The sequence below is a fragment of the Eptesicus fuscus genome, chromosome 9, assembly GCF_027574615.1.
Source record: "Eptesicus fuscus isolate TK198812 chromosome 9, DD_ASM_mEF_20220401, whole genome shotgun sequence".
In the NCBI taxonomy this organism is placed as follows: Eukaryota; Metazoa; Chordata; class Mammalia; order Chiroptera; family Vespertilionidae; genus Eptesicus; species Eptesicus fuscus.
Genome location: NC_072481.1, coordinates 29,189,886 through 29,321,851, shown reverse-complemented (window position 1 = coordinate 29,321,851; position 131,966 = coordinate 29,189,886). Strand labels below are relative to the sequence as shown.

The window sequence follows — 131,966 nt, the reverse complement described above, 5'->3', positions numbered from 1 at the left end:
GGGGGCCCATTTTCCAGCGGCTAGTGGCATCTGTAGTCATTGGCATCATTGCTTGGAACTGAGCCCTGTCTGGAAGCAGAGAAAGCTGGGCCACAGCTGGATCATAGCCCCCCTCCAGGGTTTCCCACACTGGCTGTGCACTCAGCCTCAGTCAGGTGGCTTGGCTGGACCACACTTGTCACAGCTGCCCACCGGCCTGCTGGAAGGAACATGGGGCACAGAGCCAGATCCTGGTTCTGGCTCTCCCCTTAAACAGCTGATGGAACTTGTACAATCAGGTGGTCTCTGTGCCTCCATTTTTCCATTCTTCAAGTAGGGAGGATGCCTGTTCTGTTTAGCTCTTGGGGGTGCTTTGAGGTGGAAGTGAGTTCATTAATGAGTATGCATTATGTGGGAGGTGGTAGAAGAACATCTACCACATCTGGTTTTATAACAGTTTCTCCTCACCCCTCCTCTGAGGGAGTTAAGAAAGAAAGAGACCATGAAGTCTGGGCATTAGCACACTAAACGGTGGTAGAGGCCCTAAAAAAGGAGGCAGCTTCTCAGAGGCTTTCCAACCTGAAAGGAGTAAGGCTTGCAGTGTATTCAAGTAACCTTCTGGGTGTATTGTGTATAACCTGAAACTCTTGACTCGTGTATATCAACTAACAGTCTTCCTTATGTAACATAAATTGCAGTGTCTGTATTTGGTCTTCCAATTATCTAATAGCATCTTCAAACTGGTCAAAACTTGAATGCCAATAACTCAGTCACTCAGAATATATATGATTCTGCACTTGGGAAAAACGTCTATGCTATCTGTCTGATTGCTGATGGGTGAGGGGTTGCCAGGGTGCAAAAGAAGTGGATGACAAGCTACTGGCCAGGCTCACTGCTCCCAGCTAAGAGGGCATTCCATGGCAGTGGGCGTGGGGTGAGGAGGGACGGGAAGGGGAAAGGTCTGAGATAGTTGTGTGACATTTTTGTGAGAGAAATAAGAAATTGGGGTCATTTGGAATTCTAGTGGGAAGGAGGAAGAAATGGCTCTTCTGTTTTCATAAAAGAATTATGAATACGTATGAGAAGAGGTAGGGGTCCATTGAAATTATTCTGTAAAAAGATAATAGGATGAATGGGTTCCCATCCTCCTCTAATGAAATGGGAGACACATGCCTCATCCCTTCTTTAAGTCCTGATAAATGCTGGTGTCTTGAGAACACTGAATGTAAATCAGGGGAGACTGGAGCAGCTAACTGGAGCTTCGAAGATCAAGTGATAGCTGACCCTCCCGGAAGTGAATGCACCAGCATAACCTGTGTGGAGAAGCCCTGAGCCACAGCTCTCTGCGGTGGGTGTAAGGAGACACTGCAGAGAAGGAAGCCAAAGAGAGTGAAACAGGGCACTTCAGCTTAACACTTCCTTTTGCATTTGGAGGTGAGCCCTCTGTTTCTGTCAATCTGTGCAGATGTTTTGGGAAGAGCCCTGACAACAGCCATCTTGGTCACTGTCCTTGAAGTTCGTGTCCTTAGACCTGCTGCTGCAGCCTCACAGCAAACCTGGTGCTGGGTTCGACTGCCTCTGAGACTCAAGACAAGATCATGGCTTTCCACAGTTTTTACCTGGAAGAGCATCCATCTCAGGAATGTATTGTTTTAACCCTTTCTTAAAACTATATCATACTTCCATTCCAGGTCTCTGGCTGAACCCTGCAGCGCTCCCTTCTAGAGCTCACACCACAGAGTACGAAAACGTCCCTTCAAGCCTCTCCGTTTCCTTCTCCAGTGAGGTTCCCGTGCTGACCTGAGGCACTCTCCTGGGCCTGGTGCTGCCGTCCCAACCCTGTTTGGTAGTTTCTCTGCCATCTCCTGTTCACTGAGGCGACACTAAGAAAGTCACCCCGTGAGCCAGATTTGAGGCCACAGGAATGATTGCATTTTGGAGACCAGTGCCGTCCCCATTTTAGAGAGGGGATCTGAACCCCAGAAGCCAAGGTCACTTAGCCAGTCAGCAGTGAGGCTGGGTCCCAGGCAGGTGGACTCCTCATCCAGTTTGCATACTTCCAGAGGTGGCTCTGTTCTTCCAAGGCGTCTAGCACTTGCTGCCATCCTGGCCCCACCCTCTGCCCATTCCCCTCCTGCTGAGCCTCTGCTCTGGATCAAAATGGTGTGGGTGTGCCAGCTGTGAAGGACTCTGCACTGGGATGACGTTCAGGTGAGAGCCCAAGAGGCATATATGAGATTTCCCTGGTGCAAGCTGGCTCATAGCCTGCGCCTTCCTTAGACCAGCCAAGTCCATGTAGCCCCACCTCACACCATCAGTGATGGGCTGTGACCGAGAAGGCCCCTGCACAGCCACCGAAGGCTTCCTTGGCACCAGTTTGGCTCTCGGTCCCTCACTGTGAAATGTTTGGAGTTTGTGGAGACCTCTGTGGGCCTCTGCAGAAGCCAAGGGCTTAAAGGTTCCAAACGTCTCCCATCAGGCACATGTGAGGGGGAATCCTGACCGATACACATTTTCTAGTTGCAATCAGCCACGAAGTTAAAGGCTTCCTCCCCCTTGCTGCCAGCCACTAGGTGCAGAGTCCTCCCTGTGGTAGCCCATATGTCATCTGGGGAACTCCTGCTCCACCCTCCAACCCCCCAAGATCCAGACAAGTCTGATGACTGGGCCTCTGGATCTCTGTGATTTCTAAGGGACTTGTATTTTGGCAGTCACTGCTGACCCCAGACTCTGCTACCTCATACTAAGCAACAGTGGTATCTCATTCCTGTGCTGCATCAGCTGAGACATGAAGCTCAGTTCCCTCCCCTGATTCCACACACACCAAAATGCAGATGAATTAGTGTGTGTGCATGCAAACGTGCCTGTGTGTCTCAGTGATGTGGGAGGAAATGGAAGATCTTACAGCAATGCAGACATGACACCCCATTCGTAAAATGCTCTTCTGACACACTACAGAGGAATCCACTCCCCTCCCACTCCATGTGCTACCTGTCTCCCTTGGGATAAACCAAATCCACTTATGTTCTCAGGTACCATAGTATAGGCATTCCTACCAACACTCGTACCTTTAAGATTTCACCTTCTACCGTGGGTGGCTTATTAAAGACATTTTCCTAAACAAAGATGGCTCCTTCCTCAAAGGGAACTTGAGTGCCATCTCTTCAGATGATACATTTTTCATTCCCATTTCACTAGTCAGTCATCACAACAACGATATTCACCACTAGTGGCCAGGGTCATCATGCTTTATGGAAAACAACGTGGACTCATGTAAATGGTGCTGATTTGAGCTAGACAACCCCAGTTCAAATCCTACTCTTTAACTTACCGCTTCCGTGACCTAGGGAAAGTCACTTAATCTTGCTAAACTTTTGTCTCCTCACCTGTAAGTGTGATAAACACAACTGTGAATGTGAACCACTTAACCACATGCCTGGCTTTCAGCAGCTTCCTTCCCTCTGGCTTTCTCCACTGTCAGCTATCAAACAGCTCCTGCCGGTGGATTGTGGCTCAGTGCCAAGGGATAAAAGCCGGCAGACAGCAGCTTTACAGCTGGAAAAGGAGATGCTGGGGAGGGTGGCGAGGGCTGGCGGCTGCTCAAGCGTGCTGTGGTTTAGGTTTATTGGTTGGAAGGTCCCACCCATCCTTAAGATTCTACGATGCTATAGTGTAAGATATAGGGGGTGTACTTGGCTTAGAAAAATCCCGGAGGAAGAGCTGCCTCTGACAACTGGGAGGCTGGAAAGCCGATGAGCAGCCTGACCTCGGGTGATTTAGCACCTGGTTTCTTTGGCTCTTCCCGTGTTAGGTTTGCTGGCTTTGCATCAAATGGAAGGAGGCCGTGCCAGGGATTTGAATTAAATCTGTCAGACAGAGGGTGAGGGGAGTGCAGAAGGCCGGCGGTCTGTGCAGGGAACCCTGATAGTCCAACAGCACCATCTGGATTTGGCAGGGATGACAGCCCTGATATCAGAAGGAACGAGCCAATAAAGCAGCTAAAATTCTGAGTGGGACTCCCAGAATCTTCTATTTAGAAGGAACTCTGATCTCCTATAAGGGGAGAGCTGGGCTCCCTCTGCAGAACGAATACAGGTCTTGGGGAAGGCAGGACTAGGCAGGTGGCTGGTTTGTTTGTTTGTTTAGTCCCCCCTGGAGGTCCCCAGAATTCCACTGGTGTGCCGGAGCCCGCTTGTACCAGCCTGAGGGAGCAGACGGTTAGATTTCCAGGAATCTTGTCAGCTGGTTAAACAGCCATCATTAAACACTAAATTATAAAACCTACAATTAAATATACTATATTAAAGACATAGGCTAATAAACACCCCAAATTCATCACTTTCTAATTATTTTAGTACATTTTGCTATCTGTGCACTTGAGGTTATTGACATCTAAGGTATTCCAATGGTGGAAATACTATGTACAATGGTGTGCCACGTGCATCTCTTCCCAACTGCATCGTTCAGTGACATCACGTTGGCAGCTTGAAACCAGCCATGGGGGGAGTATTTACCCCACAGAGATGGGCAAATACTGCATATCAAGTTTTCCCCCCTGGAGAGCTGGTTGTTAAACATTTACCAGCACACCACTGCCACTGGGTGCCGAGGAAGAAATGGATACATCTAAGCACTGAAACATCTCAGTTCTAGGCAGGCAGCATGTGGGATGTATTTCTCAGAAGCAAGTGTCCTGGTATCATGTGCAAAACTGACTAGAAGTAGAAGAAAAACACTGGGAAACACTCCCCCCGCCCCTGCCCCCCGCTTGTTTTGTCTTGTCTCTGTTTTTTCCTCGGGAAGAGCCCTGACAACAGCCATCTTGGACACTGTGCTTGAAGTTCGTGTCCTTAGACGAGAAATCTGTTTAGTTTGCTCCTCAACTTATGGACTGATCTGTGAGGGTCTGGCTCACCTGTGAGCTGTACCTCAACTCAGTTCTCTCCCTGAAAGTGAATTGGAGCTTCTCCTGCTTAACTGGCAAACTGAAAATGTGCTGTAAAAACATATCTTTACTGGGCATCAAAAGAACTCATTTCCAAGTGATTTGTAGAGCAACAACGTTAACTTCTGGAAAAGAGACGAAATCATTTATAAATGAGTGTTTTGCTGTTTTTGCTTTTTATTAAAATTATTATTGTGTAAGAATAAAAAGAAAAAATTATTACTGTGGAACAGAATGCTTTGTTTGCCTTTGTCTCCACAGCTCTGTGTCTTTGGGTTGTTCTTTTAAAGTAAGAATCACATGCTGAATCCACATTTTATTATATTCATATCATAAAGGAAAAGCTTCACAGAAACTTCATCCTATTCACTTGCTCACCAGCTGCCTTCTGAACAACCATAATTTTCCTTTCAATCGCAGAGTGCCATCTGAATTGTAATATTGCCAACTCTCGACTGTCAAGATGATGGAGGAAAATACTAATGCGGATGATATGAGCTTGTCATGAGCCTGCTCAGCACGCCTGCCTGGACTGACATGTGAATTAAGATTCAAATAGCAAGTGAGAGCTGAACACCATTAAAATGGCTGTGTGGTGGATAAGGGCCCCAGGGCACTGAGCGAATCTGTGTACCCCCCTGAGGAACTCTGACAGGCTGGACTGAGCTATGGGGACTTGTGTTTGCTTTACATTTCCAACGGTTTCCTGGGAGAAATAGCAATAAGATGTTTAGGAACTACCTGTGGTCAGTACAGGTCTGAGACCCTTGAACCATGGCTGTTCTTCAACTTGTGGGGGTCGGGAGCCCAACCTGCATTAAAGGAGTCACAGGGACAAGGTCTGTCGCAGCCCAGAATGATGTGGGGTCTGCTCCTATGTCCTACCATTCATACTGTCCTTCCACCCAAACACTGGGGGATGTGACCTATGTTCCTGTTTTGTTTTTTTATATGAAAACCTTCAAACTAGACAAAAGTGGAGAGAATAGTAAATTCCCCAGATTTTAAAATTATCAAAAGCTTCTATTTTAAAATCATGTATTACTTTTTCTTAAGCATTTTAAAGCCAATTCCACATGCAGTGTCTTTTCTCCCCTGCATACGTCAGCATGCATCTCTTTTTTGAAAGAGGATATTTCTTTTTTTTCCCCTCCAAATATATATTTTTATTGATTCAGAGAGGAAGAGGAAGGGACACAGAGAGAAGCATCAGTGATGAGAGAGAATCATTGATCAGCTGCCTCCTGCACGCCCCCAACTAGGGATGGAGCCTGCAACCCCGGGCATGTGCCACTGAGCCTTGCTGATCAGGGTCACCCCAATTTTTAAAAGTGTTATTTTAAAGCGAAGGCTGCAAAGGTACTGTTTGAGCACAGGTTGTGACTTAGTGGAGTTTTAGTTGGTTAGTGTCCTTTGTAGCCTTGTCAGGACGCAGCCTCTGGCGTGTTTTCATGTGTTGAGAGCATGCGTGTTTGTGTGTGATGAGCGCTGGAGTCGGGCCACGACGGTTCGTTTGCTCCCCTGCTGAGCTTCCTGTTGCCCGGGGTCTTCAGTACCGGCTTCTGGGTCTGTGCCGATGTCCTTGGTGGGCGATAAGGTCCAGTGTGACATGCTGCGGTGAAAGCCAGAGACCCCTCCAGGTCCTTCCAGTCCCGGGGAAGTGGGGGTGAATAAGAAGCAGGTGGGGTGCAGCCCTAGGAGCAGTGCAGTGTAAGGAGGTTCCCAGGGCTGAGGATGTGGCCCTGGAAGGTGAGGGAACGCCTGACCCCTCATACATTCATTTACCTACAGTCATGCCCCTGCTGGGGGCAAGAAAGGGCCGGGAACTCCTGTTCTTCTCAGGTCTGAGCTCCCCTGCATTCAAGCTGCTTAAAACCAAGGGAAGAAATTGGCCTTTTCTGAGTTTACCTTAAGTTTTTATCTTGTTTAGACCCTTTCAAGCAATTTAGATTTCCTGTCTCATTCTTTCTTCAATGCAATCATGAAATTGCAAAATGGACTCTCCACCGAAAGGACCTTTCCCGGGGATGGCAGTACTGGGCATGCCCCCAGAGCCTCTCCCACCCACAGACATACTGGTCAGTGATCATGCCTGCCACACCCCCAGCTGATCCCCCCACTCTGAGGGCTGGCACAGACCACACCATCACTTTGCCGACTCTGTGAGTCTGAAATCCTTGAATAGACAGGTTAGAATTAGTAAAAAGTGGTTCCACCATCTTGAAGTTTTGCATTGGCATCTCCACGGAAACCTGCTTTCTTAAGCTCTGGGTGGCTCCCCTAAGGGACCCAGTTGAGCCAGCAGGGGGGCCACAACGGCCTGAGGAACCCTCAGGTGCTGACAGCATCAGCACCCTGGGAAAAAGAGAGGGCACCCAGCTGCCCATCCCCGGCCCCTCAGACCTAGGGCTTGGGGGAATGGCCGTCTCGGGATGGGGGCAGAGAGGGGAAGCAGAGGCCCCGGATCCTGGGCTCTGACTCCACTTTGCTCTTTAGCCTCCAGCCTTATCCTGGTGTTGGAGGAAGAAAACCAGACCCTCCAGGGCACAGTCCGGGAGCTGCGGGGCGCCTCCCTGGCCCTCTAGGAGAGCAGCGTCAAATATAGGGAGCTGCAGGAGGAAAACCAGCAGCTCTGAAAGCAGGTAATGGTGGGTGGTGTTCAGAACACACAGGCAAGCCGGTGGCCAGGTGGCCCATGGAGTGAGTGACAGGTGTGGGGTTTGCTTTAAAGCCAAGTCCACTTTGTGACCTGACTGTGTGGGCTAGGTCATTGGCTCTGCAGGCAGAAGAGTTGGGGATCCGACTACAACAGGAAAAGGCTGGCAGCCAGCACTTGGAGACCCTCAATGAAGAGCTGGAGGGAGACCTCGAGCAGATGCTCAACATCATACACACCCTGAGGGCACACAGGGCCGCATAGGCAGCCCCTCCAGAGCACATGCCCCCCTGGCACCCTACCTGCCAGAGGGAGCATCCAGGGTCACAGTCGTGTCCTGGTCATTGATCAGTGATTCCTGGGTGACCAATTCCCTCACTCAGCTGCAGCTCAGACCAGCAGTTCTCAGCTGCTGCAGGGCCTCGGGGGCAGGTATTGCCTCCCAGGGACACTGGTCGCCTTGTTGTTGACAGGACTTGGGGGAGGGGAAGGGAGGTGCTGCAAGCTGTGCTGGGTGGATGCTTGTTCCAAAAGCTGGTAAAAATTACCAACAGAGGTCAGGCAGGTGCTAACTAGAAGAGCAGGGCCTCGTACCCAGGAGGATGATCTGATGATGGTTCCACATTAAACAGTGTCTGCAGGAGGCCAGGGAGTTGGCAAGCTTCCTGAGTCTGCTTCGAGTGGAGTCTTCTCCAGCACTGGGAAGGTTGCGGGGCCTGCTGTGCCTAGGGGTGGGGGATCGGTCAGAACCAGACAGGAAAGCACTGTAGCACAAGGCCAAGCAGCAGGGCTGTGGGAAGAGAACAACACAGACTAGAAGATCAGATGCCGAGCCAAGGGCTCTGGGAGCAGAGCAAGGTCAGTGGTCAGGGGCCCAGCGGTTTGTGAGCCATCACTGTTCATGGGCTGCTTACTTCATGGTGAGCTCTCAGAAAAGCCCTCGTATTAGGTGCGACCTCATCAGTCTCGGGGCTGAAGGGGCCTGAGAAGCTGCCTCAATCCAGCAGACACATTTTCAAGCAAGAAAACCAGGGTCTGACCTGTCAAGGCCCACGCATTTCTGAGCTGAGGTTCAGATGGCTCAAGGTTTGCTCTCCTGAGATGATGTACAGCCTGATCCTCGATGCTTTAGCAGGTCTTGTCGACATTTAGGGTTCCCAGACTTACGTTACATATTCCCAACTCCGTGATCATGACGGTCATGAGCACCGTGATGTCTGAGCCCCAGAAAAATGCCGGTCTTTCTCAGCCAGGTCCCAGCCTGGGCCGGTGAGTCAATTTACGTGTTTTATTTTAAAATCAAGACTGTATTTTTCTTTCGCCTCTGTTTATAGAGACAAGTTCAATGCCTTACATACAATAAAGGAAGAAGAGGAGTACACAATTATGGATCAACTAGAGGCCCGGTGCACAAAATTTGTGCACTGGGAGGGAGGGGTTCCTCAGCCTGGCCTGCACCCTCTCGCAGTCCGGGAGCCCTCAGTCGGACATCCCTAGCCCTGCTGCAGAGGTGGGAGAGGCTCCCACCACCGCTGCGCTCACCAGCTTCTGGCTGAGTGGCGCTCCCACAGGGGGAAGCACACTGACCACCAGGGGGCAGCTTTTGCATTGAGCATCTGCCCCCTGGTGGTCAGTGCACGTCATAGCGACCAGTCGTTCTGCTGTTTGATCAATTTGCATATTAGCCTTTTATTATATTGGATACAAGTCCCAGGAACCTATTCCCAAGGAGTGAGTTGATTCAAGCAGCAGTAACTTAAAACACGGAACAGGAAGCTTGCATTTTCACAAGTGGGGAAAGCTGTAGCCATCTAGAGCAGTGACAATTTGGTTGGGCCTGCATTCTACTCGATTGCAGGTCCCTCCCAGCACTGAAAGAATTGAGAGTTTCTTTCCATCCTGCCCTCAGTTATCCTGTGAGAGATCGTGAATGTCAGCTGGCCATGAGCCTGTTTAAGGGGACAGAGAGTCTGTGGTTTAGAGCCACTAAAGCAGGAGTATCAGATTTTGTCTCAAGGTTTCAGGACCTAGAAAGCCATGTATTTGTTTAGGAAGGAAGCTTGAGCCAGACACCTGGACCAGCACTCACAGTCTTCAATCACAGGGACCTTGGTCTTCCCTACATTCTTCTGGAGTCACTGGACCCCAGGGTGGTTCACAAACACATTCCCTTCTCCAGAGATCAGCAGCCGCCTCTGTCCTACAGGGCTTCCCCTAGGCTGGGGCCTGAGTCCCAGGTGCTGGGCCTTCACATTGTCCTGTCCCAGCCCAGCCTTGGGGTCAAATCACCACGAATCCTGCAAGGCCTCTCTGTTGAAATCACAGAACAACAGAATCTCCGACCCCCCACCTGTCCCTTCTGTTGACAGGGAAATTGAGGCATGGATGAGGAAAGGAAGCAAGTTGAGTAAGCACAGTGCTGCTCCGTGGCAGAGCCAGGATCAGAAGTCCTTCTGGTGACATTAGAATGCCTTGTCCTAATACTCCCAGAACTCCAACTGCATGCATTTTTTCACTTGTATTTGGAGAGCCCATCCCCTGTCTTACTACAAGGTAGTTGAAGGTCTTTTAGGAGTTTTTCCCTAATTTTTTTTCTTCAATTACCTTGGACAAGAGTATACGTTCATGGTAGAAAATTCAGAGATTGCAGAAAAGCACAAAATACAAGGTAAAACTGATTTTGCAGTCAAAATCACCATGCAGAGATGAGGATTTTCTCCCAGCTGCTCGGGGCTCACTCCCGTGAGCCATGGTTAGAGCAAGGGCCGGCCTCCCAGGGCCTCCAGCTCAGGTCTGCAGCCAGGGGCTCCCATTCAGACCCCAGCCCGTGAGGTATGCAGCCCGCTTTTTCCCCTGGGCTCCGTGTTCCCTGCTGCTTCTGCTTCTAGGCCTCGGTGTGATCGCCCCACCTTGGCATGGGATGTTGCAGCCCCATTTGTCACTGTCCTTCTCTGTCCCGGGCCCTGGGGACCTAATACCAAAGGTAGGGTCCCCCCGACAGAGGCAGCCTTGGCCGCACAGGTGCCTCCGCTGACCCAGCCACCAAGCCCTAGCCATCCTGACAAAGGGCGCTGTGTGTTGGGGTGATGCTAGGCTGTGAACAGGTCGAGTAGGAACGGACATTTTGGTCCTGGCCACGTGGCCTGCATGGGGACATGGGGGGGAGAGGGGGAGCAGGAAAAAGGAGGGCTCTCTGAGGACACTCCTGCCCTCACGCCTGCCTTTCAGTTCTTCCTTTCTTCTCTGTAGGACACTCCCCCAGTTGCCGGGATGACGTGCTAAGTGACCTCTTCAGAAAGACCATGGTCTCCCCATAATCAGAGGCCAGCCAGGCCTACCTGCCAGGAGAGAAGGGGCCAGGACGCCCCCCAGCTTTGTGCCCCCTCAGAATGACTGTCAGTACCTCTGAGGGGGAGCTGTCTGTAAAACTCGCGACTCCAGACACTGCCTGCACTTTGGGAAGCAATGGGTGTTGGGGATGCTCCAGGAGCTCATTGCTCAGGACTCTCCACGCGGCTCAGCACTGGCAGCCGCAGCGCGGTTGACAGGAAAGGGGGTGCATCAGCAGCGTCCATGCACTGGCCACAGATGCTACCGGTGCAAAAACTTCCCGCATCACATCACCGTACAGAAGTCTCTGAGCCTCATCAAGGATCCCCCACTTCTCCTGAGAGATGGCAATGGCCGCGTCCTCACAGTTCACACGTCTGTTCTGGACGCTGCGACCTGGGCTGCGGGACCTGAGCGGCCCCCACCGGGGAGGCTGGAGGATTCAATGGGGTGAGGCTGAGTGGAATTCTGTCAGCGCAGAGGCGTCTGGGAGGCACGGAGACCCCAGTCCCGGGTGTTGGGGCTCAACAAGCCTCAGACTCACCCTTCGCAGCGCGGACGCTGCCTCCCTCGCCTCCTCCCACTCGCGACCATCGCTCAACCTGCGCGCTGAGCCCAGCAGGTCCGTTAACGGAAGCCAAAAGGTCCGCCACGAGGAGGATCCCGGAAGTCCCCAGGAGGGTATTTCTTCAAGCCTTGACCACAGAGCGCACAATGAACAATGACGCCTGGATAGTATCTGATCGCCGTATTCTAACTCCCAGGTGCCTCACAAAGAGCTGCATGAGCTGCACTGTGGACCAGCGTGTGTGGAGGGGCGGGCGGTCCCCTGAAAGGGGTGGTGTTGCCTCCCCACCATCTTGGCTGTGGCTTTGGCAGAAGTCAGGCTGAAGGGACACCCGTGGGGCCATCCTTAGGCTGGCTGCAGACATCTTCCCGGCTTGCTGGATCTTAGAATTCCTTTCCCTCCAGGATAAGCCTATGAAACTTCCCCTTCTATTTTTCAGCATCCGGTGGTCTTCCTCTGGGAATTTCGAGGCTCCCGTGCTGCTGGCACGCCCCTGGCTGTCCCCTTGGCCCCCACTTCCCGGCCTTTCCTGCAGCTGTGCCTTTCACGGCAGGCTTCTCACCAGGATTGCCGTTCTTCTGTCACCGGGACTGGCCCGGACAGGTCTGAGGCCGGCCTGTCGTGTGTGGGTTCTTGACTTTGTGTGGGGAAGATTTCACAACACGAATTCAGGTGATTTTGAGAGCATGTTTATTAAAGCTGGGGACAGCAAAGCAAAGGAAGGGTGGAAGCAGCAACAGGCAAGGCTGCTTTGGCTCCCTAGAAACGTGCTAGGAAAGAAACGAGCAAAGGCAGGGCTGCCGTCCGCTCACTGGAACGTCACAAGAAACGGGGGCCTTGGAGACAGGATCAGGGGTAAACCCAGCACAAGCGGCTGCTGCCTGCTGCTCCCCTGGTGGCAAGTCTCATGGGGACCCTTAGAATTTAGGAGGAAGTAAAAAGTTCATGCCCAATAAGAAACATGGGCATGCTCTAGAGTGAACCCACACTGGTATCCTTTGATGGTATTATCTCCCTTCTGCGGGTGAGAATCTTAGGGGAAGATTTCAGCAGAATATTCATCAGCTTTCCAAATACATTCTGTGTGTGTGTGTGTGTGTGTGTGTGTGTGTGTGTGTGTGTGTGTGTGTGTTTTATTTGTTTGTTCACAGTATTACAGAAAAATGAATGTTTAGGGAATTTGGGATTATTCTTTGGTCTGCTTTACTGTTTTACTTTCATGTTGGGTCTGTCTGGCTTTAATGGGGGTTTAGTTATTTGTTCCCAACTTCATCCATCCTTGGGTTTGGCTGCCACAAACGGCATTCATTGAGTCTCTGTCCTCTATCTCTTGACCAGGGTGACTTAAGTTATGTATTCTCTGGTTAGGGAGGAGAGGTATAAACCATTTGCTCTTAAGTGTTCCTGGTTAGGGAAGATAAGGTCTTGGGATTCACAAGCTGGCCGTAAATTGTTCAAACTGTTTAACCTTGTTTAATTTTCTTGTCTCAGTTTCCCCATCCCACTGGCCTAGGAATTTTCCTAGCTTCTTACTATCCTGCCTCACTCCCACCAGCCTCGACCCAAGCTGGTGTAAAAAGCTGTGTACCCTCAGTGAGTCACAGCTTTTTAGATTTTACCAAAGGGCCTTGGCTTCTTCACTTATTAGAAAACTTTGGCTGAATTGCTCCTGACGTAAGTCAGAGAACACCCGAGTAGCAGCATGTTGTGTCGCATCCAAAGGCAGTCTTCTGACAAGAGAGACGTGGCAACTGAGTGCACTGCTCACTCAGGGATTTTCTTTTGCTATAAAGAACATTATTAAGACAATTGGTAAAATCTGGAAAAGGCCTGCATTTTATTGTCTGATAATATCATATCAATGTTAATTTCCTGACTTTGATGATTATATGTATGAGAACGTGTAAGAGGGTGTCCTTGTTTTTAGAAAATATATTTCAAATATTGAGGGATAAAGGAGCAAAGTGTTTGCAACTGACTTTCAAATGGTTCATATTAATGGGTATCCATAGAAAGAAAATGATAAAGCAAATGTAGTAAAATGTTAATATTTGGGGAATGAAGGTGAAAGGGATGTGGGAATTCTTTGTGTGAATAGTCTGAATAAATCTGAAATTATGTCAGCCTCCTCTGCTGGGTTCACCTCTTCTCCACTGATTGTTCAGTTTTGAGGCATTTCCTTAGGCTCTCTCCTGCCTAGAGGCGATCTTCTCCATTCTCATGGTACTAGTTACCATCTACATGATACTCTCAAATTACTCTTTCAAACGCAAGCTTCTTTTCTTAATGTCAGATTGCATGTCCAGTTGCCTACCTTTTCATCTCTTCTCAAATGTCTCATGAATATCTCAAACTCTCTGCACCCCAATCTGAATTCACATTTTTATATCTCTCCCACAAGCTCGCTCCCTTTCCATGGCCTCCTCACCTGAATGCACAATGCCAACTCAATGCTCAAGCCAGAAAAGAAAAAACTCCAGTAGTCATTTTTGCCTACTATTTTCCTCATCCCCCATATCCAATTCTGTTTCTTGTGGTGAAACTTGACTTTCAAACTATTAATGATCATTTTTTATTGAAAACCACTTTTTCTTTGCTCATTAACATGTCTGGAAGATCTACAATCCTTACAAAGGTTTGCAAGCAAGGGACAAATTTGTAATATGTCATCTTGGTTTTTATATTCTCATCTCAATAGTAAACCGGTTTATATGCTTTGAAAATCTGCATAGTTGCCCCTCTTTGGCTGAATTTCATCCAGAATCATAAAAGAAAAGAGATACTGTAGTTCCTAGCTTCCCCTTCGAAGTAGAGCTAAATGTTGAAGCACAGGTAAGTGATGATGCCTTGCTGATCAGGCATCCAACCAAAAGGAAATAGGTGTAGCTATGTTATTCTGAAACCAAAATTGACTCTAAAGTCAAAAGCATTACTAGAGATAAAAAGACACTCTTCATAATATGTAATATAAAGATTTAACTCTTTCTATTTAACTAGTGGCCCGGTACATGAAATTTGTGCACATTAAAAGGGAATTAATTAGAGGAAATATTTTAATATTGCCTATTTGCCCTTTCTCTATAATAGAAGTGTCAGAGGTGAAAGAAAATTAGTAAAATGTATATGAAAATCTTCCTCCTGTCAGAGTCTGGGGTGCACTACGGGACCCAGAGTCAAGTCCTTGCCCACTCACACATGCCTCAAAATCGTGTGAGACCCGGCCAGCCCCACCCCCATCAAGCCCCGCCGGGCGGGGGGCACACCCTGGCCCGGTGCCAGGTGGGGAGTGCAGCCTCAGGTTCCCTGAAGCACACCAGGTGGGGGGCGCAGCCTCAGGTCCCCCAGCGCATGCCAGGTGGGGGCGCAGCCTCAGGTCCCCCAATACACCCTTAGGTCCCCCGGCCTGGTGCCGGGGCTGGGGGTGCAGCCTGAGGTCCCCCATCAAGCCCCGCCAGGCTGAGGGCATGGCCTCAGGTCCCCAGTCAAGCCCCAGTGGGTGGGGGGCGCAACCTCAGGTCCCCCACTCCTGCTCAGCACCATGCAGTCTCAGGTCCCTGCTGATTGCTTGTTATGGGTACCCTGCCTCTGCTGTGGGCGCAGCCATCTTGTGTTACGGGAACCCTGACTCTGCTGTGGGCACAGCCATCTTGTGATGGTGTGAGGGTTAATTTGCATATTGCCTCTTTTTATTATATAGGATTAGTAAGATATAACATTTGGATGTGTACTTACTTAACAACAAAGCCTCAAAATATATAAAGTAAAAATTGACAGAACTAGAAATAGATATAGCCACAATCATATTGGAAGAATTTCATATGCCTCTCAGATTTAAACAAAAAGAATATGCAAGATTTGATAATATGAACAAGTTTGACCTAGTGGACATAAGTAGGACATGGTGCCCAATTACTCCATTCTTTTATAGCCTACACAGATCATTTACAAATATTGACCATATCCTCAGCCATAAAGCAAATCTCAACCAACTTCTAAAAGTCAAAATTTTACACAGCATATTTTATGACCTCAATAAAATTAAGCTAGAAATCAATAACAAAGAAGTCACCTTCATTTAAAATTAAAATCATACCTCTAAATGACTCATGAGTCCTAAAAATTAAGACATATTTAGAACAAAATGACAATTAAAATGCTTAAGTTTAAAATATGTGGGATCAACTAAAGTGGTATTTAGAGGAGAATTTATAACCTATATGCAAATTTTATAAAAGCAGGAAGACTGAAAATTACATTACTACAATATGACGAAGAGAAAAATCAGTCAATAGAAATAATACATTTAAATAATTTAATTTAAACAATAAGTATATGCATTACTCAATAGGGAAGGATTTATGAACAAGAATTCAGAGGTATAGAGAACAGAGAAGAGGTAATGGAGGAGGGGAAAAATAAAGGGCAATGAATATAGTAAAGGAGAGAACTAGAATTTGATGAGATGGACTTTAAAGGATCTTTTTAGAATAGGAAAGTTCTGATATTTTTTTTAAATTATGTGCTAAGAGTTGTTGATCCTCCTCCTTACCCTTCCCCACCCCTCAGCAAGTTTCACTAAACATCTATTTGAAAGAGCTAACTCATATTTGAGTTTAGTGGGTGAGAACCAAGAAGAAGGAGTTGTGTTCCTAAAGAGATGAAAAAAACAACCACAAGGTGAGCAGTGGAGAGTGAGGGTGCTATTGAAACTAAAGTGAGATATGGTGGAAGAGTCAGGCCCTGGGACTTCATAGGCATCTTGGAGAAGCATAAGAATGCCCAAAGTTGTGGAATGGGGTTCCCAGCAGATCTTACCTAGACCTGAAGGGGTAGGGTGGCCTATCTGGCCTTTATTGTTTTTTAAAATATATTTTTATTGATTTTAGAGAGGAAGGGAGAGGGAGAGAGAGATAGAAACATCCTATATAATACAAGGCTAATATGCAAATTGACCCTAACTGAGGAATGACCGGTTGCTATGACATGCGCTGACCACCAGGGGGCAGACGCTCAACGCAGGAGCTGCCCCTTTGTGGTCAGTGCGCTTCCACAGGGGGAGAACCGTTCAGCCAGAAGCCGGCTCCCCATGCGGGACATCCCCCGAGGGCTCCCGGGCTGCCAGAGGGATGTCTGACTGCCAGCTTAGGCCCAATCCCCCGGGGAGAGGGCCTAAACTGGCAGGTGGACATCCCCCAAGGGGTCTCAAACTGCGAGAGGGTGCAGGCTGGGCTAAGGGACCCCCCCAAGTGCACGATTTTTATGCACTGGGCCTCTAGTCTATATACACTGAGTGGCCAGATTATTATGATCTCTGAACGCATAATAATCTGGCCACTCGGTGTATATCCTATATCAGTGGTCGGCAAACGGTTTGCCGCTCTGTTGACTAATGAGTTTGCTGACCACTGTCATATTTTACCCTTTATCTCTTTGAACACAATATGCCACAATTGCCTAATCCTCACAGCTTCCAACTACACGGTAACATTTAGTGGTCAGCAAACTCATTAGTCAACAGAGTGGCAAACCGCTGTCCTATATAATAAAAGGCTAATATGCAAATTGTCCCCTCGACCAGGAGTTCGACCAGCAGGCAGGCCAGCCAACCACCCATGTCCCCTCCCCTGGCCAGGCTGGCTGGACCCCACCCATGCACGAATTCATGCACTGGGCCTTTAATACACACACACACACACACACACACACACACACACACACACACACACACTGAGTGGCCAGGATATTATGCATTCAGAGATCATAATAATCTGACCACTCAGTGTATATAAAAGCCCAGCGACTGAGTGGTGGCATGACCAGAACAACCTGTTGACCAGTCGCTATGACATGCACTGATCACCAGGGGGCAGACTCTCAATGCAGAATCTTCCCCCTGGCAATCAGTGCACTCCCACAGTGGGAGCAGCCACTCGGAGGGCGTCTCCACAGCCACTTGGCTGACTGGGATGAGCTGCGCTCCCACGGCAGGCTGATCCCCACAGGCCACAGCCCCCACCAGTGCATGAATGCTGTGCATCGAGCATCTAGTCAATGATGAAAGAGAATCTTTGATATGCTGCCTCCTGCACACCCCCTACTGGGGATTTAGTGTGCAACCCAGGCATGTGCCCTTGACTGGAATCAAACCCAGGACCCTTCAGTCAGCAGGCCAAAGCTCCATCCACTGAGCCAAACCTGCCAGGGCAATCTGGCCTATTTTTATTATGTATCTGAGTGAATTAATTTACAGTGAGGACCAAAAAACTCTCGGACAGGTCCTTGACTTGCATATCTTCTCGCTGGGTGCAAATCTACCTAGGAAGCTAAGCGTGCTAATGGACAGGCTATTTGACAAACCTGGAGCTAAAAGAAAGAAAAAGATATGCTGCCAGCAGGTGTGGCTCAGTGGTTGAGCATCGACCCATGAACCAAAAGGTCTCTGGTTTGATTCCTGGTCAGGGCACATGCCTGGTTACAGGCTCGATCCCCAGTAGGGGTGTGCAAGAGGTAACTGATCAATGTTTCTCTCTCATCAATACTTCTATCTCTCAATCACTCTCACTTCCTCTCTCCCTAGAATCACTAAAATATACATATATATTACCAAAAAAAAGATATGTTAAGTGATCACGGTCATCCAGGGAACAAGCTGATACTGCCATGGCCACATTTAGGCCAATTTACAACAATAATGAATAAGGTTATGGGGGAGATCAAGGTCACCAAGATAGTAAGTAAAAGAGCTGAGATTTTAACCTATGCACATCTGAGTCCAAGGCCTGCACTCTGTCTACATCCCTGGGGGCCTTTCAGAGGACTTCTCCCCCTAGACTGTATAAATGGCTCACTTCTGCTTACATCGCTGTCTAGGAAGACAAAGACTCCAACCTGGAATGGTATCTCAGCCAATCTGTGTAAGGGCTCCTGGCAAGGACCTGGGGCCTTCTCTGGCAAAGACCTATGATTTATGTTTGCATTTTGCTATTTGCTTTCTATATACCTCATGTCCTTTTTATTCCTCTCATTCTCCTTCACTGCCTTTTTTTGCATTAAGTGGATTTTTTCCTAGTATATTTTAATTCCTTTGTTGTTTTTATTTTTTTTTTAACAATCTTTATTTTTTTTTAAATATTTTATTGATTTTTTTACAGAGAGGAAGAGAGCGGGACAGAGAGTCAGAAACATCGATGAGAGAGAAACATCGATCAGCTGCCTCTTGCACACCCCCTACTAGGGATGTGCCCGCAACCAAGGTACAAGCCCTTGACCGGAATCGAACCTGGGACCTTTCAGTCCGCAGGCCGACGCTCTATCCACTGAGCCAAACCAATTTTGGCCCTTTGTTGTTTTTAAACTATTTTAAGAGTAATTTTCTTAGTGATTACTCTAGGAATTATAGTGGACATTTTAATCACAAACTACCTCAAATTAATGCTAACTTAATTCCAGTAGAATAAGGAAACTTTGCTCCAATATAGCTTATTTCCTCCCCCCACCCCCTTTTTTTTTCTGGCAGAGATCTATGGAACATGCATCACTTGGAGACTTCTGGGAAATATGAAAAACTGTTTGCAGTTTAATTACAAATACCATATTAGTGAGCTGAAGCACATTATTCAAAGTTGTACAAAGTCATGATAAACCAAGTGCAAAGGTCATGATAAACAAGTTTTACTGATTTCTACACCCAAAGCTCTATATTCCCTTACATATGCTGTGCAAGAAAGAATAAAAACACACTATATGTGAAGTCACAGGGCAAGAGGGTGGGAACTTCAGCAATTCATAGTACCTCAAAGCAGTTGTACAAGGCTGGAATATATTAGAGGCTCAGTAGTCACTTCAATAGGCCCTGACGTGGAACCCATGGGTCACTAAGGAATGGGATAAGTTTCTTCAGTTGAGATGATACTTAGTAATTGTTCAATGAGGTTTTGTTCATGGGCACCGAGCTGTTTTTCTTGAGCTATGTTGAAGGCTCTCATGGCATATTCTTGTGCCTGGAATAGAATTGCAGTGACGAAAGGAAGCTGTCACAGGGAAGCATTACATTGGGAAGCCCCATCTGTGCTCAATCCCAGAAACATGGGAAAGGATCCATCAGCTTCTCACACCAGCCACTGAGCTCTTGTTGGAAACTTGTGAACACCTACTGGGTCCTTAGAGCTAGCCACATGTGTGCTGGGTGGGGAAGGGGACACCAGAAAAAGTCACCTGGTTTGACAAACTAAGTACACTTTCATAGCAAAGTGAGATCTTTGTAGGATCTTAATTAGGCCCTTGAACCAACACTGGAGGCAGAGAGATGACAGGGCCATAGTAAACTGCCAACCTGGAGGAACTCACTGAGTATAGTTAAAGCTATTACCCCATCCCTGCAAGAACTCCCCAGAGGCCTCAGGCCTGCAGGCTTTCTAGTACTGCCCCTGCCTCAGTTTACCTATGCAACTCTGGGAAGGCCCCCTTGAGGAAAGAAGACAATTCAGTTTCCATTAGGCAGGCTGGACTCAACAAATAAAACCTGGCATGAGCCTCTGAACTTTTCTGGAGTAGGGACTTCCTCTTAGGGCAAACGCTAATGCAATTGGGCAGAACACAGCTGGATTCAACTAGACTAGAGGAATTTCTATCTCAATTTCAGACATGCTGACTTTCTAGGGAAACTTGCCTTTGAAGAATTCATCATCAGGTAGTAAAGCATGACCAGGATTCTCAGAACAAAGACAATTTTTTGGGGAGCTCTGCTAGATGTAGACTCTCGAATGTTTAAGATCGAAGTCAGGATCCGAATGGCTTCTGCTTCCTGGGCTTCATCTGCAGTGGAAAGGAGGGAAAGAAGAAACAGGTCCCGGAGGCAGCTGAGTCCACCCTCATTGGTAAGCACTGAGCTGTGTGGGCACCTGGCCTCCAGAAGCCTCCTCAGAGGGATGCTGGTGGAGGCAGTGCAAAGCACAGCAAGTTCTCCACCTGGAGGGCAGCCGCCACATACAGAGCAGTTCCAGGCAGCTCCCGGCCTTGCCTAGCATGTCATTATGAGAGAAACCTAAAAAAATGCTCAGTCCCAACGTTGCTAAGATTCCTCTCTTTCAGAGTCCTGAAGTGGATCTCTTAGGCTCCCAAACACAGGGGATTTGTCCCAGTGGCCCAACTCAGCTTCCACTCTCTAGCAAGAGAGGGGAGAGGGGCTTCTTGCAGGTGCAGCATCTTAATTCTCCTTCCCCAACTCCAAAGATGCTTAAGCAATAGCCTTTCTGCTCTCCCTGGGGAGGCTGTTTACAATTTCCCCCAGCAGTTTTTGGTTCTCCTCTAGTCATCATTTATTGACTTACTAGTGGCCCGGTGCACAGATTTGTGCACACTGAAAGGAAATTAATTACAAGAAATATTTTAATATTGCTATTTGCTCTTTCTCTATAATAAAGTGTCAGAGATTAAAGAAAATTAGTAAAATGTATACAAAAATAATATGTAAATTGATTAATAAACAATGACAACATGATATAACAACAAAGACATGATATAAAAACAACAAAAACATGATATAAACAACACTGATAAAAACAATGACTGATAAATTGATTAAACTTATTCTATTATCTCCCTGTATACCACATAAAGAGTAAAAACACTTTCAGAGTGCTTGACTAATTTCCCTTGTGATAAAGTATTTACAACTTTAACTTTAATGTCACACACTCTTTGAACTTGAGAGAAAGCAACATATAACTGACCATGCCCGAAAACGGGTTCAGGTAGGAATATTCCTACTCTGTCTAGAGTTTGTCCTTGTGATTTATTAATAGTCATTGCAAATGCTGGCATCACGGGAAATTGTCTTCGAATTAATTTAAATGGGAGGCCAGTGTCAGACAGGGACAAATCAATTCTTAGAATCAGAACAACCTCTCCTTCCCCAGATCCTGATAATACTTCAGCTTCGATTATGTTAGGTCACAATCTTCCTATCTAATAATAGACAAATATGCAAATTGACCATATCTCTGACACACCCACAAGCCACGCCCACAAGCCACGCCCACCATCCAATCAGAGCGAGTATGCAAATTAACCCAAACCAAGATGGCTACAGCCACAGAGAGCAAGGTTTCCTTGGTAACAGAGGAAGCCAAGCTTTCTGCCAGCCATTGCAGGCCTAAGCCTCCACTCAAGCTACAAAGTTTCAATTATAGAAGGTAAACAAATTCAAACAAATGGCGGCAGAATGGAGCTTGAGAGAGCAGGCCAGGGTTGCTGCTGGCAACAGGGGAAGCAAAGCTTTCCGCACACCCTGACCGAGCCCACCCGCTTAAGGCTACAAAGTTTCAATTATAACCCCAACACAAATGGCTGCGGGCCTCGGAGGGAGCCCCAGGCTTGGCTCTGCTCCAGGCTACAAAGTTTCAATTGTAGAAGGAAAATAAATTCCAGATACCAGGGCCTCCGCTTTCGTTGCCTGAGGGCGTGGCCCACCTGCAAACCACCACAGGCCCCTCGCTCAGGCCGCCCCATGCCCCAAGGGAACCCCACCCTGATCAGGGACACCCTTCAGGGCAAACCAGCTGGCCCCCACCCCTGTACCAGGCCTCTATCCTATCTAATAAAAGAGTACTATGCAGATTGATCATCACTGCAACACACAATATAGCTGCCCCCATGTGGTCAAAGATCCTGCCCCCATGTGGACACAAGATGGCCAGCAGGAGAGGGCAGTTGGGAGGCACCCGGCCTGCAAGGGAGGGCAGTTGAGAAGGACCAGGCCTGCAAGGGAGGGCAGTTGGAGGTGATGAACCCTGCAGGAGAGGGCAGTTAGGGGTAACCAGGCTGGCAGAGGAGGGAAGTTGGGGGCAAACAGGCTGGCAGCAGAGTGGTTAGTGGGTGATCAGGCTGGCAGGCAGAAGCGGTTAGGGGCAATCAGGAAGGCAGGCAGGCAAGCAGTTGGGAGCCAGCAGTCCTGGATTGTGAGAGGGATGTCCGACTGCCCGTTTAGGCCCGATCCCTTGAGGGGTCCCATATTGGAGAGGGTACAGGCTGGGCTGAGGGACAACCCCCTCCGTGCATGAATTTCGTGCACCGGGCCTCTAGTTTCATAATAAATCCAGTACCATTACAAAGACCTCATTTACTATTAAGATTTCTCAGTAGCATGATGATTGCACCTACTTTCAATTTTAATTTATGATATGGCTTCCTGAAGGAGTAATACTATTAAGAAATTTGATGGGGAAATTTTCCTTTTAGGCATTATCTGTTGAATCGATGGAATCATCACTCAAATAGGTGTGAAAATCTCCATTGAGTATATCCAAAATTTCTTCATTTAATTTATGAAAGTGCTCATTTTTAGGACAATCACATGTTTAGATATATTTATAATATTATCTACAGATATGCTATTTCCAAAGGTAGCTTCAATAATAGATCTGTTATAAATCATTTCACGGGGGATTTCAATAATATCCATTCTGAGAGCTTTATATGTATTGCACCTGCAAGAGTCAACATTTATTTTTAAATTGCCTGTGTGCGTCATATATACTGGCCGGTCAGTCAGTCACTTCGCCTTTTATATATACAGATTATGAGTTATTATGGGCCAGATACTTAAAAGCACTTTTTTAAGTATAGCAAGTCCCAAATAACACTGTTTTGTTAGACATCACTTCATTATAACATTGATGAGAGAGAAAAATTGATTCCTAGTCAGAGCCACTCTCTGTGTGGAGTTGGCATGCCCTCCCACTTCTATGTGGGTTTTCTCCTGGTCCTCAGTTTCTCTCCCACAGCCAAAAGATGTACCCATAGGTGACTGGTGTGCCTAAATTGTCCCAGTCTGAGTGAATGTAGGTGTGTGTGTGAGTACACCCTTTGAGGGAGTGGCAACCTGGCCAGGGTTGGCTCTGCCTTGTGCCCTGAATTGCCAGGATGGGCTCCAGTCACCTGCAACCTTGAACTGGAATAAGCAGGTTGGAAAAGAATTATCTTGCTAGTTTTTACTTAATATTTCTTAAATGTATGGATAGCTCACATTTATTTCAGAGTTTAATATCAGAAGTGTTTTGGGTCTTTATTTCGGAGTTTGATGATGTTTTCGTGACCAGAAATATGCCGAAGGAACCTAACTCTTATTTATATCAATTAGCCTATAGTCCATTTCCAAAAACCTATGAAAGACATTAAGTGAGGACATACTGTATTAAGCTTAGAGAAACAGACAGAAAGGATATATACCATAATATTAAGGTTGGCTATCTTTGGCTATCTATGATTTCCAAGTTTTCTGCTTTAACATAAACCACTTTTATCATAAGAGAAAGCTCAATAAAGCTACTAATTTTTTAATCCTTAACTCAAAACCTCTCCTGTAAGAAGTCTTCCCCCTTCAACACCATCCTCACCTCTTTGTTCTGGGGCTCGGCTTATAATACAATTTATACTCATAGAAATTTTATTTTGGTATTTCACATAGGCTCTGTCTCACCAACTACACTTTTTAGCACAAGCTAGATCCTCTGTCTCTTTATTATCTCAGAGGGTGATATTGTCCAGGGCTACTCAACACGCAGCCTTTTGCCGAGCCTGGGGATGGTGAGATGAATCAGACTCAGCACTGCCACTGTCCAGTAAAGCAAGAGGATAAGGCACCAGGACAATTGAGTAATGCCATTTCTGTGTTGAGCTTTGGCTTATGTTCCTTGGAGGGATAACACATAAGAAATGGATGCTCTGCAGAAATCACAGTGGGCTCTCCTCCAAGTGTGTGCCCTGAAAGGCTGTGTATGGTGCTAGAAATCTGAATTCTGATAAAATCCCTTTGCTCCCCTGTCTCAGTTTTCCCATAATCAATATGGGGGAGATGGCATGTGCTCCATGACAGGCACAGCAGCTCTCCCTATTTTCGGGACAAGGCCCATGATTGAGAGGAAGTCACTGCTCTGCTTCGTAGGGAGAACTGCCACTTACCCAAGCCAGTGTCAGTCTCAAATCGTTTGCCCAGTAAATCTATTTGTTGGACGCGAGCCTCTGAGAGAACTAGATAGTGATTGTTCAAATATTTATCCCAGATCTCACAGACCTGTTGGGAAAGAAGATACAATCAGACAAGCAGGCCAGGTCTTAAGTCATTGGACCAGCCAGCTGGGAGGGCAGCACCTCTAACCATCTGCAGACTCCCTCTCTCATTGTGCCTGGTTGCGGGGAGGAGGGGAAGAGGAGGCTTAGGAGCCAAACAGGCCTGGCCAAAGTGAGTGTGACAAGTGTTGGGCTCAAAGGGCACCTGGCTGATCTGGGGACAGCCCTGGTGGGCCTAATAACAATGACTACCATTTGTTGAACACATATAACTAAACCTTTACATCCTCACAACACCGCTGAGGTCATAGTCTTATTATTCCCATTTTACAGAGAAAGAAACAGGCTAAGAGATGTTAAGATTGTACTTGACTTTTGGTAAAAGCTGGTAAGTGGCACAGCCAAGAATTAAATTCAAGTCTGTCTGACTCTGAAGCTCATTTCTTTTCAGCTACACCACAGTGCCTCTTCCTCATAAGTGGGCCTAAAATATGAATAAATAGTCACAGCATGAGAGCCTATATCACACATAGAAATGGTTGCTTGCTAAGTGAGGTGTTACTCTGTGAACATAACTGACATTTTAAATACTAAAAGCAGTTTAAAATCTTTCACATGCAAAAATGGAAACTTCAAAGTGCACTCATATTTTTTGATCCCTTCATATGACTTTTTAGTCATAATTTTCCCTTTAAAATCTCATTTCTGCCCTAGCCAGTTCAGCTTAGTGGATGGAGTGTCTGCCTGCAGACTGAAGGGTCCTGGGTTTGATTACGGTCAAAGTTATATGCTGAGTTGTGGGCTCAGTCCCCAATAAGGGGTGTGCAGGAGGCAGCTGATCAATGATTCTCTCTCATCCTTGATGGTCTATCTCTCCTTCTCCCTTCCTCTCTGAAATCAGTAAAAATATATATTAAAATCTCATTTCCTTCTCTATCACAAACCTCAATATGCCCACATTACCTTGCTCCTGTGGGTATGCCAGAGTATATGGCAATCTATTTGGAGGGGTTTGGTTCTTATTGACCCATCACTTATTATTTGTTAATCGTCCTATGGATTCTAAGGACTATTTTGGTAGTGGAGAAATAAGAAGAAAAAATTGGAATCCTCTCTAATAAAAGGGCAATATGCAAATTAACCATCACTCCACTACACAAAACCACACACACCAGCCAATCAGGACGAGTATGCAAATTAACCCCAGGCAAGATGGCTACCATTGGGTTTCCCCAGCAACAGAAGAAGCCAAGCTTTCCACACACTCTGGCGGGCCCAGGCCTCCACTCAAGGATACAAACTTTCAATTATAGAAGGTAAACAAACCCAAGCGACAGCCTCCAATCCAGCAGGAGGCTTGGCTCCACTCCAGGCTACCAAGTTTCAATTGTAGAAGGTAAATAAATTCCAGATACCAGGGCCTCAGCTTGGGTCACCAGGGGTATGGCTGGCCTGAAAACCACCACAGGCCCCTCACCCAGGCTGCTCCATGCCCCAAAGGAACCCCACCCTGATCCAGGACACCCTTCAGGGCAAACCAGTTGGCCCCCACCCATGCACCAGGCCTCTATCCTCCTATCTAATAAAATGGTAATATGCAGATTGACCATCATCACTCCAACACACAATATGGCTGCCCCCATGTGGTCAAAGATCATGCCCCCATGTGGAAACAAGATGGCCACCACAAGATGGCCAGCAGGGGAAGGCATTTGGGAGGCACCAGGCCTGCAAGGGAGGGCAGTTGGAGGCAATCAACCCTGCAGGGGATGGCAGTTAGGGGTGACCAGGCTGGCAGAGGAGGGAAGTTGTGGGCAAACAGGCTGGCAGGGGAGCAGTTAGATATCAATCAGGCTGGCATTGGAGTGGCTAGGGGGTGATCAGGCTGGCAGGCAGAAGTGATTTAGGAGCAATCAGGAAGGCAGGCAGGCGAGCAGTTGGGAGCCAGCAGTCCTGGATTGTGAGAGGGATGTCCGACTGCCCGGTGGGATCGGGCCTAAACGGGCAGTCGGACATCCCTCCAGGTGTCCCAGATTGGAGAGGGTGCAGGCTGGGCTGAGGGACACCCCCCTCTGTGCACGAATTTTGTGCACCGGGCCTCTAGTATATCATATATCAGGCTATGTAAACTTGGGCAAATCCCTTTATTTCTGTGCTTCAAATTTCTCATGAATGATCTGACACCAGTTGTAAGGTACAAGGCCTAAGTGTCAAGGCTCAGCTCCCATATTCCCTAGCTCACCTTGGTGTACAGTGTGTCTGCCAGGTCCAACTTCATAAGGTCAAAGAAGATATTAGCCAGGTGAAAGTAGCCTCCTGAGGTCCTGATGTCCTCTGTTCCAAATGCACAACTGGCAAAATAAATCTATAGCAGAAGTAAGAAGGTGAGTGCTGTGTTCTCTTTGCAAATCATATATCTGATAAAAAAAAAAAGACTCATATCCAGAATATACAAAGAATGTTTACAACAGCCCAACTAAAAATGAGGACAAGCTGCCACTTCCCATTGACTAAAAATATTGAGCATCATTTTTAGTTAATAAGCCATAAGAAATGATGCTCAATATTTTTAGTCATTAAGAAAATGCAAAATAAAACCATGAGATACCACTTCTCACACCCTAGAATGGCTCTAATGAAAAAGGCAGAATACAACAAGTATTGTCAAGGATGTGGCGGAAATAAAGCCCTCAAACACTGCTGGTATGAATATGGAATGATGCAGCCTCTGTGGAAAACAGTTTGGCAGTTCTCAAAAAGTTAAACACGTAGTTACTACATGACCCAGCAATTCCATTCTTAGGTATATGCCCAAGAACATGAAAACATGTGTCCATACAAAGATTTGTATAAAAATATTCTTAGTGGAGAGAGAATGCTCTCCCTCCCAAGAGCACATCCACACCTCTCCCTTCCCTTTCCTCTTCTCCCACAGGCATGCTCTCAGGCAGCAGTCACCAACCTTTTGGACCTCACAAACCACCAGTGGTGCGCGGACCACCGTTGGCTGCCCTAAGGGACCCCATGAGGCTTGTAACCAGGGAGCAATGGGAAGTGGCAGCTTGTCCTGGGCTAACTCCCTCTCCTGTCCCCAAGGCAGCCTTTTCTCTGACTTCTTGGTGAGCCAAAGCAGCCCAGCCCAGGCTCATTTCCCCACCTAGTCCCTTTCCTGTTGCTTCTTCTATCCTGGGCCCTTCCTTGTTTCACTGTCCCCAGCTTTAATAAACATCCTCTAAAAATCACCTGGGCCCTAGCTGGTTTGGCTCAGTGGATAGAGCATCAGCCTACGGACTGAGGGGTCCTGGGTTCGATTCCAGCCAAGGGCACATGCCTGGGTTGTGGGCTCAATCTCCAGTAGGGGATGTGCAGGAGGCAGCTGGTCAATGATTCTCTCTCATCATTGATGTTTCTATCTCTCTCTCCCTCTCCCTTCCTCTCTGAAATCAATAAAGAAATATATATTTAAAAAAAAAATCACCTGGAAAAAAAATACATTCTTAGCAACATTATTCATAATAGCCAAAAGTGAGAACAATCCATATGTCCCTCAACCAAGGAATGGCTAAACAATCTATGGTATATTCAGATGATGGACTACTACTCAGCAATAAAAGGAATAAAGTATTTATACATACACCATGGATGGATCTCAAAATAATTATGCTAAGTGAAAGAAGTCAGATGCAAAAATACCACATATCATTCTGTTTATATCAAATATCCAGAAAAGGCAAACCTAGAGAAACAGAAAGTGGTTGCCTGGGGCAGGGGTGAGGTGGGATAGTAAGAAGCTAGGAAAATTCCTGGGCAAGTGGGATGGGATTAAACAAGAAAATTAAACAAGGCCAAACAATTTCAACAACTTAAGCCAGCTAGTGAATCCCAAGACCTACTATCTTCCCCAACCAAGGACATTTGAGAGCAAATGGTTTATACCTCTCTTCCCTAACCAGAGAATACATAGTTTAAATCACCCTGATCAGGAGACAGAGGACAGAGACCCAGTTAACGCCATTCATGCCAGCTAAAACCAAGGACAGGTGAAGTCAGGGGAACAGATAACAAAAACCCGATTAGAGGCAGACCAACCCAAGATAAAAGTCAAACAGTAAAGCAGACCAAAGAATAATCCCAAACTCCCCTATAACCTCATTTTGATACATCAGCATATTAAAAATGCATCTGGTGCCTGGCCAGTGTACTCAGTGGTTAGAGCATTGGGTGCACATTGAAGGGTCACAGGTTCGATTCCCGGTCAAGGGTACGAACCTGGGTGCAGATTTGATCCCTGGCTCCAGTCGGGGCGTGTGTGGGAGGCAACCAATTGATGTGTCTCTCTCACATCTCTCTCTCTTTCTCTCTCCCTCCTTTTCTCCCTTCCTGCCTCCCTCCCTCTCCCTCTCCCTTCCTTCCTCCCATTCACTCCCTCTAAAAATCAATGGAAAAAATATCCTCAGGAGAGGATTAACAACAACAACAAAATAAATCTGGAAAGCTGATGAATATTCTACTGAAATAGATTCTCACCCCGGAAGAAAGATGAAAACGCTCAAGACGAAGACCCAGTGTGTGCTCTCTCTGGAGCACACAGATGCCCCTTCTCAGGTATGAACTTTTTACTTTCCCCATAACTCTAAGGGTCCCCACCACACTTGCAACCAGGGAAGCAATGGGCAGCAGCAGCGCTTCCTGGGTTAACATCCTGAACCTGTCCCCAAGGCCCCCTTTTCTCTGACTCTCCAGGGAGCGGACAGCAGGCCCCCCCTTGACTAATTTCTTTCCCCTAACATTTCTAGAGAGCCAAAGCTACCCACCTAGGCTCTCGCCTGTTGCTTCTTCTATCCTAAGTCCTTCCTTTGTTTCACTGTCCCCAGCTTGAATAAATGTACTCTCAAAACCACCTGGAGTTGTGTTGTGAAATCTTTCCCACGCCAAATCAAGAACCCACACACTACAGGCTGGCCTGAGGCAGACCTGCTCCAGGTCAGTTCCCGTCCCATGACAGGGGTGGGAATGAGAAATGACTGAAAATGGATATTAGGGCTCTCTTTGGGATGATAAAAATGTTCTACAACTGGATTGTGCTAATGGCTGCACAACTCTGTAAGCTTACTAAAAATCATTTAATTATTCACTTAAAGTGGGTGAATTTTATATGTATCAATAAAACTTTTTTTTCTTTTTTTTTTTTAAGCAAGGCTGAGGACTCTGAGTTTGATCTCATTCTTAACAGTATGGCCCACCTCAAGGCAGAATGAACATCTGCTTAATTTGTCAGAGGGTGTAGATAGAGTCTATTTGTGCAGAGAAACACAGATGAAGAAGTGCATTAGTCAGGCTAATAGGTGGAAAGTTATGGCATCCTCAAAATATTTCCTGAAGACACTTTAATGAAAATAATCATTTACAGAGATGTGGAAAGTTTAAGGAACCAACAAGAACTAGGGAGGCACTGGGGATTATCAACAGCAAGAAATTATTACCATCCCGACTCCTGAAAAAGCAAGGGGAGAAAGCAGGGTTACGAGGGCCCAGTAAGAGCTAGAGCCATGGAAGAAGGCTACCTGACAGGAGTCAGAAGGAACAATGTTCCTGCCAGAACTGGGGTGGGGAAGAAAGGCAGCAGAGAAAGTGAATACCCCAACCTCTCTCTCCTCCCAACCTTCAATCACCCGCCATGTCTCTCACTCTCCAAACCAAAGCCAGAGCAATGGAGTCCAGGTTGTGTAGTCCATAGAGGTAAGCCTCCCAGGGCAGACTAGGGCAGCAAATGGATTTGGGGTGAGGGGATATGGAGACTAATTACCACAAGATGTTTCCATTGGCTCTATGGACATTGTGCAGTGGCTAGTGGCAGCTAACCAGAGGGAGGGTTGCCCAGTGGAGAGGCTGAAGAGAGAACCAACCTGCATGAAAACTGCAGTCTGACCCTAATCTCATCCAGAATTCAGACTCAGAAACTATTCTCTCTGGTAATATTGTCCAATACTGAAATCCTAATAGAAACCTCAGAAATGTTGGAAGAACTGCTCAATCATCACCCTTATTATCCTATTTAACATTTGAACAGTTTTATAGTTTATAAAGCACATTCACATACCACCAGCTCATTGAAATGTAATAACCATATCTGAAGTAGAGATATTGATGTTATTTATAAAAATAATAGCAAAACTGCTGCACATGCATTGTCCTATTATTTATCTCTGTAATGAGGTAGAGACCATTTCATGATTTCTCTCTTAAAGGTGATGAAAGAGGTTAAATAATTTGTCTAAGACTATGTGGCTGGTCAGCTTACAGAGCTGGGACTAGAAGTAAAACCCTTCTCTTAGTCAGTACTCTTGTCTGCCTCCCTTTATTATCCTCAGAGCAACTGAGGCTTAGGGAAATGATGTGATCTGGGCAAGACTACACAGACAGGAAGGCTTGAACTCGGGTTGTTAAAATTATGTTCTTGCTGGGCCGGAGTGGCTCAGTTGGTTGGAGCGTCGCACTGTGCATCTAAGGGTTACTAATTTGATTCCTGGTCAGGGCACATGCAGGGGTTGTGGGCTACATCCCCAGTAGTGGGCATATAGGAGGCAGCCAATGAATGTCTTATTCTCACATCAATGTTTCTCTTCCTTCCCCTTCCTCTCTCACTAAAAAGTCAATAATTTTTAAAAAATCTTTTAAAAATTGTGTTCTTGTTAATACCCCACCAGTCAGTTTTAGACAAAAAAGTTATAGAGAAATGCTCAGTTAAAAAAACACACACAAACTAAACAGGTGTTACAATTTAGATTGTTTACATCATTGGCCAGATGGTAACGGGCTTCATCGTAGTTTTCCTTAGCCATAAAGAGAAGTCCCAGGTTCCGATGCAGTAAAGAGTGCGTGGCATAAGAACAATCAGTTGATTTGAGGACTGTCCACTGGGCTTGGGATAGATATTCCTCAGCCTGGATGATCTGGTCTAGACCTGTCCAAAAGATTGAAAGAAGGTTATAATTCATATCCTGGCCAGAAAATACATGATGAAATATGTCATCATGCATTCACACATTTATTCATTAACTCAGACATTTATTGACATACAAATACTTATACACGAAAATTTACAGCAGCCTAATCATAATAGCCAAAAAAAATAGATACAATTTAAATGTCCAAGTGATGAGTAGATATGCAAAATGTGGTCTATCCGTATCCATGAATGGGATAGTATTCAGCCATGGAAAGAAATCAAGTACTGATATGCTATAACATGGATGACCCTGGGAAACATATGCTAAGTAAAAGAAGCCAGACATAAAAGGCCACATATTGTATGATTCCATTTATATGAAATGTCCAGAAAAGGCCAATCCATGGAGCCAGAAGGTAGATTAGTGGTGGCCAGGAAATGTGTGTACGGGAAAATGGGGTATGACTGCTAATATGGGTGTGGGGTTCCTTTTGGGTTAACTAAAATGTTTTGGAATTAAATGTAGTGATGGTTGCACAATCTTCTGAATAATTAAAACTGCTGAATTAACCTTAGCCGGTTTGGCTCAGTGGATAGAGCATCAGCCTGTGGACTGAAGGGTCCCGGGTTTGATTCCTGTCAAGGGCACATGCCGGGGTTGTGGGCTCGATCCCCAGTAGGGGGCTTGCAGAAAGCAGCCGATGAGTGATTCTCCCTCGTCATTGATGTTTCTATCTCTCTCTCCCTCTCCCTTCCTCTCGAAAATCAATAAAAATATATTTTAAGAAAAAACTGCTGAAGTATACTTTGAAAGAGTGAAGTAACTTAAATGATCATCATCAGTAATGGAATAAATTGAAAACATGTGCCAATTTATAGGATGGGATGAGAAGAACACAGCATCACTTCTATGATATTCCTGCCAAAGATACATCGTCTGCATTTAGTCAGGAGGAAACTTCAGAGAAACCCAAATTGAGGGACATCTTATAAAATAATTGGCTTTTAATATTTAAAAAATTAAAATTACAGGCATCAAGGAAAGATTGAGAAATTATTTCAAAATCATATACTGTAGATACTAAAAAATGTTAATTCCCCTCAAAAATGCTAATGCTCCTCTTGTTGTAACAACCACAAGGGATGTCTGCCAAGGGTATGCTCCCCACTCTCAAAACTCCCTCTCATCTATAGGAGCAGGTTCCTGTATTCCTGTTTGAACTACATGACCCTGACTCAAAGGTAGATAGATACCACCCTCAAGCTGAGTCAACACAATTCTCGCTTTAGGAATTTAAAATTTGAAATCAGATGCTAATTAGTTTCTATTACCCACCTTGAACCTGGAGGACATGTACATCCAGCTATACCTGACATTTTGGGCTGTCTCCTGCAGTAAGCATAAGGTAGAAAAATCTGGTCTGCAGATATGGAGAAGCAGAGGCAAGAGACAAGGCCCCAGAAATAGAAGCTGAGAGCACCAGCCTTACTTTATTACAACATTTTGATTCTAGTACCTCATGGTGCTTCAATTCCCTTAGGACACACCAGCGTCCTAATACATTTCCTCCTTTTGCTTAGGTCAGCTAGAGAGGATTTGTCAGTTATAGTCGAAAGTTCAAGACATCTCTTTCCCCATCTTGTGCCAAACTTTTCAGCAGCCCTGCTCTTGCACAAAAGATACCAAGGCTAGATTCTTTGGCTACTGATATGACCCAATATAGCACTTCGTAAGGACTCCAGCAGGTAAGTCATTTCCACTTACCAATGCTGGCCTCTGCCAACAGCAGGTAGGCAGGCACAAGCTCTACTGAACTCAGGCCGTACACATTCATGCGGAAGCGAAGAGAATGCAAAGCTGCTGGGACAGCATCTTCATACCTTCCTTCAAAGATATATTTCTGGGCTACAGTGTAGCAGAATTCAATCAAGTGCTTCTGTGGAAGAAAAAAGTAGTCAGTCTACAGGTAAAAGACAATCGAGGATATAGGTATACCTGGATATAAAGCCAATACCTAATGAGCTGGTTGAGGGCACATAGTAAGCCTGCCTGTATTAAGCTGGCCACAAGTCCTAGAATAAGTGACACAAAAAGACAAACTCTGCACTGTGAGTTCCTTAAGGTCCAGGAACAAGTGTATTTTCATCTTAGTTCCATACTTGGCATAAATGAGTGCTCAAGAGAAAATTATTAAATGAATATTATTCTTCTATTTATATTAAAATTTTAGTTTAACAAAACTATCATGCCTCAGGACTATCTGAAACTGTCTGCCTTTCTATTTGAATTAAGAGAATTTTCCTTCTGGAGTTATCCTGCTTAACTAATATCAGAAACAAGTTTACTCTAAGGCCATTGTTCTAAGGCCACTCTCAAAGTGTGACAACACTAAAATTGATGAATCTGGTGTTTTGATATTTATGACTTAAAAAGTGCTATTTTTTAAAGAAAAAAAATGAGATGCTATCAATGCCATAATAGTTTTCCTAATCTCTATTTATTTACTCCTTTATATATTCAAACATCATTGTTGACCTCCTACTACGTGCCTCGGCTCTTATCAGAATACTTGACATATATGGGTATTATGGCTGAATTTTGTTCCCCAGAATTCATATGTTGAAGCCCTAACCCCTAGTACCTCAGAATGTGACTGCACTTGGAGATAGGGCCTTTAAATAGGGGATTAAGTTAAGGTGAGGCCTTTAGGATGGCCCCTAATCCAATCTAATGGTGTCCTTATAAGAAGAAATTTGGACACAAGAAGAGATACCAAAGTTGTGTGTGCACAGAGGAAAGACCATGGGAGGACATGGCAAGGCAACCATCTGTAAACCAAAGAGAGAGGCCTCAGAAGAAACCAAACCTGCCAACACCTGTCATTGATCTTGGTCCTATCGCTTCCAGAACTGTGAGAGAATACATTTCTGTGGTTTAAGCCGCTCAATCTATGGTACTTTGTTATGGCGGCCCAAGGAGACCACAGCAGATACTCAGCAAGTATGTGGAGAACTGACTGAATGGCACTGATGACAGAAAAACACAAAACCAAGTCTCTGCCCTCACAAAGATTACAGGTTCGTGATCTCAACCCAGTGCGCCCTTTCTCCTGCGCAGTTTCGCTGCACCCACGAGTTAACCTGAACCTGTCCCGCAGGCCTACCTGTCTCTGCTGCAGCTGCTGGAGGCCATGCTGCCGCTCCTCCTCTGAATTGTAGAAGGGCATGGTGGTGCGCAGCGGAATCAGCAGCTGACAGATCTTCTCGTGGATGCTGTTCCAGTCCGTTTTCTGATGAACCACATCACTGACAATAAAAACATGGACTTCGTTGTATTTATTTTAGGGCTGACCTAAAATTCCATTGCTCCACTTCAGGCCTAGCCCTAGAAACTAGAAAAGCCAGCCCAACAGACCAGGCAGGGAGCTCAAGCCATTTTGAGACAAATCTCTTTTCTGTCATGTGATTATTTGATGGTGGAAAAACTATGTTGGGTTGGGGAAGGGTGGAGAAGGGTGGCCTCTCTGTAGGCACAGGGTCACGTTCAAAAGCCACGTGGTGCTGCTGTGGCTATTCTGTTTTCATGATTAATTAATAACAACAAAGACAGCTTTACTTCTGCATTATTTTAAGGTCATTTTCAAAATATCTGAACTTTGAAGCCGAGGGATGTGAGGGTCTTTTTCCTGGGGAAGAGAAAGGAATTTACATTTGGTGAGGTTCTAAGAGATGCTTTCCTATCATGGCGCCCTCATGTTGCAGGACTCTGGAGAGCACCCCCTGCATTGTCTTCTGTGCTCCTGGGAGTGCTTTCACTTAGAACACACTGAATGCCTCCCAAAGCCAGTGGTGCAGCAGGAGGTCTTGCACGTAACTAATTAACTTTTGAAAACAGAACAAAATCTGTTATTACTGTTTTAAAGGTAAAGAAGCATAGGTGTCAAGAGATTAAGTAGTTGCTCTAAGCCTGTACTCCAAAGCCAGCTGTTTCTTAACTCTCTAAGGGAAGCACTGTGACAGTTTGGTATACAGCTGTTCTGACTGTTTTACATACATATTTATTATTTTTAAACACTCGATTAGACAGCACAGATATAGGACATTTGCATCACTGCAGAAAAATTCTACAAGCATATCCACTCCCGCTCCTTAAATAATTGCTTCTATGAATGACTCCCAAATTTATTACCCAAATCTGACCCTTCCTCCAATCATGGTGTTTTGTTTTGTTTTTACATTTTTAAACAGATATACAATTCACATATCACAAAATTTACAATTTTAAAGTGTATAATTCGGTGTTGTTTTTTAAAAATATATAACCATCACCCTATCTAACTCCAGGACATTTTCATCACCCAGAAAAAAAACTCCATTCACTCTAACAGTAGCTCTCATCCTTCCTTCCACTCATGTAATGCCTAGAACCCTAATCTACTTTCTCTATGTATTTGTCTATTCTGGACATTGCATAAAAATGGGAACAGACAATATATAACCTTTTGTGTCTACCTTCTTTCATTTAGTATGCTTTCAAGATTCAGCCATGCTGTATCATGCATCAATGTTATTCCTTCTTATGACTGAATATTCCATTGTATAGATGTATCACTTTTTGTTTATACATTCATTAGTTGGTGAACATTTGGCTATTATGAATAATGCTTCTATGAACATTAGTGCTTAAGCTTTTGTCTGAATAAATATTTTCAGTTCTCTTGGGTATATAACTAAGAATGGAATTGCTGGATCATATGGTAACTATATGTTTAAATTTTTGAGAGCTGCCAAACTGTTTTCCACAGAAGCTGTACCATTTTATTTTGTTTTAATTTAATTTTTTTATTGATTTCAGAGAGAGGAAAAGAAAGGGAAAGAGAGGTAGTAACATCAGTGATGAAAGAGAATCATTGATCAGCCACCTCTTGCATGCCCCTGGCTGGGGATCGAGCCCACAACCCGGGCATGTGCCCTGATTGGGAATCCAACCGTGACCTCCTGGTTCATAGGTCAACGCTCAACCATTGAACCACGCTGGCCAAGCATGTACCATTTTATAATCCAACCAGCAATGTATGAGGGTTCTATTTTCTTTACTTCCTAACCAACACTTGTTATTTTCTGTGTTTTTTATTATAACCATCCTAGTGTGTGGTATCTCATTGTGGTTTTATATTGTAGTTCCCCAATGACTAATAATGTTGAGCATCTTTTCAGGTGCTTACTAACCATTTGTATATCTTCCTTGGAGAAATGTTTATTCAAATCCTTTGCCCACTTTTTAACAGGGTCTTTTGTCTTCTTATTGTTGAGTTTCAAGTGTTCTTTATGTATTGTGGATACTAGCTCCTTATCAGATTTGCAAATATTTTTTCTCATTCTGTAGGCTCTTTTCCCTTTTTTCTTAGTGTTTTCTGATGCATAAAAGTTTTTAATGTTGATAGTGTTCAACCTATCTTTCTTTGGTTTCTTGTGCTGTTCGTGTCATACCTGAGAACCATTGCCTAATCCAAGATCACACAGATTTACAAGATATATTTCCTTCTAAAAGTTTTATATTTTTAGCCCTTACATTTAGGTATTTCTTGTATGTGACGTAAGGTAGGGGTCCAAATTCTTCTTTTGCATATAGATACCCAGTTTTGCCAGCACCACACAGAGGAAACAATTCTTTTCCCAATTGAATGGTCTTGGTAACCTTTTTGAAAATCAATTAATCATAAATGTATGTGCTTATTTCCAGACTTTTAATTCTGTTCCACTGATCTGCATGTCTATCCTTATGCCAGTATCATACTTTCTTCATTATTATAGCTTTGTAGTAAATTTTGAAATTGAGAAGTGTGAGTCTTCCACTTGTTCTTTCTCAAGACTGTTTTGGCTATTCTGGGTCCTTGTGTTTTCATATGAATTTTAGGACTAGTATGTCCATTTTGGCAAAATGGCACTTGGAATTTTGATAAGAATTGCATTGAATCTGCAGATCAATTTGGGAAATGTTGCTATCTTAATATTAAGTCTTCCAATCTATGAATACCTTTCCATTTACTTAGGTCTTCTTTGATTTCTTCCAACAATATTTTCTTGTTTTCAGTGTATAAATCTTACACTATTTTGGTTAAATTCATCCCCCCCCCCTTTTTTTTTGATGCTCTTGTAAATTGAGTGGTTTTCTTATCTCACTTTCAGATTGTTCTTGGCTAGCATATAGAAATACAACTGATTTTTGCATAGCGATCCTGTAACCTTGTTGTTTTCATTTATTAACTCTAATAGGTGGGTGTGTTTTTTGTGTGGGTTCTTTAGGATTTTCACTATAAGATCGTGTCATCTGTTAATAGAGGTACTTTTACTCTTTTTCCAAGCTGGATGCCTTTTATTTCATTATATATATACTAGAGGCCCAGTGCACGAAAATTCATCGCTGGGGGGCGGGGAGGGTTGTCCTTCAGCCCAGCCTGTGCCCTCTTGCAGGCCGGGATCCCTCAGGGGATGTTTGACTGATGGCTTAGGCCCGCTTCTAGGGCCACATGGCTATGGAGGGAGCATGGGTGAGTGCAAGGAAGCAGGGTGAAGCAAGAGGAACAAGAGAAAGAATTCCTTTGTCTAGGGATTATGTATTCCCAAATTGTCACAGGCTTGCATTGGATCCACCCTCCTAGCCAATGATCTTTGGTCCCAGGTTAGACTGACAGACAAGCACCTTCCTTATGTCACCCTGACTTCACTGCACATGCAAGGATTTCTCCCTTTGTTGGACTCCTTCCCCAGTGATTTACAGGGAATGGACCAGTAGTTCCCTGGGGAGTGTAAAATTGCAGCTTCCTGGTGAAGCTGCCCAGACAACTGTGTTTATAATGTCTGGCCTCCCCTTTGCTCCTTTCCTATTATTAATATTAGCTAGCTAGATATGACTGTAACAGTTGAAGAATATACCTCGTATTATTTCAATCCTTATAAATTTAAGACTTGTTTTTATGCTGTAACATATGGCCTATCCTGGATAATGTTCTATATGTACTTGAGAAGAATGTGCATTCTGTTGTTGTTGGATGGTAGTCTATAGATGTCTGTTAGGTCTAGTTAGTTTATACCATTGTTCAAGTTTTATGTTTCTTTGCTGATCTTTGGTCTAGTTGTTCTATTCATTATTGAAAGTGGGATACTGAAGTGTCTAAGTATTATCACTGAATTGTTTATTTCTCCATTTAATTCTGACAGTTATTCCTTCATGTATTTTTTTCACATTTACCTTTTTAAGAAAAAAAGTGAATTACAGTTGACATATAACTGTTTCAGATATTTTAAGACTGTTATTAGGTGCATACAATGCATTTCTATTGCCTATGACACATTTTTACCTAAATAGGTAACTATTTTAGATTATTGTTACCTATTTGTATAAATGGAACCAAACAGTTAACATTCTCACATTTAGGGCAGGGATCAGCAAAGTTTTCTATAAAAGGCCAGAGAGTAAATACTCTAGGCTTTAAAAATTATATGGTCTCACCCCTATGTTCACAGCAGCACATTTTACAATAGCTAAGATTTGGAAACACCCTAAGTGCCCATCAGCAGGTGAGTGGATTAAAAAACTGTGGTACATCTACCCAATGAAATACTACGCTGCTGTAAAAAAGAAGAGACTCTTATCATTTGCAACAGCATGGATGGACCTGGAGAGCATTATGCTAAGTGAAATAAGCCAGTCAGAGAAAGATAAATACCACATGATCTCACTCATTTGTGGAATATAATGAACAACATAAACTGATGAACAGAAATAGATCCAGAGACAAGATCAACCAAAGGACTTGTATGCATGCATATACAAGTAAGCATAACTCATGGACACAGACAGTAGGAGGGTGAGGGCATGTGCTGGGGGGTGGGAACAGCCGGGGAGAGGTCAATGGGGGAAAAGGGAGACATATGTAATACTGTAAACAATAAAGAATTTTTTTTAAAAGTATATGGTCTCTGTGGCAACTACTCAACTTTGCTATTATAGCACAAAGGCAGTCACAGACAAAAATACATAGCACTCTCTCTTCTTCCTTCCTCCTGAGACAACAGAAATGCAATAAAGTAGTTTCTTTATAAACTGGGACTGTTATCCTCAAAATGACATAAAGCATTTTAAAGAGTTTTTTTGGTAGACAATTATTGTAAATAGATCAATAAAAGCACTTAACAGTCAGGATACAGAGTTGAGTTCACAGGGTATTTATTAAATAGGGGCTTGTTGAGTGATTGTGTGAACAATGAAAATATTAACTTACTTAGCTACCTGAACTTTTGTTCCACTGAGAGTATTTGATATATCTTGCCTTTCTAAATAAAGTGACCTTCATTTAAATATTTGTGAGCTCTCTCCTTATCTATCTATCTACCGCCTCCAATGCAGGGCCATGCATAAAAAAGGAATTGACTAAAAATATATATATTTTCACAGGGTTCACAGTCAAAGAGCTGGTGAGCTAGACAGGTTTTGTTTGGCCATTAACATGTTTTTAAACTGAATTTGAATGTCTTTAGGCAGAGCATTCATTCTCCAGTTAACCACAGATCCTATTGCTTCCTACTATTGAATATCACTGTTTGTTTTCTCTTCCTGGCCAATGAAGGCATTTGATTTTGTGCTCCATATGTTAAACAGAAGGAAAAATTATTGAAAATTACTCTTATCTCTACAATATAATTTGGTAATCTATAGTAGTGAAGCCTCTTTTACCTGTCCATAATGTTTCAGTGTATACTTTAATAAAATTGCCTTTTTGAAAAAGTGTTCTATTCCCTTGGAACAATATAGAAAGATATGCACAAGATTATACATAGTATATAAAATAAATGGATTTGCAGGAATATAAGAAAATTAACTAAAATATCAGGTTATTAATTTCTGGGTTGTAAGATTATAATTTGTTTTTCTTTATTTTCAAGTTTTCTGCAGTGAGCATGAATTACATTTATACTCAGGAAAAAAAACCCACAAACTTTCAAGCTGACTGTCCTTCCAGCTCTTATATTTGGGATGAAGAAAATAAATAAGTAAATATTGAGTGCCAACTTGGTCCCAGGCACAGTGCTAGATGCTTTACATTCAACCATGAAAACTCTGGCTTTACATTCAACCATGAAAACTCTGAAAGGAAGGAGGTAGTAAAGCCCCCATTTTTTGAGATATAGAACAATTACCTCAGTTTTATTTTATTTTTTAAAATATATTTTTATTGATTTCAGAGAGGAAAAGAGAAATAGAAACATCAATGATGAGAGAGAATCATTGATTGGCTGCCTCCTACACGGCCCCTACTGGGGATCGAGCCTACAACCCCGGCATGTGCACTTGACTGGAAGCGAACCCCGGTACCCTTCAGTCCGCAGGTCAACGCTCTATCCACTGAGCCAAACTGGCTAGGGCACCTCAGTTTTATTTTACAGAAAAAATTTAAAATCTCCAGGATACAATCATATAGAAATCTGGAGAAAAAAGGGGGAGGGGGAGAAAAGACTTTAAGGAGAATTACAACCAGTGAAAAAAGAGAAAGAAAATAATGGAGGATAAGGGCATAGGACATGATCATTTAGTCATTCATGCATTCATCAACTATTTAGTTTCAACTATTTCAAGGCACTTTGCTGAAGACTGTGGGGCATACACAAGATGGGCCTGAAACAGATCCAAAGGCAGCATACATATGACAGTCCTTCTATACATTCTACATAATATCCTGTATTGATGGAGCATAATAAAATTGAGACAATATGCTTGCCAACAAATAAAATGAAGGGAAAAGTTGTCTGTGAAGTGTCATACAGAGTAAGTTCAAAATGAGTTGAGAAGTAATTGCTTCTGGCTAGAGGGATGAAAGGGGGATGGGGAAGAGGTGGATGCTCATATTAGACTAAGGGGTGCCAGGCCTATACTTAAAATTGTTTCTTAGCCATCTCTTCCAGGTGGCCTGAAGGTCCCTCAAACTGTGTCCCAATCCAATCTGCCACCTACCACCTGCTCTGTGTTCTTTAACCCAGTTAACAGGTTTATTATTCATTCAGAAATTCATTTATTCAACAAATGATCACTGAGTGCCTGGTATGTGCAGGCCCTAGGTCTAGTAAAAGACATAGATATTAAATAAGCAAACAGAAAAAGAAAAGTACAGGTAAAGTGAAAAAAAAGTGAGAGAAGTGAGAGAGTATTTAGATTGGGGTTTCTGGAAAACCTCTCTGAAGAAATAAAATTTCTGAGAACTGAAGGAGGAAAGGGAACTAGAAAGATTCATGGATGAAGTGGAGGTTCCCAGCAGAGAGCAAAGTAACTGAGAAAGGAAAGGACTTGTCAAATTTGAACTGAAAGAAAGTCTCTGTAGCTGCAACAAGGAAAAGAGGAGGTGAGTGTGGTAGGAAATTAAGGGAGAGCGGTAACAGGACTTTGTAGTTTCTGTCATGAATTCTGAATTGTATTCTAAATGCAATAAAGTAACAGCGATGAAAAAACAAATGCCATCCTTGCCCTCCTGGGACACACAGCCTAGTGAGGAATATAAAGCAGTGAACAACTGATTTCAAATCGTATCATAAATGTTAAGATACGGGACATATTGAATGCTGTGAGAGCATGGAGGATGGACCCCTAATTCAGTCTGAGAGAGGTATGTTCACTCCATACTGGGACCACTGCAACAACTTCTCAATCAGCTATGCAGCCTCCAGTGTCTACCTTCCAAGCTATCTTCCACATTGCGACCTGTCATCTTAACACAAATGAGAGCATGCCAAAATCATCCATGACCTTCCAGAGGGTAAATTCCAAACTCTTTGAGGTCATGTCACTGTTTGACCCTAACCTTGATCTTCTCCGTTTAAACTCCTATCACAATGATCTTCAAACATTTGTTTTACTAAGCCCATAGCATGAAATACATTGTATCAGTACAAACACACGTATCCACATAAGAACACTAAAAGTTGCAAGAGATAGTTCAAGCAGGATCAATCTAATAATTTTTATTCTATTATTTTCTTAAAATGCTGGTTGGGACTTATTCATAATCGGCTAAAGGGTCATGGACTGCCATTTAAAAATCAGTGACTGCTCCCTCCACTACTACTTCCGTTACCCAGCTCTCAATAAACTCTGTTCTTTCACCCTTCACCCGGGCAGTCCTGGATGTCAGCGTCCTATGCTTCCGGCTTCCCTGTTCATTCACCTAGCAATTTCCTACTAAAATTTCAAGACTCAGCTCAAATGTTACTTCTTCAGAGAACCTTTCCAGATACTGCCCCAATCACTGCCTCCATCCTCAGAAGTCCCAGGGAAGAGCACATCTTGAGTGACAACACTTGTATCATAATGACTTTCTTTTTTAAACAGTCCGTCTGCTCTGACCTCGGTTTCTGGAAGTCAGCACCCTGGGTGTTCTATCTCAGGCCCAAATAGGGTCTACTCTAAAGCAAAGGTCAAAGGATGTTACACTGAATAACTGAAAACTGATCTCATCCAGTACTACCCACCCCAAACCTTTACCATGTTGGCTGTGCACCAAATAGCCTGCTTTCTTCCTTTCTTTTTCTTTTTAAAAATGTTTCTAATGATTTTAAAGAGGGAGAGAGAGAGAGAGAGAGAGAGAGACAGAGAGACAGAGACAGAGACATGGATGTGAGAGAAACATCCATGGGCTGCCTCCTGCACGCCCCCCACAGGATCGAGGCAGCCACTTGGGCATGTGTTCTGCCAGGGAATCGCATTGGTGACCTCTAGGTGCATGGGAGGACGCTCAACCAACAGAGCTTCCCCAGCTAGGGCCAAATAGCCTTCTTTCTATTCCTCAAACACAGCCAATTCTTTCCTCCCTCTGGGCCTTACTGTACCACTTTTCCCCCAGCCATTTCCATGGCAGGCTCCTCCTACTTCTCTTTCAGGTCAACAGTCTGCCCTCAGAGAGGCAATCTGCCCAACCTCCCATCGCATTTCCTTTGACTTGATGACATTTATCACTCTCCGAAACCATCTTGTCTTCTGTTTGTTTGCATATCGGTAGGTCGCCGTGAAAATGTTATTAGCCCTTTGAGGGGCAATGGTCTGCCGGGTTCCCTCAGGGACTTCAGCACGCAGAACAGTGCAGAGCGCACAGTAGGCGCGCAACCAAACATCTGCTGGTGAATGACTGAGTAGAAGAGGATGAAAACGAGGCACCAAGTCCTAGAGACCTGTCTGGAAACCGCCTCGCCCCCCCCCCCCCAAGCCAGAGGGGTGATGGGGAGAGGGGGAGTCGGTCGCCTAGGAGCCACATTTCAGGGCCTACCAGTAATAAGTGACCGTGCAGGCCGGGCACACCCGCTCGGCGGGCGCTTCGCACACTTCACAGCACATCCGGCGCCCCTTGGGCACCGCCAGTTGGTAGATCATGTTCATGTTGCAGCCAGCGGTGTCCGTGTCCGGGACCGTTGCCTGGCGATACTACGCTGGACGCCGGTGTCACGTGATCACCACGGGGCACCCTCGTTCCCAGCAGTTCAAGGACAAGGGGAGGGCGTGGCTTGTCTAACACCTGGAGCGTGTTTGAGGTTAAAAAAAAAAAAAAGCCAAAAAACAAAAGACAGCCGTCACTCCCACACACAAATCCCAACCCAGAAGTTAAATGGCCGCGCAATCTAGCTCCGGTGGAGTCCCAAGTGCAGAGAGGCTTGTACGGTGGCCGGTAAGGGGCAAACATGTCCAGTTCTTGACCCCGACTAGGTAATGGGGAAGGAGCCTCGCGTCTGCTCAGTGCCAGTTCCGCCGGGCCCGGGAGGCCGACCGGCACGCCTTTCCAGACGGGAAGAAATCCAGCGCGGGCACCTCCCCTCGGATTGCGGTTGCGCGTCAGCCAGGTCGGGCAGGGGGCCTGGCGCCGGCGGCCCGGAGCGTGCGCAGGCGCGGGGGAGCCCTGGGATTCATGGCGGAAGTGGACCTGGTCGCCGAGTTCCCCCAGCCCGCCGGTGCTGCGCGCTGGGCCGAGGTTATGGCTCGCTTCGCCGCCCGGCTAGGCGCGCAGGGAAGACGGGTGGTGCTGGTGACGTCCGGCGGCACCAAGGTCCCGCTGGAAGCTCGGGCAGTGCGCTTCCTGGACAACTTCAGCAGCGGGCGGCGCGGGGCCACCTCGGCCGAGCTCTTCCTGGCCGCGGGCTACGGGGTCCTGTTCCTACACCGCGCCCGCTCTGCCTTCCCCTTTGCCCACCGCTTCCCGCCCCAGACCTGGCTGTCAGCTCTGCGGCCCACCAGCCCAGCCACTTCGGGCTCACTGAGCCTGGAGGTCGAGGAGAAGGCACTCCCGGGCTTCGCTGCGGCTCTGAGGAGCTACCAGGAAGCTGCGGCTGCCGGCACCTTCCTGGCCATAGAGTTCACCACTTTGGCGGACTATTTGCATCTGCTGCAGGCTGCGGCCCAGGCGCTCAATCCGCTAGGTGCGTGCCTTGGGAATTCATCGGTTCCCGGGAGGCAGAGCCTTTCTCCCCAGACACCCCCTACATCCTCATAACCCACAGGTCTCACAGCAGGGGGACCTGAGGTGGAAAGGATCTGATCCTATACACCTTCCCGATTTATTACACCCTGTGCTTCTCTTTGCAGGCCCATCTGCGATGTTTTATCTTGCGGCAGCCGTGTCAGATTTCTATGTTCCTGTCTCTGAAATGCCTGAACACAAGATCCAGTCATCTGGGGGCCCTCTGCAGGTGATGGGCGCTTCTCTTCCAGAAACCTGATCCCCTGTAATCAATCCTGGCTTAACCTCCTGATCTGGAGGTGGCCTTTCTGCATTTCATATGAACTAGGCACTAGCGATACAGAAATGAGTAAGACACGGTTCTCCCTCAAGGACCTCACAATTTAGTGAGGGACCTGGACACAGACATAATGACAATACAGAGTGATAAATGTTCTGGTAGAGGTACATACAAAGTGAAGTCAAAGCATGCGGTGATTGAATCTTGGGAAGTCAAGGAAGGCTTTCTAGAGATAACTTGAACTGAGTTTTAAAAGATGAGCAGAGGGTATACCAGTCAAAGTGGGGAAGGTCATTCCAGATAGAGTACACAATCGGAGTTTGGAAATGGGCAGTGACTATGAACTGAAGTTGTTTGATAAGGCCAGAGAGCAGGGAGAGTGGTGGGAATGGAGAGCAGAAGAAACAGCTTAATTCATAGAAGACTTTCTCCTCCTTCTTAAGGAGCTAGGACTTTTTATCCTGTGGAGCCAAGGGAAGCATAAGTAGGAGAATGAGAGTGTTTTTGTTTGAGAATATTGTAGCATCAGTATGAAAGGTGAATTAGAGAGAGAGGCAAGGATTGATTAGATGGGGGTTATTGCTGGAGTTTAAGGAGGCGGTATAGGCAGTGTAGTAGGGTGATTGAGATATGAGATAATCTGGCTTCTTGTAACCTGAGGGAGTTCTTAGTCATTTACTGGATGATACAAATAGAATTTAAATAGGCGAAACTACCTGTGGGGCACTTACTTTGTAGGATAGTTCATTTGTTTGTTTCTTCAACAAATGTTTATTTGTTGAGTGCCAACTACATGCCAGGCACTGTTGTAGGACCTGGAGGTAAAACAGGGGAAAGAAATATACTGTGTCTTTGTGTTGCTTATACTCTGTAGAGGAGACAATACTGTTAGGTGATGATAAATGCTAAGAAAAAAAAAGTGGAGAACGGGTATATGATCCCTATCATACTTTCTAATTTTTTGAGGGGAAAACCTGATGATTTGTGATGTTACGTTATTTAAATTATGGGAGCTTTAGTTTATCTTTTATATTTTAGTTCTATCTTGGAAGTACACAAAACAACTCAACATTCTTTTTAGAAGGGATTGAGAATGGTATAGTAGACATTGTGATCAAATGAAAATAAAGAAAATCAGTTATAAGTGCTAAGATGTGTTACAAGTGACAATTTTTAAATGGAATAGACATTCTATCAGTGCAAGAAATATTTTAGGCTGAGGCTTAAAAACCCGACTTAATTTGAGCTTCTGCCAAAGTAACTTTTGCATGAGTAGATTATTTGCATTTGTTTACATGGGGGTTTGGCTTAAAAAATAAAGGGAGATGTTTGAGAAAGTGTAATGCTGTTCTGTGGGGTTCTATTAATGGCGAAGAGTAGGACTGATTCATTATATATGGTTTGTTCATAGAATATGTATGAAGCTTTGAAATTAGGCATCCTTATGAACCCTCCAGAGCCAAGGCTTTTAAGCTGAGCATTTCATATGCTTTGAAAAGTTTGACAATGAGAAATCCCACTTAAATTGACATAGTCAAAAATCTGAGCCCCCGCTTCCTTAGTTTCCCATGAGATTGACCTGGTAGGTAGTGACCTTTGTTTTCTTATTAAGCTTTTCTTTTTCCAACACAGATAACAATGAAGATGGTGCCAAAAATGCTTTCTCCTTTGGTTAAAGACTGGGCTCCCAAAGCATTTATAATTTCCTTTAAGTTGGAGACTAATCCCTCTATCATAATTGATCGTGCACGGAATGCTTTGGAAATTTATCGACATCAAGTGGTGGTGGCTAATATCCTTGAGTCACAACGATCCTTTGTGGTTATTATAACCAAAGACTCAGAAACTAAGTTATTGCTATCAGAGGAAGAAATAGAAAAAGGCATGGAAATAGAAGAGAAGATAGTGGATGATCTTCAGTCCCGACACACAGCTTTTATACAAGGCAAAAATTGAAGGATCAAAAACTATAGGATCAAAAATTGTTCGGTGGACCAGGGCTCTTACAGATGGTGAAAACTAGAATAAATCCTTTGCTTTCATAAAGACAGAGAAAATGAAGGGAAAAAGCAGTGAGTGATGTGCAGGCGAATATGGTTTGCTCTTTGTTTTTTAAAGGTCATTTCATACCCATTAAAAATGAAAACGAAAGCAGAGCAATTATGACTGACCCACCTGAACACATTCACCTGAATGTCATCTTGATTTTAAAATCAACATGAGCTGTTTCTCACCCTTAAAAAAAAAAAGAGCTTATTTGGAATTCTATTCCTTAAAATATACATGTGGGGCCTGAATATCAACCATCTTCATACTATAAAGTGAATTATGGTTTCATGAATGGCCATGCTTTGAAGATCAGTTGTTGATGCCTTCTATGTGGTTGGCCTTGATGATTATGAGGATTAAAAAGATGAATAAACATGTCTAGTTTGGGAAATGGATATATAAAAAATTAAGTGCAATAAAGTGTGTGCCCAAAAGTTGACATTGTGGAAAGGATGTTGTTCTTTGGGGATTTATCAAAGATGGGAATAGGAGAGAAGGACACCTCCCTGAAGGTAGATTGCCTGAGGAATAATGAGCTCCCTACTGCTTTACTTTTTGCTTTCTTGTACTAGAATTACTCCATGTTTGAGTTAACAATTTACCTTTCAAGTATTTTAGGACTGCTCTTCAGGGAGAGAACCTGGGCTTCCGCCTGGAACCAGGCAGGGGCCAATTGATCATCTCTACCCTTGGGGAAGCATTACAGTGTGGTAAAGTGTATGGGCTTTGGAGTCATCTTAGCCAGGTTTGACCTCTCCAAGCTACACTACCTGTTAGCTCAATAAATTCAGACACCTGACTTAATTTCAGTTTTCTTATCTATAAAATGGAGATAATCACTGCAAAACAATGCCATTTGTTGTGAGGATTAAGTAAAACAAGATAAATCACTTGCCTCATGCCTGGCACATAGTTCACACTCAATAAGTGGTTGCAATTGTTTTCTTCACTTACTAAGGCAGTATTGGGCTGGTGCCCTGCTGGATCCTTGAATCCTTGAGAAGTTTTCAAAGCCCTGGCTGTCCTGGCACAAGAAGTGTAGTCCAGAAAAATCCACTAAATGATTCGTACAATGGTCCAGAGTACAATTTGGAAAACTACCATTAACAGCTAGGTAGAGGCAGGTACTGTGCTTCACACAAATATTTGATTTAAAGTGTAATTCGTGATGTTTTATGGAGTGAGTTGGGAAGAGTAGCCCAATGTGACTGATAATAGAGGTACAATAAACTTCATTTGAAAAGATTTGAACGGAAGTGCCAACATGCACTGAAATAGTTCATTAATTAGGAAGTGTGACCTTGAACAGAGGAAAAATAACCAGTAATCAGGACTGTTCTGGAAGCAGCAGTCCCATTGAACAAAAATTTTTAATTAACTTTAGGTCCAGTGGGCAAAACCTTAAAAGCAATAGTTCTGTCAGCAATGGCTGCAGTATTGAAGTGATAGGAAGTAAAAGATTGATTTTCTTCCCTACATCTATAGCTTTATGCAGAGATGGCTGTCATCATCTTTGTATATACAATGAGGATAAATGGAATTAAAACTAGAAGTAATCTTAATGTTTTTATCTTAAATATTACTTCTCTTGGAAACCATTTCCTATCTTGTTTATGCTTGTAACAACCACCACTTCTCTCCATGGAATATTTAAAGTGTTTTGTAGAGAAACCAAGATGGCGGCATAGGTGAAACACCTAACCTGCAGCCGGGCACAACAATTTCAAAGGCACAACTAGAGGTCAGAACGGACATCGTCCAGAACCACAGGAGAGCTGGCGGACTGAAATGCCCACAGCTGGGGGGAAGGAGAAGGCCACGGGGACAATCGGGGGAGCCGTAAAAGCCTGAGGTATGGAGAAACTGGCGGAGACACGAGCACGCGCGCCTGCGGGGAGGATGGAGCCGGAGAGGAAGGGGCGGCTGACGGCCTGGCCGGCGTTCACTGGCAGGAAGGAGATAAAGGCTCCGGAGTGCGCTAAGCGCCGGCTCCGACTGCACTGAGCGCCAGTTCCGGGCGAAACCCTGGGAAGCCAGGCGCAGGCTGGGGGAATGAATCTGGGCTGTGGGGCGCAGGCACAGAGGAGCGGGGGAAGGCAGAGCTCCAGAGGCGCGCACGGGAAGGGGCGCAAAGGACGGACTGTTGCCTGCGCCACTGAACTGCCCTAGCGGGAAGGAGACATAAGCTCAGGACCGTGCTGAACCCCAGTTCCGACTGCACTGAACCCCAGTTCCGGGCGAAACCCTGGGAAGCCAGGCGCACGCTGGGGGAATGAATTTGGGCTGTGGTGGCGGAGGCACAGAGAAGCGGCGGCTCCAGACGCGCGCACTGGAAGGTGCGCAGAGGACGGACTTTTGCCTGCGCCACTGGGTGGCCCTGCTGGGAAGGAGACAGGGACGCCAGACTGCGCTGAGACCCAGTTCCAACTACACTGAAACCCAGTTCCAGGCGAGAATCTGGGAGTCCAGATTCATTAGGGGAGGGACTGGACTGTTTGGCAGTGGGCGAAACTCCAGGGCGCGTTTCTCTCAGAGGTGTTTGCAAGGAATACAGAGGGGCACAGACACAGGAGCCTCATAGGGCGGGGCTGACAGGAAGCCAAGGTTGTAGGCTCCACCCTGTAGCTCCGCCCCAGCCAAGCTGAGCAGAAGCTTTTTCCTGCTGAGTGCCTCAGGTAGTGGCTGACCCACACTACATTGGAGACCCAGAAACGAGGGCATCTAGTGGTTGGTGGGAGATGACACCAGATTTCAATCACCTGCATAAGGGAGGCATTCTAGAGGCAGACTCAGTGAGCGCCAAGGCATTGCTGCATCAAGACCCGGCCCACAAACATGTCTCCTGCACAGCAACTCTTCCTATATAGACAAAGAGGGTCCTCACGGCCAATTGGCCTGGAGGACAATTCCTCCCAGTGACACCAACAACAATCAAGACTTAACTGTACAAAGGAGGACCAAGATGGAGACATAGGGCGGCAGCCTGATCGTTGCCTACCACAACAATATTGAGACTACGACGGGAGAGCAGAGCAGACACCAGCCAGAAAGACCGGGGGGCTGGCTGAGCAGATGCTCTACAACTAGAATAAAAGAGAGGGGTACGCAGGATGATGCTGATGCCGGTGACCCAAAGTCCACACTTTAAGAACTATGGCTCAGGCGACACAATGGTGGCCTGGAACGTGCTCGGCGCAGTTCCCCCGGCGGTCTCCGGCTGAGGGGACGGCTCCACTCGCTGCCGAGCACGGACAGACGAGCCCCTGGGAGACATGGGGAGGGAGACTCCGTGCTTGCTGACCTCCGAGTCCTTCAAGAATCTCAATGCCCCGAAGTGGCCAGGTGCGCACGCTCAGCGACTGGCCACCGTTGCAGACCCAAGGGCCGACGCAGCGACACCAGACCAGCCCACCGCCGGGCACCGGGCACACCAGAGCCTTGCCGAGCCCGCCGCCCAACGAGTTCTGCGGCAGCCGCCCTGGAGCTCTGAGAAAATGACCGAAGGAATTGCTGAGAGGGAATTGACCAACAGGAATTGGGATCAAGAAGACGAAACCCCACTGAGACCCAAGTCCAGGCGAGCCTGCGAGCCTCTGGGCTCAGATGTGGTCACACGCCTCTGGGTCTAGGTGAGGCCTCACGCCCCTGGGTTTGGGTGAGGCCACGCGCCCCTGGGTCCAGGTGAAGCTGGATTCCGGGTTCGGGTGAGGCCATGTGCCCCTGGGTCCGGGCGAATCTGAACCCTGGGTCCGGGTGAGGCCGTGGGCCCCTGGATCCGGGTAAGGCTGGGTCCCGAGTACGGGTGAGGCCGTGAGCCCCTGGATCCGGGTGAGACCACGCGACCAGGGGTCTGAGAGAGGTAACGCGCCCCTGGGTCCGGGTGGCTTCGTGCACCTAGGTCCAGGTGAGGCCACGTGCCCCTGGGTCTGAGCGAGGCCACGCACCCCTAGGTCCGGGCGAGACCATGTGTCCCTGGATCCGGGTGGGGCCTCGTGCGCCTAGGCATGGGTGAGGTCACGTGCCCCGGGGTCTGAGAGGCCAAGTGTCCCGGGGTCCAGGTGAGACCATGTGTCCCTGGATCCGGGTGAGGCCTCGTGCACCTAGGCCCGGGTGAGCCCAAGTGGCCCTGGGTCTGGAAGAGGCCAAGCGTCCCTGGGTCCGGGTGAGACCATGTGTCCCTGGATCCGGGTGAGGCCTCGTGCACCTAGGCCCGGGTGAGCCCAAGTGGCCCTGGGTCTGGGAGAGGCCAAGCGTCCCTGGGTCCGGGTGAGACCATGTGTCCCTGGATCCGGGTGAGGCCTCGTGCACCTAGGCCCGGGTGAGCCCAAGTGGCCCTGGGTCTGGGAGAGGCCAAGCGTCCCTGGGTCCGGGTGAGACCATGTGTCCCTGGATCCGGGTGAGGCCTCGTGCACCTAGGCCCGGGTGAGCCCAAGTGGCCCTGGGTCTGGGAGAGGCCAAGCGTCCCTGGGTCCGGGTGAGACCATGTGTCCCTGGATCCGGGTGAGGCCTCGTGCACCTAGGCCCGGGTGAGCCCAAGTGGCCCTGGGTCTGGGAGAGGCCAAGCGTCCCTGGATCCGGGTGAGACCATGTGTCCCTGGATCCGGGTGAGGCCTCGTACACCTAGGCCCGGGTGAGCCCAAGTGGCCCTGGGTCTGGGAGAGGCCAAGCGTCCCTGGGTCCGGGTGAGACCATGTGTCCCTGGATCCGGGTGAGGCCTCGTGCACCTAGGCCCGGGTGAGCCCAAGTGGCCCTGGGTCTGGGAGAGGCCAAGCGTCCCTGGGTCCGGGTGAGACCATGTGTCCCTGGATCCGGGTGAGGCCTCGTGCACCTAGGCCCGGGTGAGCCCAAGTGGCCCTGGGTCTGGGAGAGGCCAAGCGTCCCTGGGTCCGGGTGAGACCATGTGTCCCTGGATCCGGGTGAGGCCTCGTGCACCTAGGCCCGGGTGAGGCCACGTGCCCCTGGGTCTGGGAGAGGCCAAGCGTCCCTGGGTCCGGGTGAGACCATGCGTCCCAGGATCCGGGTGAGGCCTCGTGCACCTAGGCCCGGGTGAGCCCAAGTGGCCCTGGGTCTGGGAGAGGCCAAGCGTCCCTGGATCCGGGTGAGACCATGTGTCCCTGGATCCGGGTGAGGCCTCGTGCACCTAGGCCCGGGTGAGCCCAAGTGGCCCTGGGTCTGGGAGAGGCCAAGCGTCCCTGGGTCCGGGTGAGACCATGTGTCCCTGGATCCGGGTGAGGCCTCGTGCACCTAGGCCCGGGTGAGCCCAAGTGGCCCTGGGTCTGGGAGAGGCCAAGCGTCCCTGGGTCCGGGTGAGACCATGTGTCCCTGGATCCGGGTGAGGCCTCGTGCACCTAGGCCCGGGTGAGCCCAAGTGGCCCTGGGTCTGGGAGAGGCCAAGCGTCCCTGGGTCCGGGTGAGACCATGTGTCCCTGGATCCGGGTGAGGCCTCGTGCACCTAGGCCCGGGTGAGCCCAAGTGGCCCTGGGTCTGGGAGAGGCCAAGCGTCCCTGGATCCGGGTGAGACCATGTGTCCCTGGATCCGGGTGAGGCCTCGTGCACCTAGGCCCGGGTGAGCCCAAGTGGCCCTGGGTCTGGGAGAGGCCAAGCGTCCCTGGGTCCGGGTGAGACCATGTGTCCCTGGATCCGGGTGAGGCCTCGTGCACCTAGGCCCGGGTGAGCCCAAGTGGCCCTGGGTCTGGGAGAGGCCAAGCGTCCCTGGGTCCGGGTGAGACCATGTGTCCCTGGATCCGGGTGAGGCCTCGTGCACCTAGGCCCGGGTGAGCCCAAGTGGCCCTGGGTCTGGGAGAGGCCAAGCGTCCCTGGATCCGGGTGAGACCATGTGTCCCTGGATCCGGGTGAGGCCTCGTGCACCTAGGCCCGGGTGAGCCCAAGTGGCCCTGGGTCTGGGAGAGGCCAAGCGTCCCTGGGTCCGGGTGAGACCATGTGTCCCTGGATCCGGGTGAGGCCTCGTGCACCTAGGCCCGGGTGAGCCCAAGTGGCCCTGGGTCTGGGAGAGGCCAAGCGTCCCTCGGTCCGGGTGAGACCATGTGTCCCTGGATCCGGGTGAGGCCTCGTGCACCTAGGCCCGGGTGAGCCCAAGTGGCCCTGGGTCTGGGAGAGGCCAAGCGTCCCTGGGTCCGGGTGAGACCATGTGTCCCTGGATCCGGGTGAGGCCTCGTGCACCTAGGCCCGGGTGAGCCCAAGTGGCCCTGGGTCTGGGAGAGGCCAAGCGTCCCTGGGTCCGGGTGAGAACATGTGTCCCTGGATCTGGGTGAGGCCTCGTGCACCTAGGCCAGGGTGAGCCCAAGTGGCCCTGGGTCTGGGAGAGGCCAAGCGTCCCTGGGTCCGGGTGCGACCATGTGTCCCTGGATCCGGATGAGGCCTCGTGCACCTAGGCCCGGGTGAGCCCAAGTGGCCCTGGGTCTGGGAGAGGCCAAGCGTCCCTGGGTACGGGTGAAGCCAGATTCTGGGTCCGGGGGAGGCCGTGCGCCCCTGGATCCATCCGGGTAGGCTGGGTCCCAGGCCCGGGTGAGACCACGCGCCCCTTGGGTATGGGTGAGGCCACGTGCCCCTTAGTCCGGGTGACGCCGTGCCCCTGGGTTCGGCCGAGACCAAACCAGAGGGAGTCGGACCTCCATTACCACCATTTGTCCACCATCCAGAGCTGAGGGGTCAGTGCTGACATGTACACATAAGGAACTACTGGACATTGAAATTGGGTCTCAAAAGAACTGTTGGTCCAGGGGGAAGCTCGCTACAGATTGATTCATTTGCCTGTCAGCATAACTATTATTGCTCGTCTCACATTCAGTTCTTATTAGTATATATCTAGTGACATATGATCTCGCTCATCTAGGGGAAATGATGAACAACATAGACTGAGGAACAAGAACAGAACCAGAAGCAAGGAGGCATCGATCGGACTATCGGGCCTCAGAGGGAGGATAGGGGAGGGTAGGGGGAGGGTGGGGGGGAGGGGGAGAGTTCAACCAAAGGACCTGTATGCATGCATATAAGCCTATCCAATGGTTAAGTTCAACAGGGGATTGGGGCATGCGTGGGGAGAGGGGTGGGATGGGAATGGGGGGATGAGGACAAATATGTGACACCTTAATCAATAAAGAAATTAAAAAAAAATAAAAAAATAAAAAAAAAATAAAAAAATAAAAAAAAAATAAATGAAAAGACAGTAGTAGACAGAGAGATAAGGTAAGCTGGGATAGAATAAAGACTCGAATATCTAAAAAAAAAAAAAAAAAAAAAAAAAAAAAAAGAAAACAGACTGACAGCTGTCCGAGGGGAGCAAAAGGTGAAAATCTCCACCTCACAGACACATTCAACAGTATGGAAAGGGGGTGAGGGGAAGTAGCAGTGGATAAAAGGAGGATAAATGATGACGGAAGGAAACTTGATTTTGTGGTGAACACACAATACAATATACAGATGATGTATTATACAATTGTACACCTGAAATGTATAAAATTTCATTAACCAATGTCACCCCAATAAATGTAATGAAATAAATAAATAAATAAATAAATAAATAAATAAAAGTAAAAAAAAAAAAAAAAAAAAAAAAAAAAAAAATAAAGTGTTTTGTAATTCTGTTTAGTTTCCATTCCAAACACTTAAACAGTACTTACACATGTTAAAATTCTAAAAGTTTGGGGGGGAAAATACCAATAGCAAATGGAAGTGAGCAAAGAAAGAAATAATGAAAAGGAACATGATTTCTCAATGAGCAAATGAGAAAGAATGTGATCTAGACTGCAAAACCAAGGAATGCTTCCTTGAGGAAGTGACACTTGAACTGGTATAGAATGTAAGTGGGCTTGAGGTGATGGTGGTGAGCATTTTAGGTGAGAGGAAAGAACTTGTAAGGGCTCTGGTGCCAGAGGTAGAGGTTGAAGCAGTTCTAGAAAGTAAGGGATAAAATCCACCCTGATCATGCCTATAGAACCGGCAGAGCTTTGGAAAGGATCCTATGGGAAACTAGAATAAGATTAAAAAATGTAAGTACGTGTTTGGGATACTAGAAAAGCCCTGTAAACATGAGTAAAATCGAGCCTTAACTAACTGGAATCTTACAATAAAAGCATTTAAATGAAGATGATATAAATTGAGCTTGTGTTAAATTTTATGTCATCTAGAAATTTTTATTTTGCATTACATAGGTGGAGGAATGGGTTACCTAAACCGAGTTTCAGTGCTTAGGATTTTTTTTGTGTGTCTTCATTTTGACAATAATAAGTCGGCTCCAAAATGTGATTTGTTTTAGGTGCCTCCGGTAGTTAGTTACAGATCTAGGCCTAAAATTCATGACTCCTGACGTAGCACCCTCTCCCTTTTAAGAATGAAGTTACAAGATATGTACACATATAATACCTTAATAAAAAAAAAGAATGAAGTTACTTCTAGAAAAATAAACCCAAGGTAATTATGCCGGGGCTCTAGATAAGGCCTGGCGAGAAGCTGTGTGAGAACTATCAATGCCTGGGGACAAAAAGTTGGGAACGCGCACCGTGACGTTACCATGGTTACTACACAGCCTAAGCTGAGAGCCACACCACCGATCCTGTCAGAAAAGTCCCGCCCCACGACCTAAAGGCCAATGGCGTGCACCGTCACGCTGGTCTCCGCAGGAAGAACAGCCCCTGAGCCAATGGAGCGCGTCGTTCCTATCGTTCCCGCCGGAAGAACGCCTTGGCGTCTCTGAGGCTGGCGCGGTTGCTATGACGCCCGGGACTCTGTAGGCACCTGCCCCTCGTTGCGGAGCGTCTGTGGAGCGAAGCGACCCGGGACCCTCCACGCGCGCTCAGAAGACAGCTTCCGGCCTGCTTTCTGAGGTCCCCGCCGCAGCCCCGAGGAGGGAAGCACCTGTTCTCCGCTCTGTTTCACCATGCCAGGTCTTTCCCGCCTCTCTCCCCAGTATGGCTCCAAGCCACGGGAGGAAAGCCGCTCCCTGGCTCGGCCTTTCTAGCCACGGGCGTGAGTGATTCTGTCTTAGGATTCTTAAGTCTCTGGGACCCAAAAGCCACAGGCACTTAGAGTTAGGGTGCCGCTCTTACTTAGAGAGGCCGTAGAACACCCGCAGTTAGGTAGGCGTTCCATTTCTCCCTTTTCAGGCAAAGATTCTGAAGCTCGCGGCCATTTATTCACCAAGTCCACCGAGCCACGGCTTTCCCGGGTTGTGAACAAAGAACTGCCGTTTTCTACGTTGTTGCCCTGGGTTCGCCGCGCAGAACCTTAATTCCCGTGGGAGCTCTGGAGGCCTTCTGCATCCTCAACATCAGACGTCATCAAGTCAGTTAACCTTCTGCCTTTCAAGCTACAATCTCATCCACTTCTCTCACCACCCTGAGCGCCAGTTTTCTCATCCTGCTCCCTCCATGGCCATTTTCACCCTTTCTTGTCCACGCTGCACCTTACTGAGCGTCCGTTCATCTCCACCACCTCTGTCACCTACAGACCCTCTCCTGTTTGTCTGCTAGTACTTTGGGTAGCTAAACATTTCACGTTCTCCAGCCCAGGAATCATTTGGAGTATTTTCTCTGTTTCACTATGGAAAGCTTCTTGTCTTGGGTAAATTAGAGACTAGAAGCGCACATTGGTAAATACAGATAGTAATTACCACAAGCCTAGTGTGTTTTGAAAATGGAGAGGGAAAAATCAAAATGCAGTTTGGGGTCCATCTCAGACTTATATAAAGAAAGATTGTTCCTTGTTTAAGTGAATGCTTCATTAGGCATATCTTTTAATGATGTATTCATGCATGTGACAAGATCATTCAGAATGATCGTGTAACAGGATTCCAACTTTAAGCCATTTGAACCCAACACGTTGATATGATAGAATTTTTGGAAAGAAGATGCTTGAAACAGTTCTTATGGCTCCTCCTCATGTCAGTTTCTTGATCAGAAAACATTCTTTGTGATGTGAGCCAAGAAACAAAAGCAATGAGGTGGAATGATTGAAAATAAATATTTTTGGCAAGAGGCAGCCTTAATAATCCTGAAAAGACTGAAACAGAAGGCCTTAAAAATAGAATAAGATTCATTTATATCCAATGCATTTGTATTTTACCTTGGAAAACTTTGTCTTAAAGTATGTGTTCCTCACTGAGTCTTACCACTTCTTTGGCATTCAGATTAAAATGTAAACCTATTTTGAAGATATGTAAAGTGTACATTTTTAACAGGTATTTTGGGGCTAGAATGGTTTGGTTATTTTTATTTCTCAGGCCGATTACAGCAGTTATTTGTGATATCTCATGCTTGATGCCAGGTCAGGTTTCCAAATACTGACAGAAATTCAGCTTTCTCTTCAATAATAGATTGGAAAAGAAAAACAAGTTCTGTAGCCTCTTCATTTTTTTTTTTTTTTGCACTAAATGAGAACTGAATAAATTCTAACTCTTGAAAAAAAAGGGCTGTTAGATACAGTATTATAAGGAGCTTTCCTTTCCCCATCCAATATATATATGCTGAACAAATATCATTATGGCCATGTAAACATAATTAAAAATTTTTTTCTCTCACCCTAGTACAGTAGTTCCAAACCTGTAGGGCAGTTTTGCCTCCCAGGAGACATTTGGTAACATAAAGAGACATTTTTGTTGTCACAACTGGAGGTAATCTGGCACCTAGTTGGTAGAGGACAGGGATGCTGCTGCACACCCGCACAATAAAGAATTAGCCAGCACAAGGTGTGAGTAGTGCCACGGCTGAGAAACCCTGTCCTAACATGTCAACAGTTCATATTTTGTTATGTCAGCCCTTGTTCATGCATGTACATTTTTACATAGTTACTAGTATAGTGTGCATTATGCCTTAATTTTTCGCTTAATTTTATATTTTAAGCATTTAAACATTGATACATTGTTTTTTACTTTAAAAATTATTTTTCTCATTTATTTGAGAATTGAAAAGGAAAAGACTGTGTATTATATATAGTCTTTAAGATGTCTATACGTTTAAAACGATATTTGTGTAGAAGAAAGAAAGAAGGGTTAGGATGAATAACCTGACTGGATATGTCCGTTTTTTTGTGGCCATGCTAATTACCTTGTTCTCTGTGTCACTCAAAGACCAAAGCTCATCCTTTGCTCAAAGCCAAGGGATGTGTTGTAGTATGAGGTATGGTCCTGGCTCCTGGAGGGCACCTGCTATAGGAGAAATAAGAACAAGTAGAAACGACTCTTCACCCATTCTCCTTGCGCTCTTCTCACTTAAAATTCTGTCTCCGTTTGCTTTGACAGGTTTACCACCTCATTCTTTACATCTAGAAGTTTCTGAATGCCCCCAAACACTACAGGATGTGCTTCTTTTCAAGGAGTGGACTTTTAAGATACTTAATGAGCACTTATTCAGTATCTACTTTGTAGAGAATAGTATATTTGCATACTTTGTTACGTGGGCAATTTTAGACACAGTTTAAATGTCAGAGCATTTATAATTCAAAGACTGGATTTGTATTACCTCAAGATCTGATTTTTTAGGGTTTTCAATTTACTCAACCATTGAGTCTCAATAAGTCCACTGGACAAAATATTAGTTCTGAGGTGTCATAGCAGAACAGTCAAAGGGGTGCAAATATTCAAAGTCATGGAAATGTAAGCAGCATGATGGGGATCCGTAAGTATACTGCATGAGGAGCTAATGTCAGCTGTGGCAGAAGGTAAGACTGGAGAGACAGGCAGGAGTCAGATTGTGAAGAATCTCTGGTGCCAAGTTGAGGGGTTTGAACTCTTCCTGAAAGCAAAGGGAACATTAAGCAGCAAGTGACTTGCATTCAGGAAGATCAGTCTGAGAGCTCTGTGGAATACAGGTTGGATGGGAGCCAGCCTGGCAACAGGGAAATCAGTTAAGGTTACTATTACACTAAACTGGGCAAATAGTGAGGAGAGCTTAAATTAAGACAGCAATTGTAGACGTGGAGAGGATGAATTAGAAGATGATAAAAAGAGATTAAATCTACAAATTCAGGGACTGGTTGTACATGAGAGTGATATAAATAAATAAGCATGAGGGACCAAGAATGTCTGGCTTTGGAAACCATGCTGATGGTGGTTTTATTAACTATGGAAAACAGAAGTAGGAACAGGTGTAAGAGAAAGAAGGGATTATTCAAACTGAGTTGTTCTCTAGACAATGGATATGCATTGGTCTTAAATAGTTGACTAATTTTATATTGCTTTCCTAGTCTGCATTCTCCTTCTGAAACTTGTACCTCTCCACGAATCCTTGCTTTATGGCAAGGATTTATACTACTACTTCCAACCCATTCCAGCCACAACTGACTGAGGATTACACAGCTAACTTCAGAGAGGGGGCCACAAATTCATTGGGTGAGCAACTAATAATTTTCTCTTTTTCATAAATTTGAACTAAGAGAAAAAGAATGGAAATGACAATCTGAAAAGTCGCATAGATTTAGGATCTGAATGGCTGTTTTCATTGTTGCAGAGGAGCAAGCAGAGAAAATCCAGCCTTACAGAGAAGCAATTTAATAAGGCTGATTCACAGAAAGACCCAGAGATGAAGGACCTCATAGGTCAAGAGAGACTAGCAATGGCTGTCCAGTTCCAATGCAGCCATGTTTAATTTGCAGGATGTGCCCTTGTATCTCATTCTTTTGGTAGTTGGGATTGGTTAGCTGTGAGGGACAGAAATATCAAAAATAATAATGACTTTTAAAAGGTAGAAATTTATTTCTCACATAAAAGTCAAGAAGAGAGCAGTCCAGAACTGATAGGACAGCATCTTGGAATAGTTCAAGATTCAGATTTCTTCTCTCATGATAATGTTTCATCCAGGGCATGTGGCTTCCCCTCATGGTATCCAAGGTGGCTGCTCAAGCTTCAGGTATCTTGTCTGCATTCCAGCCAGTAGAAAGGAGGAAGGAGTGAGAAAGAGGGTATCCTGTTCCTTTAAGGACACTTCTAGAGGTGTCACACAACTGTATTTACATCTCATTGGTCAGAACTTAGTTATAAGGCTGTATCTAACAGGCAGGCAGCTGTGTGATTGGACAAAAAATGATATGTCTTTGTAGAAAAGGGGATGAATAAATATTGAATGAAAGCTGGCAGTCTCTGCCACATGCACTTGTATTTGTTCTAACTTCAATGTGTTTCTGTTTCTTGCCACTTTTTTGAGATACATCTGGAGCTCAGCAGAGATGGATTATGTAATCCTCCTAACAGGCCAATGACTTAGTTATTACTATTACTAGAGGCCCAGTGTGCAAAATCGCACAAGACCCAGATCCTCCACGCTGGCGGGACCCCAGACCTGCCTTGTGCAAGTAGCTCGCCTCTGCGAGCCCCACCTCGCCACGCGAGCCACGAGCCTTGCCCTGCCTCCACGAGCAGCTCACGGGCCAGCGGGGAGGGACCGAGAGGTGCTCCATGCACCTCCTGGTGACCGGTTGTTACGGCATTACGGCCACTGGCCTTTTATAATATAGATATCAATTTTTTTAGGGAAATAAAAATGTAAAAAAAATAGATTACTTGTATAAGTCACACAGCTAGAAAGTGGTAGAGCTAGGGTTTGAACCAAGGTATGTCAGATTTCCATGCCCAAGCTATTGATCATGATAGGAGATCAGAGAGCCATAGGCAGGGATTTTAGAAATGGCCACATTTGAAGGGTCTATGGGAGAAGAGGGGCCCAGGAAGAACACAGACAAAGCCTAGAGAGATAAGAGTAAAAACAAGAGAAAGTGACATCACAGAACAGGGAAAGGAATTACTTTCAAGACAGGAGTGAACAGATATTGTAGAGAGATCATATATAAAAAGAACAGAAACATGTCCAGTTAGATCTGGCATTTTGAGTCATTGTTGACCGATTTTGAGTACAGTAGTAAGAGCAGATGCCAAAATGCAGTGATTTGATGAGTGGAGGAAATTAGAAAGGACAATAGCTTGAGGGGAATGTGTTGGGGTCAAAGGAGGATTATTTTTGCATCTTTATTTTTGAATCAGAGACATCTTGAGCTAATGGCAAGACAGTAGAAAGGGAGATAATGAGCATAAAGAAAAAAGACTCCCTTGAAACAACATGGGGTGGGCTCTAGAACACAGGTAAAGTGATGACCTTCGGTCAGGAGGATGGAAAACTCTTCCACTGGAAAAGGGAAAGAGGGTAGCGTCTAAAGATGAAGGTTATGTTGGTGATAGAGGAAGAAGCTGACAGTTTATGGTGACCTGAGTTTTACTAGTGCTGTGGGAGATGAGGTCATCTGTCGAAAGACTGGAGAGATGAAAGTTCTGGATAGTTGCGAAGTAAAATGGTAGCAGAAGCTGGTAAAAAAAATACATAGAATGACCCATGCAAGCAGAGAAGCTTGACTCAGGCTGCAGACCATGAATTTGGAGTGGCTCCAGTCTGCATGTTTGTTTGTTTTTCTACTAGCACTCAGCAAACTAAAATAGGTAAAGAATACTAGTCAAATGGTTGAATTTTTCCAGGGTTGGGATTTTTAAGGAAGATGGGATAAGGAGCAAGATAATTGGAGTCATTGGTGAGAGATTGATTGAAATGATCAACAGTTTGAGGGGGAAAACCAGAGAGTATCTGGTAGTTTGAGAGAATATGGTCCAGGAACTAGAGGCCTCCCAGGAATTGTAGATTAATTATAGATACATAGAGTTGCCACTTCACATCCAATAATGTGGTGACTATGTATATTTTTTTATGGCAGTTCCTCAAAAGGTTAAACATAGAATTATATATCCAGCAGTTCTGCATATCTATTCTTAGGTATCTATCCAAAATAATTGAAAGCAGGGACTTGAACAGGTACTTGTACACCAGTGTTCATAGTAGTATTATGCACAATAGTCGAAAGGTAGAAATAACGCAAATATCTATCAACAGATGAATGGATAAACAAAATATATACAATGAAGTATTAATCAGCCTTAAAAAGGAAGGGAATCCTGATAGATGCTATAAAATGGATAAATCTTAAAGAAATTTTGCTAAGTGAAATAAGCAAGAAACAAAAGAACAAATGTATGACTCTACCTATATGGGGTACCTAGATTAGGTTATTTGTATCAGTAGACTAGAGGTTACCAGGGGCTGGGGGAAGAGAGAAATGGGGACCTTTTGTTTAATGGGTACAGAATAAATGTCTGGGATAATAAAGAAGTTTGGAAAATGGATAGCGGCAGTGGTTTTATAACATTGTGAATGTACCTAATGCCATTGAATTGTACACTTAAGAATGTTAACTTATGTGGTCCTAGTAACACAAATACCACTTCATCAATCAGCAGATATTTAACTTTTACACCACCAATTAGTGCAAGCTATCATGTAGCATGACCACTTTCAACTTAAAAAAAAATTAAAGACAATATAGTTGGCAGGCTTAGAGTAAGAAGTTTAAGAAGAGCGCAGAATGTCTTAGACGTCAACAAAAATGATAAGACATATTATGTGAGCAAAATGATTCATTGATAGTCTAGAATTAGTGGGCTCTGTAGCTTCCAGAGGAGTCCTTTTATTTCTGAATATTCACTAGAGGGGCCCTGACTGGTGTGGCTCCGTTAGTTAAAGCGTCATCCCATGCACCATAGGGTCACTGGTTTGATTCCCAGTCAGGGCACATACCTAGGTTGCGGGTTTGATCCCAGGACAGGATTGATGTTTCTCACATCAGTGTTTTCTCTCTCACACCCTCTCGCTTCTTCTCTCTCTAGAATCAGTGAAAAACATATCTTCAGGTGAAGATGTTTAAAAAAAAATTCACTACAGGGAACAAAGGTTTCTTTGGTATTTGTAACATTGCAAAGGATCTTTGGGAGATTTTCAGATTATTAAATTGCAAACTTCAGAACTGAGCAGACAGAAAAGCTTGTATTTTTAAAGATACTATCATACATTTGCATTATATATGTCATATCATTTATTATTTTCGAAGATATGCAGCTGTTGAAAGCTTTGATTTTTTTGTGTGTTAGCTATTTCATGTAAGTGCACATAACTGGGTAACATAACAATTAATAGGAAAACATCTTTGTAGAGAGTCTAAACACTTTAGCAGAATACATTTCAGTTATTTTAGTAGGGCAAAAGTGTGTTTACAGTTGTGAGTACGTGAAACAGTTTATTCTTGTATTACTTATTAGTTATTGTATTATTTATTATTATTAACCTACTTTACCCACCCCAGAAATCTGTATATATCAGATTTCTTGCATGCTCAGTTCCATGTAGTGTGTGTATGTGTGTGTGCATACACATATGCCTCTTACTTCTATCAAGGGAAAAGTTCAATTAGACATACTTCATCATCTTGAGAGAGAAAGAATTGAACCTCATGCTACTACAGGAGAACTACTCTATTTTATCTAGTTCCTATTCCAGCACAGTGAAGACATGCTGAGGACTACTTCCAGAAATCTAGAAGAACTTTCAGTGAGAAACATGGAAAAAATGAAACAAGTAAGAGCTAATAACATAAAAAATTTTAAATACCTATGTTTTTTTCATTGTCCATTAAATTAACACATTAAAAAACAATTGAAGCCGAAACCGGTTTGGCTCAGTGGATAGAGCGTCGGCCTGCGGACTGAAAGGTCCCAGGTTCGATTCCGGTCAAGGGCATGTACCTCATTTGCGGGCACATTCCCGGTAGGGGGTGTGCAGGAGGCAGCTGGTCGATGTTTCTCTATCATCGATGTTTCTAGCTCTCTATCCCTCTCCCTTCCTCTCTGTAAAAAATCAATAAAATATATTTTAAAAAAATTGAATATCACTGTATAGTTTGCAAAGCACTCACCTATACATTTTTAAATGAAATATATCAACAATCCTGATTGATTTCCAGTAGAGGACATGTACAGGATGTTGCCCAGAGATGACTGGTTGACTCTCCAAATAGGCCTGCTCGTGGTGGTTTTCATTATCTTGGTAAATTCTTCCTTGTCTCAATAACTGACCCTCTAGCTGACTCTCTTGCTTGTTGGCTTAGAAACCTAAGTGGATCTGCTTCTCAAAGGTACTCTTGTATTAACTAAACTCACAGGGAAGTGTTCAGAAAAATAGAAACCAGCTTTTTACAATAAAAAGTACAATTGCCAGAGGAACCAGTCACATATGTCCTAAGGCCTGATGGATTCACTCCCTACAAACACACTAATAGGATAGGGAGGCAAATTTTAATCATGTTTACTTGATGAACAAATGGTTCTAAGATTTTATAATACCAGCTAAGATAGTCATATTTACACAACAGGGCTATCTATACCTGCCCTTATTTCTAGACCTGTTATATCCTAGGACCAGGTTATCTAGCCCTTAGATGAGTCAATAATAATATGTTTTGACTCTCTCTCTCTTTTTTTTTTTTTAAATATATTTTATTGATTTTTTACAGAGAGGAAGGGAGAGGGATAGAAAGCTAGAAACATTGATGAGAGAGAAACATATATCAGCTGCCTCCTGCACACCCCCTACTGGGGATGTGCCCGCAACCAAGGTACATGCCCTTGACCGGAATCGAACCTGGGACCTTTCAGTCTGCAGGCCGACACTCTATCCACTGAGCCAAACCGGTTTTGGCATGTTTTGACTCTCTTATCACTATTCGATGTTTCCTGATCAACCTACTTTTTTTTTTTTTAATATATTTTTATTGGTTTCAGAGAGGAAGGGAGAGGGAATGAGAAATAGAAACATCAATGATGAGAGAGAATCGGCTGCCTCCTGCACACCCCCTTTTGGGCATATGCCGTTGACCGGAATGGAACCTAGGATCCTTCAATCTTCAGGCCAACGCTCTATCCACTGAGCCAAACCAGCTAAGGCTGATCAACCTACTTTCTGACATATCTTTCTTTAAATGAGTTAATTCTCTCAGGTTGCTCGGGAATCATCACTCTGTTGTGTCTCCACATCTCGGTTCTGATAGGAAACTTGATTTTTAAATTTAACTCTTAAAGGGCAATGTGATTTCCATAAAGAGGAATGCAGCTCCTTCAGAACAAAAGCAGTAGAGCATATTAGACCAGGAACTTCAACATGAGGCAGACGGGTGAAAATTTGCCTTTACCACTGTCTCGATGTGTAACCCTGGGCAAGTAACTGACATCTTTGAGTCTGAAAAATGATAATAGTTTGTTCAAAGGGATTTGTGAGGTTTACCCAAGGGAATGTGAATAAACCTTTCACACACTGACTTGTCACCTAACAAGTATTTCATAAATTGTAGCTATTATTATTATGAAATAGGCTGTTACTCTTACTGCCATTTTAAAGAGGAAGAAACTTACCAGGAAGTTCTAAAGCAAGATTGCAATCCTGTTTTCCTTCTATGCTGTTCAGCTTTTTATTCATATTCTGAAGAGTTGTTCGATAGGCTTCAAAACAATTGAGCAAAATGCAATTCCGTTATTTTGGTAGTCTACTTCTAAGCATTTTGGCCCCGTCTCTGATTCTGGCCCACCTGAGCGTGCAGCCTCGCTAGCTCTTCCCCTTGTTCCTTAGCGTCTCTCAGCCTGCTTTATAGTTCCATAGGACTGTGGTAAAAATTAAGTACAGGGTGGGGTAAAAGTAGGTTTACAGTTGTTCATATGAAAAATAATACAATCAGTAATAATAATACAAGAATAAACTCTGTGTTTCCCATACTCAGAACTGTAAACCTCCTTTGCCCTGTATTTGATGTCCTTAACACATTAGTGCCTGGAGCACATAGTTAGCTCTCAATCTGTTATTATTAGCCATATAAAGTACCTTTTGTGAAGCTGCCATATTAACCAGAAACTGTTTTTAAATAATACCCAACAATGTATTTTAATAGAATCTCCTATTAACATTTCAGGCATCTTAATCAATTTTAGTATAGGAGTGTATACATATTTATGTAGATTTTCACTGCATGGTATCATGACCATGTTTCCTAAACCATAGATAAGATTTGATTTGAAACCTTATATATTAATGGGGAAAATATTAGAGACAGTGACTGTCTCATAAAATTTGTGATTATGTGTCATCATATCTATGGGAAATGGTGTCTGATAACCCACATTTAAGGCTGAGTTTTCTGTTTATTTCTCAGATGGCAGCCTGACCAGTATTGCTCAGTGGTTAGATTGTCACCCTGTGCACAAAAGGGTCATGAGTTTGATTCCTGGTCAAAGGCAGGTACCTGGGTTGCAGGTTCTATCCCCAGCCCCAGTTGGGGCATGTGCAAGAGGCAACCAATCAATGTGTCTCTCACATCAATGTTTCCCCCTTTCTCTCTTTCTCCCCGTCCCTTCCACTCTCTCTAAAAATCAATGGAAAAAATATCCTCAGGTAAGGATTAACAACAATATATGTATTTCTCAGATTGTACACACAATAGTATGGTGATCTCTTAATGGCTCTTTCACTTAATAGACTTTTAATATGAGTTAAAATATGAACCATGGACTAAGAGTAAGAAAGTGTATTATTTTCTTTTTAGCTGGGAAATGATGCAAGCTATGTCTGTAACTTACCAGAGGAAAGAGAAGCATTTTCTCATGGTTATGAAAAGGAAAACAAACATCTTATACATGAGTTTAAAGAACTCCAATGCAAACAAGGTAATTTCTCTTTTTGTAAAAATGTAATTTTAATTCTAAAAATTAATGTGACATTAGATAATTTGGGAAATGTATAAAAGTAGGAGGAAGGGGGAATATATGTTGTCCACATTCCAAAAGTACTTGTAATGTTTTAGATGTATTTTCTGCCTGCCTTTTTAAAATATGTATTCTGAAATATTCTAAAATGTGTGTGATAGAGTGCAGAATGGTTATTTGCTTCAACGTCTATTATGGTACTTACCACACTGTGTGATAATTACCTGTGTCAGCTCCTCTGGGGCAGAGATTATGTCCTAGTCTTAGTGGTTTCTGTGTTCCCTACAGTACCTGCCTTATAAAGTAGCTAGCATATTAAGGACTCAGAAAATATTTAGTATAAGTACTTTAAAGCTATCAGGGAAAATACAGATAGAACCACGTATATTATTATTCTACTTTGTTTAGCTCCACAAATTAATACCATTGTATGTGGTCAATGATTATATTTACCACACATTTCTTATTTTCTTTGTTCAGCATTTTTCCTTGCATCTCAGATATTCCATTTGGGATCATTTTCCTTTTTTCCTCGTTAGAATTTCCTTTTATGAAGTTGATGGACAAGTTTTTCCTTTATTGTGAAGCGCAAGTGCAGGGAAGGTTGAGTTAATCATAGGACATATTTCCACACTCTTTTTTTTGTTTGTTTGTTTTTCCTTTTTTGTTATCCATTGGATATATTGAGTTTTCTCCTGCTAGTTTAAAAGTTTGCATTCTATTTGTTCATATAGTGGTTGCATTTTAAGAGTTTTCTTTTATTTCCTCCAACATCATCATCATCATCATCATCATCATCATCATCATCATCATTATTTTGACTGTTTACAACACAGGCTTTATTTAGTGGCCAGAAAATGGAGAAGTGGGAGTTTAAACTTCCAAATCTACTTCTCCCCTTCCAGCATTTGTAGTTACTCTCAGCAGGAGGGTTGTTCAGGGCTCACTGCACAAAACAGAAAATACTGTATGTCCTACTCCCAGCATAAATTAGCTCATGAAGGATTGCTAAATATGGGAATGATATTATTGTAATGTGGAGGTTTACATACAATTTTCTCCAGCATGTTAGTGATTTGGGCTACCAGCAACCATTGAGGTTTGTACCTAAATTCCATTCATCCCACATTCTTCTGGGCTCAGTTTGGCCACGTGTTTGCCTTGGAAGTGCTCATTGCAAAGATATCCCTAATCTTTGTGCATTCTGACTTTGTTTCCATAACTCTGCAGACTCAAATCCTCCTTTAGCTCACCTTTACAGCAGGCTTGATTTAAAAATATATATATTTTATTGATTTTTTTTTTTTTTTCACAGAGAGGAAGGGAAAGGGATAGAGAGTTAGAAACATCGATGAGAGAGAAACATCAATCAGCCGCTTCCTGCACACCTCCTACTGGGGATGTGCCTGCAACCAAGGCACATGCCCTTGACCGGAATCGAACCTGAGACCTTTCAGGCCACAGGCCGACGCTCTATCCACTGAGCCAAACCAGTTAGGGCGAGGCTTAATTTTTAAAACAAAACAAAACACGAAGTTTCATATTTACTATAGTATTCCTTTATTTTTTAGGAATTTGACATATCTCTTTATATGTACCAGTATAATTATTAGGATTGTTAATGTCTTTCATAGCACTCCAGTTACACAATGACAAAGGTTGTAAGTGGTCTATAGAATCTGTTTTTTCAATAAGCTCTATTATTTTTAGTGAGCAATTTTGTAAAATACAAGTTGTTTTTCTTTTTAGGAACACCTGTGTCAGGCACATCAGAAATGCTTATATAATTAAAGGATTATCTTTTGAAGGTAGAGATAACATGATTTGATAATGGATTTAATGTTGGGTAGGAGATAAGCAAAGAAGTCACTGTTGACCCAAAGTTTTAGGATTGAGCAGTAGAGTTCTTAACTGTTCAGATGGGGGACAGTATAGAACGCCCAAGTTGGGGGAGACAGTAACGAGTTTGCTTTTGGTCATATAGATTTTGAGGTCTATATTAAACATCCAAGTGAAAGTGTCAAGTAGGCAATTATGTATGTACTAGAGGCCCAGTGCATGAATTCCTGCACGGGTGAGGTCCCTTGGCCTGGCCGGTGATCAGGGCTGATCGGGGCCAATTGGAGCCGGCCAGCTGGGAAGGTTGGCTGTAGGAGTGCACTGACCACCAGGGGGCAGCTCCTGCTTTGAGCGTCTGCCCCTTGGTGGTCAGTGCGCATCATAACAACCGGTCATTCGGTCGACCAGTCGTAATGGTCACTTAGGCTTTTATATATATAGATTTGCAATGTAGTTCAATCAAGATGTAAATTTGGGAGTCATCAGCATATAGCTAATACTTAAAGCCTTGAGACTATAGGAGATAACCTAGGGCAAGCATGTCAAACTCAAAGGCTAACATGGGCCAAATAAACAAGGTTTAAATTTAGGTGGGCTGCAAAAAAAAACAAAAGCTTCAATTTTCATAAAAATATAGGTTTATTTAGATAGAGACATACTGAGTACAAAGGGCTAAAATAAATGAGTAATCATTAACATAAAATAATAGAATATTTTAATAAAAATTAATATTTTTTCTTGAACATTAACTTACCAGGCACTGAATAACTGCACAAATTAATAAGCGTAATGCAAATAAACCTAATTTTCTTATTCTCCTTAAGTGAAATATTTCCTGTTGTGCACACAAAGAAGTCAGCACAAGACTAATGGTGTGGCAATTGGCTGCTAAAATATTCGCTGCTAGTATTAGTGGAGAGAAATGGTGCGCCTGCGTGTAAGGCACGTAAGGGAAATGAATGCAACATGATTATAGTAATCAGTCATTAGCATTAACCTCTAGTTAATAACTAGTCATTAGCCTCTAGTTAATAACTAGAGGCCCGGTGCACGAAAATCCGTGCACTTGGAGGGGTCCCTCAGCCCGGCCTGCACCCTCTTGCAATCCGGGACCCCTTGAGTAGGGTCCCTAGGCCTGGCCTGAGATCAGGGCCTGTCAGGGCTTTGCTTCCCCTGGCTGCTGGCAGCTGGCCCCACCCCCGCCGCTGCCACTGCTTGCCATCTGTGCAGCACTGCCCCCCTTCTTCCCTGCCACCAGTCGCCTCCCTCTGCAGGCGACAGGCATGGGGTGCAATTGCTTGGCTGGCCTGGGCCTCTCTCTGCTGGTGGGCCTGGCCAGTGTGGCTCAATGGTTGAATATCAACCTATAAATCAGGAGATCACAGTTCGATTCTAGATCAGGGCACATGACCGGGTTGTGGGCTCGATCCCCAGTGTGGGGCATGCAGGAGGCAGCCGATCAATGATTCTTTCTCATCAGTGATGTTTCTATCTCCCTCTCCCTCTCCTTTCCACTCTGAAATATATATATTTTATTTTATTTATTTTTTAAGAAGTTAGCTGGTGAAAGGACTGAGAAGGTAGGACACTAGAATGATAATTTACCTGAATATTGAAGTTACCAAGGATTTTGGCATGATTTGTTGAGTCACCTTGGAAAAGTTATTTAGTTTCTTGGTGCCTGAGTTCTCCTCTCATAAAACAATAATCATGGTTCCTACATCATTGGGTTGTAGTAAGTATTAAATGAGATAAATTTATCTCAGACATTAGTATAACACCTGTCACATCATAAGCACTCAATAAACAAATTTTAAAGTTACTCAAGAACAAATTTTAAACTTATGCAAATAGTAAGAATATCTACTGCTTTTGAGAACTTTTCCCACTACTTTTTTGTTATAATTTTGAAAGTTTGCAAACACCCCGGAGAGATGGAGAGAAGCATAATAGTATCAGTATTGCTTACTTTTTAAATTAATGTGTTATCTAATTAAGAACTCATTTAGCATCTTATAGTTATTTACCTGAATTTCTTTTAACAGTTTGTTTCTGTTGTTTCTTTCTAATAGAAGCACAAATAAAAGAGGTTGGAGAAATGTTGTCTCAAGAAGACTCTGAAATAGCTCTGAGCAGCCCCAGTGAACAGATTGCATACTTACTGGTGGACAGAAGTAAACTCTTGAGAAAACTGGAACATGGGGACTCAAAGCCAGAGTCACAAAGATGTATGAGCAGTAACCTACTGAAAGAATTTGCCCAGGTATTCTAAAATTAGCTAGATAACTGAATAAGGGGCATTACTTAATAGTACTACCTAATTGCAAGTTAACTCTACCTTGGAAGTATTTTGTTTGAATATATTTAAATGTGTGTAATGATTCTGCAAAAATGATCAGATTGTACATAAAAGTATCTTAAACGTATCACAAAAATTTGGGAAGAAGAAAAATCAATTACCCATTTAACACATAGCTGATTTGTTTTGAATGTATCAAAATTTAATCAATGTGTATTATATCCTTTGAAAAATCACATTAGAGACAGTGCATACTAGTACTTCTTTCCAAATATGTATGGAGCTCCCCTTTTGAGAAGTCTTTTAAAATGGACAGCACATCATTTTAAATATAATAAGTTCTCATGGAATTAAATTTTTTGATCTAGTAAATGTTATTAAAAGCTAAATCGGCGTGGCTCAGTGGTTGAGCATTGACCTATCAACCAGGAGGTCAGGGTTCGATTTCTGATCAGGGCACATGCTCAGGTTGTGGCTCAATCCCAAGTTGGGGCATGCAGGAGGCAGCCAATCAATGATTCTCTCTCATCATTGATGTTTCTATTTCTCTCTTCTCCCTTCCTCTCTGAAATTAATTTAAAAAGCTAAATCCAGTGAATAAAGTATATACTGGGAATTTAACCCAAGATAAAGAAATATATATATGGATAAAAGTGTATATCATAGTATTATTTTCAATAGCAAAAATTGGAAACTACCAAAATGTTTCAGTGATGAATTATGTTATGCCCACTCTGGGACATTATACAGGCTTTTAAAATTATCATTACAAAATCTGTTCAACAATGTGGAAAATGTTTCTCATAATGTTAATGAAAAAGTCACACCCTAGCCAGTTTGGCTCAAAGGATAGAGCGTCAGCCCATGGACTGAAGGGTCCTGGGTTTGATTCTGGTCAAAGGGCATTTATCTGGGTTTCAGTCTCAAGGAGACATCTGTAATACTCTCAAAAATAAATATATTTTTTTTAATGAATGTGAAGATAAAACACTGCAATGAAACATACCAATATGTTAAAAGTGGTTTTGTTATGTAGATGATTTATTTCTTATCTTTTAGAAAAATTCATATGGTGATTATATTTATTTTAAATTAATGTATATCTTGGGGATTAAAAGCAAAATATAATTGAGATTGAATTTCTTCCTTAGCTTTTATAATGCTTTGAAAATAATTGCAGAAAATGAGCTGTAAACATGATATGAGCTTTGTTCAGTGTGTTCATACCTTGAAATTCAGTGAAATGCTTCATGTGAAAACATTTTACAAACTGTATTTAATGTTCCATATAAGTGAGAAGAACAGTTTCTTTCTTGCCAGATGATACTCATTTTAATGATTAAATATCAAGCGTGTATGTATTAATCCTCACCCAAGGACATGTTTTCGTTGATTTTAGAGAGAGAGGAAGGGGGAAAGAGACATCAGTTGGAGAGAGAAACATGGATCCGTTGCCTAAAGAAACAGGCATCTGTTGCTTTCCATATACATCCCGACCAGGGATCCAACCCGCAAATGGATATTGCCCTGACCGGGAATTGAACCTACATCGTTTTGGTGTATGGGACAATGCTCCAACCAACTGAGTCACCTGGCCAGGCCTAAATTTCTATCTTTAAAATAATCATATAACTAAAATCTTTTAGATATGCTAGATTGAGCCATATGAAATTGCATGTTTATAGGTCAAAAATAATCAAATATCACCAATTGTATATAGTTCAACCTAGTAAAATGATGCACATACATGAAATATTCTGTTTGATACTTCTATTTATTGGTTTTTAAACACATAGGAAATAGTACAATGTCATAAGAGTACATTTACTTTTTCATTTTATTACTAACAATACTTTTATTTCAGTCCCATAATGAAGACATAGAAAAAGATAAAACATCACAAAACTGCATAGAGAGAAATGTGGAACAAATAGCAAAGAGGTTAAGGATGGTCCATGAAGAGATCCGAAGGCTCACTGATGAACTGCAAGGGAATGAGAAAGAACAGAGTAAATTAGGTAAGCTGTGGTTACAGAAGAACATTTCTGACCATGTTTTAAGTGTAATGATCTTTTCTCAGGGTAGAACATGAGCACCTTCAGAAAATAATCTTTTCAGAAAAACATATAAATATCTGATAAAATGCCTCATTTTCTTCATTGTCCAGAAATTTTTATTAAAGCATAAGCACACCACCCAGCAAGAAATCCTTAGCACCCCAGAGGGAGCCTTCATTTCTTCTCCCTATGTCTACACCCTCTCTCCTCCCCAAAAGTAACTACTATCTGGACTTTCAACACTATTGCTGAGTTTTGACTACAGGGCCCACACATTCTTTAGTTCTTCTTGTTGAATCTTATGTTTGCGGGATTCATCCATGTTGTTGCCTATAGCAGTTTGTTCACTCTTGCTGTTTGTAGAGTATTCCATAGAATAAACATACTCAATGTTTATTAAAATTAAAATAAAATCATTTATTTTATTTTTCCTTTATACTGTTGAATACTTATGTTGTTTCCAGTTGTGGTCTATTATGAACAGTGCTGCTCTGGATATTCTTGTACTTATCTATACATTTTTAACTGTGATATACCTAAGAGTAGAATTATTGGATCAACAGGTTATAAGTACATTCTACTTTGGCAGAACATATATAAGATAATAATGATTCTGTCAAATTGACTGTGGAATTAAAAACAAGAATGCATTTTAAACAGTGAATATTGTATTATTTTCCATATGAAAAACTGTGAACCTACTTTTGCCCCAACCTGTATTTTGTTTTTTTCTCTTTTAGATTCTGCACTTGAAAAGGCTCAACTAGAAATTGACGAGCTGAAAGAAAATCTGACAAAGTTGAAAGAAAATGGTGAGTCATTTTAGCAGATATAATATTTAATAATATGTTACATAATAATATAACAATGTTTTAAAATACTACTACTACAAATAAACACTACTATTGCTATTATTACTATTTCAACTACTGTCACTATTACTACTATTTGTTGCTTAGTAGTCACAGGTACTCTACCAGGCACTTTATGTGCATTACCTCTCATCCTCACAACAGTTTCAAGTAGTGAGAATTATTATTCCAATTTCATAGATAAAGAAGCTGAGTCATGGAGAGGTTAAGTGAATTAGCCAATAGATACATTAATTATTATAGCTGGTATTTGAACCCAGATATGTCTTGACTCCAAAACCTGTGGCAAACATAAATAATACATATTTTACTGGGACAACTGGGATCAAGACACCTTCTAAAGCACTTAACAGCACCTCACACATACTTGTTCACTGAGAAGCCAACAGACTTGGCATAGTGGTGAATTGGTTAATCTGACCCTCGCTTGACTATGTAAAAATGCTACTAACTATAAATAATATAAAGAAATTTGAGTGTTGTAATGGGAGCAACTAGAAAAATAATTTAAAATGTGTTTATTGGTCCCTGGCCAGTGTTTCTCAGTAGTTAAAGTGTTAGCCAGTGCACCAAAGGGTCGAGGGTTGGATTCCCTCCAGGAGCAACTAATCAATGTATTTCTCTCACCTCTGTCTGTCTGTCTGTCTCTCTGTCTCTCTCTCTCTCTTCTTCCTACTCCCCTCTTTCTAGTTTCTCTAAAAACCAATGGGGAAAATATCCTCAGGTGAGGATTAACAACAACAAAAATTGCATAGGCCAAAGGTAGAACAAATCTTATTTGCATACTCTATCTATATCTATATCTATCTATCATCTATTTATCTTTAAATTGTGAATCTATATTATATATAGGGATTGTGAATGATTTGTTTTCTTTTTGGTATGTTTTCAGCATTTTTCAAATTTTGGAAATTTATATACTAAAGAGGAAAAAGGAATGTAGCAAGGGAGAAAAAATGAAGAAAGAAAAAATTAATACAAGTTCAATACAAAACAGGCAGTGAAAAAGGAAAACAACGACTTTAAAGCAGCAAAAGAAAAATAAGAGAAACAGAAGTGAAGAATGGCTAAAAAGAAGCAGCTACAAATTCAGGAAAGTTACAGTCAGCAAGTTTGTATTCATGAAACTTTGATGAGTGCCAGATAGAGCAGGTCTTAAGATGAGGTGCTAAGCTGAGAATAGACTACCACTTTAATGGCAGTGGAGCTACAGGCAGAAAAATGGCTTCAATGAATTAACTTGCTTTAACATGGAAAATCTGTTCATTCACTGTCCCTAGCTCATTACTGCAGTCATATAAGGGGGACTTGCTGTTAATGAGCAGAAATATCTAGAAGTCTGTTAGGTGTATAACAGAGACAGGACTACAAGGAAGCCAGGAAGATCATTTTCTGTCCTTTAACTTTTACAAGAGTTACAAGGTAGGCTCAACTGTTTTAAAATTCCAGGTCCTAGAAAAACCTCTATTGCTGGAAATCCTGTACTCAGAAGTCCAATTCATTAGTCTTGGTGTGAGAAATAAAAAACATTCTGTTCTGTTTCATTAGGTTGGTGGAGTATTTTAGAGCTGGACGTTAGAGTCTAGCAGCTCTTGTGCAGAGGATCACAGGCAGAGACATGACAAGAAGGTTAGGAAATAGCACTTCCTCAGTTTTTAGAGTTAATACCCTCAAATTAAAACTTCGCTCCAGTTGAGTAGAGTGCATTCTTCTCTCTGTTTTAGATTCCGTTGACCTAAAGAAAGCAAAGGAACACAATCAGAGACTGAATGAGGAAATTCTGGCTTTAAGAACTCGGGTTCGATCACTTGACTCAGAAAAAAAAGTGCTTGGAGAAGTGGTAAATTGTTTAATTTAGTTTGTTCTTAGAATTTATTTAAATGTGTATAGAATAACAGTCAGCAATGGAGCAACACAGATACACATCACCTATTGGTCATTATTGTGGACTAATACTGGTGGTTCTAGCATCCCTGGAAAAAGCCATATTTTGACTTGGATGCAGTCTATCAGTATTTGCATTTTATACATCTTAACTACCTATGCCAAACAGTAATCTTATTACTGTTGTGTCAATTTAGGATCTCTTCTTTTTAATAGGGATTTGGATAATAGTTTATACTTAACACATTTATCAAATAGAAATTATTACTCTGTTGTAACTGGATATGTTTGAGATTATTAATACTACACCCTTAGTTGTGTTACATTTTTTAACCATTTCTCCTCAGCAATTCATTGATTTTTAATATATACTTCCAAGTTCTGGATATATTATATATCCCTCCAATTTTATATTCATTTTATAATCATATCTCTTGTGTCTGGAGATAGATGATGGTGATGATTGCACAATAATGTGAATGTACTTAATGCTACTGAACTGTATATTTAAAAATGGTTAACATGGTAAATATTTTATTATGTATATTTTATCATAATGTAAAACTGTAATAAAAATGAATAAAAACTGTTCAAGTTGTCTGTAAATTTATATATCTAATACTGGTATATATCTTATACAAATATATACATTATATATTTTATATATATATATATATATATATATACATACACACACACACATATACATTGGGAGATAAATTTCAGGAAGGGTATATTGTAAACAGTGTTACTTATGGAAAGGGGAAAGGGATTATTGGGGTAAGGTTATGTGATGGACTTTTTATTCTATATACTTAGTGTTGTATGAATTTTTACATGAAGAATGTATTCATGTGTTATTTGTATATTTTAAAAACAAAGCAACTTCCCCACCCTTCCAACTTTTGTATTCAAATTACTTTTGTGTTTAAGGTTGAAAGGCTTCAAGGAGAGATTCGTGAATCGCAAGAGAATAAGCAACTTGGAAACCACTCCCCTGGGAAAACTGTGGGTGCTGAACAGAAAGTACAGGTATTTTAAAGTTCTCTTCTTTCAATTTCTAGTTTGTAAGGGAGTCACATTTTTAAAAAAATATATTTTATTGATTTTTTACAGAGAGGAAGAGAGAGGGATAGAGAGTTAGAAACATCGATGAGAGAGAAACATCGATCAGCTGCCTCCTGCACACCTCCCACTGGGGATGTGCCCGCAACCAAGGTACATGCCCTTGACCGAATCGAACCTGGGACCTTTCAGTCCGAAGGTCAAACTGGTTTCGGCGGGAGTCACATTTTTATAGAGTATACAGAATAATTGGTGCTGTTCATTTGCTACTCTCTTTTATTTATTTATTTGTTTGTTTGTTTGTTTGTTTATTTATTTGGGTTTTTGGAGCATACACAATTTTTAAAAATATGTTCGTATTGATTTTTCAGAGAGAAGAAAGGAGAGGGAGAGACAGAAATATCAATGATGAGAATCATTGGTAGGCTGCCTCCTGTACACCCCCCACTAGGGATCGAGCCCACAGCCCAGGCATGTGCCATGACCGGGAATTGAACTGTGACCTCCTGATTCATGGGTTGACACTTAACCACGGAGCCACATCAGCCAGGCTGCTACTCTCTTCTTATCACTTGTCTTTTTATATTGCTCAGCCAATTAGATTTTAGGAAGAAATTGAGGTTCAGAGTCTGTGTTTCTGTTCATTTCTTTTCCACAGGGAACAACTAATATGAAGAATATAATGGGTTGTTTCTTTAAAGAAAAGAAGAATTTTACAAAGATGCAAGCATATGGGGACTTTTGAGAGTGTCTGATGACAATGAGTATATTTTGATGTGCCCATTTGGCCATTTGTATACATTCATTTGTGAGGCATCTGTTCAAATGTTTTGCTTTTTTAAAAAGAAAATCCTCACCTGAAGACATGCTTAGAGAGAGGAAAGGAGAGAGAGAGAGGCAGAGAGACAGAGAGAGAGAAACACCAATATGAGAGAGAAATAATACTTGCTTTCCCTGCATTTCCCAACTGGTGATCAAACCCAAAACCCAGTTATGTGCCCTGGCCAGGAATCAAACCAGCAACCTTTTGGTGCACGGGATGCTGCTCAACCAACTGAACCACTCTGGCTGGGCTGTTTGGCTCATTTTTAATTGAGTTATATGTATTCTTTATTTTGAGTTGTAGGAATTCCTTATATATTTTGGATACCAGTCCTTCATTAGATATATGTATTTCAAATACTTTCTCTTAGTCTATGACTTGTCTTTTCATTTTCTTAACAGTGTTTTATAAAGAGTAGTTGTTTAAAAATTTGATGGAGACCAATTCATCAATGGTTTTTTAAAAATATTTTTATGATAGGACACAAAAAGCCTATCTAAGAAATCTTTGTCTACAGCACGGGCACAAAATATTTTTCCCATCTTCTAAAGATTTTATAGTTATAGCTTCTACATTTAGGTTTATGTTCCATCAGATCATAATTCTTATATTCTTGTATATAGTGTGAGGTAAGGGTTGAGGTTTATTTATTTCCAAATATATACCTGGTTATTCCAGAATCATTCATTAAAAAGACAGTTAGGCCCTGGCCGGTTTTGCCTAGTGGATAGAGCATCAACCTGCAGACTGAAGGGTTCTGAGTTCAATTCTGGTCAAGAGCACATGCCTGGGTTGCAGGCTTGATCCCCAGTAGGGGGCATGCAGGAGGCAGTTGATCCATGATTCTCTCTCATCATTGATGTTTCTCTCTCTCTCCCTCTCTTTTCCTCTCTGAAATCAATAAAAATATTTTTTTTCCCAAAAGACAGTTAGTTCCTTATTTAATTACTTTGGCACCTTTATTAAAAATCAATTATGGAAGTCTATTTCTGGAGTTTATTCTGTTCCATTTATCTATGTGTTTGTTTTTAGGATAATATTATGCTCTCATTTTATTTTAAGTCTTGGAATCAGAAAGAAAACATCTTCAACTTTGTTTTCTTTTTCAAAGTTGTCTTGACTATTCTAGGTCTTTTGCATTTCCATATACATTTTAGAATCAGCTTGTCAACTTTGACAAAAATGCCTGCTAGAATTTTTATTGGGATTTCGTTGAATTTTTTTATCAATTTAGGGAAAATTTAATTTTAACAATATTGAATTCTCTAATGAGTAAACATGGTCTATCTTTCCATTTATTTGGATCTTCTTTAATTTATACCAGCAATGTTTTACCGTTTTCAGCACACAGATCTCATACATATTTAATTAAATTTATTTTTTAAAATAGAAATATAATTTTCACACTGTAAAATTCACCCTTTTAAGATATACAGTGTCAGCCCAGCCAGTGTTGTTCAATGGTTGGGAATCAACCTATGAACCAGGAGGTCACAGTTCGATTCCCGGTCAGGGCACATGCCCAGGTTGTGGGCTGAATCCCCAATGTGGGGCATGAAGGAGGCAGCCAATCAATGATTCTCATCATTGATGTTTCTATCTCTCTTTCCCTCTCCTTCCTCTCTGAAATCAATAAAAATATTTTTTTAAAAATAAAATACACAGTTCAATGATTTTTAGTATAAAAAATTGCACAAGGTTGTATAATTCTAGAACAGGGGTCCTCAAACTTTTTAAACAGGGGGCCAGTTCACTGTCCCTCAGACCGTTGGAGAGCCGGACTATAGTTTAAAAAAAAAAACTATGAACAAATTCCTATGCACACTGCACATATCTTATTTTGAAGTAAAAAAAACAAAACGGCAAAAACACCCGCATGTGGCCTGCGGGCCGTATTTTGAGGACACCTGTTCTAGAATATTTATCTAATTCTAGAATATTTTCATCACCCTAAAAAGAAACCCCATTCTTATTAGTAGCCATTTCCCATACCCCCATGCCCTCAGCCCCTTGGCAACCACTAATCTACTTGGTGTCTCAGGGAATTTGCCTATCCTGTACATTTCATATAAATGGAATCATACAATATGTGCCTTTTGCATCTGGCTTCTTTCAGTTAGCATAGTGTTTTCAAAATAAAACCATATTGTAGCATGAATCAGTACTTTATCCCTTTCTGTGGCAGAATAATATTCTGTTATGTGAATATATACATTTTATTTTTCTACTCATCAATTGATAGCCATTTGGTAGTTTCCTCTCTGTGGCTGTTATGAGTAATGCTGCTATGAGCATTCATATACAAACTTCTGTGTGAAAAATGTTTTCATTTCTCTTGAGTATGTACCTAGGAGTGGAATATTTGGGTCATATGTTAACTCTGTGTTTAACCTCTTGAAGAACTGCCAGGCTATTTTCCATAAGGAGCTGTACCATTTATCAGCAGTGTATGAGAGTTCCAATTTCTCCACATCTTCAACATTTGATATATTCTATATTTCTTATAGCCATTCTATTAGGTGTGAGGTACTATCTCAATGTAGTTTTGATTTGCATTTCTTGAATGACATGATATTAAGCATCTTTTCATGTGTTTATTGACCATTTATATATCTTCTTTGGAAAATGTCTTTAAATCCTTGCCAATTTTTATTGGATTTTGCCTTTTTATTGTTAAGTTGCAAGAGCTCTTTATATATTCTGTTTATTAGTCTCTATTATAAACTAAATTGTGGTCCACACCCCAAATATGTTAAAGTCCTAACCCCAGTACCTGTGAATGTGACCTAATTTGAAAATAGGGTCTTTGCAAATGCTGTCAAGTTAGGATGAGGTCATTTTCTCTGACTACTTTACTTTTGGTTTCCTACAAAAAGGAAGTAAAAGAATGGAAACTAATGTTGTAGTGACTTTACTGCTGGGGATTTGACATAACTCATTGAATGTTAACAGAAATGCTGAGAGGTAGGTATTGTTCACCCTGCTTTACAGATGAGAAAGCTGAGATCACAAATTCATAAAAGTAGAAGTCAAGATTTCAAATTTAAATGACTACAAAACCCATATTTTTGCCACCTTGATTTTCAGGGAATCCTTGCTGTTCCACAGATGCAAATCTCTAGGTCTGCTACCTCACTGAAACCAGAGAAGCCTCCACTTCTGGGCACTCGGCAGACAGCTTCCTCATAAGAATTATTTTGAAAACGGGGAGGGGGGGGCGGGGCGGTCCCGTGACTTAAAAAGGACAAATAATTAAGAAAGGTACTCCCTTAAATCAAGCAGGCTCCTCAAGATATGACTGTGTTTCTTACCCATTTCTAAATGTAGACAGATTTAACAGTAAGTAGACCATCTCACTGCTGCTAATATGCCTGTCCTCAGAAAAAGATGCTTAAAATATAAGAAATGTTAGGTACCTGGCAGGAATAATAATAGCCACAATATTTTGGTCATCTGTCATATGTCACCATCTGTTCTAGGTGTTTTATAAACACAACCTCATGTAATCTCTGTAACAGCCCTTTTTAAGGTTAGTAGAGTATTCCTAGTTCATATTTGAGAGAATTTATAGGAACTTGACCAAAGTATAGAGGCAGAGCCAGGAATTGATCCAGGTTTGTCTGGCCCTAGAGTTCACTTATTATAGCATAGCAACTCTTGTGAAGATTTATATTAGGGATTTATTATAACTTGTGGGGGTAATGGCATGCGCTGCACGGAGCACATAAACCATCTCTACCTGGAAGTGATGACTGCATAGTATTTTATTCTCTACGTGCCTGCATTTGCCATCTCTTTGACTGTGCCTGTGATAGGGTACAGCACAATGCAAGCAAATAGGGGGATGGCAGTAACACTTCTCATACCATACTGTGTCTGGGAGATACAGTTTGGTTCAGAGCATAAGATGATCCCTACCTTTCAGATAGTAGAACACTGATAGTGGAAAATTCTGAACTGTTACACAGTTCTCCAGAGTCTTTGGCCGCTACCCCATGCCAATGAGGCTACTCTCTAGCAAGTCCATTAGTCTTCCTCCTTGTATACTGCTGGCTGACAGGTGAGGTAGGCTCTCTTTAGCTACCCAGAGGTTTCTATATCCCAACACTCATTTCTCACATTATTTGCTTCACCTTTCCTGTGTTTTTCTGTTTTAAAGTTTGGTCGCCAGACTTAAGTGTATAAATTGCCTAAATACATAACTATATTTAATATTCCATGGTGATGATAAATTTCATATACATATATTTTTTAAGTTATGGTATTAAAATACATGACATTCTTTTATTGAGAAAACACAAAGGACATAAGAGGGGTTTTCATTTTTGAGTTGAAATGTTTCTTGCACTTGGTACTGAGGCATCTCAGATCTGTAAGGGTAGGGCCTTGGGTGTTGAATGCATCAACATGACATGTGTGGATGTACAAAAATGCTTTCCACTGCAATGGTGGCTGGTAAAGAAGGAGAAGCTGCTCTGGGGAAGAATATAGCCTTCCCTGTGAACTTGTACACTGCTGCTAAGAAGTCAACATGGTTCTTAAATAGGTCTTTTGTCCATTTCACCAGACAGGAGGATTTGTAAAAGTTACACTTGGGATTTAGCATCCATTTTCCCAGTAGTGTTCCTCTTTCTTTCCAACTCAGCAGTTTAGGATTGCTATTCCTGTTTTATTGATATTAAACATATGAAAGGTAAATTATTGATAATCAACATTACTAAACTAATGAATTTTTTAATCTATAGGATTAATACACATCTGGCAGTAAGTTATGAATCTAGAAATATTCATAGCAAAACTCCAGAACACTTGCCCCAAAATTTAATTCAGTAAAACGCTTTGATCAACCCTTTTCTTTCTTCAGCAAAAGTAAATGAATATTTTTATGTCCGAATTAAACTAAAGACTTAGTTGAAGTTTCTATTGAAACCTAGTTCTGAATAAAAGTAATATCAATGTTGTCTTTCTAAATTACATCTAAATACTTACAAACTCTTTTGCACATAATTTTGTTATTGGGCCAATCAACAATAAAAACTTACATTTGGAAATTTTTATAGGTAAATTATCAGTTTAAGTAATTTAGATCCATCAGGATTCTGCAGTGTCTTTTCAGCACTTGTTCCTTTTGGTTCAGTTGCCAGATTGCAGCAAGGGCTCATAATAAAGCAATTCTCCAAAAGATCCAAGACCAGATACGAGATGAAACTTGGTAGGGAGAGATTTCAGGGATATAACCTCCAGGAAAGGTACTTAAGAAATATAGCTTATCTTTTCAGTATTTTTTAAAATAAAAATAACACAAGTATGTATGTATTTTAACTGGTGACTTATTAGGACTAAGATTTCCAACTTACAGCCTGAATTATCAGGCATATAAGGAGAAAGGAGAGAAATCAGTATGAAAGGTCAAAAGATAGTGAAGTACAAGATTTGAATGAGGTAAGGAATAAAAAGATTATTTTTAGTTGCATTTTCTAATACAGGTGAGGCAGACTCCAAGAGGATGCTTTAAAATTACTGAAAATAGGCAAAAGGAGAAAATATACTCTCAGAAATGGGTAAATCTATTTCCTAATATTGTGATCAGTGGTAACAGAGAAGCAGGAAGTCAGGAAGGGGCCCATTTAAAAATGAATTTAGGGTAAACTAATGTACATCCTAGAGACTATAGTTAATAGTACTATGTTGCATATTTGTAAGTAGCTAGGAGAGTGGATCTTGAAAGTTCTCATCACAAGGAAAATAAAAATGTTTAACTATCTAGGGTGATGGTTGTTAACTGGACTATTGTGATCATTTTGCAAAATACACAAATATCAAATCATGTTGTGCACCTGAAAATAATATGTTATATGTCAATTATTAATATGTCAAAAATTCAATAAAAATAAAATAAAACAAGGGTTATAAGTTAGACTTGGTTTGAATCCCAGTGTTGGCTGTGTATCTTTAGGCAAAGTATCTAATATATCTGAGCCTCATCTATGTTCTCTATTGTCCTCCGCTCTACCAGCTGAGCTATCGAAGGGAACACTATGTTCTCTATTAAAATAATGTAATAGTAGTTCCAATCTCATAGGAATACTGGGAAAACAAAATGAGATAATGCATGTAAAGCATTTACCATAATGCCTGACATATGGTAAGCACTAAATAAATGGTAACTGACAACATTTTTGCAGTTATCATCAATTCAGTAAATTTTCAATGTACCTTATATTTGGTGGGTACTTAAAATATACAAAATACTTTCAAAATCACATTTTACTGTTATCTGATGGCTCTAATGTACACAGGGCGAATATTAGCTCCATTTTATTGTTGAGAAAACAGGCTTAGAGGGGAAAAAGTGTATTTTATGAGCTATGGTACCATGAACTATTTTTCTCAGCTTTCTGTCTACCCAAGATGACTGTATAATTGAGTTAGGCAGATAATTTTTTATTATCAGAATTTATAGAAACATTATTATATATAGGATTACTTATATAAAAATTCTTTTGCAGATATTGAAAATGACCCAAGAAAACATTGAAATATTTGTAAGTGAGTTGTCAGAGGAGAGAGAAAGGAGAAAGGAATTGACATCTAATTATAATACTATACAGAAGGCTTTGGAAGTTGAAAGAGAGGTATTTTGTTATTTAGGATGTTGTTTTCCTCTTTTCACATTTCTAATTTAGGTAAAATGTTTTTTGTTAATAAAAATATTTCATATTATCATTTACTTTTTATTTTAAAATAAATAATAGCTGTAGAATATGTATTTATATTAGTAATAATAGGGTGACTGTTTCTCCAAGCTGAGTTCTCACACTAGCCAAGCACAGCCCGTTAAGAAGCAGGTGTTCATTATGGTGGTCACAGTGTCAGGGACTTGTGTCTCCCTTTAACCACTTGTCCTGCCATCTTGGAAAGGTCGAGCAGGAGACATAACCAGCCTATCTGTGGAAGAGAGACCTGAAAGTGAGTTCATGGAAGTTTAGATGACCAATTCAGAGGGTGGTGACAATCAGTTTGCCGGGTGGGTGAAAGCTAATGCATTGCTTCAAATCCCATCCTCCTGACCTGGGGGAGTTTTCCATGAAATGAGATAGGAAATTGATATCACTTGCCCTGTTCCTGTGTTTTTGTTTTGGTGGCCACTCCTTACCTTCTCTCCTTTTTACCCAATGCTTTCCCCATCAACATTCTTCCCCCTGATTTCAAGGCTTTGGGAATATAACGTAGCTTCTCTCCTAAAGTAAATTTACTAGAATATCACCTATTCTCTTCAGAGAGCACCATGACTGACTCTCAGGCCTGTCATCCACCAGTCAAATACTGTATATACTTGTCATCAAAGTAGAAATTATTAAGAATTACATCTAACTAAAGTATTTTCTCTCATGGAAAAAATATCAGAGAACTAGAGGAAAACTTAGTTGATTAAGTTACTGCATATACATTGTTAAGGAAGGTAGCATACTTTGTAGTTAATAACACAGAGTTTGAATCTCAGCTTTACCACTTCCAGACTAGGTGAATTTAAACAGGTCACTTAAGTTCTCTGAGCCTCAGTTTCAATAACCCTACCTCATGGGGTAGTCACAAGATTAAAGGTAAACTGTGCAGCTGCAGTGTTCTGTAAAAGGCAACTTTTTAAAAAGATACATTTAGAAACAGATGCTATAACTAATGCAGGAATTGCTGCAGAATTTACCTCTATATAAGCCTTGCATAAAGCAGAAATGAGTCTCAAAACCCAGGCTTTGAACCTGTGAATGATGGAAATTACGAATGCTCAATTAAAAAAAAAAAAAGAATGCTCAGTTTAATTAACTAATTTAAATAACCTTTATTTTAACTACTAAGAAAGGAGCCTGCTGCCAGAGGATAGGTAGAAATACAGGGGTGGGCAAAAGTAGGGTTAGAGTTGTTCAAATGAAAAAAGACATGCAGGTTATGATAATTACAGTAACTTTATTAACTATGTTTTACATACTTACAACTGTAAACCTACTTTTGCCCATCCCCTGTAAGACAAATTTGGCAGGATCATTTCAAAGATTCCTTTTTATATATATTAAACTTTTTATGGGCAAAGTCTTATTTTATTCTACTAAATATCTTCATTTCTTTGTCAGGATTTGCAAAAATCAAAGTCAGAACTTACATATCTTTATAATGAAATTCAAAGTTTTCCAGGGACAGCAGAAGACCATTTTTTAATAGCATATAACCTGCTACAAAGAGAACATTCTGATTTAGAAACAAAGGTGAGACTGAATTATGAAGTATTTAAATGTTCAATGTATGACATATCTTTTATGAGAATAAGATAAAAGGAAGTTAATTTTCAGAAAGAGATGGCTTGGAAATTGGAGTTTCTTTTATTATTATAAAATCTCTTTCTCTCTTTCTCTCTCTCTCTCCTCTCTCTCTCTCTCTCTCTCTCTCTCTCTCATTAAAAAAAAAAAAAAAAACTGTTTTGAAATAATTACAGACTTACAGAAAAGTTGCAAAAATAGTACAAGGAATTCTCATATACCTTCATCCCTCCAAATGTTAATATGGTACCATGTTTGCTTTAGCATTCTCTCTCCTTCTGCACACATACACACACTTTATTTTCTGAACCCTTCAAGAATAAGTTGGAGTCATAGTTAATACTCCTTTACCACTAAATATTTCCATGTATGTTTGCTAAGGACCTTATCTCTTTATCATAGTAGACCTCAAAATCAAGAAATCAACCTTAATATAGTACTATTATGTAATCTCCAGCTCATATTTAAATTTCACCAATTGTTCTACTCTATTGCAAAAGAGGAACAACTTTTTCTAGTCCAGGATTCAATCCAGGAGCATACATTACATCTCTATCTCCTTTAATCTGTAACAGTTCCTCAGTCTTTGTTGTTCATGACATTGAAATTTTTGAAAAGTACACATCATTTACTTTTTTTTTTTTAACCCTCACCTGAGGATATTTTCCCATTGATTTTTAAAGAGTGGAAGAGAGAGGGAAAGACAGAAGCATCAATGTGAGAGAAACACATTGATTGGTTGTCTCCTGCACAAGCCCCAAGCAGGGCCCGGGCTGGTCTGGGAGGAGCCTGCAACTGAGGTACGATGTGCCCTTGACCAGAATCGAACCCGGAACCCTTCAGTCCGCAGGCTGAGACTCTATCCAGTGAACCAAATCGGCTAGGGCTGCAATGTTTAAATTTTTACATTGACCCCATTTAAAAAATGATTAAGTAGCCTTTTGAAACTCTCTTTTTTTTTCCTGCTTACAAAAGTAATGCAAGCCTATTAAGAATTCTTCTCTTTGAAGTCCATTCATAAAGTGACTGCTCCTCTCAATCTTACCTTATTTCCTCAGCTCCTCATTTTGTAGCCTCTACTCCATTAAGACCATTCTCCTTCCTTCTGTTCAAATACCACACCAGTGCCTTTGATCATATTGCTCATTCTTAAAATGCTTTAAATGTGCTATAGTCTCTCACCTATCCATATCTTCCCATCCCCTAAGGACCAGTTCAAGATTATAATCTATATCCTCAGAGAAGTGAAAAAGCCTAGAAAACCAAACAAAAGAATCTCATAAAGTAACTTAAATTGATCTTTAGAATTACATTCATTGTGTTCCTAGAATCAAACACATCCTTATGTCTGTGGTAAAAATGGGTTAGATTATATGTAGTAATAACTGCAAAGTATTAAATTGAAAGAACACTTCAACTAGGATGTCCATTTCTGTTATTTAAGGCAGTACCTACTCAATCATTTAATGGAATCAATATATTTTTTCACAATTATACATAAGAATATGCAAAATAGAATATTTGTCTTTTTACTTCACAGATCTTGAAGATTGCAGAAGAATTTCAAAAATTAAATCATTTTACTATAGAGACAAATATTGCAGCTGCTAATTTTTTTACAAATGAAAATATTTATAAAGATCTCATGTCTAATTTACCAGTTTTGGAAGTAGAGATTCAAAGCCCAAAGGAAGAGAGAGAGGAACTCTGGTAAATTGAGAAAATCCCATATCACTTTAATTATTTGGTGGGTACATTTTATTTGGCTTTATCATTCAATTTGACATTGAATTCCAAATAATGTGAGTGGAAAAATTAGTTATAAGCAAGCATTCCCCAAAGTTTATCTTCTGGTATGTTGTTACATCTTAAAACTTTTTCTTTCTTTTAAAAATAATAATATATGCTTTTCTTTTTTAAAAAAAATATAATTTTATTAGTTTCAGAGAGGAAGGGAGAGGGAGACAGAGATAGAAATATCAATGATGAGAGAGAATCATTGATCGGCTGCCTCCTGCACGCCCCCTATTGGGGATCAAGCCCACAACCCAGGCATGTGCCCTTGAACAGAATTGAACACAGGACCCTTCAGTCCGCAGGCCGACACTATCCACTAAGCCAAACCAGCCAGGGTAAATATATGCTTTTCATAGAAAAATTTTAAAGCATGAAAAATTATAAGGAGATTGTAATAATCCATAATTCCCACCATGGAGAGATATTAACATCCTAAATTTTCTTGTCTTCTTTTTCTGTACACAAATATATACCTATGTATTTTTTATATAATTAAGACTATCCTCTGCAGAGAGATTTGTGTTTTTGTTGTTTTATTTAACATTATATCTGACCGTTGTTTTATTTTGAAAACCTTTTTCTTTCTGGTTTTTCTTTTTTTGTTTTTTGTTAATCTTGTCTTCTAACTCTAGTATTTCTACTTTTTCACCAGAAGTATCTTTCACAGAAACTTTGAGGCTTGGGTAAAAGCACTCTATTTTTGCACACAAACTAATAGATGCAATAAAATTTTGAATGGGCATGCTCTAGCTGGTTTGGCTCAGTGGATAGAGTGTCGGCCTGCAGACTGAAGGGTCCCAGGTTCGATTCCAGTCAAGGGCATGTACCTTGGTTGTGGGCACCTCCCCAGTAGGGGGTGTGCAGGAGGCAGCTGATCGATGTTTCTCTCTCATTGATGCTTCTAACTTTCTATCCCTCTCCCTTCCTGTCTGTAAAAATCAATAAAATATATTTTAAAAAATTTTGCATAGGCAAAAGCCTAAAACTAGATCATCGAAAGGAAACAATAGCTGTCAGTTTTTACTTATATGCCATACTAAAGGAGACAGCATTAATGAACTGGGAAAATATTGTGTAGGTGTAGTCAAATTTATATCTTAATAAATGTTTTAAGAGAGGAGATTGTTTTACCAGTTTGGAGCCCCTGAATTTCATGTTCTCTTAAAAACTGGTTTTTAAATTTAGAGTGAGCTCTGAGTCAAGATTCACCATCATGAAACCTACCTAGTTGCAGAAGGGTGAAGAGCGTATTGGAGAGATGGTGAGGGACAGGTGTGAGAGTGGTCACACGAGCAAAGAGCCAAGAAGCTAATCACAGCATTTAGGTTTGTTTGGGGAGGAGGGGAGAAAAATCTAATTTTGAGCACTAGAATAGTGTATAGTAAAACCTCCATATAATAAACTGATTCAGGCAAGCAGGTGTCTGTTAAAGCCGAAAGTCCATTATATAATAAAGTAGTTTTTCCAAATGTGTATGTTAAAAAATTGACAGATTAGTTAATTTACCTGTTTTTACTTATGTAGACATGTTTGTGTCATTAAAGTTAAGTGTGTATGAAAAGTTTAATTTCACCGAAAAGTTTTCTATATGTATTACTGTAATTTTTAATTTATGCAGAATAGGTCTGGTGAATGCATGAGTAAACCAATGCACTAATGTATGGCTAAAACTGCTGCAGAAAGTCATGCTACACGACAACAGAACCAATTACCATTCATAATGTGGTATGATCACGTGCTAATCATTCCCCAAACATTTTTTAAGAGTGAGCAGTGACTCTTGGATTAAAATATGTAGGCTGTAATTGTAGATATGTAATATTTATGTCGGCAAAATCACTATAGTGTTTTTTCCAACACATGGCCTATTCACTAAAATTTGTTAAAAATAACAGTGAATTAGTAACAAAAAAATAACCTGTTAATTTAATTATAAGCAAATCTTGGTTAAAAGCACTTTACGATTAATAGGGTGTTGATGAGGACAAATATGTGATACCTTAATCAATAAAGAAATTTTTTTAAAAAGATTAATAGGGTGTTAATTTTCACATATAACATATGGACCGGAAATTTTGTCCATTAAATCTTAAGTTCGTTAAATCGAGGGTTTACTTTATGCACACACTTCTTCCTTTACATTTGCTTAGCTTGTGCCTACTTATTTATCAGGCCTCAGATTACTTACTATTATTTAATCTAAATAGTTGTTTACTTATTATTTCTCACTAAATTATAAACTTCTTAGGGTAGGGATTATGTCCTATTATAACCCTAGTGCCTGCCAAAGTGCCTAGTGCTTATTGAGTGGTTTTTAAATTTTTTTCATAAGCTCTGTGTGCCCAAGGCCATACTAAAAGTTGAAAAAGTGAAAAACTCACTTAAACTGTTTGTTTGGGTGTAGACAAAAGTCTATGCTGTGTCATCTTCCTGAATGTGAGTAAGAAAATAAGATTCATTTGTTTTTAAGGTTTTATTATAAGATAACTGATCTATAGATTTCAAGTTGAAAATCTTTCTTGCAATACTTTCTTGACTGGTAGATTTTCCCCCTCCATATTCTGCCAGTAGAATGAGCATTTTGATAGTTTTTTTATTGTTATATTTAACCAAGTTCTGAACTAGGAGAAAGTAAGCTGAAAGAAACTCCAACAGAGAGGCAGAAAGAGGAGGACTTACAACAGAACCAAGATATGAAAAGGGAAGAACAGCAATTGACCTTGAAGCCTGAGGAAGCTGTGAGGCTTAAAGGAGAGGTGAGCCATATGAATTAGAGCCCCCTTCAGTCTCAGAGATATGGCCTAATGCCAAGGTAGGTGCCATCTCCTCTGACCAGCTGTGGATTAAAAACCATTATTTTTTATATCATCATTAAATGTATATTTGTTGAACTATATCATAACCACAGCCTGAATGGTAATAAGATAGCAGCTAAAATCTGAACTAAGCCCCTCATTTGATGCACTTTATTATAAAGGGTTCATAGGCTCCAGTGAGGCTCAACAGGGGAAAAAACAAAAACTAATTATCGCCATCTGCCCTGGCAGGTAAGATAGGGAATGGCAGGATTTGTGCCACATTTTCTATTCCTGGTACCTAGTTTAGATGTACAAAATACTTTGTTTTGGAGGAAAAAGACCATAATTATAGAATTATTTTAAATACGGCTTTTGCTATTTACCAAAGATCTGCCTCCAGGAAAAATGAAGGAAATTACTATCAGTCACACTTCAGTTCTTACACCTCAATTTTACAGGTTAATTCTTTTATTTTTTTTGTTATTTATTTATTTATTTATTTATTTTTTAAATTCTCACCCAAGGATATTTTTCCATTGATTTTTAGAGATAGAGGAAGAGAGAGGGAAAGACAGAGAGAAATATGTGAGAGAAACACATCAATTGGTTGCCTCCTGCACATGCCCCAAGCAGGGCCGGGGCTGGTCGGGGAGGAGCCTGCAACCAAGGTATGTGCTCTTGACCAGAATAGAACCCGGGATCCTTTAGTCCGCAGTCTGACACTCTATCCACTGAGCCAAACTGGCTAGGGCTACAGGTTAATTCTTGTACAAGTTAAGATTTCCTTGCACTCACCTTTCTGACAACTATTTTGAGATCCAATAAACAAAATAGATGTGGGTCTCATGGGAAAGAAATAACATTTTTATTTTGAACTTTACATTTCCCAAAGCGCGCGCGTGTGCGCGCACGCGCACACACACACACACAATTTCATTTACTTCTTTAAGCAGGCAAGGAAGGAAATACATTTTAGACTGATTTTTATTTCTGGAGTGAACCATGCAGTAGTAATTTCAGAACCTTTTTCTGTGTATAGAGTTCTCTGACCTACTGATGAGTATAGGTTGTTCTTTTTTAAAAGTTCTTGTGTGTGAACAGAGGGTTTTTTGTTTTTGTTTTGTTAATCCTCACCTGAGGATATTTTTCCATTCATTCATTCATTCATTCATTCATTCATTTAGAGTGGAAGGGATGGGGAGAGACAGAGAGAGGAAAATATCAATGTGAGAGAGACACATCGTTTGGTTGCCTCCTGCATGTGCCCAAACCAGGGCCGGGGATTGAGCCTGCAATAGAGGTTCGAGGTACATGTCCTTGAACAGAATCGAACCTGGGACCCTTCAGTCTACATGCCAATGCTCTAAAGACTGAGCCAAACTGGCTAGGTTGTGTGTGTGTGCAGTTTTGTGGTCTGCACCTGTTGTCAGATTAGAGTGTCTAGTATCTAGCTGCTATCCATATGTGTTGTGTCATCTTAATCATGTGCAAATTTAAGCAACTTTAGGCTGAGACCAGACACCAAACTTGAAGAATGCTTATACATGGTAAATATATAGAAAAAGAACTGTGAGAGCCTCTTGAATATGTGAGCTCTGTTGTTCATATGTATTTGTGGCTGCTGATGGCCTTTGGGGGCTTAATTTCTGCTGTTCAACATTGATGTTGTGATAGCTGAATTCTAGATATTACTTTCCCTATATTCTTGAAACAAGTTCAAACCACCATGAATATCTCAATTTTATAGGTTTAAAACCTAGCTTCATGGGTTTTTAATAACATTATTGAATATTTACTGTGTTCTAAGCACTCTACTGAATACCACCCTGTATATATTCAGCAGTACAGTGAGACAGGAATATTATTGTTTCTACTTTATGGGTGAGGAAACTTAGGCTTTACAGAAGTTAAATAGTTTGCCCAGAATGATGCATTGTGGTGAAATCTGGGTCTGTCTACTCTAGAACTTGACCTTTAAACATTTTTTAAATTATAGTTTATATTCAATATTATTTTGTATTAGGTCCAGGTGTACACCATAGTGATTAGACAATCATATACTCCGCAAAGTGTTCTCCCTGATATTTCTAGTACCCATCTGGCACCATACATGGTTATTACAATATTCCTGACTATATTTCCTATGCTGTACTTTACATCCCCATGACTTGTCTAATACTGATCTGTACTTCACAGTCCCTTCACCTTTTCCACCCAGCCCCTCTCCCCTCTGGCAACCATCAGTCTGTTCTCTGTTCTCTGAGCTGTTTCTGTTTTGTTTGTGTTGTTCTTTAGATTCCACATGTAAGTGAAATAATATTTGTCTTTCTCTGACTGACTTATTTCACTTAGCATAATACTCTCTAGGTTCTCTCTGTTTTTTTCTTAATGAATATGGTTAAAGATTTATCAATCTTGTTTATCTTTTCAAAGAACCAGCTCTTGGTTCCATTGAACGTTTGTTTTTGTTTTTTTAGATTCTATTTTATTTACTCTCTGATCTTTTTTAAATATATTTTTATTTATTTCAAAGAGGAAGGAAGAGGGACAGAGAGATAGAAGTATCAATGATGACAAAGAATCATTGATCGGCTGCCTCCTGAAGGCCCCACACTGGGGATTGAGCCTCAACCCAGGCATGTGCCCTGACTGGGAATCGAACCGTGACCTCTTAGTTTATAGTTCGATGCTCAACCACTGAGCCACGCCAGCCAGGTTACACTCTGATCTTTATTATTTCCTTTCTTCTATTCACTTTGGGCTTTCTTTGTTGTTCTTTTTCTAATTCCTTTAGGTGTGAGATTAGGTTATTTATTTGAGATTTTTCTTGTTTCTTAAGGTAGGCCTGTAATGCTATGAATTTCCCTCTGCTTTCACTGTGTCCCATAGATTTGGGGTTGTTGTGTTCCCATTTTCATTTGTATCTGATTTCTTCTTTTATCTCCTTGTTAACCCATTCATTGTTTAGTAACATATTATTTAGCCTCCATGACTTTGTGTGTTTTTAATTTTTTTCGTATAATTGACTTACAGTTTCATATCATTTGGTCAGAGAAGATCCTTAATATGATTTCAGTCTTTTTAAATTTATTGAGACTTGATTTGTGTCCTAACATGTGGTCTATCCTAGAAAATGTTCCATATGCACTTGAAAAGAATGTATATTCTGCTGCTTTGGGGTGAAATGCCCTGAAAGTGCCATTTAAGGCTGCCATTTTCTTGTTGATTTTCTGTATGGAAGATCTATCCTTTGATGTCAATGGGTATTAAAATCCCCTACTATAGCCAAAACCGGTTTGGCTCAGTGGATAGAGCGTCGGTCTGCGGACTGAAAGGTCCCAGGTTCGATTCCGGTCAAGGGCATGTACATTGGTTGCGGGCACATCCCCGGTGGGGGGTGTGCAGGAGGCAGCTAGTCGATGTTTCTAGCTCTCTATCCCTCTCCCTTTCTCTCTGTAAAAAACCAAGAAAATATAAATCCCCTACTATAATGGTATTACTATCAACCTGTCCCTTTATGTCCATCAAGATTTGCTTTATATGTTTAGGTGTTCATATGTTGAGTTCATAAATGTTTACAAAGGTTATATCTCTTGTTGGATTGCTCCCCTTATCATTATGTAGCGTCCATTGTCTCTTATTAGAGCCTTTGTTTTAAAGTCTATTTTGTCTGATAAAAGTATTTTCATTTCCATTTGCATGAAATATCTTTTTATCCTTTTACTTTTAGTTTGTATTGTAGGAAGCGGTTAAAGGATTAAGCCTCAGACTGACCTGCTGGCAAAGTCGAAAACAAGTCCCAGCTTGGAGGGCATAGCCCTCTAAGCATAATTAAGCTTGATCTTGTGACTACTCCCTAGATCTTTCCTGGGTAGCTAATGGGCTGTGGGAGGGGCAGCAAGTGCTGCCAAAACAAGTGAAACTTACAAGAACATTGTAAATTACCTTGTTTGCCCCTGACTATAAATAAAGCATCAGCTTTGCAGTCTGGATCTTTCTGTGGCCTCAGCCAGGCACAGAAGATCCACCTAGACCCAGCTTATTCTCTGTCTGTCTTTTTCTTCATCCTTCACCAGCCCTCCCTCAGGCTCGCCAAACCCTTGGCTGTGCTGGCGCGGCACATTGTGTATATCTTTCATTCTGAGGTGGATCTTTTGTAGACAGCATCTACATATGGATCTTGTTTTCTTTATCCATTCAGATATCACATGTCTTTTGATTAAAGCATTTAATCCATTTACATTTTAAGTGATTATTAATAGGTACGTATTTATTGCCATTTTATTCTTTCTAACTATGTACCTCTTTTTTAAAATGTCTCTTCTTAAAGAAGACCCTTTAATATTTCTTATAATACTGGTTTGGTAATAATGAACTCCTTTAGCTTTTTCTTGTCTGTGAGGCTTTTATTTCTCCTTCAATTTTAAATGATAGCCTTGCTGGGTAAAGTAGTCTTGGTTGTAGGTCCTTGCTTTTCATCACTTTAAATATTTGGTGCCAATCACTTCAGGCCTGAAATATTTCTATTGAGGAATGAGCTCACAGTCTTATGAGAGCTCCTTTTTAGATAACTTTTTCTCTTGCTGCCTTTAAGATTATCTCTTGGTCTTTACTTTGGCATTTTAGTTAGGATGTGTCTTGGTGTGGGTCTCTTTGAGTTCATCTAGTTTGGGACTCTCTGCACTCCCTGGACTTGTATATCTATATTTAACTGCTTTTGTTCACATAATTTCTTTGACATTTTACTCTAATATAATGGGAGTTCAAGTATATAAACATGTACCAACTAACATGTGAATAATCACATTCTGACAATTCTGGTTACGACAGCTGGAACCCATGTCTCACCAATATTCTTTCAAATTGTTCATGTTTCTCTTTTCAAATGTTTGTTTTAGAATCTATCATCTAAAGAAAACCTGAAATACCAGAAGCAAGAAGAAGTACAACAACTTTGCCAGAATTTGCACCGGCTCCAGATTCTCTGCAGCTCAGCTGAAAAAGAGCTCCGATATGAACGGGGAAAGAACTTGGATCTAAAGCAACATAATAGCTTACTTCAGGAAGAAAACATTAAGGTAACTCTAGTGGGCATATCTTTTAGTGATGGGTCTCAATTACTCAATTGGCCCTGGGAAAAAAATGAATCAAAATTCCTCAACTTTATAATTCATGATAGTGTCCATAGATGGGTGGACAATGTGAGCATTCAGGTTAACTTTTTTAACTTTTTCCTACCAAGTAGGTACACAGCTCAGTTGTTTCTCTGCTGCTGAAGGTGTATGTATGTTGTGAACCTGTAAATATGAAAAGTTTTAAAGTAACACAGTCTTGAAATTATTACCTAAAATTGTAGCACATTAAATTTCAATGACCTGAGCCCAAACCCTGGTTGTCCTGCCCTAGTTCTATCTCTAGACTTATTGGTTGACTCAAATATCAACTGCACCAAAGTATAATTCATAGGAGGATAGAGTTGTTCTTTCTGACACGAGAGCATCTAAAGTTAGAAAACCATCCCCCAAACATGCTTGTTTGAAAATATTAAAACTGCCATCCACATATTCATCTAAATTGTATAAACCACATAAATGTTCAATTTGAACCACCATGTAAAATAGTCATAATTCCTTTTTATTGTGGTTCAGTTCTATAAATATATAGGTATCTAGTTTCTGTGAGCTCCTATCTAAGATTTTGTTTTCAGTAAATATCTGTTGAGCATCAGTCATACACTGGGTAGGATCTTGTTGATATGAGGGTTTAATGATAGGCAAACAGACACAGTCCTTATCCCCTGGTGCAGGGGTCGGCAAACTTTGGGTCAAATCCTATCTGCCTTCTGTTTTTATAGATAAAAATTTATTTACAAAACAACCATATCTGTTTGCTTACATATTATCAATGGATTCTTCTGCACTACAATAGCAGGTTTTAGTAGTTCTGATAAGGCTACAGTATTTACTGTCTGGCAGCCCATTATAGGAAAAATTTGCCCATCCCCGCTGTAGTGGGATAAAAGCCCGGCTGACTTGGCTCAGTGGTTGAGTGTCAACCTATGAACCAGGAGGTCATGGTTCGATTCCCTGTGAGGGCATATGCCCAGGTTGCGGGCTCAGTCACCAGTGTGGGCCATGCAGGATGCAGTGGTCAATGATCCTCTCTCATCATTGATGTTTCTATTCTCTCTCTCTCCCTCTCCCTTCCTCTCTGAAATCAATTTTTTTAAAAAGTGACATAAAAATAGATTAAGAAAGATCCGTACTTTTTAGGAGCTCACAGTCTAATAGGGCAGATCTAGAGGAAAACGAATAGTCATTTATTCCAAACTTAAGCTCTTCTAGTTCTAGTATTTCAGGATTATTTGAATAAACCTCATGATCTTTTGAATATTCATCATATTCCCTCAAGCCTTTATAGTTTTAAGTTAAATTCTAAATCTTCATCACATTTTCTTGCAAGACAGCCTGTTAACTTTCCCTTCAACCGCATTTCTTAGACCATTTTAGTTGTCCAGCTTTAAACATATTCAAGCACTACTACATCTTTTTCAAGGTGCAATGACCAGAAAAACACAGATCGTGATGCTTTATATATGGTTGGCACCCTAGAAATATTTGTTGAATTAATGAACAACTTTTTCAGTTGTAGGTAAATGATAGCTTGGTAAAAGAAGATATTTTTGTCCTGTTTTACATCTCCTTCATGGTGGGGTAAAATATTGGCCTTTTCAGTAATGAGATATCCGTTTTTGTCCTGGTGCCCAAGGCCAGAGTACACAATAGTCAGCTACCTTTTATTGACAGTTTGTCCACTTTGTCCCTTATAAACGTCCCACAACCCTGAAAGGCCAGCATTTTATGGATGGGAAAATTGTTCAAGATGGAAAAGCTAAAAAAATATGGAATCAGAATGTAAACCCACGTTTATTTCTCTCTTTCCTCTGTCGAGTTATCATTCCTCTCTTCATTTTTGGGTCATTTTGAAACCTCAGCTTTGCAAATTTAGAGCTCACTTTTTAAAATCCACCCAGAAATGTCCAAACTCTGTGTCTGGCTAATGTTAAGCATATGTATGAGACTGATTTAAAAAGCATAATAATAGTTAATTGCTTTTAAACCATTTTATTGTGAAATATAGCACTCAGAAAGTACGTAAAACATAAATATATGCTGAGTGGCCAGATTATTATGGTCTCTGAATGCATAATAATCTGGCCACTCAGTGTATATCCTATATAATAAAAGGCTAATATGCAAATTTTCCCCTCAACCAGGAGTTCAACCAGCAAGCAGGCCAGCCAACCGCCCATGTCCCCTCCCCCTGGCCAGGCTGGCCAGACCCCACCCATGCACGAATTCATGCACCGGGTCTCTAAAAAATATATATATACTGAATGGCCAGATTATTATGTGTTCAGAGATCATAATAATCTGGCCACTCAGTGTATAGTTTAATAAATTGTTATAAAGTGATTATCCATGTAACCACCACCCAGGAAAAGAAATAGCACATTGCCCTTATGCCAGCAGCCCCTGAATGCTTCTTGTATTAACTTTGGCACATCGTATTTTTCTAAACAATTTTCTTTTTCATTTAAATTTTAAAATTTTTTATATAAACTTATTCATAAAAATTTTAAATATAGCAATGGTCCTTTTTAATTTCATGATACTATGTCCTTTGGTGCTTTTCCCTTAATCAGTTTCACTAGTTTATCCATTTTATTAGAATTTTCAAGATCTAGCTTTGTTAATAAATTAAAAATACAATCATTTTGCCTGGCTGATGGAGCTCAGTGGTTGAGTGTTGACCTAGGAACCAGGAGGTCACAGTTTGATTCCCAGTTGGGCACATGCCCAGGTTGCAGACTTGATCCCCAGTGTGGGGAGTGCAGGAGGCAGCCGATTGATAATTCTCTCTCATCATTGACGTTTCTCTCTCTCTCTCCCTTCCTCTCTGAAATCAATAAAAATATATATTTTTAAAATACAGGCATTTCACAATTTTGAGGCAGTTTAGTATTAAATACTGGGCTAGAATCAGAAATTTGTATTCAGACCATGGTTCTATCATTTGCCAACTATATTTGAAACTTAGTTTTTTCATTTAAAATGGTGTAAAGTACGAATCTCAACTACTTCATTGATATGAAAGCCTAACCAACATACAGTAGTTATAGTAATATCTGCCTCAGTTCTGTACTTCAAATATAGTAATATTCTGTGAGTGATTCTTTTTTTATTTATTTAAATTCTTTATTGTTTAAAGTATTATATATGTCTCCTTGTAAGTGATTCTTGAAGAACAATAGCTAACTTAAGTATTACATATGTGGCTATTTCTATTCTTGATGCTTTCATTGCTTTGTTTTATTAAGTGTAGCTTTCCAACTGTCCTATGAGTTAAGTAGTTATCTCCATATTACAGATGAAGAAACATGCTTAGAGAAGTTAAACATTATTAACTTTTAATTCGTTTGATAAAATCTGAATGGTTAATATGCAGAAGTCACAAGTGGAGGAAATTATAGTTATAATCCCTATTAATTAGTTGAAAAGTTTTGAGCCCAGGAAATTCTATTTTACATAAAGTGAAGTAAGTTCTAGCTCAGCATTTTTGTCTGTGAGTCGTACCTACTATGTCCATTTACCAGGTTCTAATATTCCTTAGAATGTCATTCATTCATTTATTTATTTGTTCAGTAAATGTTGATTAATCATCTACTTTAGGCACTTTGATAGGTGTTGGATACTAAGAAATGAGTAAAACACATGGGAATTTAGAGTGAGGAAGAATGATGTAAAAGAGTAGATAAATACATGTTTAATTATAAATGGTGATAAGTTCTCTGAAGGAAATAAATGTGGTATAATAAGTAAGAAGTAAGTAAAGAGATCTCTTCAGATTAAATGATCATGGAGGTTTTCTCTTACAGAGTGCCTTTTAAGCTAAGATCTGAAAAATAGACAGGAACCAACCATATCATGAGGAGAGCGGGGAGGGAATACATTTCTAGCAGAAGAAAGAGTGGAGTCTGGTGTGTTGGAAACTCTACTAGTAGAAACCAGCAGGACAGGAGGTCAGTGGAAAAAGGGGGAATGACAGGATGATTTTGAAGAGGTTGGCAAGGGCTGGATCACACAAGGCCAGGCAAACGGCTGCGGTTTGTTCCCAGAGTGATGGGAAGCCACTGAAATATTAAAGGAGGGGTGTCAAGTAGTTCAATTTATGTTTTAAAAAGAACACTTTGGCTGCTGTGCAGAGAACAGATTAGAAGGGAGTAAACCTGGAAATGGCAGGACCGGGGTTGAGGCTATTGCTATGGTCAGGGCTAGAGATGATGATCTAGACTAGAGTCGTGACACAAACGACTCAAATGGATTGATGCAAGATCTGTGGTGGAGGCAGAGAGACAGCTTGCACTGAACTGGCTCATAATGGAAAAGGAAGACTCAAGGATCACTCAGGTGACTGGCCTGCACAGGGTAGATGGTGACATCATTGGCTATAATCAGGAAGACTGAGAGAAAAACAATCTTGGAGGGTCCGGCCGAGACCAAACCAGAGGGAGTCGGACCTCCGTTACCACCATTTGTCCACCATCCAGAGCTGAGGGGTCAGTGCTGACATGTACACATAAGAAACTGGTGGACATTGAAATTGGGTCTCTAAAGAACTGTTGGTCCAGAAAGAAACTCACTACAGACTGATTCATTTGCCTGTCAGCATAACTATTATTGCTCGTCTCACATTCAGTTCTTATAAGTATATCTCTAGTGACACATGATCTCGCTCATCTAGGGGAAATGATGAACAACATAGACTGATGAACAAGAACAGAACCAGAAACAAGGAGGCATCGATCGGACTATCGGGCCTCAGAGGGAGGATAGGGGAGGGTGGGGGGGGGGGGGAGAGATCAACCAAAGGACTTGTGTGCATGCATATGAGCCTATCCAACGGTTAAGTTCAACAGGGGGTTGGGACATCCGTGGGGTGGGGTGTGGGATGGGAATGGGGGGATGAGGACAAATATGTGACACCTTAATCAATAAAGAAATTAAAAAAAAAAAAAGATGGTTTCTACTTAAGACTTATTTCAATATGTTTGCATCTGAGATTGATGTAAGTATAACTATCATTTATGTTCTCTTGTTAAATAGTTTCTCAATTACTGAAATATGTACAAAAAGCAGTTCATTGTGGAAAAGGTTGTTTAAATGACAGATATGGAAGGATATTTCCATTACAAGTTTCTTAAAACTAGAAGAAATGGCAGCCCCATGTATGGTTTATTTTCTGAAAAATGTAATCTTCAAATCTGATAATATAAAAAGTAGGGTGGAAAAAAAACACAATCTTGGAAATGTGGGCAGATCAAGGAGTTTCACTTAGGCAGTTACTTGGCATAAAGGTGGTGTCTTATTTTAAATCATGAGGATGAACCAAGAGAGAGAATGATCCACTCTCAAGGCCCAGTTTAATCCAATAGCATTTAGAAGTTGGGTAGCATTAGAACAGTCAAAAAAAGAGACCAATAAGGAACAGAAGAGAGGTAAGTGAAAATCATGGGAGTTTGGTGTCAGGGACTCCAAGAGAGGAGGGGAACTTTCTGAGAGGGAGGGAGTGAATGCCACTAAGAGGTCAACTGTCCATTGGATTTACTTTGGCAATGGTGCCCTTAGCAAAAGCAGCTTCACAGAGTAGTGGGAATGAAAGCCAGCCTGGAGTGATAGAAAAAAGGATGGGAAAATATTTAGACCATGCAGGTATCGAAACTCTGAGGAAAATCCCTTTGTCCAGCTGTCATCTGGAGAGAGAGACCTTGGCAAACCTTACTGACACGTGGCAGCTCCAGAGAGGAAATCAGCCACATGACATGGGTGTTCGTCAGCTCTTGGGGGACAGTGTTCCTTTGAAAGCTGCTTATTCTGGCTCACATCCACATTCACTCCATGCTTATTCCCGTCACTGTCATCTATTCCCCACCTCTAGGTCAAAATTGAACTAAAGCAGGCCCAGCAGAAGTTACTAGACAGTGCAAGGATGTGCTCTTCGCCCCCAGCAGAGTGGAAGCACTGTCAGCAGAAAATCAAGGAGCTGGAGCTGGAAGTACTGACACAGGCCGAGACCATTAAATCACAGAACACCCTAAAAGAAAAGCTGGCTCAGGAGAAATCCAAAGTTGCTGATGCAGAGGAAAAGGTAATTATCTTCACACTTAATAAGTAACATGCACTGGATACTGCTAATGAAACCCGTTTCCCTAAGGACTTCAAGAAATAGATATGATGCAAACTTGATAGAATTCTAGGGTTTTTCTTTACTCCCTCATGCTTTCCTCCCTTCAACTTCATCTGCTCCTATAATTCTAGTAAATTTTGTGTATTTTTTTCAAACTGCATAAACCTATAAAGGTGTTTCATAAAAGCAGTAACTTAAAGAACTGAGACCAAGCTACTTTTCTTTTACACATTCAAATTTTAAAAGTCTATTCTCTTCTCATTTGGGTTGGTGTTTACATGATTTTTATTTTGTAATTTTTGGAATGGCTTGTGTTGTGAAATGAGCCATTTTGAAATATTGCCCCTGCATTTTAGATTGCCTAACGCCAGGTGGCAGTAGGATGTAACAGGTGCACATTTTGATCTGTAAGTTTGTCTAAGTCAAATTTTATATTTTAAAAAATGCCATTTTATCTAACTGTATAAATATAAAACTAATAATACCAAGAAATAGATGACAGCAATCTGAATTAAACTCAAAAGCCTAATGTTCACTAAAGAAGCCAGCACAAAAGAGTTCATACTGTGTAATTTCATTTATATGAGGTTCAGGAACAGAGAAACTAAGCTATGGTGATAGGTTAATGGCTGTCTCTGTAAGTCCTTTTAACTGGGAGGGGACATGCAGGACATGTGGGCATCTTCTGTGGTGCTACAAGTATTCTATATGTTGGCCTGAGAGATGGTTCTATAAGTAAAATTGTATTGAGTTTACACTTTACTGCATGTGTTATTGCTCCATAAAAATGTAATTGATAAAGATTGGTAAATTTTAAAATTTAGACACTACTAAATATTGGTGAGGGTTTTGTTCAGTAGGAGCTCATGCTGACTACAGTTGGAAGAGTAAATCTAAATAAACACTTTGGAAAACAGTTTGGTGTTGGTTTCTAGTTAAGTTCAAGATGTATATACTATACAACCCCACACTTCTACTACTAGGCATACACACTAGGGAAACTATTACACTGCACATACGTATCCGGAGGCAGGAATTCAGCCATTTTCATGGTAACAGTGTTTGGAAAAGCAGAAAATTGGAAACAACCCAAATGCCTACTGATATGAGATTGAATAAATAATTATATATTTGCACAACAGCATGCAACAGCAACACTGAATTAATTACAGGTACATGCTGAGTTCAATGTAATATTGAATAAAAACCAGGTCAGGAAAATCACAGTATGATTCCACTGATATAAAGGTCAAAATAGTACAAAATGAAAGCCATGCTATATAGAGAGATATATTGTTAAAAGAAAAAGCAAAGAAATGATTGACACAAAAGTCAAGATATTGGTTTTCTCAGGTGGAGCAGGAAGGGATATAATTTACGAGGGTCACAGAATGGACTTCAGAAGTTTGGGAAATGTTCTTTCTTAAATTGGGTGGCGAGTTCCAAAGTTTGGCATCTGTCCTTGACAGAGAAGCCAATGGGATGATACTTTCTTTTGTGGAATTAAGACTGAATGCCTTTAAGTTAGTATTTCCCCTGAGCACAGAACTAAATGGGGCAGTTCAAAGAACTAGACCTGGCCTCTGCCATTGCCCTGAATCGTTCTGCTTCTTCACCTCTCCTATGGTGTGTGGGTTTTGCAAGGTCCTAAGTGCCAGGGCTTAGGGCTGATGCAGAAAGATCTTCTTTTAGAAAAGGCCTGCCATACACTGGCATTCACTGAATGTTTGTGGGGAATGTGGTGTCAAACTATTGTAAGGGACTCATTGTTGGGTCAGGAATGCAATAGAGGGAGAACAGCTATTCTACTGACATCTAATCATTCAGCAAATATTTATTGAACTCTTACTATGTACCAGTTACAAACTTAGGTGACACAAAGGCTTATAAAAATAAATAAACAAGTTTTGCCAGGCCGGTGTGACTCAGTGGTTGAGTGTCAACCCAGGAACCAAGAGGTTGCCAGTTTGATTCCCGGTCAGGACACATCCCCGGGTTGCAGCTCAATCCCCAGTAGAGGGTATGCAGAAGGCAGCCCATTGATAATGTTCCCCTCTCCTTGATGTTTCTATCTTTCTAGCCTTCTCTCTTCCTCTCTCTCTAAAAATCAATAAAAAATATATTTTTAAAAAAGTAAACAAGTTTAAAAGGATATTTACCTAACAAAAATATTTAATGACACTTTTAATCTAACATGTAAATTCTAAAATAAAATTATATATCTCTCTTTCACATTCATAAATCTTATTTTTATTTATTTTATTTTATTTTAAATAAATCTTTATTGTTCAGATTGTTACAATTGTTTCTCCTTTTTTCCCCCCATATCTCCCCATCACCCGGTTCCCTCCCCCCCCCTGTTGTCCTTATCCATAGGTGTATGATTTTCCCATACCCCCCCACAGACACCCCTTTCCCCCTGAGAATTATCAATCCACTCCCATTCTATGCCTCTGATTCTATTATGTTCACCAGTTTATTCTGTTCCTCAGATTTTTAATTCACTTGATTTTTAGAATCACTTGTTGATAGATGTTTGTTGTTCATAATTTTTATCTTTACTTTTTTCTTCTTTTTCCTCTTTTTAAAGAATACCTTTCAGCATTTCATATAATACTGGTTTGTTGGTGATGAACTCCTTTAGCTTTTTCTTATCTGTGAAGCTCTTTATCTGCCCTTCAATTCTGAATGATAGCTTTGCTGGGTAGAGTAGTTTTGGTTGTAGGTTCTTGCTATTCATCACTTTGAATATTTCTTGCCATTCCCGTCTGGCCTGCATAGTTTCTGTTGAGAAATCAGCTGACAGTCGTATGGGTGCTCCCTTGTAGGTAATTAACTGTTTTTCTCTTGCTGCTTGTAAGATTCTCTCTTTGTCTTTTGCCCTTGGCATTTTAATTATGATGTGTCTTGGTGTGGTCCTCTTTGGATTCCTCTTGTTTGGAGTTCTGTGCGCTTCCTGAACTTGTAAGTCTATTTCTTTCACCAGGTGGGGGAAGTTTTCTGTCATTATTTCTTCAAATAGATTTTCAGTATCTTGCTCTCTCTCTTCTGGCACCCCAAAAATTCGGATATTGGTACGCTTAAAGCCATCCTGGAGGCTCCTTATGCTATCCTCACACTTTTGGATTCTTCTTTCTTTCTGCCTCTCTGGTTGGGTGTTTTTTTCTTCTTCATATTCCAGCTCTTTGGTTTGACTCTTCGGATGCGGTGGTCTACTCTGTATATTCTTTATTTCAGACAGTGTATGCATAATTTCTGACTGGTCCTTTTCCATTTTTTTAGTATTCTCATTTAGGTCCTTGAAGGTCTCTTCAAGTTCCTCAGCGGTTTTTAGAAGATTCTTGAGTAACCTTATAACTATGGTTCTGAACACTGTGTCGTCCATTAGTTTGCTTTCATCTATCTCTCCTACTTGTGACGTACTCCGATGTCTCCACATTTTGGCTGCCTCCCTGTGTTGATGGAGTGGCTTTGTGTGGTCGGTGACCTATAGGGGCCGGTAGCTCAGCTTCCCCAATCACCCTAGGTGGTCGCTCTTGGTACTCCCCTTTGTGGGCTGAGTGGAAAGTCTTGGTGAAGTTAAAAGCCCTGATTGCTGTTGGTACACTGGGAGGAATTGACCTCCGGTCCAATTGGCTGTGAGGGCCTGTTGTCTATATAACGGAAGAATTGCTGTGCTGGAGACACAGTAGGGCTTTGGTGCTCACTGAGTCTGTCTCTTGAATGTGTCCCTTATGAGTGTGGTTGAAATCTGGTGTCATCCACACCGACAGAAAAGTCACTTTCACTCTCCGACCAGCCGAGAGTCCCTCCCGTAGGCGTCTGGGTCCCCTGCGTGTCCCCAGAAACTGGAGTTCAGAGTGGTTGGGATTGTTGGTATCACTGGCGGGAATTGATCTCCAAGCCAGTTGGTTGTGAGGATCAGCAGTGTCTCCGCTGGGAGAGCTTCTGTGCTCAGCCTGGATGGGGTGGAGTCTCAGGGTGGCGCAGACAAGCTTTGTTTTCCCGTCTGCTCTGCCCTAAGAGGGGCGGTTTCTCTGTGCCCGAATTAATGGCTGCGCGCCTCTGAGAGAAGGCAGCTTTCGAGCCTCTCCCGCTGCCTAACAGACCAGTTTCTCCCCAGCTGGGGCTTTGTTTTTCTCCCGAACGAGAAATTGAGTCACTGGGAGGGCTGTGCTCAGCTTGGATGGGGCGGAGTCTCAGGGTGGCACAGACAAACTTGGTTTCCGTCCGCGCCTCCCTTAGAGGGCCGGTTCCTCCGTGCCCGAATTAATGGCTGCGCGCCTCTGAGATAAGGCCGCTCTCAAGCCTCGTCCGCTGCCAAACAGCCCAGTTTCTCCCCGACCGCAGCTGGACCTCAGTGCAGTCGGGCGGCCCTGCTTTTCTCCCAAATGAGAAAGCTAGCCACGCAGCGTCTGCTGCCCTCCCTCTCCGCGCGCGCCGCGAGCAAGCCTGCCGCGTATTCAGCCGCCCGCCCTTTCCGCGCTCACGGATCTCCGCACCTCCACAGCTCCTGAGGCTCAGCGTCCCCCTCTCTTTTTTCTCTAGTTGTAGGGTTTCCACTCTGCCAGCTTTCCGGTGGTTCTGGACGGTGTGCGCTCTGTTTTCCAGTTGTAGTTTCAAAATTGTTGTGGTAGGCAACAGTTAGGTGTTTACCTTATGCCGCCATCTTGGTTTCTCCCATAAATCTTATTTTTAGAATGACCAGGGTATTAAAGAACCTATTACTGGTGCTAGGCAATATGCTAATTGATGCTTGGTTTATAAGAGACTTTGACTTTGTTTTGAGATATTATTCATGAATGTAGCCACAATGTGAGAAACCAGACACTCTCACACATTGCTGTTAGAAGTGCAAATTGATCTAATACCTACAGGGACAGTTTGACCTTATCTATCAAACAAACAAATAATAACCTTTGCCTGGCAAATACACACCTCATAAATTATTCTAGAGACATTGTTTATAATAGCAAGATATTGGAATTAACCTAAATGTCCACCAGTAGGAGGTTAATTAAATAAGTTATGGTATATTCTTACAGTGGGATGGTATATGGCTGTAAAAGAGAACACACAAATATATTCAGGATTGGGCAAAAGTAGGTTTATAATTGTGAGTATGCAGAACACAAAGTTTATTCTTAAATTATTATTTATTAATTATTGTATTCTTTTCCATACAAACAACTATAAACCTACTTTTGTCACACGCTATCCTTATAATATGGAAAAATCAATGAGTGATCAGATTGTGTGCCAGTACTATTATGTTGGTTACTTATATCATATTTCCCTAATTGGAAAATAGGTCACATTTTTCTTTAAAGTTTTATTTGTAAACTTTTTTCATTCAAGATTTTGGATCTACAGCAGAAATTAGAACAGGCTCATAAAGTCTGTCTCACAGATGCTTGTATTTTGGAAAAGAAGCAACTAGAAGAAAGGATAAAAGAAGAACAACAAGAGAGGTAAGAGGAGCAAAGATGGCAGCTTCTCATGGGCTAACCTTGGTTGAGTTTACGAGCAGTGTCTACTTACCAATGTCTCTTCTGTTCCCCCACTGAAATAAACTCACACTCTTACTAGTATATATCGTACTTACCACCTTGTATACTAATAATTTCTTTCCTTGTTTGCCTTTCACACTAGAGTATGGGATTCTTTCTTTTTTCTTTTTTTTAATAATTTTATTGATTTTTAGAGGGAGGGAGAGAGAGAAACATGGCTGTGTGAGAGCAAAACATCAATCAGCTGCCTCCTGCATGCCTCCATCAGGGATCAAGCCCACAACCCAGGCGTATGTCCCCACTGGAAAATCGAACCGCAACCTTTCAATGCAAGGGACAACAACCAACCAACCAACACACCAGCCAGGGCGAGTGTGGGATTCTTAAGGCAGGGATTATTTTTTGTTGTTCAAGAACATACTCGGTGCACCAGTATATTTTCTTGAATGACTGAATTGCCTAGGAAATAGCATACTCTGGGATTTGCTTTTCTAATTCTAACATGATTAGCACAAAATGCAGACTAGAATGAAGTTGGTGTTTTGTATTTATCAGCTGATTTTCTTCAAAGAAGTTCCAAGTACTTTACAAGCATCTTAATCATCAACAAGTTGCTACCAGATATGAGCTGTCATATTTTTTTCTGAAATTATTAGGATTATTATTAGGATCTTATTTAAATTATCTTGGATGCCCTAAACTCCAGTATTTGATGCTTCCTACTTCTGTGGCATTCAGTGTGATTTACATATATTTTAAGAAAAATATTATTTTAGCCACTGAAAAGATATACAGACATCCACATATACTGTGAAGCTCAGAAACTTACTTTCACCTCCAATTAAAAGCTCTAGCACAGGGCTTGACACTCAGTAGGTATTCAGTAAATATTTAATGAACAAAAAAATGTTTGAGTAAGTAAATGAATGAATGTACAGATGAATTCATTCAGTGAGGTATAGTAGAAAAATAGTTGTCTGACTGTCACTTCTAGCAAGATGACAGGCTATCCTCCTGTTATAATACAACTAAATTCTGAGTAAACTACAATAACTATGCCAATATATATATATATAAAATTGATTTTTTACAGAGAGGAAGGGAGAGGGAAGAGAGTTAGAAACATTGATCAGCTGCCTCTTGCACACCTCCTACTGAGGATGTGCCCGCAACCAAGGTACATGCCCTTGACTGGAATCGAACCTAGGACCTTTCAGTCTGCAGGCCGACGCTCTATCCACTGAGCCAAACCGGTTAGGGCTTAACTATGCCTTTTTAAGCATTACTCACAAAGCAAGAGAAAGCCTGAAAGGCAAACATAAATGAGGTAAAACAAAAGTGATGAATGGTAAAAAAAACTTCTACCTCATAGGATCATTGTGTAAATTAAATGAGTTATAAGCAGTTGGCTTGTATCAGTGTCTAGCATATAGTAAGCACTTGTATCAGTAAGGGTTCAATTGGAGAAGTAGAACTGTTAGTGGTAATATTGGCCCTCAGTTCTTGACTTCATGCAGGAAAGATTCACAACACAAGTCCAGATTATTTTGAGAGTTTAATTAAAACTAGGGACAGTGAAACAGAAAAGCTTAAGATAGAAGAGGCAAGATCATAGTAACAGGAGTGAGCCTGGGTGAGTCTGTCTTGACCCTTTGGAAGGAAAGTTCACAGAGGCAGAAGAAGTGAGCTACAAGAGCACATATTCCAATTTTCCAAGAGTAAAAAAGAAAATGCTTCTGTTCTGCCCTCCAAATCTTCTACAAAATATCTCTTGTAGCCCACTCTAACCAGAAACATGCATGGACAGAATTCCTAGCCAACTTGACACATTAGGAAGACTCTACTGAAAAGTGTTGTTGTTGCATTATTTGATGTTATTGTTACTGTTATCGTCATCATCACCATCATCATCAGTGAAGTGAAAAATGTTCATTTTGGCTCGAACAAAATGTTTGGGGATTAGGAGGGTGGCAAGAAAATGAAGCTAGAAGGGTAAGCTAGGCCTGGTCATGATGAGCCTAACTGGCCACATTGGGTTTGGACATGTTCATGGGAGATAATGGTCTGCAGTTTTCCTATTATAATATCCTTACCTGGTTTTGGTATTAGTATAATGCTGCCTATTAGAATTAGTTAGAAAGTATCCCCCCTTCAATTTTTCTGGAAGAGATTATAGATAATTGGTATAATTTTGAAACCGTACAGCCAATGGTTCCGGGCTGCCTTTCACTACTTGAGCCAATTAAGCAGAGACAGGGTTGAATCAGGTATGTGTGTTTATTCCAATAATGGGAGAGCAGCAGGTCATCCACAAATATCTGCTCTGCACTCCCTCCCCTCATAAACCAGTTGTTATGTGGAGAAGAAGGACAAAGATTACATGGGAAAGTAGGCAAAAGAAATAAGAATGGGTATGCAAAATAAAAATGGGCAAGCAGGGATGGGGAAGTAGGGAAAGGAATAAAATTGGGTATAATGGTTACAGGTTACAGGCAGTGCCTGCTGGGGGTTTGCAAAGGATGGTGCCTTCAGCCCTAACTGGTTTGGCTCAGTGGATAGAGCGTCGGCCTGCAGACTGAAAGGTCCCGGGTTCGATTCCGGTCAAGGGCATGTACCTTGGTTGTGGGCACATCCCTAGTAGGAGGTGTGCAGGAGGCAGCTGATCGATGTTTCTCTCTCATTGTTGTTTCTAACTCTCTATCTCTCTCCCTTCCTCTCTGTAAAAAAATAAATAAAATATATATATTTTTAAAAAGGATGGTGCCTTCAGTCTCAGTTGTTAATCTTTCCATGATAATAGGCAGCTCTCTGATGAGGAAGATGGGCCACATTTCCAGTTAGCTCCAAGGTCCAGGGGACTTACAACTCCCAGCCAGGATAGAATGTACTTTCTTTAATCAGAACAAAGCAATCATGATTAACAGAGCATAATTAATATTTCTTATAACTATAGCTGGTTTCCACTATTCTATTTCTCCCTCCCATCCCTAACAATTGTTAAGGAAGAAGTATATTAATCAAACCTGTAAAGAATTTTTGTGAGTTTATTTGAGCCAAACTGTCAACTATTGCCAGGAAATAGAATCTCAACACATTGAGACAATACAATGCTCCAGAGAATGGTGGTTTTTCACCTATTTTTATAAATTACCATCAAAGAAGGAGAAAGTGGGTTACATGAAATCCATTGGTGATAGATTAGGGAGGTGGAAGAAAGCAAAGGGGAAGGAGTTACTTCTGGGATTGGATAAAAAGTAAAATGAGCCGAAACCGGTTTGGCTCAGTGGATAGAGCGTCGGCCTGCGGACTTGAGGGTCCCGGGTTCGGTTCCCGTCAGGGGCATGTGCCTTGGTTGCAGACACATCCCCAGTGGGGGGTGTGTAGGAGGCAGCTGATCGATGTTTCTAACTCTATCCCTCTCTCTTCCTCTCTGTAAAAAAATCAATAAAATATATATTTTTAAAAAAATAAAGTAAAATGATAGCCACATGCTTCTTTTACCTAGGTGAGCATAGGATAGTTAACAGTCAACAATTAACACATAATAATTAACACAAATAGCAATAACAATGAGGGAATTTGTGGCCCTGGTGCATTGGTTTGCCCTGAGGGGTCCGGAAAAAAGGGAACTTACAAGTTACCCCAACATTCCAAAGGTATGTTATCTAGATGCAAAAAGATAATAGGGCCAGTTAAGATCAAAGTTGATCTTTGTCAGGGATGATAGTGGAGAGGAGCAGAGTTTGCTACCTCAAAATATGCCTCTTTGGGATATTGAGTATTTTATTTAAGCTGGTTAATTTTAAGAAACAGAAGACAAGGGAGAACCTTTGAAAAGCAAGTAGAAGTTACTCTTTGTAAAAGGACATTTACATTTGTAAGGGTGTTTCCCTCACTATGATAATAGGCAGCTTGGTTGTGGGCACATCCCTAGTAGGAGGTGTGCAGGAGGCAGCTGATCGATGTTTCTCTCTCATCGTTGTTCCTAACTCTCTATCCCTCTCCCTTCCTCTCTGTAAAAAAATCTTCCATGAAGAGGAGGATATCTCTAGAAATTATCAATGGAGAAGGTGTAGACAATAATAATATGCTTGTTTACTGTGCTTTTCCTGGTAACCTTCCATAACTGACTCCCTACTGCCACCATCTTTTTTTGGCTTTAGCTGAGGATAAAGGTGAAGGCTTTTGTCATCTTGGCAAGTTATTCAGCGTTCCTGCAGCTCTCCCTTTTATGCAGGAAGTATATGTTATTAAACTTCAGTTTGTTTTTCTCCTGCTAATCTGTCTCATGTTAATTTAACTATTAGATCAGGTGGTGAAATGGCATCAGGGATTTGACCTTAAGAGCAAGTTTATTAGAAAGCTACAGAGATAGAAGCAGTGAGCTGTAGAAGAAATGGTTCAGGAAACAAGTTACAAAGACAAAAGAAGGGTCCTTGGAGAGAGAAAGGTACCAGCCTGCTCCTGGAGGGAGAGCAGCACTGGGTCCTCTGTCTTAAGGGTATTTATCTGGAGGTCTCAGGGGAGGATCCCAATAGCATATTCATCAGCTTTCCAGGTGTGTCCTTTTAGGGATGTGGTCTCTGCTGCTTGGTCAGTGCCAGAACAGGGGGTCATTAGGCAATGCAGCTGGTCCTGATGTCAGTCATGGCATTGCTTGTCTGGTTTTGCAGCTTTTCTGAGCCTGGAGCTGAAACACAACTGAGGCCTAGATGTTATCTCTGGGGTTAAATGCTTAAAGGAGTGGTCATGCAAGGGCCTGCCTGGGAGTTGCAGGAAACCACTCTTCAGTGCCTTGTTCCTCCTCCATGGGGGTCTACCACATGACTATCAACATGCCAGTGGAGGAAAGGTCAGGGGAGGATCCAAGCCGCATGACTACCAATATGCCAGAGGAGGAAAGGTTACACAGGGGGCAAGATCCTTGTTTTCCCAGTTTTGCCTGTTGCTAGTCACCTGGGGCTTTTTGCCCTGGTGACCTTCTGTACCTGGCCTATCAGTCCTACTCTGCTCATGTCTAACTGAAGGGAAGAGGAAAATTTGCCAAGTGGCTTAGTTGGTAGGAGTGTTGTCCCTTGCTCTGAAGGACCACGGGTTCCATTCCTGGTCCTGGCACATACCCAGGTTGCAGGTTTGATCCCATTTCGGGGCACATACAGGAGGCAACCAATCGATGTTTCTCTCTCACATGAATGTTTCTTTCTCCCTCTCCCTTCCTCTGTCTCCAGAATCAGTGACAAACATATCCTTGGATAAGGATTTAAAAAACAAACAAATAATTTTATCTCAAAGAGTTTCATTTGCAAAGCTTTGCAATTCACGGTGTGATTTTAATGTATATTAATTGCCCTCAGGAAACTCCTAGATCATAATATAAATGAGCTACAACAAAAAGTGAAAATCTTACTGGATAAAGAGAATATACTAGAAATGACCAGTTCTCGGCAACAACACAGAATTCAGCAACAAGAGGCCCAACTTAAACAACTGGAAAATGAAAAAAGAAAATCTGATGAGGTAAGAAAGTAAATAAACAGGCTTCTCAGCTTTCCAGTTCCCAGAGAGCAGCGGTTTTCAGTCGGTGTGCCACAAGACATTTTTAAACATGCAGTACCTCACTGTTTGGTCAGGGGCATTGACTTCTTTTCCATTAGATTGTCAAATAAAAAGTGACTACAGCCAACATAATAATAGCCATCTGGCATAAATGAATCAAAATCACACTTTTTTGTGTGTCAGATCAGCAAAAACTACAATATATTTTGTTGTGCCACAGAATTTTAGTAACTAGTGTATATGTGCCATGAGATGAAATAGGTTGCAGATTGCTGCCATCGAGCAATAGCTAATACTTATTGCGCGCCTAGCACTTTACACATTCGTCTAGTCAGGGGTCAGTCAGGAAAGCAGAATTTACTGTATGTATTTCAAGCAAGAAGGGATTTAACACAAGGAATAACATGCTTATAAAACTGTTGGGAGGGAGAGTTAGGGATAAGTAGAAGATCAGAAAGAACTGCTATGGCTAGGCCACCCCAAACTCCTTGTACTTCTCACTTCTGCTCTAACATGCTTTATACCAATCGTGTGGTCTCCCAAAGTACTTCATGACAGGCAACTATAAACTATAATCTAATCGACCCTTATGTCATGGATGTCTAATACTAGTGACAAGATTATACTTGCCTTTACCTCTAACCTGGTCAGATAACCAATCTTTGAGCTTCCCATATTTGAGGACCTGTTCACTGGAGCCATTCCTAGAACCAGATACTTTATTAGTCAGGGTTAGCTCAGGAAAACAGCTTTCACTTTAGTATAGACTTCAAGCTGAAAAACTTTTTTCTTTCTTTTTTTGTTAATCCTCACCTGAGGATATTTTTCCATTGATTTTTTTAGGGAGAGTGGAAGAGAGGGAAAGTCAGAGGGAAACATCAATGTGAGAGAAACGCATTGATTGGTTGCCTCCTGCATGAGACCCGACCAGGGCCCCAGCCAGGGAGGAGCCTTCAACCAAGGTATGTGCCCTTGACCCGCTCTATCCACTGAGCCAAACCGGCTAGGGTGAGCTGGAAGACTTTTTATATAGGTAATTAGATGCTTGCAAAACTATTGGAAAGGCTGGTGGAGCAAAAGTCAAGGCAAAGAGCTGCAGAAAATCTGAAAGAGCAGAAATCACAGAAAGCTACTACAGTGTCAGAAGCTGGAGCCACTGTAAGCTTTTTTCAGCAGAAAGGCTTTGTCTATTTACATTCCATCAACGTCATACCTTTATCAGCACAGAATACTAGGTATGCAGGTTAATAATGGCGGATTTTGTAATCAAAGAAAACACAATAATTTCAAGAGAAACATCAAAAGTGCTTTATTCAAAGTAATGTCCATCGCTAGCTACATATTTCCCCATCTTTCAGGTAATTTGTGGATACTGTCCCAATAGAACTTTTCTTGTTTGAGGAAAACCATTCAGGGACCCAATTTTCCACTTCTTTATACACTTTGAAGTGCTGCTCAGAAAGTGCGTGTGCCATCGATCGGAACAAGTGGTAATCTGAAGGAGCAAGGTCTGGTGAATACAGCAAGTGGGTTAATACTTCCCAGGCAAGATCTTTTTTTTTTTTTTTTTTTTTTTTTTAGGTATGATGGGAAATGACCAGGCAAGATCTTTTAAAGTGTCCCCTGGTTTTGAAGTATGTGATGGTGTGGTATCATGAAGCAAAGTTACTTTGCCGTGTCTTCTGGCACATTCTGGTCATTTCATGATCAAAGCGTGGTTCAAATTGATTATTTGTTGTCAATAGCGATCAGTATTAATGGTTTCACCTGGTTTTAGAAGCTCATAATACACCACACCTTCCTGATCCCACCAAACGCAGAGCATTTTCTTCTTTCCAAAGCGATTTGGCTTTGCAGTCAATGTTGATGGTTTTCCTGGATCAACCCATGATTTTGTGCCTTTGGGATTCTCAAAATAAATCCACTTTTCATCACCAGTCACAATTCGATGCAAAAAAGACTTTCTTTCGTGACATTGAAACAACATTTTACTGATGACTTTTCGGTTTTCCATTTGTCTTGCTTTCAGTTGATGTGGCACCCATTTTGCTTCCTTTAATCTTTCCCATTGCTTGTAAATGATCGGAAATTGTTTGCTGAGCAACGTTTAATCTTTCTGCAAGTTGTTTTTGAGTTTGACACGCATCTTCATCCAATAATGCTTGTAATTGTTCGTCTTTTTCGGTTGACCTGGACGTTCTTTGTCTTTCACATCAAAATCATCACTTTTAAAGCGTTTAAACCAGCATTCACAAGTATCTTGAGATGGAGCATGTTCATCATAACCGAAGTTTACGATAACTTTTTCTTCAAAATACAGTAATGAATTAAAACTTCCTGCAAATGCTCTTTTTTTTTGGCACGAAATTCAACATTTTTAAGCATAAAAATATCTACGATATTAACACCTTCAGCAAATTTGATATATCTAGTTTTGAAGCTTGCTGTCAATACAACAAAATAGCATACATATCAAATCGCAAATATATCAACATATGTGTAACTCTATCTATTGAAAAAAATCCGCATTATTAACTGGTACACCTAGTATTCTCATTTTAAAAAATGTTTTTCACCCCTAGCTGATTTGGCTCAGTGGATAGAGTGTCAGCCTGCAGACTGAAAGGTCACAGGTTCCATTCCAGTCAAGGGCACATGCCAGGGTTGCGGGCTCCATCCCCAGTAGGGGGCATGCAGGAGGCAGCTGATCAATGATTCTCTCTCATTATTGATGTTTCTATCTCTCTCCCTCTCCCTTACTCTCTGAAATCAATAACATGTATATATATAAAATGTTTTTCAGTATCTCAAGAGCTACCAGGAATTGTCAGAGAAGGTGTCTGGGTTGAAGCAAGAAAAGGAAGCTCTACATAAAGAATATGGGAAATTTTTGAAGCAGCTTGATGTCCATATGAGGTAAACAAAAACAAGTTCTCTTTGGGAGGGAAATATTTGCTTAGCCACCAATACACCCTTCTCACTTGCCTTCAGGCTTTTTCTCCTCACTATTTTCCTCAACCTGGACCACCCTCTCCCCATTTCAACTCTTCATTTCAAATCATACTTCTTAGACCTTCTCTAAGAAGCCTTTCTTACACCATCAGCCTGGGCTGGGAGAAGTGTTCATTCTCTGTCTTCCTATATCCCTTATGCCTCTCTGTACTTATTTAAGAATTTTCCATGTTGTTTTGAAATAATGTGACTTATTGCCTTCCTCACCATACTGTTGACTTTTCAGGGGCATGGGCCATAGTCTCACTCATGTTCCTGGTATATAGTAGGTGCTCAATAAAAATGAGAGTTCCTGGAATTCCTGCTCTTTCATTCCATTTCCTGGTCATCGTTCCACCAGATTTCTCCCACTGTCCTCTGCCCTGGAATGTAGCACAGTAGTTCGAGTATGGACTCTGGAGCCATACTGCCTTGTTACAAATCTTGGTTCTACTAGAAAGTAGTCATGTGACCTTGGGTGAGTTATGTAAACTCCCTGTGTCTGAGGGCTCTCATCTTTAAAATGGGCAAAATAACAGTTCTTATCTCATAAAGTTCTTGTGAGAATTAAATGAGTAAACATGCAAAGTGCTTACTTAGAACAGTGTCTAGCACACAACTATAATTATATCTATTCATTTGTTGTGTTTTCTGTATAACCAATCTCTCTGCTCTCATCTCTGTAGTCTTATTTTATTCCTTTATAGATTGAACTTTCTTATTCTTTTACTAGTATGTTCTTACCTACTATGTTGATGATGCTAATGATAATGACTTAAAAACCATTATTTACTGCTGTCTAGCAGAGAGTATTTTTCAGAGTCATTAGTATTCATTATCTTGCTTTGATCATCATATTACTGAGAAATGTAGAAATCATGGTCAAGGGAGTACATGTTGTTTAGTTCATGCTGCTTACAAATCTTAGACGAGAACTCAGTCCTCTGATAACCTATGCAGTGCTCTTTCTACATTAGAGGAGGTAAGAGAATGAAGTGATAGATCTGTATATAAAATGCCACAATGCTTGTCAGAGGAATTGATATTTAATATATAATGCTGATACATGTCAGGTTAATATCAAACTCCAAAAGTAAAATTACATTTGATTTTTAGGGAGTTACATTTTCTTTAAATTTTTTTTTTATTGATTTCAGAGAGGAAGGGAGAATGAGAGAGAGAGATAGAAACATCAATGATGAGAGAGAATCATTCATCGGTTGCCTCCTGCATGCCCCACACTAGGGATTGAGTCCACAACCCAGGCATATGCCCTGACCGTGAATTGAACTGTGACATCCTGGTTCATAGGTTGACGCTCAATCATGCCAGCCAGGCAACAATGCAAATTTTTTCATGGAAAAAACACACACCTAGAATCCATCCCATGTTTACTCCTTGTTCTCTGTCAGCAACATAGTTTTATGATTTTACTATCCTAGAAAGAAAAAAGGTTATGTTCTCTTCCTCTTAATATCATCTCATACGCATTGTACACTGTTGCTACAGTCTTTCAATTTGCTTATTTTTTAAAGCATAATATTTCATCGAGTTGATATGTCCTTGCACTAACAGTGCCAGTTAAATTGGGTTTGATTGCTAAAGAAGACCAGCAGAACCCCGGTGACAGTGCTTACAAAGGCTCTGCAGGAGAAGGACACAATGTGGCAACAGAATAGAGTCAGGATACGCATCACACCCATGGCTGTCTCACAGCAGGCAGTCCGAGCAGTTAGGCAGGAGCCCCAGAGGTCTTCCCTCTGTAAGGGCCCTGCCTGGAAGCTACTCCTCTCGCGGGTCACGACCAACAGACATGCGCTGAACACTTGACAACCAGGGATCCCAAATGGAATCTGAACTAAGATTTTTTTTTTAAATACTCTGCTGTTCATGTGAGTATATCTCTGCTATGTAATCAGCCTCAAGAGCCGAGCCTGAAGAGCAGAGCCTTCCCGGGTTCTCACTGAGACTGGGTGCAAATCATCCATCTCATTGTTATCAATAAACAGTGCTAACAAGGTGGTGCAAACTGCCACGAAACTCCTTGGACCTATGGTTACAAAGCAACACACTTGTAATCAGTATTTTCATTCCTTGACCAGTGGTCAGTGCCAAGAACTTTAGCAAAACAGCTCAGAGCAATTCTAGGTCTGTTGGAGTCAACTCTCATAACACAGTCCTGGTTTAGTGAAAATTACTCACTGGTCTGTGATCGATATTTTTATTCGAAATAACACTGACAAAATGTTTTTTCATTTAAAATTATTTTTATAGCCTGGCCGATGTGGCTCAGTGGTTGAGTGTTGACCCAGGAACCCAGAGGTCACTGGTTCAGTTCCCAGGTTGCAGGCTCGATCCCCAGTGGGGCGCGTGCAGGAGGCAGCAGAGGGATAATATTCCTTTCTCATTGATGTTTCTCTCTATCCCTCTCTTTTCCTCTCTCTCTAAAAAAAAAAAAATCAATAAAACATTTTTTTTAAAATTAATTTTTATAGAATATATTCCCAGAAATGGAATTACTGGTCAAAAAGCTGTAATAACAGCTTGACAAACATTCAGAAGCATCCTACCAAAATTTTGCCATCATTATATAAGAATAGCAATTTCACCACATCCTCATTAGTATTGGGTGCTGCCATTGATGTAATTTTTGCAATATTTTTTTTAATTGAGGTATAACTTACTTATAATAAATGCACAATTTCAAATGTACAATTTGATGAGTTTCCACAAATGTACACACCAACATAACCACTACTTCAGTCAAGATACAGAACGTTTCCATTATCCCTTAAAGTTCTCTCTGACTTTTTTGCAGTCAATCTGTATCTCCTGCTCCCCCACCCACTCCCAGGCATTCACTCTTCTGGTTTCTGTCTCTCCTAAAACTTCATCGAGGAGGAATCATACTGCATGTAATCTTTTGTGTCTGAACTTCTTGTGCTTAACATGTGCTATGAATTTTAATGCTTACATGGTCATAAATTACTTCATTATTATTTTATTTTGAATTTCTTTGATGGGCAGTGAGGCTGAATATTTTTCTGTGTTATTTGTCCAGTGGATCCTAACCCTAGCTGCATATGCCTGGGCCCCAACATAGATTAATGAAAGCATTATCTTCAGATAAGACTTGGGGATTAATATTCTGCTAAAAGCTTCCCCATGTGATGCTGACGTGCATGCAGGCTGAAAACTACAGCTTTAGGAAATGAAAATGGAAAGAACTGTCAAAACTCTAGGTTCAAAAAATACAAAAAAATAATTTCCCATCAACAACAACAAAAACCCTCTAGGTTCATTTCTGTTTTCATTCCCTTGATCCCCCAGTCCTGATCTTTACAGACAATGCTCATTTTTTCCATGTTTTCCCAACCACTCTTCCAGAGGAACAAATTCCTTGCTTCTTTGAGGTAAAAATAATAGAAAGACCATCTGGTTTTACTTAAACATAAGCTAAAAGCTGTCCCTAAATTTTAAAGCATCAGTATTGTGCTGCCTCAAGTGCTAGTAATTAACAAAGCCACATGTTCAACAGGCAAGTTGGCCAACAGAACTTCTGACCAAACCCAGAGGTGTGCCAAACATGGAGCCAGCAACGGCGAGGGAAGGGCTGAGCCCTCACTCGTACTGCATCCACATACTCTTCAGACCATGCATGACACTACAGGAAGAAACCTAACACCCAGCAATAGGAACTAGTTAGGTCCAGTGTAATACATTCATGGAACACATTACAACTGTAAGAGATGGTGGCTATGAAGACTAGATAGCATGGGAAAATAATTATGATATAATCAGTGACAAGAGCATAAGATAAAAATTTTAATGTAGACTGTTTAAACAAAAGATGCTTACAAAAAGACTAACAGGAAATACAACAGTATTACAATACTGATCATATTGGAAGTTGGATTATTTTCCAAATTTTCTATAATTTAGCATGTATCAAATTTTCCTTTCTTTAAAAAAAATGTATTTTTATTGATTTCAGAGAGGAAGAGAGAGATAGAAACATCAGTGATGAGAGAGAATCATTGATCCGCTGCCTCCTGCATCCCCCTACTGGGGATCGAGCCCGCAACCCAGGCATGTGCCCTGACCAGGAATCGAACCGTGACCTTCTGGTTCATGGGTCGACGCTCAATCACTGAACCACACTGGCCGGACAAAATTTCGTTTTTAAGGCTGAATAATATTCCATTGTATGTACACACCATATCTTGTTTATCTATTCATCAGTTGGTAGAAATGTGGGTTATTTCCACCTATTAGTTTTTGTGAATAGTGTTACTATGAACATTCATATACACGTTTTTATGCACATGTTTTCTTTTTTTAAAAATATGTTTTTATTTATTTTAGAGAGAGAGAAAAAAACATCAATGAGAAAGAAAAACATCAATACGCTGCCTTCTGTGCGTCCCCTACTGGGGATTGAGCCCACAACCTGGGCATGAGCTCCGACTGGGAATTGAACCAGCAACCTCTTAGTGCATGTGAAGATGTTCAACCAACTGAGCTACACCAGCTGGGCCATATGTTTTCATTTTCTTGGACTTTCTCTAGGAGTGGAACTGCTGGGTCATATGGCTCTATATTTAATCATTTGAGGAACTGCCAGGCTTTCTCCAAAGAGGCTGTACCATTTGATATTCCTAATATCAGTGTATGAGAGTTCCAATTTTTCCACATCCTTTTTTATCTTAGCCATCCTAGTGGCTGTGAAGTTATATTGCATTATAGTTTTCATTTGCATATCCTTAATAGCTAATAATGTTGAACATCTTTTCCTGTGCTTATTGGCGGTAAGATTTATGTCAGAATCGGAATAAAAGTCTTGAGCAGAGACCTATATAGAATTTGCATTTAGAAGTCCAGACTAAATGAGTCTGGACATTTAGAAGTCTAGACTCAAGGTAAGGACTGAGAGCAGACCTAGTTATCTGGAAAATAGACAATACTGAAGCAGGTTATATTACTATACAAGGGCATAGCTAAGAACTAGAAAGTTTAAAAATGATGACTGAATCAGTGGAGTAGGGATCAGAAATCAAGGAGTTTCCAAATTTAAACTTGTAACCATAGCTAACACTCGTCAGCTTAAGACCAAGATAAGCCAGAGACTTGAGTCCATGGTGATGAATAAAAGCTGGTGTTCTCTAGGAGGGTTATCCTTGGTCCATTCCCCTACTTGTGGACAACAAGTACTGCAGAGCTGAGGCAGAACAAGCATCCCTGTCTGGTGCCAGGCCCTGACAAAGAAAGAGGAAGCCTGAGAGAGGTGCATATTGAGGAGGCAAAATAAAATTTCACTGTGTTCAAGTGTGCCTGTTTTTTAATTTATTTTTATAGAAACTATAATAAAAAATGTTATCATCACAAAACCAAGCTTCACAGAGTCAAGAGTCGTTTCGTTCACGAAGTAGAGCTTCGAGATGAGAGAATTAAACAACTTGAAAATGAAATTGGAATACTGCAGCAAAAATTAGAAAAGGTGAGAGTAAAAAAGGTGACGAGCTCACTGATGATGCTGGTGGTCAGTCATGGAAAACCCACTCATTTAAAAAATTTATTTGTGGCCTCTTCATAGCCCATGTTTTCATGTCTTTCCTTTGCACCTTCTTTCAATATCTTTTCTTTGCACCTTCTTTGCCAAAAAGGATTTAAGACTCATAGTGATGTTCAAACTGGCCACCGAAAATAGTCTGCACTGCCTGCGTATAATTGTGTCTTGCCTTCAAGTGAAAATATATTTTCTTAAAAACCCTTCAGCAAAGAGTTCCGAAACACCTTCAGTAACTCATTCCTTCCTAATTTCTATAAGCCCTCATTTGCCTCAAACTCCCGTTAGTTTTAAATGGCAGTGAAAATAGGTCATCCATATTCCTTTATCAATCCTTAATTAGTGCCTACAAGCTTATTTCTAAATATTCATGATTTCCTTATGTTTGCCTTATTGCCATTATGACTTGCTGGTGTGTGGGTAGGGAGGACATGGGGCAGGTGGATAGAATCCAAGGCAGAATGGTCTTGAGATCATTAAACTACACAAATTAAAAATGGAGAGCAATGGACTCAGCCAGTAATGTTTTCCTTTCATTTTCCTCATCTGTGACGTGGGGGAAATATATCCCTCCCTCACCAGGATTAAAATATGAAATGGCTTAAGTGGTACCTGGCACATATAAATTTTTGTAGCCTTTTTGGTCTAAAATCTCTTAGGCACATGTTAATCAATGGATGCACAGTTTGCAAGAGAAATTGTTACTAGAACTAGAAATCGCCTAGAGAAGACCCACAGTGGTACAAACCTGGTGGCCCAGATTTTACTTATTTTAGGGCCCATGGACCAGAGCCCTGAGCATTAAAAAGCTGGGCTCACTTTCTAAGCACCAAATGTCCAGAAAATAATGTCACCTTTTGGGGCTTAATTTTTCAGCCTTCTCTATATACAGCGAACCAGTTGAGTCCTCTGACTGTTGTGACCATCTAAACCAGATGTCCCAAAATATTTTACCCTATTATTGGAGCAAGTGTCCTGATTTTTTTGGTTCAAAGAAGTACGGTATTTCCAGAGAGTGTCAGTAGCCTGCCCCATTCAATTTCCTTACTAATCCAGTTGTAGCTGCATAGAGTATTATTTTGGGATGACTCCTGTTATTCTCAATACTAACCATAAATGTATTTAAATAATATCAGGGGAGACTACTGTTAGACATTGAAGGGTTCTGGATTAAAGACTAAAATCTGGAATGGTTTGTTTCAGAACATAATATCTCCTTTATAACTCTTCGATGGACAATTTTTTCCTTTTTTTTTTTTTTTAGATATAATTGACATACATTATATTCGTTTCAGGTATACAACATAATGATTCTATATTTGTATATATTACAAAATGGTCCCCACAATAAGTCTAGCTAACATCCATCACCATACATTATTATACTTTTTTTTGGTGATAAGAACTTTTTAAAATGTACTCTTAGCAACTTTCAAATATAAAATGTAGTATTGTTCACTATAGTCACCATGCCAGACATTACATCTCCATGGCTTATTTATTTATAACTGGAACTTTGTGCCTTTTGACTCCCTTCACCCATTTTGCCCACTTCCCCCCTTGTCTCTGGCAACCACCAATTTGTTCTCTGTATATGAGTCTGTTTGTTTTCTAAGATTCCACATATATGGACAATCTTTTCTGAATGTTCTATATTAGTATATTATTTAAAAGAAAGAAAGAAAATTACTCTCTTAACTCTATGATTCACCCCTCTGCCAGAGGTCATTCTTCTTCTACCCCACTTTCTCCACCATTGGCAGGTGAGGAACACACATGAAAAGGTGAAAGTTCTTGCCTGCTACTATTTTGTTGTTAATCCTTACCGAGGATATTTTTCCATTGATTTTTAGAGAGATTGGGAGGGAGGGGGGAGAGAGAGAGAGAGAGAGAGAGAGAGAGAGAGAGAGAGAGAGAGAGAGAGAAACACTGATATGTCACCAATTGGTTGCCTCTTGCGCGTACCCTGGCCAGGGCCGGGATGGAGTCTGCAACTAAGGTATGTGCCTAACCGGAATTGAACCCTGGCTGACGCTCTATCCACTGAGCCAAACTGGCACCCTGTCCTTTGCTGCTATTGACAGTCACTGGTGAAGTGAGAAGGGAACTTCTACACTTTTGAACTCCTAAAGTCCTCAACAATAGATATTTACTAATATCTACTGACTCACTATAAGAACGTTAGTGCTTTTTCTGCACAAATACTCCTTTTTCATTTTAGCTACTTCACTAGCTATTGTTTTCAAGGGAAATCATCGGTAAGAAAATGAAGCATGGTGCCCAGCTAGAGATCATTTCAGCATCCTCACTGCAGGAATCCTATTAGTGCCTGGCTGACATGCTTGACTTGCCAACCCAACTGAGATCCTGATACTGTTTGCCAAGTCAGGTGGCTGAATTTCCATCATCTTCTCTTTGCCTTAAAAAAACCACAACTACAAAACAAATGGAAATCTATTATGGGGAAATTTTTTTTCAATCTGGAGCTTCAAAGAATTCAGTTGTATTTGTCTGTGATTTGATATTAATGTAGTTAAAATATAGATGAGATCATTGGGACCTTGTTAGAAGTTGAGTGCTCAGATAACCCAAAAGAATGAGTAAATATCCAAACAGAATACATGACATAGTACCCAAAATATATAGAACAATCTAGCTGACAATGTCAGCAAAAAGGTGAAAACAGCCTAGACCACAAGAGAGAAAAAATAAATAAGGGAAATTTGCTATCGGAGTTATAACCAGGCTGATGTTCTTAAATTGATCATTTTTCCTCCTGTGGTAATTAGGGGGCTTTTGCTTTTACTCATAGGAGAAGGCATTCCAGGACCAGGTCACTGCCCACGATGATAAGCTGCTCCTAGAAAATAGGAAGCTTCTGGAGCAGCTCATGGAGCAAGAAAAATTGATCCATGACAACAAATGCACGATATCTTCTGTTCAGCGCAGGTGGGTGTGGCCCTGCCAGAGTTGCCAGTGAACTCCAAATGAGATGTTTCTCCCTCAACAGAGAGATGCTTCCTGAGACTGTCCTTGGAGCTTGTGTCCTATCTCATCACTGTTGCTCTGCTGTCTGCTGTTTTCAGCAGTTCATACAAGGGGCAGGAGTTGTGAAATTACAGAGAAAAATATAACGGAGAAGGTGGGCTGGCCATTCAGGTAGGCTCTTTCATGATGGCATTGCCTCCTTGAGGACCCACTATGCTCATTCTGGCCTATCACTTTGTGTGTGTGGACACTCATTTTTGTCATTTGATACCTATGGAATCAAGGTGGACCAACAGAGAAACGCGCTTACACTAGTAACTTAAATTCATGAAACTCACAGGCTACCAATGTATTAATTTGTGAGGAGAATATTCTCAGCAGGTAAGAATTCACAGATCAGCTAGCTCAAACATCCTTTCTTCTATAGCAGTGGTTCTCAACCTTTTTAATGCCGCGACCCTTGAATACAGGTTGAGAACTGCTGCTGTAGAGTCTAAGACCATCGGAAAACACAGATATTTACATTACGATTCATTAACAGTAGCAAAATTACAGTTATGAAGTAGCAACGAAAATAATTTTATGGTTGGGGGTCACCACAACATGAGGAACTGCATTAAAGGGTTGCGGCATTAGAAAGGTTGAGAACCACTGCTCTATGGGAAACTTTAATTACCATCAAAAGTTTCCTCAGAGCACAGAATTAGAGCAAAGAGAGTGGGTTGATCTTAACAGACAGTATCACTAATAATACCTATAATAATTAACACTTTTTTGAGCATTTGCTATATGCTAGGCGCTGTTCTAAGCTATATCTAAATATATTTATTTTGTTTTCATACCAATCCCAGGAGGGAGACACTATTATAACCTATTTTATGGGTGAGAAGCTGAGGTCCAGATTGGTTAGGGAACTCACGCAGTTTAGTCGGTGTCAGGGCAGCCTCACAGCACTGCAGCCTGAAGAGAAATCTGCCAAGTAAACTAGAACTTTCCTTTCCACTGATATGGATACATGCTGCTCCAGGCAGGCATGGAGAATCTCTGATTATCTTTTACTATCTATTTACCCCCTTTTATATATTCCACATAATTTATTGCCATTGCTTTCTGACTGTCTCAACACAATTGACTCTTTAAAATGCAACTCAGATAGATCAACCAAAGGACTTGTGTGCTTGCATATGAGCCTAACCAGTGATCACGGGCAACAGGGGGATGGGGGCATGAGTGTGGGGGGGGTTTGGGATGGGAATGGGGTGGGGGTTGATGACAAATATGTGATACCTTAATAAAGTAATTAAAAAAATAAATAAATAAAAATAAAATGCAACTCAGCTCCCTGAAATTCCTCTTGCTGTGTCTCCCCATTAATACTGTCCCTGTCTTGGCCTCCTGAAGACACACTTGGTCACCAGGACTTGACTTATGTTTTCCTCAGAGTAAGCTTCTCTACGGGAGTTTTCCTCATTTTACAGATGAGGAGACTGAGGCTCACATTTAGTAATTTGCCATGGTCACACAGCTAGTAAGTGGCAAAACTCAAACATAAACCTCTGATTAAAACTATTGCACTCTCATGTGTCCCGTATAAACTGCAGCCCTGAGAGTGGGGCTGGCAAAGCGGTGAGGAACTCAGGCTTTACAGCTTTGAAAGTTCTGGGTTGGCATCCCAGCTCTATGACTTCTAGGTTTATCTTCTTACACTGTTCCCTCTCTGAGCTTCAGTTTCATCACCTGTAAAATAGGCTTCATAACAATATCTTGTGAGGTTGTTGTGAGAATTATATGAGCTAATTAGAGGCCTGGTGCACAAATTCATGCATCAGTGGGGTCCCTCGGTCTGGTCTGTGGGATTGGGCTGAAACTGGCTCTCCAACATCCCCTGAAGGGTCCCGGATTGTGAGAGGGTGCAGGCCAGGCTGAGGACCCCACTGGTGCACAATCAGGGCCTGGGAGGGATGTGAGAGGGCTCCAGGGAGAGTCCGGCCAATCTTGCTCAGTGCCAATCAGCTGGACCCCAGCAGCAAGCTAACCTACCGGTCAGATCATCTGCCCCCTGGTGGTCAGTGCACATCATAGCAAGCAGTTGAGCTGCCTTAGCATATCATTAGCATACTAGAGGCCTGGTGCATGAAAATTTGTGCACTCGGGGTCGGGGGGGGGGTCCCCTCAGCCCGGCCTGCACCCTCTCACAATCCAGGACCCCTCGGGTAGGGTCCCTAGGCCTGGCCTGAGATCAGGGCCTATCAGGGCTTTCCTTCCCTGGGCTGCAGGCAGCTGACCCCACCCCTGCCGCTGCCACTGCTTGCCATCTGTGCAGCACTGCCCCCCCTCCACTGCCACCGGTGGCCTCCCTCTGCAGGCGACAGGCTGGGGTGCAATGGCTTGGCTAGCCTGGGGCTCCCTCTTTCTTTGCTGGGGGGCAGGGCCAGTCCTGCGAGGGGCCGTCTGCCTACCTGATCTCCCCTAACCACTTGCCTGCCTACCTGATCACCCCTAACCGCTTGCCTGCCTACCTGATCACCCCTAACCACTGGTCTGCCTACCTGATCACCCCTAACCACTCTGCCTGCCTGCCTGATTGCCCCTAACTGCTTGCTTGGGGGCGGATCCAGCCTGGGGAGGGGCCAGGTGCCATCTGCCTACCTGATCACCCCTAACTGCTGGTCTGCCTACCTGGTCACCCCTAACCCCTCTGCCTGCCTGCCTGATTGCCCCTTACCATTTGCTTGGGGGCAGGGCCAGCACTGACTTCCAGTTGGTCAGCCTCCGGTTGTTACTGGTCATTATGACCCAGGGTTTTTATATATTAGGATAATGCTTTGATTGGTTGGATGGATGACTGGCCGACCAGACACTTAGCATATTAGGCTTTTATTATATAGGATACATGAAAAGTTTGAAGTGCTTTCTGTGTGGATAGGTTCCAGTGCCTAAGTGCATGGTAAGTACTCAGTAAATGCTTGTTGCTACTGCTACTAATGTATGGGATGTCTGCATGAGATCAAACCAGATGCAGGCTGTGTAGTTACTGTATTTGAAGTGATGCAGAGTTTCTTCTTTCAGTTCCACTCCTAAATGGGATCATATCCTTCCTGATGTGACTCAAGGGCTAGAAATATGCCCTTCATTCTCTTACACATAGTATGTCTCTGCTCTCAGTAGGAATTGAATGACTATGTACAGGCCAGAAGCTTATTAATTTTCACTTGGTATGCCAAAGTTGGTTCTAAAATCTGGACAGTGGGCTAAGACCCAGAGTTAGTGGCAAGTGGGACATAGTTTTTAATAATAATGTAGAAATTTTTAGTCATGCCTCTGATTTATCCCATTCTTAGAGTACTTTTCCTGGATAAAGAAAATAAGCACTTACAGGAAAACAGTCTCCAGCTCACAGAGCAGGTTGGCCTCTTAGAACGCATTATAAGAAGCATCCAGATTTGCAGAGGAGAGGTAAGATATGAGCTTCCTGGTAGGTGTTTAATATGAATTTTAAAGTTCCTGGCCTGGTTGTTAAGGTTGCTCTGTTCTCTCTTCCCTTCATCTTCTTTATATAGCTGTCACCTGAATTGGCTTCATGGTGGACTGTGGTATAAAGGCTCATTGCCTGCACACCAGGGCAGCAGCCCTTGAGTCTGTTCTTGGCCAGCTTTGCTCTTTATTGGGTCAGCTTTTACTAAACACTCTCCTTCTGTGTGGTCCCAGGGCAATTTGTGTATGCCTCATAACTTCTTCCTTAACACACTATATTGTCATTGCCCTTTTACTTCTTCTCCATCTCATCAACTCAGCGATGAGATCCTGGATCAAAGATTGTATCTTATATGTAATTGTATCTATGCACAGGTGCTCCATAAATATTTGAGAATGAATTAATGTTAAATGTCTTCACACGTATGCCTCATTCTCAACAACCCTGTTTGCCATGTATAGTTCCAGTCCAATCTGAGAGATGAGCAAATCTGAGGTTCAGAGAGGTAAAGTGAAGCTAGTCTGATCTGGCAAGAAGTCAAACCTAAGGAAAACATCTGAGTCAGAAAAAAGCAATTATGTTACAAAAATCCAAGCAGACAGGTAGTATAGGTTCAGACAAGATCCAGTGTCTGGTTGGTAAGCAAGTCAGCAAGAGGAATTTCAGTGAGCTAAGTTGCATTTTAAATCCAGGACAGGGCTTCTTGCTTTCTTCCCTGGCTCGTATCATAGGTTATATGTTTCTTCCCAGGGTACTTATAATATTATTCCTAATCATGAAAATTTTAAGATCTATTCTCTTAACTTTCAAATATACAGTATTGTTAACTATAGTCATCATGTTGTACATTACATCCCAGAGTTTATCTTGTAACTGCAAGTGTATATAGCTTTTGACCATCTTTACCTAATTCCCCACCCCCTACCTCTAGCAACCACAGATCTTATCTCTGTTGCTATGAGTTTGTTCATGAGATTTCACATACAAGTGAGATCATATGGTATTTGTTTTTCTCTGACTTATTCCACTTAGCATAATGTCCTTAAAGTCTACCCATGTTATCACAAATGGCAGGATTTCCTTCTTTTTTATGGCTGGATAGTATTCCATATTGTGTGTGTTTATGTGTGTGCTTAACAATTCCTTTATTCATTCATCCATAATGGATACTTGGTGGCTTCCATATCTTGGCTATTGTAAATAATGTTGCACTTAACATGGAGTGCAGATATGTCTTCAGGGTAGTATTTTGTTTCCTTTGGATAAATACCCAGAGTGGAATTGCTGGGTCATATAGTTCTATTTTTAATTTTTTAAAATATATTTTTATTGATTTCAGAGAGGAAGGGAGAGAGGAGAGAGAGAGAGAGAGAGAGAGAGAGTGAGAGAGAGAGACATCGGTGAGGGAGAATCATTGATAGGCTGCCTCCTGCACACACCACACTGGGGATCAAGCCCATAACACGGGCAGTGCCCTTGATCAGAATCGAACTCAGGACCCTTCATTCTGAAGACCGATGCTCTATTCACTGAGCCAAACAAGCTAGGGCTATTTTTAATTTTTTGAGGAACCTCCATACTGTTTTCCGTAGTAGCTACTCCAATTTATATTCCTACAAATAGTGCACGAGGGTTCCTTTTTCTCCACATCCTCATCAGCATTTAACACCTCTTGTCTAACAGGTGTGAGGTCAGGGGATTACATTTTTAACAAAAAAATATATATAATAATAAAAGCGTAATATGCTAATTAGACCAGAAGTCCTTCCAGACGACCTTCCAGAGGAAGCTGGGGCTGCAGCCACAGGATTGAGGCAGCCACTGCGGCTGCGAGGGAGGGATCCAGGCAGCTACCATGGCTGCGAAGGCCTACTCTTGCATGAATTTCATGCATTGGGCCTCTAGTATATATATAAAGCATAGTTCTAGGATCATAGTGCCAATGGTTTATCATTACAAATTTTAAATTAATGCTTTCTTGCCTTTTAGGAAACATTACTGACTGGCATCTCTGAATATGACCCTTTGAATAAAATCTTGCCCCTACCAAACTCCAGGTTAGTAAAGTCAAGACAGTCATCTGTATGACTGAGAGTCATGGCTGACTAACCAGTCGTGAGTTGCTGGCTTGAGAAAGCATAGCATTTAGGGGTAACTTCCTCTCTATATAGTATTTAAACCTTCCCGTTCCTTCTCCCCTCACCACTGCTTCACCCCCACACCTAACAGAATCCTGACTCACGGTAGAAGATAATCTATAAACATAAATTAAAGGTAATTTTATTTGGCTGTCTTTGTGTTTGACAATTGTCAAAACTGAAATCCTATTGAAGCCTTATCCCTGTTACCCCCAAAATGCTGTCAAGAGACCCCATGCACCTAAAGTTCTCACATGTGGCCTTTGTTAGTTTTTCTGTAACAGGTTTGGTAGAGTCTGTTGAAAGTCTTTGAGAAACTAAAGAACACAAGTCAGAAGAAGCAGTGGCAAACCCCGAGTCCCTCGAGTCTCTTTCCTGTTCACAGAATTCTGAAGCTGGATACATACATACACTGTGGCTTCTCTGAAAGAAGATACATCTCCGAACAAGTCCAAAAGTCAGAACTATAAAATCACTGATGTCTAAAACTAGACTAATCAAAGCTGCTCACTGAAAGCTTGGACGTGAAGGTGGAACATGACATGGAGAAATTATAATAGGTTCCCTGCTGGACATCAACCAAGAGTCTTCAAAATTGCTGATAAGTTCATTAAACCAGTTCTAAATATGGATTTTTCAAGTTTGTTTGATATTGATCAATATAGTGACTTAAGTTGATGGTTTAATTAGGTTTCTGTTCAGCAGGACACATACATAGCTAATTCAGCATTCTTTCCTATTTTCATGTGTATTTTCTTATTTTTTAAAAATTAAAAACAATGTAATAATATTAAAGCAAGTATTTTAAAGAGAAGAAAAAAACTCTTATAATCCCACATTCTTTTTTTTTAATATATTTTTATTGATTTCAGCACGGAAGGGAGAGGGAGAAATAGAAACATCAATGAGAGAATCATTGACTGGCTGCCTCCTGCATGCCCCCCACTGGGGGTTGAGCCCACAACCCAGGCATGTTCCCCTGAACGGAATCGAACCCAGGACCCTTCAGTCCACAGGCCAAGGCTCCATCCACTGAGCAAAACTGGCCAAGGCAATAATCCCACATTCTTAACACTGTATTTTCATTTTGGAGTTATTCCCTTCTGGTTCTTATTCAAATTCATGTATTTTAATGGTTATTATATTATATTTTCATAGTCTTATTTTTAATTTAATATACCATAAAACATTCTCCCATATTTAAACACTTTACAATTATTTTTTCAATAGCCAGGATATTCTATCATGTTCATGGTCTATAAATTTTCTTGTTATTTGACATCCAAGTTGTTTCTACTTTTTCACTATTTAAAAATTATGCTGCAGTGAAAGTCTTTGTGAAGTTAGTTCCTTTCTTCTCTTAAGTTAATCCAGAAAATAAATTCACAAGGTTGGCATAATTGGGTTAAAGGATATAAATGGTATATAGTTTTGGTGCAACACATGTCTCATTGCTCTTTAAAAAACGATTGTGTCAATATACTGTTTCTACAGTCAATCTCTTTAAGTCTCAATTTTATTTATTAATTTTTTTATTGATTTTTTAGAGAGGAAGGGAGAGGGAGAGACAGACAGAAACATCAATGATGAGAGAGAATCATTGACCCGCTGCCTCCTCCTGCATGCCCCACAACTGGGGACCGAGCCCACAACCCAAGCATGTGCTCTGACCGGGAATCGAACCAGTGTCCTCCTGGTTCCAAGGTTGACGCTCAACCTCTGAGCCACACTGTCAGGCAAGCTTCAGTTTCTTGATGCATAAAATGGAACAATAGTAGTTCCTATCCCATAGGGTTGTGAGGACC

General features: G+C 41.8%; 3 protein-coding genes and 1 long non-coding RNA gene across 7 annotated transcripts; 2 read left to right on the top strand and 2 right to left on the bottom strand.

Moving 5' to 3' along the window:
- Positions 1-19,128: 19,128 nt before the first annotated feature.
- On the bottom strand, positions 19,129-44,043 carry ZMYND12 (zinc finger MYND-type containing 12). Of its 2 annotated transcripts, none has more exons than XM_008151286.3 (8): positions 43,807-44,043; positions 34,660-34,801; positions 33,261-33,432; positions 31,341-31,510; positions 26,789-26,911; positions 24,439-24,550; positions 20,147-20,292; positions 19,129-19,478 (listed from the first exon to the last, which is right to left on the bottom strand). In XM_008151286.3, the coding sequence occupies exons 1-8, from the start codon at positions 43,914-43,916 to the stop codon at positions 19,353-19,355; spliced, it is 1,101 nt and encodes a 366-aa protein (XP_008149508.1). In that variant the 5' UTR covers positions 43,917-44,043; the 3' UTR covers positions 19,129-19,352. The 2 variants fall into 2 exon arrangements, with proteins under 2 accessions (XP_008149508.1, XP_054576694.1); XM_054720719.1 differs by having other exon boundaries at positions 33,261-33,429.
- A 76-nt stretch (positions 44,044-44,119) lies between these two features.
- PPCS (phosphopantothenoylcysteine synthetase) lies at positions 44,120-47,756 on the top strand. Of its 3 annotated transcripts, none has more exons than XM_054720721.1 (3): positions 44,120-44,202; positions 45,114-45,217; positions 46,901-47,756. In XM_054720721.1, exons 2-3 carry the CDS (start codon positions 45,125-45,127, stop codon positions 47,222-47,224), a joined length of 417 nt encoding a protein of 138 aa, XP_054576696.1. In that variant the 5' UTR covers positions 44,120-44,202; positions 45,114-45,124; the 3' UTR covers positions 47,225-47,756. The 3 variants fall into 3 exon arrangements, with proteins under 3 accessions (XP_054576696.1, XP_054576695.1, XP_008149503.2); XM_054720720.1 differs by lacking the exon at positions 44,120-44,202 and adding an exon at positions 44,220-44,374; XM_008151281.3 differs by lacking the exon at positions 44,120-44,202 and adding an exon at positions 44,383-44,947.
- A 7,151-nt stretch (positions 47,757-54,907) lies between these two features.
- On the top strand, positions 54,908-130,897 carry CCDC30 (coiled-coil domain containing 30). Its single transcript, XM_054721249.1, has 23 exons — positions 54,908-56,617; positions 59,516-59,660; positions 63,685-63,774; positions 66,785-66,905; positions 70,856-71,046; positions 72,947-73,100; positions 73,880-73,951; positions 75,736-75,851; positions 76,829-76,927; positions 84,293-84,418; positions 85,913-86,044; positions 87,636-87,805; positions 90,507-90,648; positions 95,589-95,768; positions 101,689-101,898; positions 107,296-107,408; positions 112,802-112,964; positions 115,807-115,919; positions 121,350-121,491; positions 124,373-124,509; positions 127,890-128,004; positions 130,013-130,080; positions 130,547-130,897. The coding sequence occupies exons 3-23, from the start codon at positions 63,709-63,711 to the stop codon at positions 130,629-130,631; spliced, it is 2,715 nt and encodes a 904-aa protein (XP_054577224.1). The 5' UTR covers positions 54,908-56,617; positions 59,516-59,660; positions 63,685-63,708; the 3' UTR covers positions 130,632-130,897.
- Positions 72,955-75,741, bottom strand: LOC114235058 (uncharacterized). The gene is made up of 3 exons (XR_003621240.2): positions 75,680-75,741; positions 73,842-73,929; positions 72,955-73,066 (listed from the first exon to the last, which is right to left on the bottom strand). It is a non-coding gene; the product is annotated as an uncharacterized LOC114235058 (long non-coding RNA).
- Positions 130,898-131,966: the final 1,069 nt, after the last annotated feature.

Bases quoted from the DNA above. Each gene is read 5' to 3' on its own strand.
- ZMYND12 (XM_008151286.3), bottom strand. From the start codon at position 43,916: ATGAACATGATCTACCAACTGGCGGTGCCCAAGGGGCGCCGGATGTGC. The intron at 33,433-34,659 runs GTAGGCCTGCGG...TTTCTTCCACAG, and splicing joins AGCAGCTGCAGCAGAGACAG to AAGCACTTGATTGAATTCTG. The intron at 24,551-26,788 runs GTGAGCTAGGGA...CTTTCCCAACAG, and splicing joins CAGACACACTGTACACCAAG to GTCTGTGAGATCTGGGATAA.
- PPCS (XM_008151281.3), top strand. From the start codon at position 44,440: ATGGCGGAAGTGGACCTGGTCGCCGAGTTCCCCCAGCCCGCCGGTGCT. The intron at 44,948-45,113 runs GTGCGTGCCTTG...TTCTCTTTGCAG, and splicing joins CCAGGCGCTCAATCCGCTAG to GCCCATCTGCGATGTTTTAT. The intron at 45,218-46,900 runs GTGATGGGCGCT...TTTCCAACACAG, and splicing joins CATCTGGGGGCCCTCTGCAG to ATAACAATGAAGATGGTGCC.
- CCDC30 (XM_054721249.1), top strand. From the start codon at position 63,709: ATGCTGAGGACTACTTCCAGAAATCTAGAAGAACTTTCAGTGAGAAAC. The intron at 87,806-90,506 runs GTAAATTGAGAA...TATTTAACCAAG, and splicing joins GAAGAGAGAGAGGAACTCTG to TTCTGAACTAGGAGAAAGTA. The intron at 112,965-115,806 runs GTAAGAAAGTAA...AATGTTTTTCAG, and splicing joins AAAAAAGAAAATCTGATGAG to TATCTCAAGAGCTACCAGGA.